The 111,383-nt window shown below is 42.0% G+C and overlaps 2 protein-coding genes and 1 pseudogene across 6 annotated transcripts; 1 reads left to right on the top strand and 2 right to left on the bottom strand.

Moving 5' to 3' along the window:
* Window positions 1-21,023: 21,023 nt before the first annotated feature.
* On the top strand, window positions 21,024-89,918 carry Nsd2 (nuclear receptor binding SET domain protein 2). 5 transcript variants are annotated; one of them, XM_075943947.1, is made up of 24 exons: window positions 21,068-21,157; window positions 21,930-21,999; window positions 22,789-22,871; window positions 35,968-36,590; window positions 38,902-39,061; window positions 45,875-46,041; window positions 47,103-47,582; window positions 52,682-52,826; window positions 56,356-56,474; window positions 58,440-58,521; window positions 59,622-59,746; window positions 70,124-70,255; window positions 71,126-71,249; window positions 72,447-72,647; window positions 73,633-73,812; window positions 74,064-74,220; window positions 74,346-74,551; window positions 77,878-77,981; window positions 78,448-78,717; window positions 79,620-79,736; window positions 83,942-84,083; window positions 84,349-84,455; window positions 85,846-86,050; window positions 87,394-89,918. In XM_075943947.1, the coding sequence occupies exons 4-24, from the start codon at window positions 35,997-35,999 to the stop codon at window positions 87,663-87,665; spliced, it is 4,089 nt and encodes a 1,362-aa protein (XP_075800062.1). In that variant the 5' UTR covers window positions 21,068-21,157; window positions 21,930-21,999; window positions 22,789-22,871; window positions 35,968-35,996; the 3' UTR covers window positions 87,666-89,918. The 5 variants fall into 5 exon arrangements, with proteins under 5 accessions (XP_075800063.1, XP_075800062.1, XP_075800061.1 ...); XM_075943946.1 differs by lacking the exon at window positions 22,789-22,871; XM_075943948.1 differs by lacking the exons at window positions 21,930-21,999; window positions 22,789-22,871 and having other exon boundaries at window positions 21,024-21,157.
* Window positions 48,747-49,407, bottom strand: LOC142832933 (cyanocobalamin reductase / alkylcobalamin dealkylase pseudogene; annotated as a pseudogene).
* Window positions 89,919-90,841: 923 nt separating the features above from the next.
* Nelfa (negative elongation factor complex member A) lies at window positions 90,842-110,533 on the bottom strand. The gene is made up of 11 exons (XM_075943951.1): window positions 110,252-110,533; window positions 99,903-100,074; window positions 98,630-98,791; window positions 95,978-96,067; window positions 94,437-94,567; window positions 94,282-94,351; window positions 93,816-93,904; window positions 93,019-93,130; window positions 91,945-92,222; window positions 91,695-91,794; window positions 90,842-91,596 (listed from the first exon to the last, which is right to left on the bottom strand). The coding sequence occupies exons 1-11, from the start codon at window positions 110,459-110,461 to the stop codon at window positions 91,412-91,414; spliced, it is 1,599 nt and encodes a 532-aa protein (XP_075800066.1). The 5' UTR covers window positions 110,462-110,533; the 3' UTR covers window positions 90,842-91,411.
* Between the last annotated feature and the right edge of the window lie 850 nt (window positions 110,534-111,383).

The raw sequence follows: 111,383 nt of genomic DNA, 5'->3' as shown, positions 1-111,383 counted from the left end.
TTCAGCATAAAGATAGGAACACTTGCCTCACAAGAAAAGCATTATTCGGCTTTGACTATAAAACTTTACCCCACAAAAAGTTTCTTATCCTGTCCTATAAATCCCCCCAAACTCCTGCACTGGACTTAACTGTTATGGGATATTTGTCCACTGTGTGAAAGTGTATTTTGCTGTGCCTGGTTTAATAAAAAGCCGAACAACGTTCCCCTGTCCCAAAAAGCACTAAGCCTATCAGTGGTGGCATACGCCTTTAATATCAGCACTTGGGAGGCAGAGGCAGGCAGATCTCTGTGAGTTCAAGGCCAGCCTGGTCTACTAGTGTGTTCCAGGACAGGCTCCTAAGCTACAGAGAAACCCTGTTTCGAAAAACCAACCAAACAAACAAAAAGCTGGCAGACCAATAGCTAAGCAGGAAGTATAGGCAGAATTTCTGGGGAGAGAAAGGAAGAGGAATCTAGGTACCGGGGAGACACCAGGAGATGCAGAAAGGAAACAGGAGGTGCAGGATGGAAGAGAGGTGTAACAAGTCTTTTTCTGACACTCCAGCCAGCTCCCAGATAACGACATGGAGACTTCTTATTAATTATGAAAGCTCAGCCTATAGCTTGGGCTTCTTCCTAACTAGTACTTATTAATTAAATGCTTATTAATTAGATTAATCTGTTATGCCTCATGGCTTTTTACCTTTCTTTCCTTCTGTATGTCTGACTACCTCTGTGTTTCATTTGGCGTGTCTCTCATATGCCTAGATTCATCCCAAGTTCCTCTCCTTTTCCTATCTAACACCATGTGATATGACATAGGTTTATGTAAATGAGTTAATTTAAGTTATTAGAGATAGTTAGGAAGAAGCCTAAGCTATAGGCTGAGCTTTCATAATTAATAAGAGTCTCTGTGTCATTATGCCTGAGCTGGCAGCCTAAAGGAACACCCAACTACATATGGCATCCAACATGGGGACACATATTTCTACACAGAACCTGAGAAAGCTTTAAAAAAAGTTTCAAACACACAAACATGGAAGCAAACACAGCTTCCTAGTCCTGTAGTCTCTCAGGCAGATCGTGGTGTATAGATCGTGGCTCCCAGCTGCTGCCTGCTGGCTTGAGCCAGCCAGCACCATGTGCAGAGCCATGTGGTGAGTTTAAGGCTCAGTTCATATGGTCAGAAAAGGCTGCAGGTGCACAATAAAGCGGTCCAGACTGAGAAAGTCTCTAAACAGGTATCGTAAAAAAAAAATTAATATAGACAGTCATAGAAAAAATAGTTTAAAAATAATAAAGTCTTTAAAGAGAGAGTAATCTAAAAAGAATAAGCCACATAAAGATGGGAGATACATAGGATATCTGGATCCTGTATGGTGCTTTCTTAACTTTGAATTTTTAAATGCTAATGAACAAAACCAATAGCTTCTGAGAGACATTGGATTATGGAAACTACTAAATTAAATCAAACTCTATATTTTAAGACTGCCTTAACTTCAGAATGGAAGTCAGGAAATGTGTGTGTTGGGGAAGAGGCAGTACTTTTGTTTCCACAGGAAATGAAAAGCTATGGATTCCTTCAGAATTAATGAATATCAGATTTGATTAAGGGAGACTTGAAAATCTTGACTACAGACAAAAAGGAAAAAAGCCAAGAAAGACTACAGAACAGCGACTCATATGCCAGTCTCTCAACATGGGAACACCTGAAACTGGGTGAACATGATAAATCTTGTTGGTTATTATTATTACATGCCATTCTTTCATGTGGCATGAACAGAGGTTTGGTTGTATAGTCAAAACCAACTTGTAAAAGTAACAGATGCCTTTTACCTGTTCAAACATAAAACAAAAGCTTATCTTTAGCACACTGCATATTCCATACATGTGTTAGTACAGATATATATTACCTTTAAAATTTATGTCTTTTTAGAGCAAAAGGACCAGACACCTGTTGTGGAATAGAATATTTGTTTAACTAAGATGTGTTACATTTGTTTGTGTTGCAGAATATTTGTTTAACAATATAGAGATGTTGCTTTTGCTTATGCTGCATTTGTTTAACTATGAAAAGGTGCGTTGCTTTTGTTCATGCTGTATTTATTTAATTATGTAAAGATGTGCTTCAGGGGCTGGAGAGATGGCTCAGAGGTTAAGAGCACTGCCTGCTCTTCCAAAGGTCCTGAGTTCAATTCCCAGCAACCACATGGTGGCTCACAACCATCTGTAATGGGGTCTGGTGCCCTCTTCTGGCCTGCAGACATATACACAGACAGAATATTGTATAAATAATAAATATTTAAAAAAAAAGATGTGCTTCATTTGCTTGTGTTGCAGAATAGTTGTTTGACTATGTAAAGATGTGTTGCTGTTTTACTTTGTTTACCTAAAGCACCTGGTAATAATTGGTCTAATAAAAAGTTGAGTGGCCAATAGCTAGGCAGAGGAGGGATAGGTGTGACTGGTGGGCAGAGAGAAGAGGGGAGCCAGCCAGCTGAGGGACAGCAAGCTGGGGACCAGCCAGCCAGACATAGAGGAAGCAGGCAAGCAGGACAGACAGTATGCAGATGAGGTAAGTGAACCTCAGGGCAGCACATAGATTAATAGAAACGGGTTAAATTTTTTTTTTTAAAGAGCTAGCTCGAAATGTGCCTAAGCTGAGGCCGGGCATTCATAATTAATAAGTCTCCATGTCATGACTTGGGAGCTGGCAGTCCAAGAAAGCCTGCTACAGACACCAATAAAGACAAGTAGCCCAGGTGATCCAGCCTCTCAGAATGCCTCTGTTAACAGTTTCCTCACAATTCTGCATCCAGAACATTTTCAAGGCTATTAGCTGAGATGATCCAGCATCACAGACTATCCAAGAATTAAGATAAGCTCCACACTTTCCCATTACACAGAGACTAAACAAAAAATAATACAACTAGCTCTCCCAAGACTTGACCATTAATCTCAATTTTTTCAAGGTCCCCTAAAGATGCCGTTGCCCTCAGACAACAGAAAATAGTTTTAAATAATGACACCCACATTTTTGCAAATCGTTACTGGTTATGGTAAGGGAAGAAACTAAGCAAGGGAGGTGAGATTCAAGGATCGCATTCTGAAAAGGAAAAGGGGGGATATAGGAATGATAGGATAAAAGGGTATTGTTGAATCTACTTTGAACTAAAAAGCAACTATTAATATCAAATACTTAACACTGGTATGGATTTTTAGTATATCGATATAAATTTAAGGTTGTTTTTGTTAGGAAATGCTCATATATGTCTCTACTCATGTTTAAGGTATTTTTGTATATTAACTAAGCTTCTCTCGTAGTAGGGACATTGACCTGCTGTTTCTTATGAAATTCTGAGGCTTCTATTTCCTATTAGTAGCTGATAAATTTCATCATTACCTTGAGCTAGAGGGACTGGTAGACCATGTGGTATCTGATATGTGTAAAAAAGGTGTGAGCCCGCCTGCTTGCCCTCTCTCTCCTCTCTCTCCCCTGGATGCTGGGTTTGGTTCCTGTTCCCAGTTCGTACAGAGGCCTGTGATCTGTGAGTTCCCTCTAAATAAAGAACCCTTTTACTATACTCAATTCTTAGCTACTGTGGGATTATTTTATTTGCGTTTGCCTTCATTTCTCTGTACTGCCAGCTCCCACATAACCACATAGAGACTTGATTATGAAATCCTGGCCTTACCTTAGGCTTGTCCCATTAGCTCTTATAACTCAAATCAACCCATTCATTTTAGTTTATGCTCTGTCACGTGGCTCATTACCTCATCTCTGTAATGCTGCTCTTGCTGCTTTCTCTGCCTCAGGCTGGCAACCCTGCCTTTCTTCTTCCCCGAGCACTCTCTGTCCCCAGAAGTCCCACCCAGCCTCTTCCTGCCTAGCTATGGGCCATTTGCAATATGAAAATGATCACAGTGACACATTTTCACACAGTGTAACGAAATATTCCACAACACTTACCTGTCAGGCTTTCTTCTGGGACCCAAAGAATCATGTACTGATTGTTGCCAAAACTTTGAGAGTCATAACATCCTTATCAACCAAAGGTTTCAATCATGTAATTGTGCCTCCTCAAAGGTATATATGAGTCCTAATCAGGGTACCTGACTTTACTTGGAAATAAGACCCTGGCATACTGTCTTCATAGGAAGAGAAATCAGAAACAGGGTTAAGCAGGCAAGAGGCCATAAGAAAACACAGGCAGAGACTGGAATGAGCTCACAGGAACTAGAGATTGCAGGTAACCATGAGATAGCTGGAAAGAGGTGGGAAGGCCCTACCCAGAGCCTCCTACACCGACATACCCAGATGTGGAGCATTGGCCTCCACAACTGTAAACCAGTAACTTTCTTGTTGGGCAAATTCTAATTGGTCTTACTAATAAAAACCCGGAGCCAGATATCAGGGTAAATGCTGAAAGGTCAGAGACAAAAGAGCAAGCCACAGCCAACTCTTACCTTGCTAACTCCTCAGCTGAAAAAAGGGTCGAAGGCCTATCTCCTCCTACCTTCTATTCCTCTCTTCCACCCAGCCATATCACTTACTGTTTGTCTTTACAGACAGACCTGTCCACCCTCCAGATTTCTATGGTTAACTAGTGGCTAGCTCCACCCCCTGATCTTCAGGCAAACTTTATCTGTCAGAATGCAAACAAAATATTACCACACTTTCTGTTGTTCAATGTCTAAGAAACTAGTAATGGGGAAGCCAAATTCCAAATCCAAAGGTAATGCTATCATTTGGAGATGAACACCTAGAGCTGGATCCAGCTAAGACTAGAAGGGTATCAAGGAAAACTTTGGAGGCAGGCCTGGTGGGAGCATATCTGTGATCTCAGCACTGGTGTATTTGTATGTGTATATACGACAGAGTTGGAGGCCAGCCTAGGCTAGATAGTAGGTCCTGTCTTCAAATAAAACAAAACATGAAAAAGGAAAGAAGGGGGGGGGGCTGGAGAGATGGCTCAGAGGTTAAGAGCATTGCCTCCTGAGTTCAATTCCCAGCAACCACATGGTGGCTCACAACCATCTGTAATGAGGTCTGGTGCCCTCTTCTGGCCTGCAGAATATATATACACAGACAATATTGTATATATAAGAAAGAAAGAAAGAAAGAAAGAAAGAAAGAAAGAAAGAAAGAAAGAAAGAAAGAAAAAAAGAAAGAGGCTCATGAGATGGCTCAGAGGTTAAGAGCACCTGCTGTTCTTGCACAGTATTGGAGTTTGATTCCTAGCATCCACATGGTGGTTCTCAACTGTTTGCAACTCTAGTCCTATACAACCTCTTCTGACTTCTGCAGGCAGCAGGCATGCATGTGGCACATTTATATACATACAGGCAAAGCAGTTATACACATTAAATAAAAAAAGAGGGCCAGAGAGATGGCTCAGTATAAACACTGTGTGCTGTTTCCACAGAGGACCTGAGTTCAGTTCTCAATACCCACATCAAGTGGCTTACAACAGTCTATAACTCCAGTTTCAGATGGCTGTTGTGAGCTATTTGTACACTGAGAAGAGGTATTGCTGTGGTTGGTGTAATAAAAATCTGAATGGCCTATAGCTAGGCAGGAGAGTTAGGTAGAACTTCTGGGGAGAGAGGAAGAGAATAATGGAGGCGCGAAGGAAACACCATGGAGATGTGGAATGAGTCAGACACACAGAATGGGAGAGAGGTAAGAGCCATGTGGCAGAACATAGACTAATAAAAATATGGGCTAATTTAAGTTATGAGCTAGTGAAACAAGCCTAAGCTAAGGCCAAACTTTCACAATTATTAATAAGTCTTTGTGTTGTTTGGGAGCTGGCAGCCCAAAGAAAAGCTTGATTACACATGGCATACAATGTGGGGGCATGTATTTCCACATAGGACCTGAGAAGTTTTTAAAAGTTCCCATGGTGGCTCACAAACATCTGTAGTGAGATTTGGTGCCCTCTTCTGGCCTTCAGGCACACATGCAGGCAGAACACTGTATACATAATAAATAAATCTAAAAAAAAAAATTCCAAACACACAAATGTACTGATATTTCATTTGTATTTTATATTTATTTATTTGTTTGTTTGTTTTTCAAGACAGGGTTCTCTGTAGTTTTGGAGCCTGTCCTGGAACTAACACTTATAGACCAGGCTGGCCTCGAACTCAAAGAGATCCACCTATTTCTGCCTCCCAAGTACTAGAATTAAAGGCATGTGCTACCACCGCCTGGCTCCATTTGAATTTTAATAAATAAAGCTTGCCTGAAGATCAGAAAGCAAAACAGTCAAGCTAGTCAACCATACGGCCAGGCAGTGGTGGCACACACCTTTAATCTTAAAAGAGAAACGTATTTTCCACTTTAAAAAATGGGGAAAAAAACATTACAATGGAGGGATTTGGGTTTCTGTATGATAATATGCTAGACAGTTTGAAAATGCACCCATTAAATGAGAATATATCTAATTCAGATCAGCTTTATTATTTTTGTCTTATCACTAAAAATGTGGTTAATCTGAGTGCTAAGATACAGGCCTTAGAAAAACCTAATAAAACAGATCACAGAGATATTCAAATCCAAGCAGAGGAATTTAATGGAGAATCAATTTCAGTGTTACATGGTAAGAATAGAGAGGAAAAGCCTAAAGTTTTCAGACTAAACTTTAATATATCCAGTAACCTTACAGTATTTACCAATTGGCAGAGGCTCTGTAAGAGCTGAATGGACTCCTGTGTCAATGTTAGATTTAAGGAGATTCAAGGAAGCAATTGTCTCATATGGCATGCATTCACTTTTTGTGAAGCAAATGTTAAACTTGTGGTCAGTTTGTAATAGAACTATCCCTAAAGGCTGTATAAAATTGGCTAAAGGTGTTTTAGAGCCTGTTCCACAGTTACAATGGAGTACCTGGCTTGATAAGAGGTTAAGATTATTGAACAACAGAATAAAGCTAGAGGTAGGGGAATCTCCCAAGATCAAATTCTTGGAGAAGGAGATTATTCTACTACAGAAAGGCAGGCTGTATATGATGACCACACCCTGAATTTATGTCATGCACCAGCTTTGAATGCTCAGGACAGAATTGGAGAAATAGAAAAGAAAATTGAGTGATTTACTAAAGTTATACAGGGCCCAAAGGAAGCCTTTAGGGATTTCTTACAAAGATCAACTTCAGCAGTAAATAAAATAATACCAAATTCAGAAGCTAGACAAATAATAATTTAATCTCTGGCTTTTGAAAATGCCAATTCCCTATGCAAAAGGATAATTAGACCATTAAAGGCAAGGTCAGCACCTTTGGAGGAAAGGTTTTGAGATATGATTAATATTGAATGTCATGAACATGATGATGCATGGATAGGAGAGGTGATTTCCAAAAGTTTGAGGAAAAATTGAAATGTCAAATTGTCAAATGTAATAATTGTGGTAAACAAGTTCTCCTTAAGAGGGATTATAAACAGGGCTCTCCTAGAAACAATGTTTTTTTCTAAGAATAATCCGTTCAGCCGGGCGATGGTGGCGCACGCCTTTAATCCCAGCACTCGGGAGGCAGAGGTAGGCGGATCTCTCTGAGTTCGAGACCAGCCTGGTCTACAGAGCTAGTTCCAGGACAGGCTCCAAAGCCACAGAGAAACCCTGTCTCAAAAAACCAAAAAAAAAAAAAAAAAAAGGAAAAAAGAAGAATAATCAGTTCAGAATGCCCCTTCCATTCTGGATTATGTGGAAGGTGTGGCGAAGGTAGGCATTGGACTAATGAATGTAGGCCAATGAGGACTATTTATGGTAATCCTTTGCCATCAGGAAACTCCACGAGGGTCCTCTTGCAGGCACACATGCCAAGTCCAGTGCACTCGTTTACTCCATTGTATCGGAAACTCCTTCCCAGAGCAATCAAAGAACTTAAAGTCTAGTGTAAGAAACCATACCACTCTGGATAACAGAACAGAGGAAGAACAAAAATTCAGGAGAAGCCATAAATTATTTTGGCAAACTTCTATAAATGATCAAAGACCAAAATTAAAAATGATGCTTCTGATGGAAACAGAGGCAGAGACCTGCATCGGAGCTCCCAAAGTCCAGTTGAAGAGTGGGAGGAATGAGAATGTGAGCAAAGAGGTCAAGACCATGCTGGGTTCACCCACTGGAACAGCCTACCTGAGCTAATGGGAGCTCACCAACTCCAGCCAGCCTGGGAAGGAACAAGCATAGGACCAAACTAATCCCTCTGAATGTGGTTGACAGTTGCATGGCTGGGACAGACTGAGGGGCCACAGGCAGTGGTACCAGGATTTATCCCTACTGCATGTACTGGCTTTTTGGGAACGTATTCTCTTTGTATGGATACCTTGCTCAGCCTAGATAGAGAACGGAGGGCTTTGGACTTTCCCCAAAGCAATGTGCCTTACCCTCTCTGAGGATTGGATGGGGTGGGGTGGGAAGATATGTGGAGGGAATGGAAGGAGAGGAGGGAGTGGGAACTTGGATTGATATGTATAATAAAAAAGATAGTTTTTTATTATTATTTCATGTGCATTAGAGTTTTGCCTGCATGTATATCTGTGTGAAGATGTAGGATACTCTGAAACTGGAATTACAGGCAGGAATGAGTTGCCATGTGGGTGCTGGGAATTGAACTGAGGTCCTCTGCATGAGCATTCAGTTCTCTTAACTGCTGAGCCATCTCTCCAGCCCCTTGTTGTTGTTGTTGTTGTTTTAATAAAAAATGATGTCAATGAAGGTCTGGTAGACACAGATGCTGATGTAACAATAATTTCATCAGAACATTGGCATACAAATTGGCCTCTTCAGGATATAAATTTCAGTTTTTAGGGATTTCAACTTTATCTCAGGTAAAGCAGAGTACGAGATGTACTTGAATGTATAGGGCTAGAAGGAGAGAGAAATATTAAAACCATATGTGGCTAACATAGCAATAAGTTTGTGGGGATGTGATTTGTTACAACAATGGAATACTCAGATTAACATCCCCTAAATTCAGAAACTAACCATAGATTAACATATTTCTGGGAAAAAATATTAGAAGGTTTTATAAAGAACAGTCACTGACCATTCAGGTTCTGCAAGAACAGTGCACAACAGCTGCTGATCTTCCAAAGGGACCAACAGCCCCACCTTTAAAATAGTCTACAGAGCTAGTTCCAGGACAGGCTCCAAAGCCACAGAGAAACCCTGTCTCAAAAAAAAAAAAACCCATAAAATGGTTGACAGAACTGTATGGGTTGTGCAATGGCCTTTAACTATAGAGAAACTGCAGGCTTTAGAACAGCTGATACAGGAGCAACTAGATGCTCAGCATATTGAAGAATCAACCAGCCCTTAGAATTCCCCTGTATTGCTAAAAAGAAATCTAGAAAATGAAGAATGGTAACATGAGCAGTTAATAAGGTGATTCAGCCAATGGGCTCTCTGCAGTCTCGCATTCCTTTGCCTTCCCTATTACCGAAAGGATGGCCTCTTATAGTTATGGATTTAAAAGATTGTTTCTTCACTGTACTTTACAAGAAGACAGAGAAAAATTTGCCTTCACAGAGCTTACTTATAGTAATTCTCAGCCTGCTGAGAGATATCAATGGAAGATTCTCCCACAGGGAATATTAAATAGCCCACCCTGTGCCAATATTTTATAAGTCAGTCATTGGAAATGATACATAAACAACTTCCTCAATCTATAGTTTACCATTAAATGAACAACATTTTACTGCCTGATTCAAATGTAGATACTTTAGAAAGAATGATTGAAGAAGTAAAGAAAAAATTGCTCTTTTTTTTTTTACAAGTTGCACCTGAGAAAAATACAAAGAGAAGATTCTATTAATTATTTAGGCTATAAAATAGGTTCACAAAAAATTAGACCCCCCAAGAAGTGCAAATTAGGAGAGATTGATTGCAGACTCTTAACGACTTCCAAAGATTGCCAAGAGACATTTCCCATCTACGGTCCACTATTGATGACCTGATTAAACAAAACTTAGATGGTGACAAGGACTTAAATAGTTACAGGGAATTATCAGCAGAAGCTGAGGGAGAATTAGCTTTCACAGAAGGCACATGTGGAGTGTGTGGCTCTGAATCTTAATTCTGTTAAAATTACCCTCCAAGCATTCCCCACAGGAATGCAGAGGGAAGGTATTATCTTAGAATGGATGTTTTGTTTTTTTTTCACCATATAAACTTAGTAAAAAGTTAAAAATTTAATTGACACTTTGTCAATTAGCACGAATAGATCCAGCGGAAGTTATAGTACCTTTTAATAATGATGAAATTGACAAATTATGGGAAGAAAGTGAATCATGGCAAAGAGCTTGTAGTAATTTTTTGGAAGATCTTAACAACTACTCTAAAAGCAAGAGAATCCAACTTATAAAGAGAACTTACTGGATCCTTCCTGGCACTGTACGGGACATACCAATAAGTAGAGCCCCTACATTCTATACTGATGCAAATAAATCAGGAAAGGCAGGTTACAAATCAGAAAATTTAAGAGGATAAAAGACCTTATGATTCTGACCAAAAGTCAGGATTGTATGCTATTCTCATGGTACTAAGGGATTTTAAAGAACCTCTAACACAGTTACTGATTCACAATATGCAGGAAGAGTTGTTTGCATATTGAAACTGCTGACTTTATACCAGATGATACAGAATTGATTTTATTATTTATTTAGTTACAAGATATCAAGAATAGGACTCATCCCATATACATAACACACATCAATCCCATATGGGTCTTCCAGGTCCTCTAGCACAAGGTAATGCAGAAATCAATCAATTATTGATTGGAAATGTGCTGAAGGCCTCAGAATTTCATAAAAAAATCATGCCAATAGGAAATGTTAAAAAAAAAGACTTTTGGCTCACATGGCAACAAGTCAAGGAAATAATATAGAAATGTCCTACTTGTTCTTTATACCTCCACTACCTCCAAGAAGTAACCCAAGGGGTACTCAAAACAATGAAATATGCCAGATGGATATGTTCCATTTTGTAGAATTTGGAAAACTAAAATGTTTTCAATGGGCAACTGCTCGGAGTTTAGAAAAGGCTGATTTGGTAATCACAATTTGCTAGAAGTTATGGCCCTCATGGGTATGCCTGTACAAATAAATACAGACAATGCTCCGCATATATCTCTAAGAAAATGAAAGTTTTTTGCTTTTTATAAAATAAAGCATATTGCAGGTATACCACACAACCCTACAGGCCAGGCAGTTATAGAAAGATCAAATTGAACCCTGAAGGATATGTTAAATAAACAAAAAGGGATAATAAATAATCCCAGAAATAGATTACATAATGCTTTATTAACTTTAAATTTTCTAAATAAATGAGAAACAACAGCAGCATAGAGACATTGGATAGTAGAAAAAACTATGGAATTAAATCAGCTGAAATATAGATTACTGAACCTCAGAATGGAAACCAGGATATGTGTTACACTGGGCAAGTGGTTTTGCTTTTGTTTGCACAGGAGAAGAAAAGCAATGGATACCGTCAAAATTGATGAAGAATCAATTTGAACAATAGACACCTCTTAATTAGTAGAGATGATATTTTATTAAACAGCATGGTTGTTTAATCTAAATTAATCTACAAAACTAACAAATGCTTTTCATTTGATCAGATATAACTTGTCAAAAGAGGATATCCCCAAAATTAGGGTTGGAGAAGGGTTTTATTTCTGTCTTTTCAGGAGAATAAAGGAATGCAGCTAAGGAATCTGAAGACCACTGGACAAAGGAGACATCTGAAGAAAAATGACAAATCATCCAGAAAAAAAGTCTCAAGAAAAAGAGTATTAGCCTATTGGTATATCACATTCCTAACATGATAAAATTTCATAAATCTCCCCAAATGTTTGTTTCTACTATTCTCTACAGACATATAATGCAAATGGTCTTTTTGTAATTCCAGTCCAATTAAAGATTAAGGCTGGCTTTGGAGTTGGAACATGGCTCTCTCGTCTCTAAACCCAAGCATGCTTATTAAAGTAAAATATAAAATCTATGTCTCATGTCAGAAGGGCCACTTGATATGGGACAGAAGAAAAACAAATATTTAATCACCACTTTATTGCCACTTATAATTATAATCCTTTGGTTTATAATGACTCTTTAACAGCTTTTCTTAAGGTAAAAGATTTATAAGATTATATATATATATATATATATATATATATATATATATATATATATATATATTTAAAGTTTTTATGATGATATTAATGGTCATAAAGAGTACTAACTAATTCTAGAAAATGATTTTATCTACCTTTCTGTACATAATTTTGGGTTTGAGTCTCTATCAGTTTTCTGCAGTGAACCATAAGCACACCTAACAGTGACCTTTGAAGTTTCCAAAAGAAAGATGGGACCCGCCAACGATGAATCCTCCAGGACTATGATAATACCACTAAGTTGAAAAACACCACCTAAAGATCGGCTTTGGACTACAAACTTCCCAGAACGATTTTGAGGTGGCTAGCTGAGATGATCCAGTCTAAGAGACTATTCTAGCCAGGACTCAAGTCCCAGGACTTGACAATTAACCCAAATTTTTCTTTTCAGGATACCTAAAGATACAGTTGCCTCAGACAGAAGGAATTAAATTTAAGAATATAAAGCCCACATTCCCAAGAGGTGGGGTGGGTGGTTTTGGTCATTCAATGGGTTATGAATATTTGTTATTGTTTAGGGTGGTTGGTTACAAGTTGTTATTGGTTATAGTCAGGAGGAAAGTTGAACAAAGATTAGATACAGAGTTTTTGTTTTGAAAAGAGAAAAGAGGGTATAGATATGATAGGATAAAAGGGTAGATTATTGAATCTACTCTGGAAAGAAGAAAAGAAGGATACAGATATGATAAGATAAAAAGGTAGATCATTGAATCTACTTTTAAAAAGCAACTACTAGTTTTAAATGGTTTACTTTGGATTGGATTTTTGTATATTATATACAAATTTTGTATATTGATATAAATTTGAGATTATTTTTCTGGAACATACCATACAAACATTTCTATTATTTTTTTTGTTTGTTTTTGTTTTTCGAAACAGGGTTTCTCTGTGGCTTTGGAGCCTATCCTGGAACTAGCTCTGTAGACGAGGCTGGTCTCGAACTCGCAGAGATCCGCCTGCCTCTGCCTCCCGAGTGCTGGGATTAAAGGCGTGAGCCACCATCGCCCGGCTAACATTTCTATTCTTGTTCAAAGTATTGTACCCATACAACTCATTCAACAATGTAATGCAAATTTCTAGTCCTTGAAAATTATTATTACCAATTGTTTAGGATAAAAAGGAAATGCAGGTTAGGAGTTAATCAGCTACAACAATCCAACTCGTGTCACATTAGGCACGTTTTCAAAGTCAAACAAAGATATATTTTAGATAAACAGATCATCTTCAAACACTTCAGGGATTTAAAGAATATGGCATTTAAGATGTTTTAATAATATAGGTTTTTTTTTTTATGACTATGAGACATGTCTGCTTCTAGCAGCACCAATCTACTTCAGAGAAGATAATAGATATTGAAGAAACTCCACATGGAGTCTACTTTCTTTGTGGCAAAAGTAAGCCACTGGGCAAGAAAATGCCCTTACCTCGATTGCTGACATTGTGCTGTCTGGATAAGCAGGACACAAAAGAAGGTGACTACCAAATTGTTAAGACAAGGATGGAGAGCCCTTCAGAATATCCTGCTTCACAGAGAAGTCTGTCAGATATGCTAGGGCTGTAGGCTGGGTGGACGCCCCAGCGTTGCAGAGGAACATTGGTGACTGTCTATGCAGCCAGCTGTTTCTGCCATTTCTCACAGTTTTTGGAAGTCACTTGCTTGAACTTCCTGCTTACTCAGTTAATATTATCTCCTTCTTGTGTCTCTGAGGAAGTTGAAGACTAGACAGTTATAGTTTTCCTTGTTTACTAGATGCAGAAAGCAAGTTATGATAGAAAGTAAATTAGGCACAAGACTTTGGACTCACCAAGATAGGATAGATATGGAGTATTTTCTCTGAATTTGCCAAATGCAAATGGACTAGACATTGTTGATGTATCTATTGCCTGTATATATTGCATATAGTCATTGTACTTATTGTATATGCTTTTTCTTATATATTAGTTATAGCCTTTTTATTTTAGAGAAAAGGGAAAATGTTGTGATATTTCATTTGTATAATAATAATAATTATTATTATTTTGGTTTTTCAAGACCGAGTTTCTCTGTGTAGCTTTGGTACCTGTCCTGGAACTAGCTCTTGTAGACCAGGCTGGCCCCAAACTCACAGAGATCCACCTGCCTCTACCTCCCGAGTGCTGGGATTAAAGACGTGTGCCACCACCACCTGGCTCATTTGTATTTTAATAAATAAGGCTTGCCTGAAGATCAGAACACAAAACAGCCAGACTAGTCAGTCATACATGCCAAGCATTGATGGTACACGTTTTTAATCCCAGCAGCCACACTAGTTAACCATACAGGTCAGGTGGTGATGGTGGTGCATGCCTTTAAACCTAGCACTAGAGAGGATATGGCGGGATGAGACAGGAACTCACTCTCTTTCAGTCTGAAGATTTCACAGAGGTAAGAACTCTCTAGTGGCTTGGCTGACTTGCTTTTCTAATCTTCAGGTTGAACTACAATATCTGTCTTTGGGTTTTTATTATTTGTGTTACAATCATTACTCTCAAATATTTTACAATGATATGAATATTTGTATATTGTTACAAATTTAAGGTTATTTTTGTCATACTGTATATATGTTACTACTTTTGTTTCAGGTATTGTACCTATGCAGCTCATTTAAAAATGTAATTGGGGGTTAAAGAGATGGCTCAGTGGTTAAGAGCACTGACTGCTCTTTCAGAGCCACTGAGTTCAATTACCAGTACTTACATGGCAATTCACAGCTGTCTGTGACTCCAGTTCCAGGGGACCCAACACGTATGGTAAAATACCGATGCATATAAAATAAAAATAAATAAATTTAAGAAAATGTAATGTACAATTAAGAAATACAGGTTAATGGTTAGCCATCTATAATGATCATCTTGTAGTCATGTTAGGTATGTTTTCAAGGTTAAACAGAGATGTACTTTAGATAGACAGATGGTCAACACTTTTAATGTTGGCATTTAAAATGTTTTAATAGGGCTGGAGAGATGGCTCAGTGGTTAAGAGCATTGCCTGCTCTTCCAAAGGTCATGAGTTTAATTCCCAGCAACCACATGGTGGCTCACAACCATCTGTAATGAGGTTTGGTGCCCTCTTCTGGCCTGCACACACACACACACACACACACACACACACACACACACACACACACAGAATATTGTATACAATTTAAATAAATAAATATTTTCAAAAAATTAAAAAAAATAAAACATTTTAATAACATGACTTTCCATGGCAGTGAAACATGTCTGCTCCTGGCTACACCAATTTACTTAAAAAAACGATAGTGGACATTGAATAACCTTAACATGGACTTTGCTTTTATTGTGGCAAAGTTAGCCACGGGAAAAGAAGCTGCCCTTACCTTGACTGCTGACTGTATGCTGTCCAAATTGGACAAGCAGGACACAAAAGAAAGTGACTGCGGAAATTTGACAAGACAAAGTAGAACAGTCCTTTAAACTTCCTGCTTCACATGAAAGTCTATCAGATATTCTAGGCCTGTAGGCCAAAGATGAATGCCCCAGTGTTGTAGAGGAACCTTGGGCGACCGTCAAGGTAGTCAGCTGTTTCTGTTATTTATAGTTTTGGAAGTGGTTTGTTCTGCACTTTCTGTTTACTCAGGTAAAATTATATGCAATTTGATGTTTCTCTTCTGCCCACCTGTTCCCATGTGCCTGGCAGCAGCTCCCTAAATTAGTACACAGGGGCTTATATTAATTGTAAATGCTCAGCCAATAGCTCAGGCCTGTTACTAGCTCTTACACTTTAAATTAACACATAATTCTTATCTATGTTTAGCCACATGGCTTGGAACCTTTTCTCAGTACAGCATTCTCATCTACTTCTCTGCATGCCTCCTGACTCTGCCCTTTTCCTCCCATCATCATTTGTTTGGTCACCCTGCCTATACTTTCTGCCTGGTCAATCAGCGTTTTATTAAACCAGTTCAAGTGACATATCTTTACAGTGCACAAGGGGATTATTCCACAACTTTCCCCCCTTTCTGTCTAATTAAAAAGGAAGGTTTTACCTTAACATAGTAGGATTATATGCAACAAAACAGTTATCAAGTAAGAATTATAGTTAAAATATCCAGTCTATTTCTACTTGGCAAAATTAGAGAGAATACTCTATTATCTATCTTATCTTTGTGATAAAGTTTTGTACCTAATTTATCTTTTATCATTACCAAAGAAAACCATAACTATCTAGTCTTCAGTACACAGGAGGATTATTCCACAGCAATAATATCCTTCTTGGGTCTTTGATGGGCTTGAATACTAGGTAGTTATAGTTAGTTTTCCTTGTTACCAAATTCAGAAAAGAAACTTACAGAAGAGATTTTAAGTTTGTAATGTTGAGAAACATAAAACCTTACGTTGCCTATTTTAATGTTTTAGGTCTAAAAAGATATTTTAGGATGATAATACAAATTATGATAGAAAATGCTTTACGTATAAAACTTTGGATTCACCAAGAAAGGATAGATAATACAACACTTTCTCCAAATTTGCCAAATGTGGATATATTTCTTACTTAGTAATTGTTCTTATTGTGCATAGTTTTACTGTGAGTTAAAACTGTCCCCTTTCCTTTTCTTTCGAGTCAGTTTTTCTGTGTAGCCTTGTGTCCTTGAAGTCATTCTGTAGGTCAGGCTGGCCTTGAATTTACAGAGATCTTCGGGCCTCTGCCTCCCAAGAGCTGAGATGAAAGGCGTGTGCCACCACCACCCAGCAAACCTTACTGTTTTACTTAGATAAAAGGGAAAATGTTGTGGAATATTTGTACACTGTGAAGAGGTATTTCTTTGACTGGTGTAATAATAAGCTGAATGGCCAATACCTAGGCAGGAGAGATAGGTGGTCCTTAGGGCAGAGAGAGGAAGAGGACAATTGAGGCCCACTGGAGGAGGCACCATGGAACCATGGAATGAGCTGGATACAGAGTGGGAGAGAGGTAAAAACCACACGGTAGAATGGAGATTAATGAAAATAAGGGTTAAGGTGGTATAAGAGCTAGTTTGGCAAGCCTAAGCTAAGGCTGAGCTTTCATAATTATTAAGACTCCATGTCATTATTTGCAAGCTAGTGGCCCAAAGAAACGTTTGATTACTGGTGCCCTGACACTTCTGGCACCTGCACTCACACGCACATACCTACAGACATACACATAATTAAAATAATAAAATTAAAAGGTTTTTCCTTTTTCGGTTTTTCAAGCAGGGTTTCTCTGTGTATCTCTGACTATCCTGAAACTCACTCTGTAGACCAGGCTAAGTTGAACTCACAGAGAACCACCTGCCTTTGCCTCCCTGAATGCTGGGATTAAAGGTGTGTGCCACTGTTGCCTGTGAGACACGGTTTCTCTGTGTGACAGCCCTGGACATCTTGGAACTAGCTCTGCAGAGTAAGCTGGATTCCAGCTCCAGGTCATCCCAGATGGCAGCATTATCTTTGGATTTGGAATCTCGTTTCCCATTACTTGTTTCTTAGACAGAAATTTACTGGTTTACAGTTGTGGAGGCTAATGCTCCACACCTGGGTATGTCGGTGTAGGAGGCTCTGGGTAGGGCCTTCCTGCCTCTTTCCAGCTATCTCATGGTTACCTGCAATCTTGAGCTTCAGCGAATGTCATTTCTAGCTGTAGACCGGGCTGGTCTTGAACTCACAGAGATCTGCCTGCCTCTGCCTCCTGAGTGCATGTGTCACAATGACTGTCTAAGAGAATAAACTACATCTTGGAAAAAAAAAGGCAGTCTCTCACCTATACCTAGATGAACGGGAGAGCAGTTTAGTTTTTTTCTGAGTGACACCTAGGAGGAGATTGCTCTCCCAGGGCCTCTGATGGGTTGGGTTATCACCCTAGGAAGCATCCTTGGTAAGAGATGGGTCTGCAGTTGTTCTGGGCTGTGGTTTGTGTCTGGAAGCAACTACTGAATCCCAATGGCAGATATCTCGGGCCTCTGAGCCAGGACTTGTATGTGTGAAAAGGGGTTCTCAGCCAGAGTTGTCACGTGCTGTGATCTTCTGTATGATAGGGACCTTCGGTAAGTGGAAAAGCCTTGCAGAGCTGCCCAGGAATCCAAGAGTGTTCCTTGCCTGGGTGGGACCTCAGATGGAGCCTTGGTCTGGAGAAAGTCTCTCCAGTCTAGAAAGCAGAATGATCAGTTCTGGGGAGGTTGGGGGGTAGGAAGTCCTTCATTGCTTCTGCCTGGGCTCAGGGCCTTCCCCCAACCCCCTTTTTGGAGACAGAGGCCACCTAGGGCATGGGAGGAGGGGCAGCCCAAGCTGCATTTCCACTTGGAAGCCCTCTTTATTTGGCCTGGGACAGAGAAAGACTGGGGTCAGAGTGCACACATTTCCATGGAAACAGCAATGAGCCTGGCCCCTAGGGGACCCTAACCATAGTAGGGGGTCTTAGGATTTTTTTCCCCCGTTTTTTGGCTAATGGGCCTGGGCCCTATCTTTGGCAACAGCTTTTTACAAAGTCCCAGCCATGAGGCCTGGAGGAGCAGGCAGACAAGTGGACTTCGGTCAGGGCCACACGGAGCAGAGACTGAAACTTTTAGGACTGCAGGCTCCAGGTAGGAAAACAGAGTGCAACAGCTAGAATGTGGAGTCTTTAGAGACAAGCACTGGAGACCAAAGAAAGGTTAGCTGTGCTGTTGTTCCCATGTCCTGCTTCACTCATGATCCACCTGGGATCTGAGTCCACCAGCCTGCCTAAGGCTTCTCTCCAGGAATAGCTCCTCGGATGGTCTCAGAACTTCCAGGCTGCTGGTGCATTTAAACAGGCGCCCTACAGAAAGAAAATATTGACTTGTATCCTCTTGGGAAGGATGCAAACCTTGGTGGATGAATTCCTTTTTTTTTTCAGGATTCTACCCGTGGAGTCCTATGTAGGCACCTTTTCTGCCTGGGAGAATTATAACATATATAAAGTACTATAACTGCTCAGGAGTCCTAGGTGAGGCTGGCTAGACTCACTGAAGGAGGCTTATGAAGGCTCAAATGGAGCAGGTAAAAAACAGCCTCAAATAACATTCAAGATAATTCAAACACACTTGCAGGTTTTGAGTACATCTGCGTGCTTTCTGTAGTACTCTAAATGCAGGTTTCTTTTCCTGTGTGTGTGTTGTTTTTTACATGCTTCTACAGCCAAATCAGACATCAAGTAAGCTTCATGGTATCCTACATGTGCTGCAGGAATCTTAAAAGGGTCTAGGGAGTAACGCCATGAGTGGGCCTAAGGGACAGAGGAGACTTATTATCCACTGCCAGAGGAGTTTGACCATACCTAGGTAGGTATGTTCCAGGGGTCATGGTGGCCCATGGTAAGCACTGGCATGGAGATGGTGAAGCTAAGCATCTCATTGTAACAACCATCCTGCCTGATGAAAGGGGAGGAAAGCTAATAAGGAAGGCCTTGAGCTAGTGGCCACCCTGATAGCATCAAGCAGACAAGTCTGTTCCAGCTGGGCTCTGCAATCCTGCCCTCCACCCCACCCCCAGCCTTTCCTGGATTTAGAACTTCAGGGTTTCAGGTCTTGCTTAGTTTCCTGGATAATGCTTAATTGAGGGTTTTTTCCCACACCCCTTTTAGTCCAAAGCAGTAGATCAGGAATATCCCTGAGGATTAGGGGAGATTTGTAGGCTGTGGAAATAGCAAGTAAGTATTCTCAGGGATACAGCAAAGGGATAGGGCTTAGTCCTGGGCCACAACCAACAGCAGCACCCAGAGTTGGAGTGTGGACACCAGCTGAACCTGACAGGAAGTGGAGGCAGCAGGAGGAGAGCTGACAGAAGGGAGCAATGGACAACAAGCTGCCAGTGGTCAGAGAGGGGCCTGCCTGAGTCCCAGGAACTGAGCCGTCTGGGAGCTGTCTTTAGGAGCCTGAGAACATTCGACGGCTGGCTTGATCCAGGGAACACCCGGAGACAGGGACTTGGACTCCAGGGAACCAGAGACTTAACTTGAGAGTCAGACATCCCAGGACCACCGCCCTTCTCGCGTCTCCGATCCCACTTCCCCGACTCAGCGCCACGCGCACGCGCTCCGCGCAAAGCACTCGGGCTACCCCGACCACGGAGCTACGTTTCGCTCAGACGTAGCAACGAATCTCTGGAGACTCTGCTTCCTGACGCCCTGCCGGAACGCAAGTCATTCATCTTTGACAACTGATTCTCCGGGGCTTCTGACAGCCGGTCTGGCCCGGAGTCTCAGGACGAGGCCAGGCTCTGACCGCTGGACTTGGAGCATCCCGCGAGCACGCTCAGGGACGCGCTACCCGCCCGCGGACAACTCCGCGCCGCCGTGTCCAGCTGTCCACGCCGGGTGGCGGGCGAGCTCTGGCGCGCCACGCGCTGCTCCCGCCAGGCACTGGAGCTCGAGGCTCGAGCACTGGGCGGGGCCGCGGCCTCCCGCGCTCCCCATCTGCCCGAGGCCGTGTGCCCGCGTCCGCGCCCACGCCGGGCTCCGGGGCCGCGCGCGGCGATTGGGCGGTAGGCGTGACGTCACCGCGCCGGGGCTCGCCGCGGTTGCGGAGCTGGCCGCCGCCCTCGCGCCGCTCGAGGAGCGGGAGCGGGAGGCGAGCGGAGCGGGCGCGCGCCCGGCTCCTTAACACCCGCGCTCGGGACCACTGCCTGCCCCGCGCGTCCCGCCGTTCGTCGCCCGCCGCTCTCCGCCCTCCGCGCGCGACCCCGGCGCGGATTTGAAAAGCCCGGTCCGCGGGCGCCTAGAGGCGGCAGCCAATCAGCGGAGCGCACTTTTCCCGCGGCTTCTGGGGGCGGCGGCGGCCCCGGCGGCGGCGGCGGCGGGCGGGAGGCGCGGGGGCGGGGTCGGCGCCGCGCGCGGAGAGCCTCGGCCTGGCCGCGCTGCGCCCGCCGTTGCCGCCGCCGCCGCCCCCTCCCGCCGCCCTGCCCTCCGCGGCCTCGCGTCCGCCGCCGCCGCCGCTGGACAGCTACTGCCGGACAGCCGCCGGAGGATGCGACGCAGTGCAGGTCACTGGGGCCGCTGGCCAACCGCCGCGGGAACTAACCGCTGGCCGGGGAAGGGAGGCCGGGCGGTCGAGGCCCGAGGGCTGAGGGGGCGGCCTGAGGGGCTGTGGGCCGGGCGGCGCGGGCAGGCCGGAGGTGGACGCACGGCCTGAGGCGAGGGCGGAGGATCTGGTGGCTGGGAGGACTCGGCCTGAAGCGTCGGCCGGACGCGCACGACCGGCGACGGCTAACGGGGCGGCGGGCGCGCGGCCATGTTGGGCCCGCTGGCCGGGGCTGCACCTGTGCCGGGCCGGCGGGCGGCCGCCTTTGTTCCCGCGGCGCCGGGCGGGACGAGCGGGCCTTTGTGCGGCTCGGGGCGCGGGGCCGGGAGGCGCGGTGGGAGGGGCGGCCGGGTGGACCAAGAGGCGCTTTTTGTGTGCGGAAGCGTCCGGCGTTGACATTCGGGGCGCCGGCCGTTGGTCAGTGCGGCGCCGCGGTCGCCGGCCCTTGCGTGGCCTCGCAGGTGGAGACGAGGCTGGCTGGACCCGCGGACCCGCCCGGGGCTGTGGCCGCGCCTCATGGGGCGCGCTCCCTCACTCGGGATGCAGCTCACAGCCTAGAAGGCTCAGGGCGCGGCGAGCCGGACTGTGGCGACCGAGCGGCTGCCGACTGCCTTGGTTTAAATCTCTAAATCTCGGCATTTAAAAGATGCTTGGGATTGACTTTCGGTGAGAAGAAAATGGATGAGGATATTGCTTAGGACCCGTTGCAACACTGAGCTTTTCTCCCTTCTCAGCTCAGGACGAGGTTTGACATTGACGACGAAACGGTATGAAATCGGATGTTCTGACAGGAATCATTTCCAGGTAGATAATTGGGGTGTGAGTGTGTTATAACGGACCCCGTAAGGAGACCAGTCCGATACCGAGCGAGTTCAGAACTAGGGGAGAGAAGTGCCTGAGTACTGCCAGCCTACTCACAGACTTTGAAGGCCTTGGCTTTTAAAGGCATTAAATTTCAAGATTGTGCATGGATTATATCCTATTCCATGTATTTGAAATAAGATCATCACTACAGAAAAGTTTATGAAACATTCATGTCAGGAAGCTGAGACTTTGAACTACCTTTCCCATGTTTTAAATTCTGGTTACATATTTAAGTCGATATATATATACACACACACACATATATATGTATACACATATACGTATGCACACACACATATATACACACGTACATATATATGTATATGCACAGTTACTAAAAGTAGCACGGAGGGAGAAAGTCCTGTAAACACTGCTTTTTCTGTGTGTTCTCCTATTCCCCAGACCTAGAGTTCAAATCTTAACTGCTGGCCAGGGACGAATAAGGTCCATGCCGTATACACTCTATTACTTTGAGTCATTTCCTTTTCTTTCCTTCCATTTTCTCTTCTGCCCAGCGGCCTTCATTTTTGGGTTGATGGCTTGTAGTATGTGGACTTAATATTTGCTTGTGAATTTGTGTACGTTTTTGTGAAAGACTCTTAACATATTCAGAACAAAAATCCTCCTATTTTGGCCTCTGATTATAAGGGTCAACATTCCATTTTAAAGAGTATTTAGATAATTAACTTAATTTCGAAATATTAATGGACAATTCTTATGTCTCCACAGATAGGATGTGTTCATTTTAATGTTATAAACTATCATAACTTGAAGTTTGTGGAGACATACAGAGAAAAACAGTCGGACTACAAGTGAGATTACTAAGTTGTTTTCCGCAGCCAAGCTGTATGGGGCTGTTAAGCCACTGTCTGCAGAAATGTGAGGAACCAAAAGAAGACTTAAGTCAGAACTGCAGAATGAGTCAGGCGTTAGAGACCCTGTGGGTTACTTCAGGGAGGAGTCTAGCTTTTCATCTCTTCAGGCATCCTTTCCAAGAAGTACTCAGGCTTTAAAAAGGTTTACTCACATGGCAGAATGTGAACTAATTAGTTACTTCCTTTTTTACAGTTTTGACAATTCAGTGTAAAACGTGAATGTAGGTGGAATTAGACTAAGAAGTGCTGGTGAGAAGATAGGAAACACTAGTTAAATGTGCCCTATATGAGCTGTAAAATTGAGTCTCCTTACCAAGTAATTGCACATGTAAAAAACTGCTAAAATAATCTGAAGAATATAATTTGAATATATTATTCTTTTTAATTTAGCAAGTAACTTTTTTGCTGAATTACAACTTGGTAACAAGTGGTGAGAATTGAAAGTAGATTAGAGACATGGTCTTGATAAGTAGTTATGGCTGGCCTAAAACTTGCTATGTAGACTAGGATAGCCTTGAACTTGGAACAGTCTTTGTATACTGAAATTACAGGCATGAAATGCCCAGGTATTGTGTATATGTGTTGCAGGCTGAGCCCTTGACCCTTAGGCAAGCTCTCAACCACTGAGCTACATTTTTATATTGTGGGTTTTTTTTTTTTTTTGAGGAGATAAGTATCTTGGTTCCCTGACTGCACTCTCCTCTTTCTCCAGTCAGTAAAATCAGAGTCTCTCTCTTCCCAAATTTGTGGTGTTCTGTCCTCACTTGGGGTCTTCGTGCAGGTTGTTTGGCATGGGCCACCAATTGTTGTCACTTTCATAGTACAACACACAGCCTTTAATAACCTCATCTTTTGGATAAGTTCTTGGATATGGGACTCTTGTTAGTCTTGGACTTCCTGGTTTCTACTTTCAACTTTTTATGTCAGAAATTCAGTTAAACTACTAAGTGGGCATATGGCTTAGGGTAAGCAACCCATTTAATGTATTTAGTATATAACCTCTTTGCCTTTCTTTAAGTCATATTGGAGTAGAAAAGTTCCAGAAAGCTGAATATGGAAGAGAAAGAATTGAGCTGAGGTCCCCCTTCAAGTACATCTTAGCTTGAGTTTCATCCTGGAAGCCAAGCCCTGCGGTTCCTACCTGTTTTGTTTGGAAGGCTCTTGTAGGTAGACTACTTCTAGGGGCTTCCCTTATCTTTATCTGGTCTCTCTTCTAGCTAAGTAATTAACAAATAAATAAATAAATAAATAAATAAATAAATAAATATTTTAGCTAATGAGGCCAGCCTCTGTTTGCTAGTTTTTGCTCATCATGCTAAATGGAGATAAGTTTTTGAAACATTGCAAGTATGTAAGTGCAGTAAATGACAACAAGAAGCAAGAGTTTCTGTTTTCTTGTTGATTTCTCTGTATCACTGAGTTAGGAAAAAAAGAACATAAAATATAGAACTATAAAAGCAAAAGGAGTCACTTATGCAACTAGATTAGGCTCAGTTTGCCTATCAGTATGGTTTGTTAGTTTCTCTGGAAATTGTTATTTATAGTGAATATTGTGGGAGACAAGAGATTTAATATTAGTCCCTGGAGATCTGACATACCTCTTCTGGTTTTCTCTGGCACCAGACATGCATATGATGTATATACATACATGGAGGCAAAAGACTTATCCACATAGAATAATAAATCTTAAAAAATTTTAATTAAAAAGATTTATGTATGTGTTTGTGTGAATGTAGACTGGGTGTGTTTGCTGCTCTGGAACTGGAGTTAGAGGTGGTTGTGAGCCTCCTAACATGGATTTTGGGAAGTAAACTTGGGTGTTTGGGAAGAACTGCAAGTGCTCTTAACACTATTTCTCTGGCTTCCATTTGTCGTGTCTGTGTGTGTGTGTGTGTGTGTGTGTGTGTGTGTGTGTGCGCACGCGCGTGCGCGCAAGTAGAGGTCAGAAAACAGTTTTCAGAAGTTCTCCTTCCACCGTGGGTTCTAGGTTTGAACTCAGGGCACCAGGCTTGCACTTTTGTTATTTTATTTGCTTGGACATCTTGTCAGCCCCATCCCATCTCTTTTTGCCATGTTTCCTCTTGGTTAATTTTTATTCCTGTTTCCTACCTTGTATGCATACTCTGCCATGTGTGCATGAGTTTTTTTCTATTAAATTCCTTCACTATATCTTAGCTTGAGCCTCATGCTGGAAGCCTGTTTTAGAAGCAGCCTGTTTGGAAAGGCTCTTGTAGGTAAGATTTTAGTATTTGTATATTCTCTTATCTTATTATCTGGTCTCTTACTATCATCTGTTCTAGCTATACCTCTTGCCTGCCCTAAACCCTAATCCTGCTGTACCTCAGAATACTATTTGTTCTCTCTGGAGAGTTTTACAAACATTTGTGTCACTTGATTTTTATCCTCAGAGGCTTTTGCTCAAACTTCTTAGGCACTGTTGCTGACTACTAGTTTACTCCCTTGATGCTGGGTGTGGTTGCTCATTCTTTTAATACCAGCTCCCAGGAGGCAAAGGTAGGAGAATCTCTGAGATCAAGACCATCCTAGCCTACTCAGTGAGCTCTAGATCAGCCAGGACTACATAGTGAGACCCTGTCTCAAAAAGCAAACAGACTTAACTTGTCTGGCATTCCCTTCAGTCTTAGCTTTTCTCTCCCCCCCCCCCTCCCTGGTTTTTTGAGACAGGATTTCTCTGTAGCTTTGGAGCCTGTCATGGAACTTGCTCTGTAGACCAGGCTGGCCTCTAACTCACAGAGATCCACCTGCTTCTGCCTCCCAAGTGCTGGGATTAAAGGTGTGTGCCACCACTACCTAGCCCTTGTGTGATATCTTAAAGTGATGTGGATGAAAGGGTTGTGTGAGTGTAATTACTTGTCTTGGTATGTGAGAAGAAAGGAGAGCAAGGACTGGTAACAGAGGTCAGTGAGGAGGTCTGTAGACCAGGACTAGAGTTGAGCACTAGACATAAGAGATGGGAATAGGAAGAAAGCACAGATGCAAGAGTACGAGCTGATGTGTATGTGTTTTTAAGTTACTTATTTGTGTGTGTGCCCTTATGTGCTCATGCCACGATTCATATGTCACCATGCCGTGGTATGCATGTAGAGGTTAGAGGACGGCTAGCAGTTGTCTCTGTCTACTATGTGGAATGCAGGAACCAGACTCAGGTTGTCAGGCTTGGTGACAAACACCTTTACTTCTTGAGCTGTATCTTGGATCCCTAATGTACTTTTGAAAGGCTGGAAAGGTAAAAAGGAAAAGTGGCCAGATATTACGGTAATTATAGTATGAAAATTGGTTAGTATTGGCCCATTTTTACCTTGCTATAAATCAGTCAGACTGAAGAAGGGCCTAGTTTGTGACCTACCTTTGTTCTTTCTGAAAGGAGGCTTTGATCTTTTTGTTTTGGAAAGTACCCTAGATCCCTCCTAGTGTTCCCAGGGTAATCAGAAGAATCTTTAGGTCTGGAGGATTCCCTTTATTCTTGGACCAATATCTAGTTAGTCATTTGTTGTTTCAAGATTACAGGGTTGGGCTGCCCATCTCTCTTTAAAAAAAGCTTGGTTTATTTCTTGAACTTCAGTGGTATTTTTACTTTTTATTTATTAGATTTTTTGTTTGTTTTTCGAGAAAGGGTTTTTCTGTAGTTTTGGAGCCTGTCCTGGAACTAGCTCTTGTAGACCAGGCTGCCCTTGAACTCAAAGAGATCCGCCTGCCTCTGCCTCCCGAGTGCTGGGTTAAAGGTGTGCGCCACCACCACCTGGCTTATTTATTAGATTTTATTTATGTGTATGGGTGTTTATTTCATTTGTATGTTTGTACATGGGTCATGTGTGTGTCTGGCACCCACAGAGATCAAAAGAAGTCATTGGATCCCTGGGACTAGAGAGAGTTATTGGTGTTTGTAAGCTACCATGTTGGTGCTGGAAATAACCCAGATTCTCTGCAAGAGCAGCAAGTCTCTTAACTGCTGAGCCATCTCTCAAGCCCCCTGCAGTAGTTTTGGATGGCTCAGATCTTGTCTCTGGAAAGCATGCTTTCACTGGTGTTTCATATTTGGAACTGAAGCCCAGATATACCAGATGTACTTGTGCCAAACTTGTCATGGTTGTGTTAGGCCTCCAGCATATTGTCCAGGTTTCCGTATTCTTTTAAAACAGTTCTTCAAGGGAAGGATCCTGTCTGGTAGCACCTGGATATAGAAGGGACTCAGTTAATAATTGGAGGCCAGTTTGGGGTATTTTCCTAAGGATTTTTATTTCATATGATTGTAGAGGTTTAGGTTTTTTCTTCCCCCCAATTAGAAATAGAGGTTTGGCTGGGTGCGGCGGCACATGCCTTTAGTCCCAGCACATGGGATGCAGCAGCAGGTGGATCTCTGAGTTCGAGGTCAGCCTGATCTATAAAAATCGAGTTCCATGACAGTCAGGATTGTTACATGGATAAATTTTGTTACAAAAAAGTAAAAAGGAAAATGAGAAAGAAAGAAAGAAAAATAAATAAATAGGTTTGTATTGCTTCCTTTTAAAGATTTGAAGTTAGAAGTTTATGTCATCTATGTGGAGCTTTGTTCTATGCAGCTTTAAAAAACCCCTTTTAGGGCTGGAGAGATGGCTCAGTGGTTAAGAGCATTGCCTGCTCTTCCAAAGGTCCTGAGTTCAATTCCCGGCAAGTACATGGTGGCTCACAACCATCTGTAATGAGGTCTGGTGCCCTCCTCTGGCCTGCAGACATACATGCAGACAGAATATTGTATACATAATAAATAAATAAATATTTACAAAAAAATAATGCGGTGAGACTGTCAAAGCAAGGAAATAAATGATCTTTAAAAAAAACAAAAAAACCCTTTTATTGTATATATGTGTGTGTGTGTGTGTGAGAGAGAGAGAGAGGGGGGGGGGGCTTTTGGTTTGATCAGTTGTACAATTTTAAGGATCTTGGCCCCTCTGCACAGCTTTTGAGTTGCAAATCTTTTTTTTTTCCTTCTTCTTTTTGAAACATAGTTTCTCTGTGTAGTTCTGGCTGTCCTGGAACTCTACACCAGGCTGGTTTGTAACTCAGGGATCTGCCTGTCCCTGTCTCAGTGATGTTCCCACGATGCTTTTTTTTTTAAATATTGTTTTAAATTTTACTTTAGTATTTTATGTCTGTGAGTGTTTTGCTTGCATGTATATAGATAAACCAAGTGTGCCTGGTGCCCAAAACTGTCAGAATAGGGCATTGAATGCCCTGGGATGGAATTTAACCTAGTTGTGAGCTACAATGTAGGTGCTAGGATAGAACCCAAGTCATTTGTAAGACTCTTGACCACTGAACCAACTCTCCACCCCTGCAAAATATTTACCTCACCTTAACTAAAATATCACAGCAGGAAATCCCAAAGATGTTAGTTAAATAACTTGCCCCAAATCACTAAGCTTTATGTGATAAAGATTTTGCAGGACCTGGAAAATTACTGTTCTGCTGCTTTAGAATTTTTTTGTTTTTTGTTTCTCTGTGTAGTCCTGGCTGTCGCTTTGTAGACCAGGCTGGCCTCGAACTCACAGAGATCCGCCTGCCTCTGTCTCCCAGGTGCTGGGATTAAAGGTGTGTGCCACCACCACCCGGCCAGAACTAACTGAGATAAGCCCTGTGACAGTAATAAGCCAGAACCCTTGACCATGAAGTTTAATGACCCATGAGAGAACAAAACAGGAGGGAAAAAAAGACAAAAGATTTTGTTTTTGAAAACCTGTGGGATAGTCATGGGGAAAAATATCAACCCCAAATTTGATGAAATATCCACTTTTAAAAACTGATAAAACTACTGAAGAGAGAGAGGAACATTTTAAATTGTGCCATAGTACTGCCATTGGCAGAAGTTAAGGACACAGGAAACCTCAAGACTAGCAACCTGTTATCTTCTACAGGGAAAGACAGGAGAGGACTGTAGATGACAAGGGGTCAGAATTACACTGACAATGTGTAGGGCTTATTTGCATCTGTGTCTGGTCAAATTTATGACTAAATACCATTTATATTTGAGGAAATTAGACATTAGAGTGCTGAGTACTGAGGATATAGCTCCGTAATAGAGCTAAAGGCCCTGGGTTCAGTTTCTTATCACCCCAAATAAAAATAATTTGGAACAATGTCTAGATTTGTTACTAAGAAAAAATGTTAAAAAATTCTGTTGTGTTATAAGCAACACAAGAATGTCTAATTTTAAAACATGCACACAAACATTTACTAACAATGATTTGCAATCTGGGATTTATTTCACACTCTTAACAGGAGACAGGGTGAGTATGTGGTTAGATCAGAAGTGAATGATAGTATGAGTATGCAGGTTCTGCCTGCTCTGCCCATTTTATGTATATTCAGAATTCCCATAGGGAGGTTATACTGTTGGTATCAGGAAAAACTTCCTCATGGGTTGATTTGGAGCAGAGCTAGAAGTGGTCTGGGGTGTCAGCTCAGTTAGAGGGTAAGTATGCATATTCAGGAGGGAGAAAAAAAGCCTGGTATGACTAGAGTAGATAGTGAGGCAGGAGAGAATCTGGGCAGATGTATGAAATGTTAAGAAGTATCTTTTAGCTGTTGGTATCTTTATCCTGAGACAATGTTAGGTTCCAGTGGTATTTTAAGGGAGTTAGGTTATGAGTGCAACATAAATTTATGTGCTTTGGAAAGTTTTGTTTTGAAACAGAGTTTCTCTGTGTAGCCCTGGCTGTCCTGGAATTGACTCTGTAGACCAGGCTGGCCTCAAACCTACAGAGATCCCTGCCTCTACCTCTTAAGTGCTGGGAATTAAAGGTGTGAACCACTACCACCACCAGGTTAGAAAACTGTTTTTTTTTTAATTGTCTCTCAAAAATTTTATTTATTTATTTATTCATTTTATTTATATATAGTTTTCAAAACAGGGTTTCTCTGTGTAGCCCTGGCTGTTCTAGAATTCATTTTGTAGACAAGGCTGTCCTCAAACTCGAGAGATTCACCTGCCTCTGCCTCCCAAGTGCTGGGGTATTGAGGACATGCACCACCATGCCTGGCTTGGAAAGCCTATTTAGAGGGCTCTGGATGGAGGTGATGGGAGGAATATTTTGTTTGGTTTTTGGGTTTTAGAGACAGGGTCTCTTACTGTGTAGCCCTTGCTATCTTGAAACTTACTGTGTAGACTAGGCTGGCCTCAAACTCATAGACATCCTCCTGTTTTCTGCCTCTCGAGTGCTGGGATTAAAGACACATGCCACCATGCTGGATGCATAAAAAGAGTACTTATAAATAACCAGTTTACAGTAACCATGTCTGTTCAGGTTAGACACTTTCCAATTTTCTCTGCTTTGTGTGTCTTTTTGAACACCTCATCTCTTTGAAATTTGATGTGGCTGTGTGATTTGGTTTGGTTAGTGAAAAGTGGCATATTAGGGGCTATAGAGATTGATTAGCAGTTAAGAGTATTGGCTGCTCTTCCAGAGCACCCAGGTTTAATCCCTAGGACCCACACGCTTACTGTAACTCTATTCCATGAGGAACTGATGTCCTCTTCTGTACTTTATGGGCACTCCATGGGTATGGTGCACAAACATGCAGGGAAAAATACCCATACACGTAAAAATAAATAAACTAAATAAAGGAAAAGTAGTGTGTGTGTGTGTATGTATGTTTGTATTTCTATCTATAGTTTTTTGAATGTATATTGTTCCCTCTATGGAAGCCAGAGGTTACCTTGTAGGAGTGAGTTCCTTTTACCATGTGAGTTCTGGGGATTGAACTCAGGTCATCAGATTGGTGAGACACGTTTTATCTTGCCAGCCCTGCATATGACTTCTAAGTGAAAGCGTTGTTTGTTTGTTTGATTTTTAAACATTTCTTTGATCCCATGAGGAAAATCACAATCTCACAAGTGCACATGCGTTCATGCATGTGTACGTGTGTGTGTGTATGTGTGGTTGACTTTGATTGTCTTTCTTGATTAGTTTTTATATTAATTGAAAACATTTTTTACATTCATTTATTCTCTGTGTATGAGTGTTTGATTACATGTTTGACTGTGTATCACACTCATTCAGTGTCAATGGAGGCCAGAAGAAGGCATTGAATCTCTTAGAACTGGAATTAAATCCCTCACCACTGGAGTTGTGAGCCACCATGTGGGTTCTGGGAACCAATCCTGGCTTTTTTGTAGGAACAAAGTGTTCCTAACTATGTAGCATCTCTCTAGACTCACTGCCTCTTTTTTGAGAGAGAGTCTCTTTGTAATCTGGGTTGTCCTGGAACTTGCTGCCCTCCAGCTTGCAGAGATATGCCTACCTCTACTTCCCAAGGCCTATCCTGGACTTTACCTTATTTTTTGAGTGTTTCTTACTGTTTTTGGTTGGCCAGTGAACCTCAAAGGGTCCTCCTATCTTCCCTCCCTAATATTAGAATTATTGGCACACACCATCACACCTCTCCTTTAAAGTAAATGTTGGGGATCTGATCTCAGGTCCTCATGCTTGCAAAGCAAGTACTTTACCAAATGAATTTATCTTACATGCTTGTTTGAGTGAAAGTTTAAAAAAAGTATGTTTTATCATTTTCCCATTTTTTTTCTGTTTCTTACTTGAAATAATGGGTGTGTACCATGAACAAGAAAGAATCCTTTAGTGTGAGCCACATAACAAATGGTTTTGGGGCTGGAGAGATGGTTCAGCGGTTGTTCCAAAGGTCCTGGGTTCAACTCCCAGCACTTATAGAGTGGCTCACAACCACCCATTTGAAATCTGTTGCCCTTTTCTCGTCTGCAGGCATACATGCAGGCAGAACACTGTGTGCTTAATAAATAAACAAACAAATCTTTTTAAAAAATGGTTTTGGGTCTGCTGCTATACCATAACCTATATCTGTGGTTCTCAAAGTCTTGTCCCCAATCTGACAGTATCAATCTGCTCAATAATTCGTTAGAAATTCAAATTCCTTGGTTCCATCCTAGACCCACTGAATCATGGGCTCCTGCCTGTCATCTGTGGTCTAGCAAGTCCTTACTATAGTTCTGACACCTAGGAGTTTGTTGATTGATAAACTAGTTAGATTACAATGTTAGACCTGGTAAGAGATAGTGATGATGATTGGTTAGTGTTGTAACTAGAATATGGAGAAATGGGGTTTAAGTAGGCAAAACTTTTATCTTTTGGTTTCCTTGAGACAGGGTCTTGCTATCTATCTATCTATCTATCTATCTTCTGGAATTCACTATGTAGACCAAACTGGCCTTGAACTCACAGAGATCCTGTTGCTTCTGCACCTTAAGTACTGGGACTAAAGACGTGACATGACTCAAGATTTTTTTTGTTTAATTTATGTATACGAGTTTTTGTCTGCATGTATGCTCTTGGTGAGGACCCAGTTTTGGTTTCCAGCACCCAGATAGCAGCTCACAACTGTCTGTAACTCTGTTCCACCTTTTTTGTGGATTCTAAGTATTAAATTTAGGAGGCAGGTTGTTTCATTGTTGATTGTTAATCACTTTTTCTGCTGATTCTCAGTCTCCAGTAATTCTTATTTCTTCTTTTAAAATCTTAAGAGATTTAAAAGAAATCCTGCTTCTTAGAGATCTATGGAACATGGGATCTAGGACATTCTAGGTAAGAGTTCTCCCATTGATCCATCCTAACTTAGTAATCCATCCTAACTTATTCTTTTGGATTCTTATTGATAAAGACTTCATCTTTCAAGTTCTGAAGTTTCAACATTGATCTGGAGGGCTATTATATTTATCTTTCTCTGAGCATAGGAAGCTCTTAATCTGAATGCCAGATTTTCTTTATTGGTCACCCCTTTGAAAATTGCCTTTCTCTCATTCTTCCCTAGCTTCCTAGAACTTTCTTTGGGATGTAAGCTCCTTGAAAGCAGTCGTTGTCTACTTCCAATGGTGTATATATGTGGGGTTTCATATACATGATAAAAATTAGCATTTTGGGCCGGGCAGTGGTGGTGCATGTCTTTAATCCCAGCACTCGGGAGACAGAGATAGGTGGATCTCTGTGAGTTCGAGGCCAGCCTGGTCTATAAGAGCTAGTTCCAGGACAGGCTCCAAAGCAACACAGAGAAATCCTGTCTTAAAACCAAAAAAAAATTTAAAAAAATACCATTTTGACCATTTAAATGTGTACATGTGGGTCTGGGGGATGCAGCACAGTGGTAGAACATTATTTACTTAGTATGTATAAGGTCCTGGCTTCAATCCTCAGCAATGTTTAAAAAAAGAAAAAGAAAAAAAAACCCAAATCTTAAAAAGCCAGGTGGGATCTCTGTGAGTACAGAGTTATCTTGGACTACATAGTTAGGAAGATCCCGGCTCAAAAAAAAAGTATTTTTTGTGATAATCATAATTACATTGTTTTAATTTTTAAAAATTATTTCAGTTAGAATCTAACTCTTTAGCCCTGACTGCAACTTACTGTGTAGATTAGGCAGACATTGAAATTGTGTAAATCTGTCTGCCTCCACCTCCCAAAGGCCAGCTTCAGGATTAAAAGCCTGTACCACTATTTCTGGCCCTCAACTTGAACTTAAAAAAAAAAAAAAGATTTATTGTACCTCCTTCAGTATTCAAAGATGTGTCCGTAGGCCTATGTCAAGATCAAAGGACAACTTTGTGAAATTAGTCCTCTCATTCCAATTTTTCTTGAATTTTGAGGATTGAATTCATCTTCCCAGTCCTGCAAATACTTGACTGGCTGAGCTATTTCTACCCTCCCCAAAGCATTTCTTGCATGCCTGCTGCTAACAACTTTTTAGTTTGTATTTCTCTCAGTGCGTTTGGTCATTATTCTTGAAGGATATTTTTTGTATGTAAAATTGACAGTTTTTCTTACAATACTTATACACTGCCTTCTGGCCTTTCTTTTTTTAATTAAAATTTTTATGGGGCCTGGAAAAATGGCTCAGTGGTTAAGAGCACTGGCTGCACTTCCAAAGGACCCAGGTTCCACATGGCAGCTCGCAACTGTCTGTAACTACAGTTCGAGGGGATCCTACACCCTCACACAGACATACATGGAGGCAGAATACCAATGCACATAAAAAAATAAAATGAAAAAAAGTATGTGTATAGGTGTTTTGTCTGCATGTCTGTCTCTGTAATGTATTCCCAGTGCCCAAGAAGTCCAGTAGGGGATATCGGAAGGTTGTGAGACTCCATGTGGGTGTTAGGAATTGAACCTTGGGTCCTTTGGAGGAGCAGTTAATGTGCTTAATCATCTCTCCAGCTTCTGGCCTTGGTTTCTGATAAGTCATCATCTATGTTACTGTTTGTACTTCTTTTGGACCACCAGTTCACAAATAACTACATGGACACTAATGAAAGCTTGGCTTTAGCTTAGGCTTTTCCCCAACTAGTTTTTATAACATAAATTAACCTGTTTCTATTAATCTACCTTTTGTCACATGGCTCAGTTACCTCTCCTGTACTGTATGTCCAACCTTTTCAGTGCCTCTTTGGCATCTCTTGGACACCTAGGTTCATCTCTCTGCCCAGAGGTCCAGCCTATTCTCTCCTGTCTACCTATTGGTCATTCAGCTTTTTATTAAACCAATCAGAAGGTGCCTTGGCAAAGACACATCTTCACATTATACAAAAATACTATACAAAAATACTATCCCACAACAACTGTTTTGTATTTGAAAGGATATTTGAATTTTTTGTTGCTGTAGATTGAGTCTAGATAGAGCTGTATACATGCTAGACAAACACTCCACTAGTGAGCTATATCACCCAGTCAATGATATATCTATTCATTACTTTTTCACAGCATGGTGAAATTGTATTCTCCCCTCTCCTAATTTTTTTCCTGTTTTGTTGTTGTTTGTTAGCTTATTTATTTTTGTGTTTTGAGACAGGGATTCTTTGTGTAATAGTTTTGACTGTCCTGGAATTCACTCTGTAGACCAGGCTGGCCTTGAACTCGCAGAGATTCACCTGCCTCTGGTGCTGGGATTAAAGACGTGCGCCAGCACTGGTCAGCATTTTTTTCCTGCTTTTAAAGTTTGAGTATTTTAACCTATTTTCAGTGTTTTTGACTTCTGTTTTCTTCCATGTGCTTTAATTTTTTTTGTTTGTTTTTTGTTTTTGAGATAGGGTTTCTCTTTGTAGTTCAGGTTGACCTTTGAAACTATAGACCATAGGGCTGAAGAGGTCACTCAGTGGTTAAAAGTGAGCATTGTTCTTCCTGAGAATCTGAATTGAGTTCAGCACTCTTGTCAGGCAACTATAAGCTAACTGATAACTCTAGCTCCAGGGGTTCTGACACCATCTGGCCTCTGCAAGCTCATGATGCTTGTGCATGTGCACAGGTTTTTATTTTGAGACAGAGTATCACTAAGTTAACTAGGCAGGTACCGAATGTATTCTGTAGCCCAGAAAGGTCCTGGACTCATCATCCTAACTCAACCCCCAGTGTAGTACAGATTATAATCCTACTCTGATATGGCAACATATGGTCTTTTTAAATGATGTCTGCCTCACTGTTGTAATTTTTAATTAATTTTAAGTTTTTAAATGTGTATGGCTATTTTGCTTGTTTATTTGTGTATCACAAGTATCCCCAGTTCCTGGGAAGGCCAGAAAGGGTGTCAGATCCTTCCACTGGAGTGGAAGGTGGTTGTGAGCCACCATGAAGTTACAGGAACTGAAACTGGGTCCTCTTCAAGAGCTGTTAAATGCTCTTAAACTGCTGAGCCAGCTCTCTAGCCTACAAATTAAATTCTTAAGTTGGGCATCCTGCCATATTGGTTGTTGATGATAATGATATACCTGAACTTTGTTCTCCTGACTCAATTGTATTTTCCCTTTTACAAATGATTTGTCTTTTCAGTTATATTATTTGTGATATTAAATTGTCATCTGTAGCCTAAATTATTATATACAATATCATAAATTACCTCAAAAGATAAAACAATAAAATCCAATTTCAACAAAGCTATATAGATATTGGCACATTTATCTTAGCTTTAAATGTAATATGTTGCTTTTTTTTCCTTTTTTTTTTCTCTTTAAACACTGTAGAGTTCTAAGAACCAAAGCATCTGGGCTGGATGGAATTTAGCATCAGAAAAAGCTCTCTTTCTGTTCAGAAAGTTGTAAAGTGCATGAAGATGAAGCAAGCACCAGAAATCCTTGGCAGTGCAAATGGGAAGACTCAGAACTGTGAAGTGAATCATGAATGTTCTGTATTCCTCAGCAAAGCTCCACTTTCTAACAGCCTACAGGAGGGGGTTATGCAGAAATTTAATGGTCATGATGCACTTCCCTTTCTTCCAGCAGAGAAGTTGAAAGATCTTACTTCCTGTGTGTTTAATGGAGAACCTGGTGCTCATGATGCTAAATTGTGTTTCGAGTCCCAGGAAGTGAAAGGAATTGGGACACCACCCAATACTACCCCTATTAAAAATGGCTCTCCAGAAATTAAACTGAAAATCACAAAAACATACATGAACGGAAAACCTCTCTTTGAATCTTCAATTTGTGGTGACAGTGCTGCTGATATGTCTCAGTCAGAAGAAAATGGACAAAAATCAGATAAGACTAGGAGGAATAGGAAGAGGAACATAAAATATGACTCTTTATTGGAACAGGGCCTTGTGGAAGCAGCTTTAGTGTCCAAGATCTCAAGTCCTGCAGATAAAAAGGTATGTGTGAAGGATTCTCTTGGGTTATGTGACAATAAATGGTGAGCTTGAGACCCATGTGCCATACCTTAAAAAGTATGATGAAAAATGGAAGGGATGGGTAACAACCCTGGTGCTGGCAGTCACTGTCTTTTGCCTTGGTCCTGTACAGGTACTGATTGAGGCTTGGCTCTTGGTTGGTTGTTGGGCTTCCAAATACCTGGAGATTACCATCTTTAGATACCATAGCCACTAGTTTTGCTGCTTGAGAGGCCTAGTTGGGTTTACCATTCAGGATTAAGATGGAAAAAAAAAAAAGGAAAGAAAGCAAGCAAGCCAGGTGTGGTGGTCCAAACTTTTAATTCTAGCCCCTAGGAGACAGAAAGAGGTGGATCTCTGAGTTCAAGACCAGTCAGGGTTACATATTAAGACCTTGTCTAAAAAAACAAGAACAATTATTTCTGAATCTAGGTTTGTCACTTTTCATGACCTTGCTAGGGCTACTGTTCCTATGGGTTCTATCTCCTATGGGTTCTAGACCAGCTAGTCAGCGGAGATACATTAGACTTAAGTAGATGCCGTACAGTGAATGACAGAGCAGAGCTGTGTTATACAGAGGTGCTGGTGTCATGTTTTCTGCATACAACACTCTACTTAGTGGTCTCCTCAGTCAAGTGGTTCAGCAGTTGACTGCCTCCTTGACAATTGGACTATGTTGCACATCCTATTCTTGGTTTTTACTGCAGAGCCCAATACTTTGTATATAAGTGGGTATGTGCTGGTTAATCCATCAGAGACTGAGGAGGATTAAGTCCTGACTTCAAGTGGAAAAACATGTGGTTCTTATTCTGTTAGATGGTTTGTGTCACCAGTGTCCTAAAAATGACTTTCAGGGTCGTCCTAATGCTTGATGAATATAGATAATCATATAAGACAGCTAAGTGACATTGGCCTTGGTGCAAAGAAATAGGGACATCAAAGCAGATTCTTAACTCATCCAAGCTTTTGGCCTGGAGGGTAATAGGTATTTGTTGATGTTTAGTTGCAACAGTGGTAACACTGGGAAAACTCAGAGCAGGTAAATTGAAGTTCATAATTTATAATTGTGGACATCATGAAAGTTGAAATATTTAGTTTCAAATTGTAGTTGTGAAATTTTGTTACCACAAATAAAGAACAGTTGAAATTTCCTTGAAATCCTTAAATCTACGAAGTACTTTCAGGGTTTAAAGACAGTGGTTTTGACGATCTATTCTACTCTTGCTAATGTAATTCCAAAGGCAAATCTGTGTTCTTCCTTTTTTTGGAGGGGCAGGGAACATGATCTCACTATGTAGCCCTTGCCTGGAACTCATAGATATCAGCTTCCTAAATGCTGGGATTTGGGATTAAGGGTATGTACCACCATGCCCATCCCAAAGGTAAATGTTTTAAAAGACCAGTATAACAATCTGGGCTGATTTAGAGTGTTTTGGATATGCCTATAGATGTGCTTAACCTTATGCTTTCACAGTTCTTTGAAGAGGCCTCTGAATGTTGTCACAGACCAGGCTTTTATTCCTAGTTCTGCCACTTGATTTGGTTAAAATTACCGTCTACTTACACAGTGAGGTAATACTGAGATGCTGTGCAATCATTTGAGTACTAATATCTCATGGAAGAATAATCTGATTCTCCAGTAGTCTCCAGTGCCATGCTTACAAATCTATAACAGGCGGTGAGATTTGAGAGTAATTATGCAGCAGGGGCAGGACCTATAGTGTCTTGGAAGAATTGCCCTAAAAGGATGTTCAGTTTACCCATGTTCCAGAGATTGAGAAACTGAGCTTAGTTGAGCTTTGAGCACTCAAAACACATGCTCACACATGGATACAGAGCACTTGTCTTTATTGGTGGGGCTAGGACCCCTGCTTCAGCACAGGAGATTGATATGTTGATTGAGACACATATTCTCAAAGACCATCTAACAGATACATGTGTGGTCAGAGTAGGGGGCAGTATGTTTTGAGAGTTTCTGAATAAAGCACACCTGTAATGTTTCCAGCTTTGTGATAATCCTTGAGATGAGAATGAGGGAAAGCAGTTGTGAGAAGTGATTGATATTAAAGATGAAACCTTAAATACATTAAGGGGGGGTATTCTCTGAAGGTTGAATTCGAGGCCTTAAGCATGAAGACAGATGCTCTTCCAGTCCTCTCCATACATTTTTTTGAACCTTTAATTAACTTCTGATTTTAAACCTCTGATTAATACTTGTTCTTTATAGATAGAAGACTGAATTTAAGGTAAGTTACTGAATGTTAATATTTGTCTTTTGTTGTTCACTTTTCAGATTCCAGTTAAGAAGGAGTCCTGTCCAAGTACTGGCAGAGACAGCCTCTTGTTGAAATACAATGTGGGTGATTTGGTGTGGTCCAAAGTGTCAGGTTACCCTTGGTGGCCTTGCATGGTTTCTGCTGATCCACTCCTTCACAGCCATACTAAGCTTAAAGGTACTAAATATTGACTCTTTTTTCCATATTCCTCTTCTACACCAAACCTTTCTAATTTGCATGTTTTTCCTTCTTTGCTAAGTGACCTTACTGGCTACTTTTGCATCTTTACCAAAGGTGGGTGATTGGTTCTGATGTGACACTTTTATTTCCTATGTATAGTCTTTATCTGATTGAACTAGTACTAACAGGGAAACAAGTGTTGAAGAAAAATTTTTTAGATTTATTTATGTATGAGTGTTTTGCCTTTTTTTTTGTTTTTTTTTCTGGTTTCTTTTTCTTTTTTTCTTTTCATTTGTTATTGTTGTTTGTTTGTTTTTGTTTTTCCAGACAAAGTTTCTCTGTGTAACAGTTTTGGTTGTCCTGGAACTCGCTATGTAGACCAGGCTGGCCTCAAACTGACATCTGCCTGCCTCTGCCTCCTGAGTGCTGGGATTAAAGGTGTGTACACCACTATTGCCTGGTGTGTTTTGTCTTCTTGTGTGTACATGAACCACATGTATAACTGATGCACATAGAAGTCAGAAGGTATTGGCTGTCCTGAAACTGGAGTTGTGGATGGTACCACATAGGTACTAAGAACTGAATCCACATCTTCTGTAAGAACGAGTGCTCTAAACTACTGAGCCATCTATCTCTAGCTGGGGAAACAGTCTTTACCATTGTATTAGCTCCCAAGTTTTATGACAAAAATTACTACTTAAATTATACAGTGACTGCTTATTTGTAGACTATTATTTTATGATATAAGTTTGAATTACAAAAATCTCCATTTATTTCATTAGACTTGGGAAGGGGTAAAAGTTAGAAATGATAATCTTTGACTTAGAAAACTTGAATAGATAAATTTGTTCATGAAATAGTTAAGTAATATATTTAAATTGTATTGTTATTGATACAAAGCAAATACTTAAAAATAATTTAGCACATAAGTGTGTTAATTGCATAAGAACAGGTTTGAGAGGAAAAGTAACAAAGGATTTTGCAGTTTGAGTGGGTTTGGTTTTTGTTTGTTCTAGACTTGGTCTGTGTAGCGCAAGCTGTCCTTGTACTTATGATCCTTCTGCTTCAGCTTCTGGTGCTGGGATGTGTGGTACTATGCTCCACCAAGGTCTAAATCATAACCTCAAGCATGTTAATACCTATCTTTTGTCCTTTGAACCTCTATGGTCTTTTATCCATGTGACTTTCTCTATGCTTTATTCTTATTTTGTACATAGCTGGCCTTGCTTGCATTTAGAGCTTTTCTTTGTTCTCAGATTTAGCTCTGAGGTAGTCTTGTGTCTTGTAGAATTGACTGTGAGTACATAAATGCCTACTGTCAACTCAAGAGCTCAGTAGGCTCCACAGAATCTGGAGAGTGTCTGGGCATAACTCTCTCTATGGGGGCCAGGGGTCACACTGTGGACTATCTTGATGAACAGTGATGAGAGAAGAAAGCATGGTCCACAATTGGACTCCTGGATGTTTAAAGGGGATAGGCTCTCTTAAGTATATGTATGGGCAGGGGTCAGTGATGAGCATCTTCATACAAATTGTGATTCATGAATACTGGATTTTCAAAAGAAAAGATTACTAATTAGTGATGCTGAATAACTGGCTAATTATGTGGTAAAATAGAATATTAGGGCTGGTGAGATGGCTCAGCAGATAAAAGTACTTGCCCAGTAATCTTTTCTTTTTTTCTTTTTCTTTTTTTGCCTAGTAATCTTGATGATCTGAGTTTGTTTTCTGGAACTCAAGGTAGAAGGACAATAACTCATTTTGTCCTGGAAAGTTATGTTCTCGTTCTCTCTCTCTCCATCTCCCTCTTCCTCTCCCCTCCCTCCTGGAACTCAAGGTAGAAGGACAACAACCCATGTTGTCCTGGAAAGTTATGTGTTCTCTCTCTCTCTCTCTCTCTCTCTCTCTCTCTCTCTCTCTCTCTTTCACAAACACACACACAAAATAAAAATTTAAAAATATTTAGAGTAGAACATCAACTTACCATATGTTAAAATAAGTTTCTTTGATAAAATTAAATATTTACTTTTTCTGTTTCTTTGTTTTGTTTGGGAAAAGGTTTTCTCTGTGTAGATCTAGCTGTCCTAGAACTTGCTCTGTAGATCTTACCTCAAGATCAGCAATCTACCTGTCTCTGCCCCCTGAATGCCATGCGCCATCACTAACTACTTTTATTATCTTAATTATGTGCATTTTGTGTGTGTGGGTGTGTATGTGAAAATATGTGCACATGAGTGCAGGATTCTAGGAGGCCAGAGGCCTAGGATCCCCTTTCAGACAGTTGTGAGCTACTATGTGGGTGCTAGGAATTGAATTTGGGTCCTCTAGAAGAAAAGCAAGTACTCTTTAACTGCTGAGCCATCTCTTCAGCTCCCAAATAATTTTTTTTTCAAGACAGGGTTACTCTGTGTAACAGCCCTGGCTGCCTTTGAACTCAACAGAGATCCTCCTGCCTCTGCCTCCCAGGTGCCAGGATTAAAGGTGTGTGTCACCACCACCGCCTGACCCAAATAAAATCATTTTTTCTCTTTTTTTTTTTTGATGTTCGAGACGGTTTCTCTGTAGCTTTTTGGTTCCTGTCCTGGAACTAGCTCTTGTAGACCAGGCTGGCCTCGAACTCACAGAGATCCACCTGCCTCTGACTCCCGAGTGCTGGGATTAAAGGCGTGTGCCACCACCGCCTGGCCCAAATAAAATTCTTACAGGTTAAAGATACTCATAAAAAAGAAAAGTGTGTTGAGGCATGTCTTTAATCCCAGCACTCAGGAGACGCAAGTAGGCAGGTGTCTGTGAGTTTGAGGCCAGGCTGGTCTAAATAATAAGTTCCAATAATAAGTGTATCTCTTGAGTTCGAAGCCAGATAGGTCTATAAAGCGAGTTCTAGGATAGCCAGATGTAGCAGGCTTTCTTGGACCACCAGCCTCCAAATAATGACACAGAAACTTAGTATTAATTATTAATGTTATGCCTTAGTTTAGGCTTGTTTCTAGTTTTTTTTTAATTTTTTAAAAATATTTATTTATTATGTATACAATATTCTGTCTGTGTGTATGCCTGCAGGCCAGAAGAGGGCACCAGACCTTGTTACAGATGGTTTTGAGCCACCATGTGGTTGCTGGGAATTGAACTCAGGACCTTAGGAAGAGCAGGCAGTGCTCTTAACCTCTGAGCCATCTCTCCAGCCCCTCTAGTTTTTTTTTTTAAGCTTAAATTAACCCATTTTTATTGATCTAGGTTTGTTTACCTCCACTGTCTGTCCTGCTTTTTTGTTTCCTCTGTGGCTGGCTGACTGGTCCTTGATTGATTGGTGGCTCTTGACTGGCTCCCCATTTTGTCTGCTCACCAGCCCCACCTATTCTTCCTTTATCTAGCTATTGGCCAGCTAGCTGTTTATTAGACCAGTCAGGTGCCTTAGGCAGGCAGGGTGAAATAGCAACACATCTTTAAGTAGTTAAACAAATGCAACACATCTTTACATAGGAAATAATTATTCTGCAATACATTTTGGCATAGTTAAACAAATTTCTATTACACAGCAGCCAGAGCTACACAGAAAAAAACTTGTCTTGAAAAAAACAAAACCCTCTTTACAGTCTTAAGTGAAGTCTCAAGGGATCTGATGTCCTCTTCTGGTGTGCATATATGCAGACAAAGCAGCCTTACACATAAAATACATAAATAAGATTTGTTGTTTTTGTTTTTTTTGAGACAGGGTTTCTCTGTAATTTTGGAGCCTGTCCTGGCACTTGCTCTGTAGACCAGGCTGGTCTCAAACTCACAGAGATCCATGCTTCTGCCTTCTAAGTGCTAGGATTAAAGGCATGCACCACCATGCCCAGTTATAAATAAGCATTTATTTATTTATTTATTTATTCATTCATTCATGTATTGGTTTTTCGAGACAGGGTTTCTCTGTAGCTTTTGTGCCTGTCCCGGAACTAGCTCTTGTAGACCAGGCTGGTCTCGAACTCCCAGAGATCCGCCTGCCTCTGCCTCCCCAGTGCTGGGATTAAAGGCGTGCGCCACCACCACCCGGCTTATAATTATGTTTTTAAAAAGTAACATTTTACAAACTTTGGGCCAAGCTATAGTAATTTGTTTTATCAATAGATAGATACATCAAGATTTTCCTTTCTGTGTAATAACTATTTTTATTTTTTAAAATAAGATTTCTCTGTGTAGCCCTGGCTGGCCTGGATTTCTCCCAATAGACCAGACTGACTTTAAACTTGCAAAAATAAACCTGGATCTCCATCCTGAGTACTGGGATTAAAGGTGTTTGCCGTCACCCTGTGCTAGGCATTAAATTTTTTTCTTCCTTAAAAAAAATACCTTTTTAAGGGTTTATGCGTATGTGTGTGAATTTGAGTACAGGTTCCCATTGAGACTAGACACATCAGATCCCTCTAAGTTGGACTTAGAGTTGGTTGTGAACTACGCAGTGTGGGTGCTAGAACTTGGCTCCTTTGGGAGAGCAGCATGTGCTCTTAAGTTCTGATTCATGTTTCCAGCCTGACATTAACTATTTCTAAACATCATGTAAATTAATAGCAATTCATTATGTACAATAAAAGATTCTCTTCACTATGGACTATGACTCATATCTATATTAACTTTCAATACTATGAAAAGATTAAGGTATTAGCAAAAGCCACAAACTGCTCGGTGTTCCTTTAGTTTTTTTTTTTTAAAGTTTCTTATTTTTAAAGTAATATTATATACAGTATGTACTCCTGCCTTCTCCTCCCCAACTGAGAGGTAATTTGTTTTGTTTGTTTGTTTGTTTGTTTTTTGAGACAGGGTTTTTCTGTTTATTTCTGGCTGTCCTGGAACTCCCTCTGTAGATGAGACTGGCCTCAAATTCACAGAGATCCACCTGCCTCTGTCTCCCAAATTCTGGGATTAAAGGTGGGCATCATTTTTTTAATGTGTGCGTATTTGCCTGTGTGTATTTATGTACATTGTGTGTGTGTGTAAGTGTTGAAAGAGACCAGGAAAGGCACTGGATCTTCTGGAACTGGAGTTTTGGACAGTTATCAGTTACCTGGGTTCTGAGGACTGATCAGACATGTAAGAACATCAAATTTTTGTTAACCACTGAGTCATCTCTCTGACATAAGATTTTTTAAAAGGATTTTATTTATTTATTATGTATACAGTAGTCTGTCTGCATGTATGGCTACATGCCAGAAGAGGGCACCAGATCTCATTACAGACGGTTGTGATTGCTGGTAATTGAACTTAGGACCTCTGGAAGAGCAGCCAGTGATCAATTTCTTCAGCCCTTAAAATTTTTTTAAAAATATACTTTATGTTTTTTATATGTGTGTTTGTCTGAATGTGTGTTTATGCATCATGTATGTGCAGTGCATATTCTGAAGGCCAGAAAAGGGCATTATGTCCCCTAGTTAAAGATGGTTGTGAGCTGCCATATAGGTGCTAGAAAATAAACCCAGACATACATGCAAGCAAAATACCTATACACATAAAATAAAAATAAAATAATAAAAATAAAAACTAGCTAGGCACGGTGGAACACTCCTTTCATTCCAGTACTCTCAAAGCAGTTTTAGAAGGTTGGACTCACCTTGAGCCACTCTTTTTTGGGGCGGGGGGTGCTGGTTGAGACAGGGTTTCTCTGTAGCTTTGGTGCCTGTCCTGGAAACTAGCTCTTGTAGATCAGACTGGCCTTGAACTCAGAGATCCACCTGCCTCTGCCTCTTGAGTATTGGACTGCCCAGCCATCTTGAACCTCTACTGGAGGAATCTTCTTTGGTTTGTTCCCCCATGCTACCCCCAGATAAGGTTTCTCTGTGTAACAGCCCTGACTGTCCTAGAGCTCGTTTTGTAGACCAGGTTGGCCTTTACCTCCCAAGTGCTGGGATTAAAGGCATGTATCACCACCACCTGGCAATTGGAGGCATCTTTGAAAGATTCAATGAAGATGTTTTTCTTTTGGTTACTTTAGCTATTCAGGAAGTCTATTTTTACTTCCTTTAGGATAGGGTAAAGATCTTTTTTCCTATTATTACTGAGAGCTGCCCTTTTGCCTTGCTTACCTGTGTTCTACCTTTCCTTCAACTCCAGCAAAATTTGAAATATCAGGGTATAGTAGTCTCTTTGCTCATCCCTCTGGCTGCATTGAGAAATGTTTCTTCCTGTGGCTAAGAGTTATAGCGAGGAGCTCATCTTTAATCCCCGCACTTGGGAAGCAGAGACAGCAGATGTCTGAGTTCAAGGCCAGTCTGGTCTACAGAGTGAGATCCAGGACAGGCTCCAGAGCTACACAGAGAAAATCCTGTCTTGAAGAGTAACATCAGGGAATACTTGAGGAGGGTTGCTGTGATTGCAACAGTTCTTTGAGGCATTCTGCTCTTATTCTAAGCATTGTGTCCATGGTGGCTAGAAGAGGGCATCAGATCCCCTGGAAGTGGGTAGGCTAGTCATCAGTGGGTAGGGATAGATTGGTTACTGAATCCAGTCCAGTGTATTGCCTCATTCTGCTGTTTGCTCTTTTGGAAGTTCTCTTTTGCTGATGTCTTGTCTAAAAATCTCTCTAAGAAGATATTGAAAGGGGAAGACAAAAGAATGTTCTTCAGCTTCTTCCTAGTCTACTTTTGTATTTTCTCTGATATCTCTGATAAGTGAATTTTCCTCTTGGGCATGGAATATATTAAAGATAAAAAGGTAAAATTTATGCTGAAATTAATAAGCACAAACTGCACCAAGTAAAATACTTTTAAAGCATTAGTAGATCTCCTCAGTTTCATCCCAAATTCTGATATTCATGGTTTTTATTTTTAAAATTAGGTCAGAAAAAAAGTGCACGCCAGTATCATGTACAGTTCTTTGGTGATGCCCCAGAAAGAGCTTGGATATTTGAGAAGAGCCTTGTTGCTTTTGAAGGAGAAGAACAGTTTGAAAAGTTATGCCAAGAAAGTGCGAAGCAGGCACCCACGAAAGCTGAGAAAATCAAGGTGATAGAAGTCCCTTTAATGTGTTTTTAAATAAATTTTAATCCTTACCAAGTTTATTTTATTTTGACCTTATAGTTGCTTAAGTAGTTTCTTATGTTGGTCATGTACCTTGTTTTATCTATCTGTCTGTCTGTCTATTTTGACGCAGAGTGTAGACAGACTACTCCTTTGTTTCTCAGCTGCCTAGACCCGAATAATCACATAGAAACTGTATTAATTACAACACTGCATGGCCAAAAGTTTAGATGTGTTCCTACCTAGCTCTTATATCTTAAATTAACCCATTTCTTTTAGTCTGTGTGTCACCATAAGGCTGTGGTTTACCAGCATCTGTCTCCTTCAGCAGCCATGTGATGTCCCCTTGACTCTGCCTATTCTATATATCTCTGTTCAGATTTCCCGCATGGCTTTATTCTGCTAAGCCATTGGCCAAAACAGCTTTATTCATTAGCCACTAAAGCAACACATATACAGAAGGACTTCCCACATCAGCAGAATCTTACTATATAGCCCTGGCTGGCCTGAACTTATATAGGTTAGCCTGGAATTCATAGAAATCCTCCTGCTTCTGCCTCTGTAGTCTTGGGATTAAAGATGTGTTATCGGCAGGGTGATAGTGGTGCACATTTAATCCCAGTACTTGAGAGGCAGAGGCAGGAGGATCTCTGTGTGTTTGAGGCCAGCCTGGTCTACAAAGAAAGTTCCAAGGCAGCCAAGGGTACACAGAAAAAGAAAAAAGAAGAAAAAAAAAATGTCAGTCACCATGCCCTGCCTAAATTTATCATTTACTTTTACCCAAGTATGTTATTTTTCATTTATCTATTTGGTGACTCACAGAAATAATTTATTTTTTGATTTTTTTCTTTTTTATAAATTATATTAGGTAAAACTGTTAGAGTTGATTTATAGTTTAAAGAAATGAGTTGTTAGCTGAATTATATCTAAAATTTTAATTGGGTTTTTATAGGTTTTCCTTATCTGATATTGTAAAAATGTTTTTAATTGAGTTACCTTTTATACTATATAATAAAATTCATAATGATTTGGGTTTTTTTTTCCAGTTGTTAAAACCTATTTCAGGGAGATTGAGAGCCCAGTGGGAAATGGGCATTGTTCAAGCAGAGGAAGCTGCTAGCATGTCAGTAGAGGAACGGAAAGCCAAATTCACCTTCCTCTATGTGGGGGACCAGCTACACCTCAACCCTCAAGTGGCTAAGGAGGCTGGCATTGTTGCAGAACCTTTGGGAGAAATGGTGCACTCTTCAGGGGCCAGTGAAGAAGCTGCTGCAGACCGTGGGTCTATGAAAGAAGAGGATATTCCCATGAAGAGAAGGCGAAGAGCCAAAAGGTCTAGTTCTGAGAACCAAGAGAGTGACCCTGGCACAGAAAAGAGTACCCCTCCAAAGATGGCAGAGGCTGAACCTAAGAGAGGAGTAGGATCTCCTCCTGGTAGAAAAAGGTCCACAGCTTCTGCTCCACGGAGCAGGAAGGGAGACTCCGCATCCCAGTTTTTAGTCTTCTGTCAAAAACACAGGGATGAGGTAAATATGCTGGTGGGTTCTGAGTTCTTTGTCATGCCACAAGATTTCCAAATTCGAGGAACGTTCCTTTATTGCAGAATCCTCTTATTTCTTAGTATACTGCATAAGCACTGTTTAGTTTTTTCTTTAAAAATTTTTTTTAGGATTTTATTTATTATGTATACAGTGTTCTGCCTGCAGGTAGACATGCAGGCCAGAAGAGGGCACCAGATCTCATTACAGATGTTTGTGAGCCACCATATGGTTGCTGGGAATTGAACTCAGGACCTCTGGAAGAGCAGCCAGTGAGCCAACTCTCCAGCCCTTGACCATTTCTTTTTCCTTCCTCTTAAATCACATGTTTATGGGGAGAGGGTACAGCAGTGTATATGGGGTCAGAGTACAGCTTCCAGGAGTCAGTTCTCTCCTTCCATGTGGATGGATAGCAGGCTTGATAGCAAGATGGTAAGATTCTTTAAGCCTTTAGTAGTAACATATCAGTCACTGTAGGTCAGACAGTTTCAAAGTAGTTTATATAAATAATAACTTGGCATAGCCCTATGTAGTGGGTACCATTTTTAAAGGGTGTATACCCCTAGGATCCTCTAATTCAGCAATTCTCAGCCTGTGGGTCAAGACCCCGTTGGAGGTTGGAGGAGACTTTCACAGGGGTCGCCTAAGACCATTGAGAAAACATTTACATTATGATTTATAACAACAAAATTAGTTATTTCAATAACAACAAAAGTAATTTTATTGTTGGGGGTTACCACAACATGAGGAACTGCATTAGAGAGGGTCACAGCATTAGGAAGATTGAGACCCACAACTCAATAGTATCTTGGAGTACTACACAAAAATAGTAACAGGTATGAGTCCAATATTTGAAGGCAGCTGCTGATTTTGAGTCTGTCTTGAATGTGATTTGTCTTGACCAGTGTAAATTGAGTTTTACTCTCTGAGAGCTTCAGGAAATAATCAAAATAAAATGTGCTTTCATACATTTTTAATCCCAGCACTCGGGAGGCAGAGACAGGCAGAACTCTGAGTTGGAGTCTAGCCTGGTCTACAGAGTAAGTTCCAGAACAGCCATAGCTTCACAGAGAAGCCTTGTTTTGAAAAACTAAAAAATGTGTTTTTTCAAAACCCAAATTGTATCCAAAATAAACATACCAAAGTGGGATCTCACAGGGGAAATGTAGGAAGGGCCCGGGGATACAAGTAGTGAGACACTGGGGCTAAGCCAGCTTTGTGCTCTGCTGGAATTCTGAGGCTTGGTAAGCATGGATGCTCAGATGTAGTGCTAGGGTGTACTGAGGGCTGGACTAAGCCTAGTAGGGCCAACCGTTGGGCAGGTGGGATGGAGTAGTAGATCTTCTGTTCTTCTGAGTACCGTTCTTCAGGAGTCACGGCATCCCAGTAAGTCCAGTCACACCAATGGAAATTGAAGCCTTCAAGGAGAGTGATGTGGCCAGCTCTTGTAGGCACACAATCGGGGCTTTCTGGATGGCAGATTTGGCACTTTAATCCCTGGCAGCAATATTACTCCTTGGATAGCAAACCAGCCCCGAAATCGGGGATGTATGCATACACCTGCTATGTGCTGGGTCCCCCATGGGTCAGGATCCACCTCTTGTCCTTGGTAGTAGTAAGCAGCCCCTGCCACATTGGCTGCAGTCTGAGCACTGGTTGGGGTGGACCTCATAGTCAGCAATGATTCCATTTGCAGTTCTGGAAACTTCTCTGCAACACTCCTCAGGTGGTAGGACACACACTGATGCACAGGGTCTCTTAGTGGTTGAAGGTGGTAGCTCTTTAAGAAGGGTTTGAGGGCTTTGTCAAACATAACAGGTGTGTTGAGTACCAGGAAGGCCAAAGGAAAGCACAGCACTATACAACTCTAAAAAATTGTAAGTGGTAGTTGTGATCTGTTCCTATAGCATATTATATCAGAATGGATTTAGTAGATGTTGAAGAAAGCCAGCTTCTTACTGCTATGTAGATAGAGTCTGTTGCTTCTGTAAAGTCTGAAGAATACAATATATTCACTCTTTATTTGTACCTCAGTATCTACCTGTGTTCATCCAAAAAGAGCAAGTGGTCAGCTGAGAAGGTGTGTGCTTTTGCCCAGGTGCCAAGTATGCCCAGAGATGTGTTAACACTTACTAGCGAACCATGGTTAACTATTGGATTTGACATGGTACAAAATACTTAGTAGTATGTGGTCAGTTTCCATGTGGGCAGGGTATGATGATAAGCTCTAAATGGATACCACCAGTATTTGGCATCTAGGCTGGAACATAATTGGTGAGGAACTGTGTGCTCTTATCCTTTGGAAGTTGGGCAGGGCTATGCCAAATGTGAACTCTAGCTAGCTATATTCCAGCATGTTCTAGGCTGTTTCTTTGGCGTCTAGCCATAGAAAAATTAGGTGCTTGGTCAAGAGAACTGGATGTTCTTCAGCAATTCCCAGCAACCACATGGTGGCTTATAAACCATTTATCATGAGATCTGGTGCATGCAGACGTGCATGCAGATAGAGCGCTCATATACATAAAATAAATATAAATAAATATTAAAAGAAAGGAGAATTTAGACTACTGTCCAGAGACCTCTTCCATTCTTATTTCTTTCTGGGGCCCAGGTTCATTTCCCCTAACCCTTGTGGTACTAAGAATTGTAACTGAAAAAAAAAAAAGAATTGTAACTGAACTCGTAGATTGGCACCTTGATGAGAACAATGTAGACCAAGGTAAAGGTGCGCAGTAGTTAGAGTTCACTTACATATTCACCTGTCCTGTTCCATTCAAGCCTCAAACTGTGACTGTAAGGCCCACTAGGGCCATTACGTTGGGTTCAGGTGCTGTTCAGAAAAGGATGGCAGTGTTCACAGTTCCATGTTGTTCATCCCCAAAGGCTGTTTTTTGAGGTAGGGTTTTTCTTTGTGGTCCTTCCTGTTCTAGAACTCTCCACGTAAATCACCCTGGCCTTGAATTCACAGAGATCTACCTGACTTTGCCTCAGTGCTGGGATCTGGGATTAAAGGCATGCACCACCATGCCCAATTAAGGCTAGCTTTTTGTGTTGTTTGTTTTGTTGTTGTTGTTGATGCTGTTGTTCAGTTTTTAAATTTTTATGTATATTTAAAAGTAGATGAGGCAGAGCTCTGTGAGTTTGAGGCCAGCCTGGTCTACAAGAGCTAGTTCCAGGACAGGCTCCAAAGTGACAGAGATACTGTGTTTTGAAAAAACCAAAACAAACAAACAAAAAGTATGTGTGCATGTGCCTTCAGAGGTTATAGAGGTGTGAGATCAGCGGAACAGGAGTTACAGGCAGTTATTAACTGCCTCATGTGGGTGCTGAGAATTGAACTTGTGTCCTCTGTAAGAACAATATATATTGTTGTTTTTAACTGCTTGGCTATTTCTCCAGTCCTCAAAGCTGTTTTTTAAAAACATTTTAAATAATTTATTAATTCTTATTTTATGTGCATTGGTGTTTTGCCTGCATGTATGTCTATGTGAGGGTGTTAGATCCCTTGGAGTTATAGAGAGTTGTAAACTGTCCTGTGGGTGCAGGGAATTGAACCTGGGTTCTCTAGAAGAGCAGCCGGTACTCTTAGCTGCTGAGCCATCTCTCTAGCCTCTTAAAGCTGTTATAAAAATGGTTTTGAATTAGTCAAGGGCCAGCTTTTGAGGCACATAACTCTCTTAGGCTACCTGAACCCTCTTTTGCTAGGGTTATTGGATAGAAGACCCAAGACTTGAGGATATTTGGTTGCTACCTTTTGACTTTGTGTGTATGCATATGTATATGTTCATACGGATATCAGTACCTATGCATGCACCTGCATGTGGAAGCCAGAGGTCATTGTTGAGTGTCTTCTTCAACTGTTACTCCATCTTATTATTATTATTTTAAAAAGTTGTGTGTGTATATGACAGGTCTTGGTGGGTACTCATGCTTTGGTTTATCTGTGGTGGTCAGAGGACAACTATATGGAGTTGGTTCTCTCCTTACATTTTTACTTTGGAGTCTGGTGATTGAACTCAGATCCTGACTTCAACCTTTACAAATACAAAAGCTCGTGAACTATCTTGAAATAAGTGGTAGGCTAGAGTGTGTTTCTGAGCTTAGTATGCTTTTGTTCTTGTGTCTTTTCTCTGTTCCTATCTCTTGAATTCAACTGCATATTAGAAATCCTTGGGAAGCCTTTGAAGTATAGATGTCAGACATATATAGATTAACTTGATCTTAGGTAGGCTCTAAACACCATTGGCTTTAACCCTATGGTTATTGCCATCTGCAGTTAAAGCTGGGAGTTGCTGCTCAGTGATTACTGTGTACCAAACCACCTAGAAGACTTGTGAAAATGCATATTCTTTGCTAGTAGGTTGGGAGGGCCTTCAGCATATTCCAAGGGTACTGATACTCAGTAAGTGGAGAATCTGTTGCCTTTGTAGACCAGTTATCTTGGTGCTGGTTTAGCAGCTTAGACAAAAATTAGGGCTTGCTTGTTAACTGTCGTCTGTATTTCTTATCTATGACTTGGATTGAAAGATGGAGTGTGGCTACTGTAATTGGTGAGGATGACATAATAGACCTCACTCCATGCTCAGAGAAGCATTTTTGCACAACTTTCTGGACTACTGATTTTTCAAGGATGTCTAGGAAATTATGATTTAAAAAATGACTCAGTGTTTTTTAAAAAGTACTTTTTGTTTTGTTTCGTTTTGTTTTTTGAGACAGGGTTTCTCGGTGTAGCTTTGGTACCTGTTCCTGAACTTGCTCTGTAGCCCAGGCTGGCCTTGAACTCACAGAGAACCTCCTGTCTCTACTTTCTGAGTGCTGGAATTAAAGGCGTGTGCCACTACCGCCTGGCTAAAAGTATGTTTTCTATTCATCATTTGTCAGTTATTTTCACTTAGAAATTTTTATTGAATCACCGAATTGGTTATGTGCTATTTTTCTCTGAACCAAATTTTCTGGACAAAATTCCATACTGTGGGAATAAATATGTTACATACTCAATTTCATGGGACTTTGTATTTGGTTTTATGTAAATCACAATGAATTTTGTGAGTGTAGAGTTCTTATTGTCCTCCTTTCTGTGTTCATAGGTTGTAGCTGAACATCCAGATGTCTCAGGGGAGGAGATTGAAGAATTACTTGGATCCCAATGGAGCATGCTCAACGAAAAGCAGAAAGCACGATATAATACAAAGTTTTCCCTAATGACTTCTGCCCAGTCTGAAGAAGACTCTGGTAAACATGCGCGCGCACGCACGCACACACACACACTCACACATATGTCTTTTGCTTGGATGTGATGTGTAGAGTGTCACCACATGAACAGTGTTCATGATCCCATCAGTGCATGTTGTTATCATTTCCTCCCTATCACCAGTGCAGTTCTTGATGCTGTTCAGGACCTCACTTTATTGTTTACACAGAGTAGGGATTCTGGTTGCAGTATTTGAAGGGGTGGTATAGGAGAGAAGAAGAAAGGAAAGGTGCGTGGTTCTAGCACTTTGGGTTTAGTGCATGGGTCAGGCCCAGTGGAGAACAGTTAGTTCTTAGCAGAACTTACAAGTGAGATGACTGGTTGACCTTCACTTAGGTGTCTGTTTCTAGGTTTTCAGTTTAAAATTTAAAATATACTGCATCAAATACCAGTTTAGGCTATGGCAAGATGAGGAAGACCTGGAGAAAATGTGTAACAGGTTTGTTACATGTAAACACTTAGACACACAAGCTGGGGAAAAAAACCTTTTAATGTAAAAATAAAGTGTAATGTGTTTGAGTGTTAAATAAAAATAAATAGTCTGTTACTCTTAAGGTTCATTATTGAGTTTTGGAGATGCTAGACATCAAAGCTAAGGCATCCTAGGTTGTCCTAGAATAACTGCCAGGTATTAGATTGTGACAGTACATACACTAGTAGCCCCTTTGCACCTCCTGGAGATACTCATCTTAATTTAGGGCTTGCTAGGTGTCTGAGTTACTTTACTGCTGCTATAACAAAGCACCATGACCAAGGCAACTTATAGAAGAAAGATTATTGGTGGCTATTCTGCTGACTTAGTGTTAGGGAACTCCGATTTCTTTCTTTTTGGTTTTTTGAGACAGGGTTTCTCTATGTAACAGCCCTGACTATACTGGAACTCATTCTGTAGATCAGGTTGACCTTGAACTCACTGAAATTTTCCTGCCTCTGCCTTTTAATTGTGTGCCATTACTGTCCTGCAAACTCTTCGATTTCTCTAGGAAGAGCTGTGTCTCATCCTAGATAAAGTAGGCAATGCTCTGGGTGTTCATGGGAAAGAAAAAGAATCACCTCACACCTCACAGTGAAAAACCTGCTGCTGGTCAGTAACCTGGAACTCAGTGTTTAAGGTTGTGAGTGCAAACCAGTTGAAGTGTCTAATTGGGTGTGCCACGTGGTGTTTATGACTCCTGTAGTGTGAGCTTACTCCTGCTGTTTCAGACTCTGCAGGCAGACCTACAGTGGTGTGGTTAGGATTAAAGCCTAGTCAAGACTTTGTTAGGTCTTGTTTATACTAGCTGAGAGTTAAACTGACTGCTTGATTCCTTCAATAGTAATTTAAATTCCAGACCTGAGGAACAGCCCTGTGCAGTTGCTGGCACCTAAAGCATGGCACTTTGGCCTCCTCCTGAGGCTTTCTGAACATGGCTGTGGTGGTGTGTTCTGTCCCAAAAGGTAGTGAGTATGAGAATGACAGTGTTCTTAAGTTTTGTAAACAGTGAAGCCTGCTGGCATAACTTGTAGTCCCAGCTACTCAAGAAGCTGAGGCAGGAGGATTCAAGCTATGTCCAGCCAGTGTAGTGAGTTGTTTTTTTTTTTTTTTTTTTTGGTCAAAATAGAATGTAAAAAGATGGCTGGGGATATAATTTAAGTCCTGGGTTCTATTCTCAGTACCATACACATACACACATACATACGTACATACAAGAAGTTTGATAAGTCGAACCCTAACAAACAGTTATGCAAGTGAAAATAATTTGTATTAAAATTAAACTTTAGCACATTCAAAGTGATTGTCTCTCTAAAATTTATTCTCTTGCCTTCCTTCATATCTTTTGAGGTCAGTGACATTTTGATACTTTATCATAGATTAATGTTATTTCCAGACACCTAAAATAAGGCACTGTCAAATGTATAACAGAAAGCATATAACTTTAAGATGCAGATGTAATTTTGCTTCTTAAAAAACTTTTATTAAAGAGAACAAATAGTAGCAACTTTTATCTGTTTTGTTTTGTTTTATTGTTTGAGACAGGGTTTCTCTGAGCAGTATAACCTTGGCTGTCCTGGAACTTGCTATGGACACCAGGCTGTATAGTTGGAAATTTTCGTGTCTGAACCACCTGCTCCTGAATAACTGGCAGCCGCTTCCCAAATAATTGACTTGGAAATTTAATATAAATTATAAATGCTCGGCCAGTAGCTCAGGCTTGTTACTAACTAACTCTCACAACTTAACCCATTTCTATTAATTTGTGTGCTGCCCTGAGCCTTGTGGCTTTTACCTCTAACACTTTTTGTATGTCTAACTCATGCTCCATCTGGCTGGTGACTCCTCAGACTCTGTCCTTCCTCATCCTATCATTCTCAGTTTGACTTTTGTACCTGTCTTTATCCTGTTCAACTATTGGCTAGTCAGCTTGTTTATTAAAACCAATTATAGTGACATATTTACACAGTGTACAAAAGGATTATTCCACAGCTAGGCTGGCATCTGCCTGCCTCTGCATCCCAAGTGCTGGGATTAAAGGCATTTGCCACCACCTGACCTTATTTAACTTTTTTAGATCTGTTTTATTTTATATGGTTTATTGCTTTGCCTACATGTATGTATATCTACATAGAGGCCAAAAGAAGGTGTTGGAATTACAGATGATTGTCAGCTACAATGTGGATTCTGGGAATCAAACCGAGGTCCACTATAAGAATAAGTACTCCAAACCACTGAACTATCTTTCCAGCCCTTAAATTGTAGTTTTTTTAAAAGTTGACTTAAATTCTACTTGTCTTTACATGTTACTAAATAAATACTTTTCCTCACTTTGAGACAGTGTCCTGCTGTGTAGCCAACACTGGTATTGAACTCAAACCTTCTCGTGCTATGCCTTTCTCCTTGTGTGCTGGGATTACCATGTCTTAACTGTAAACAATTTTTAAAAAAAGACTGGTGCTGTTAAATGATCCTTCTATACACTGTGAATATGTATTACTCCCATTGGTTAATAAAGATCTGATTGACTGGTAGCCAGGCAGGAAGTATAGGTGGGACAGCCAGACTAAGAATGCTGGTAGGAAAAAGGGCAGAGTCAGAGAAGCCTCCAGGAGAGACAGAGAGAGCAAAACATGATGGAGGACAGGTAAAGCCACGAGCCATGTGGTAGTACGTAAATTAATAAAAATGGGTTAATTTAAGTTGTAAGAGCTAGTTAGTAATAAGTCTTGAGCAATGAGTCGAGCATTTGTAATTAATACAAGCTTCTGCGTTAGTTATTTGGGATAGGAATACTCCCCTTTTAACTTGGTTATATTTAAATTTAATGCTATATTTTTAATGTATATTAAAGTACAATGGTAAGATAATAATTAGTTAAAATATTTGTCGGTCCTTGTTCTGTTTTGCAAAGAATTGATCTGTAAAACATTGACCTTGGACATGTACCTGTCACTATTTGCATGATGAATGCTAGAGCATGTTGTGAACTCTCTTTTTCCTCTGCATTTATCCCAATTCTCATTCTTCATTCCAAGGTAATATAAATGGAAAAAAAAGAAATCACACGAAGAGGACAGATGATCCTCCAGAAGATGTTGATGTTGGAGATGCACCCCGGAAAAGGCTTAGGACAGAGAAGCACAGTCTTCGGAAGGTAGTGTTCTGGGCTTTCCTGGCCTATAAGAATATATGCTATAGAATTCTTGAGATTCAGCCAAGATATAGGCAGTGAGGTATTTTGGGCTCTTGCCAAAGTGGTATTCAGAAGTAAGGCGTGCCCTTTTTCTCCATTGCAAAGACCACTGAAGAAAGGACTTGCTCATTAACAATTAGGAACATCACCACAGAACTATTGATACTAGTCTGTTCAAGAAAAGAACATCCTGATGCTTTGAGTAATACACAATATTTTGATTTTATGAGTTAAAAATTACTCTTAGGTTGAAGGGGGTTAGTTCAATGCTAGATTACTTAAGTAGAATAAGCCCAATATTTAGTTTCATTGCCAATACTAGTCAAAACATTTTGTCTGTAGGGATTATTATTTAATCAATGTGTGGATGAGGTGCATGAAACACATTAAAGATACTTTGCACAGCAATAGGAAGTTAAAGAATCTATGATAGACACTGGAAATGGATTACATGAATTTATTCACTTTGTCAGTAATTCATGATCTTGTTTACTCACTGGGAATCCAATCTGGGCATCATAGAGGCAAAATTGAAACTACAGTATGGGTGAAAAGGCAACTCAGGGCCTTGAGCCTCAATATTGCCAGCATCTGTTAGGACAACTTGCTGATGTCTGATAGGAAGTGAAACTGACAAAGATCCATGTGTGTAAAGCAGCAGTGGATTTCTCTGTCTGCTATTTGAAGCCCACACAGAGAGAGTGAGCCTGTTAGCACTATTTGTTTCAACTGTCTAAGATATCTAAATAACTTTTTGGTAAATTGAATTTAAAGGGTTCTCACCATTATGCCCAGAGTTTTCATTTCTTTGTTTTTTTTTTAATAGTACTAGGAATTGAATCCATGGTTATGCCAGGCACATGTTCTACAACTAGATGGCCCCCCTTTTTTTATTTTGAATCTTTATTTTTAATGAATTACTTTTATTTGTGTATGTGTGTAATTGTATTCCATGGAGGCAACAAAAGGGTGTATAATTCCTTGGAGGTCAAATTCCAGATGTTTGTGAGTTGCCAGACAAGCATGCTGAGACCCAAACTTTGGTCCTCTGCAAGATCAGCAAGTGCCATCTCCTCAGTTTTTCTTTTCAAAGTGGGATATCACTAAATTGTCTAGCCTGGTCTTGAACTCACTCATTAGCCCAGACAGCTTTGAGTTTATGATTCTCCTGCCTCAGTCTCCCAAGTAGTTAAAATTATAAATGTATAGTGACTGACTCAGCATGTTGAAACTGTCCCCCCAATCTTTAGCTGTGGGAGGTGTTTAGCTGTTGATCTCTGAGAGCTAAATATTGTCTAAAATTTTGAAATCCCCAGTAGTAGTACACTAGTAATGCTGGAACTGACATAGAAGGGATGACTATTTGATTGGACCTTTTGAATAGAAAACTAGGGGGGCTGGAGAGATGGCTCGGTGGTTAAGAGCATTGCCTGCTCTTCCAAAGGTCCTGAGTTCAATTCCCAACAACCACATGGTGGCTCACAACCATCTGTAAAGAGGTCTGGCGCCCTCTTCTGGCTTTCAGGCATACTGACAAAATATTGTATACATAATAAATAAATAAATATTAAAAAATGAATAGAAAGCTAGATTTCCTCTGCTTTGGATTCAGTAGGACGTTTAGACAGCAAATGAAATATAACTTATGTAATGTATCTTAACACAACTATGGCAGGTATTGGCACAGCCCTGCCTATAGTACCCGTGACAGCTTCTAGCATAGGAAGTAAGAAAAGAATCAGTTCATAGTATTTAAAAAATCAGTTTGGGAAATTGTGGTCTTCTTGAGTGTGAGGATCACATTTTCAAAGGAAGAAGTTTCTGTTGTGTAAATTTTCAGCAACGTGTGTTCATTCACATTAGGAGAATTTTTTTCCTTTATTTTCTTTCTCTTTGTCTGCCCCCCCCCCCTTTTTTGAATAATAGAGAGAGACAATCACCGACAAAACGGCCAGGACAAGCTCTTACAAGACCATAGAGGCAGCCTCCTCGCTCAAGAGCCAGGCAGGTAATGTGGTCAGGCTCCTTTATTCCTGGCTCCTCTGGGTGCCTGGGCGGGTAAGCAGGGCAGCCTGCTCCTGCTCTTGGGGAGCCTCTAGTCTGGGCACCTGAGAGGTATAGAGATAAATGAGAGCAGGGTTGGGCAACTCCAGGGATGCCTCAGAAGAGTCAACAATTAAGCTAGGATCAAAAACAAGTATGAAAGATCTTGTGGAATTGAAAAATTAACTGATTTAATGTGCAAATTGTCATAGCCATATTGAAGTTACTTTTCTCCTGATTTTTCACTTAACTTTTTAAATTTGAAATTTTATTAGAAGAGAAATTTAAACCAGAAATACTCAGATTTCTTTATGAGTTGTTACTATAAATTCTTTCACTCTAATTTAGGCTCCTGATGGTTCATACTTACCAACCAAGAGTAAAAGTCATGACTAGTTGTTTCTATTTCATATGAATAAGAAAGCAGCTTAAAGGATTTTCTATGAAAACCAGCTAAACAGTAAAAAGGACAAAATCAGACTTTTTGACCTGTTGGTGGATTATCCTGTTGAGACATCTGTCTCATAGATTAGCACAGGTGGTCTCCTTCTCCAACTTTGGGGTGAGGAGGTATGGTTGGAAAGACTGTTTTCTTTGTGCTGCACAAGATGATCAGGTTTTTAAAAACCAGCTATTTTTTAAATAAACACTTGTGGATGATTGTAAATTTGAACATAGAATAGCTATTTTTAAATATTAAAGTGATACTATATTTAAGTTTTTACTTTAGAGGTATATACTAGGCTTTTTATGCATGAAATTCTATATGGAATTTGCATCAGATATAATTGTAGAGGGGGGGATCTTGGATCCAAGTGTGGATGAAGCTACACTGGCCTTGGGTTGTTGGTTTTGGTGGGGTGTAGACAGTAGTATGTGGGACTCATTGTATAGTTTGCATTTTTTAAAAAAAATACAATCAAGAGTTTTTTATGATAAAAAGTTAAGCCCTTACTGACAACTAAGGATGTTATCTTTACAGCTTCACTTACTTCAGTTATTTAAAGCAGTAAGGAGGTGGAAGATTTAAGATTTTAAACTTGATAAAATAAACTTACTTTACAGCAACGAAAAATCTGTCCGATGCTTGCAAACCACTGAAGAAGCGAAATCGGGCTTCTGCAACTGCATCTTCTGCACTGGGGTTTAGCAAAAGTTCATCTCCTTCTGCATCCTTAACTGAGAATGAGGTAAAATAATGATAGTGATATCATGGCATTCATGTGAAGGCCATTAGTTACTCAAGTTGCAATGTGAGTGAAAATCTATTTTAAAAGAATTATGTTGGTGTTCTCCATAGGATAGATGAGATTCAGGTGTTCTTAGCCATCTAAAATTCACAAACTTGAAAAAAATAGTGCACTGAGCACTTTGAATACAAATACATACATGCACATGGTGAATGTTTAAGTGTCATATTTTAGTCTTGTTGCAGAGTAATTGTTGCAATCTGTTTTAAAATGGTATGTTCTGTAAACCTCACTCTGTTTTCTCACATGAAAGGAAATTCACACTGGCTTTACCAGGATATGCTACAATGGCCACTGAATACTGTTGGCCATACTGACACTGGCCACTGTGCACTCACACTGGTGGAACGGAGGGGTTCAAAAACCTGTGGGGAAGCCAGAGGTTTCTTGGTCCTCATGCGTTGCGTGTCTCTGATACTTTGTTCTGGCATATTTCAGATGTGAGTGTGGAGACAAGTTAGAACTGTCACTGTACTAAGATTCCTATGTTCTCTGAACTTGCAGAATATATGATAGCAGAGAAGTCGGTGGTACTATAACAAGCTGCTGCTGCCATCACTGTAGTGTAGCATGTTCTAAAGTCTGCCATTGCCAAAACAAGGAGCAGCTACAGATGAAGGAAGGGTGTTTGTTGTTTTTCTGTTTCTGGTTTTTTTTTGTTTTTTTTGTTTTTTTTTGTATAGAGGTGGTTTTAATTTGATTTGATTCTAGTGACTACCTTTATGGATCTTACTTTCCATTTTTAATTTCTTGTTATTTTGGTCTCTATAATTCTGTGGGGTTTTTTTTTGATTGTAGACTGGAGATTTATTTTCACAATATTTGTAAGGAGTTGATAATCTTGGTCTTTATGGAACAGGATAGTGATGTGGGAACTAGACAGTCCCCTTTCTCCTTTTGGATCAAAGGCAGCACTTCTGGCCTGGCCTCTACTGTGGTCCCTAGTAGAAGATTGGATGTGTCTTTGCTGTTTCTTCCCATTAATGGAGGACTGGGCTTTCCATTGCATGATGGTCAGGGACCTGGTTGGCCAATGGAACACCCTTGAGAAACTCTGTTGTTCACTGCTCTGAACCTGAAAGTGTGGTGTAAATCCAAACTGTTTCCTTAGTTTGATGTCAGTCACAGACCAACTCAGTCATAATCTCAAGTGCTCATATTCACAGGTCTGGGACTTGCTGATAGTTGCTATATGTAGAAAACTAAGCATTTTGTTTAAGTGTGTACATTCAAGTCATTGCTGAGCTTTTATCTAAAATGTTACTAATACAAAAAGACTAGTTTTATACAAATTATTTTCCATTTTCCTCTCTTAATCCAAATTTAGATTAGCAGTCTAGAAAATTAATAAAGATGGTCTAAAGTTCCAGATAATCATGTTAAAAATGGAAGGTTTCTGTTCTAGAAACCTCTTCATTTAGACATTTAAGTTGGAATTTTCATTTATGATTTTTTTTTTTAAGTGCTGGGGTTGGAACCCAGGGACTTGTGAATCCTTTTCTACCGTTATGTTATATTCCAGCCTTATAAAGATTATAAACAAGTTTTTCTTACTTAATATTTTGGTTTAGTTGTCCAAGTGATATTTTACTTATGTTGTCAGAAATGGGAGAGAGAAAAATACTGAATTACTGAACTTTTGTCTGTCATTCTTGATCATCGGCATTGAGTATTGAAGGTGACAGCAGTGAGGGTGGATCAGAGACAGCAGCTGGTGCCATCTCTGGCTTAATAGTCTGAACTTGGAAAGACTAAGATAAAGCATTTTGTAACAAGACTTAGTTGCAGCACCAGAAAGTTGGTAGATGATTTAAGTACATTTATATTATGTAGGCGATGCATTAAATTAAAATCCCTTCTTACATTTTGAAGGTGATAACATAAATCTCACAGTATACATTACGTTCTTTATATAAAATAAATTTTTAGGCCTTCTCTATTGAACTACTTGTATGACTTGTGTGACTATTCTTTATAGCTTGTTTTATAGAGTTGCACTGTTAATTTAAAAACGTTAGGTGAACAAGTAGATTTATCCAGTATGTGTCAGTACTACTGACCCCGACAGTGAATGTTTACAGGTGTACAGTGCTGAGTGCCTGAAACACATGAGCAAAGCTTTAGTGTTATGAAAAGCTGTGGAGACTGTTGAATCTAGTTCTAATGTGAAAATTACTGTTTGGGGAATCAGGCCACCTCTTCGCTTTAGAACACTTATGTTTTGCATGTTTATAGTTCCCTCCCTTTACACACTTGATTGAAAGAAAGAGGATTATGTAGTGTTGGTATTACAAGACATTTTTAGGTCATGTTGTATTTTAAATTCTTGAAAAATGTATATGATAAATTTATATTGGAATAATTATTAATTACATGGTATTACATCACCCCAATGAAGAGATTAAAATTGCACACTTGCATGACAAAGACCTGTGAAGGAATTGATGTGATTTAAGTGTTTTGTAACTTCATTTTTTGTTCCCTTAGTAGAGCAAATTCTTATTTTTTTCGCCTTCACTGGTAACAGCTTTTATGGGAGCCCACATCAGTCAAGTTGGACTTGAATTCAGCCGCCCTGTACTGCACTTAGAATGATGTAATACCCCAAGATGTCTGCTGCAGGTGGTGCATCATCGTATACACTAAGTGACATTTCTATCACAATCATTTTATGGAAGATGTGTGATAATCTGTTTTTACTGGTATTAATAAACACATACAATGAAGAAAACAGATAACAAATTTTAAGACCAAGGTAAGATACCCAATCAAGGCCATTTAATCAATCACATTCATCTCATAATAGAAACACATTCATATCCTAAAGATTAATCTGAAGTTCAAGTTGAGGAGAAGGCCCCCCAGTTGAGGCTGTCCCAGGACAGAACTGTGACAATGGCACCATATTGAAGAGTTAATGCTCATTTTTTCTCTCTAATTCATAACTTACTGAATTTTTATGGAAAAATGTCAGCATCTGTTCACCATCAATAAGAAAGAATAAACAGGACACATTAAGGGGTCCTTCGTCAACTATTTTCATGGCCAATGAGATGTATTCAGTATTGTAGATAGTAAACCAGTTTCCCACATAAAAGGCAGGAGGAGTTTTGATTCTGTCCTTTTTTACTTGACAGTTTTACTATGACACTAGACACAATAGATTTTTAGGGGAAAATGCCATTTACAGTATCATTGTGAACCATTCAACTAATGATCCAGTCACTGATATCTAGAAGACACCATAATCAGGATATTTACAACAACCACATCATCAGTTGCTTTTGTAGAACATCAGCATCATGTTTTAAATGTTGTGGTCCTGGATGCCCAGCTGGGGCATACTCAGTGCCCGCATGTTTGCATGGGAAGAAAGGCTCCAGTTGTCCTCAGCTCAAGAAGCAGAGCTTGTGCTGTGCACAGATGTGTGTCCGGTGACCAGGCCGTTCCACACAGACACCTCAGTATTGGACCTGTGATGAAAGTTTTTGAGAAAAAATTTTGTTCCAAACCATTAAATAATGTAACGCATGTAAAACACATAGAGTGCCTGGCACCTTGCAAGGACTCAGTGGTTCACTATTGTGACAGTAATGGTTATTACAATAAAAATAATAAACTCACCACCATTCCATTTTTATCCAAAAGTATAAATTTTTCTTTGGCATGAAAAATGATCCTCTTGACTGCATCATGCATGTATGGATAAAATAAATCCAGAAGTAGCAGAACCCTAGCTCTATTTGTGTGACACAGTAGGGTGTTGGACTGTGAGTCTACTAGGTAGGTTACTCAGCTGGCTCTGCTCAAATGTAATGAGAGACATGACCTCAGAGAATATCTAATGTGAGCATTTTAAGTTGTACTGTTCTTAAAGGACATGAAAGATCTCAGGTAAATTAATTTTTTAAAAAAATATAAATCACAAAAGTGTGAAGAAATATAATGATGTAGAAATGGCCCTGGTTCAAGAAATGATTTCTCAAAAGACACTATACTGAAAGGTCTTGGACAGAAATGAAGGGATTTCATTTGAAATTAGAGCATGATGAATTTCAGGTGGGTTCCCAGGATGCTAGTATGCATGTATTCTAGTATTCCTGCTAGATACAATAGGAATCAGCCACAAGACAGTCACTTTTCTGTGTAGTGGGGAAATGAGAACTTCACAACTAATGGTGATGTCCGCAATGTGGCACAGTTAGTACCTTCTGAGTTTAGAGAGTATGAGGGGAACAAGAGTGGCGGTCACGGAATATTCTTCAACTAGGGAAGACGTAGCTAGCCCACGTGGGGATGGATCGGAGCAGGATCCTCAGGATTCTGTAGTGAGTGCAGAGTAATTGTCCTCCATGTAGGATTTTCCTGCCCCAACAACCAGCATTAGTCTTACAGTAAATAAGCAGAGTTCCATGTCAGCTCTTGACTGACCTTTCCTAGAAGAGATGAGTAGGAAAGAGGTGACTCTTGAACAAGAAGCAATAGCTTGTCTGCTAAGAGTACAAAAATTATGTAACAAATTCATCATGCTACAAATTTAACATGGAATTCCTTTATTTTCTTTAAAAATGTCAAAAAAGCAATGCTACCTCTCTAGCCTTAGGTTTTTTGAACTGCCCAGTGTTGAGTTTTGCTTCTGCCATACAGAGAATTATTACCATTTGATCCTATTTGGCTTTCTTCAAACCATTGTTTGTATACTATGTTTGCCTGGCAAGGGGAGGTAGCTCTCTGATTCGAAAGAAGTGAAGACTTGGGTGAATGTATAAAGGTTTGGATTGTAGCTGTTGTAACAGTGCAAGTTGACTGTTACACAGAACAGCACACCAGGGAGTCCACGTGCTGGATAGAGGCCTGTGCCCAGCAGCCCAGTCCTTCAGGTGCTCCTCAATCAGCCCCTCTGCTCCAGATGGACTTCTACCTCCCTGGCAGCCTTTCCTCAAATGAAAAGTGAATGTTGTCCTTTAGTCACGATGCCTTTAAGTGTAGTTGTAGCTCAAAACTTTATTATTCATATCTATTTACATCTGTGTTTCCCAACACAAAACAACTCTGATATTTTTTAAGATATCCTGAAAACCAACAAGAAATGTAAGCATGACAAAGAAGTAAAATATCATAGGATCTAAGAGAAAAGGGTTCCTGCTCCATGCATGAGAGCATCCATTCTACCCACTGCCTCTGAAGAGGTATAGAACAACCTGATTCTGGCATGGGGTGGGGAGTTTCTAAACTTGATCTCTCAGCCAAGATATATCTGATTCTGGGTTTACTTGAGATAGTTCACACAAAAGCACCAGAAAACTTAAAATAGTGTTCTCTGGTGCTGGAAGGCAGATGAGGGACAGGGCCTTTTCATTAGTGATAGGACATGTCACAAGAAAAATAAGAAAAAAACAAGAAAACCTCACCTGGCAACATGCACTCATGCCATGGTTGTGTTTGGAGCCTGTGGGCTGGCTAGATGAAATAGGTTACTAGTTCCCATTAAGGGTCTGTAACACAAATACAGAAATGATATATAAAGAAGGAAATAAAAACATAAGTAAACATCTCATTTCTCAAACAAAAATTGGTGCCTGTGTTTATGTAAAATTTAAATGATTAAAGAATGCTCCTGAGAAAAGGTCTCTTAGCCTGGAGTGATGGCCAGAACTCAATTTTGTTCTGTCTATATCCTTCAGCATTGGTGTGTATTCTGTATAAGCTCCTAGCTCACTCAGCCCACTTGAGTGTAATGAGGAACCCCAAGTGAGTAGTTCTTTGTTGCTTTATGTGGGCCTGAGATGCCCCATGAGATCATGGCTCCCTTCTTTAGGAAATGTTTATCCAGTGGCAGGTAAACCATAGGGTCATTAATAAAGTTTGCTTTGTTTTTCTGTCACTGATTCTAAAGTACCATATGTCTTATATACATTCAAACATGTAGGTTGCTGATCTACCTTGATCCCTGCTGTTCAGGTGGACTTCTGTTAGGGACCCCAAGGACCCTTTGGATTGCTAAATGTGCAGCACCTTATTATTAGTAAATACATTATCCCAGTTTTGGAAAAATTAATTACCAAGGACTGCTTTTTATCTTTGAGTTAATAAAATCCAAATTATCTTTTGCTAGAGAAAAGTAGAAGGGCTTTTTCTAACATGCTTTCAGAGCTTTTATTGCTTCTTACTGATATTTTAGAAAGCTTTTTGGGTTTTGCTTTTGTTTTAAGAAACATCAATTTCTGTATATCTTAGCATTTTTGGTGATTGAAATTGACTTTGTTCCTTTTAGGTACTGTTTATTGTTAGATTATTAGAATTTTTTTCACTAATTTTCTTGTCAGTGGTGAAAAATGGTTATCCTAATACACAGAAAAGTATGTTTGCATTTGTCCTTGTACAAGAAGGGTAAGAGACATGCTCTCTTGGTCTTACTAGCAAGGGTGTCTTTCCAGGAACCTGACATTTTTGTCAGACCTGTGTGTACATCCATATTTATAATTTCTTTCTATTCCATGTAGTTGTTCAGCTTTTAACATATAACTTTGGCAGTAGTTTTAACTTGCTAGCATTCCAGGGGTATTCTGCTTTTAAAAAACAACTGGGATCGGGTGAAGTCCTAGTCTTGATACAGGGACATTTTGCCAGTCATGTGAGCTAAGAAAGCAGGTAGACTACTGGTTCTTGTTCTCAAGCCTTCCAGGTGAGGACACATGGCTTGTTGCTGCAGCTGACTGGACCAGGCACCTGTACAGTCAATAGAACATTTAGAGATCATGTAAGGGTAAGGACTGGCCTTTATGGGAGCAGTAGCTGTGCCGCTGACTGGCCACTACTCTCATGTAGTCTTTGCTGCCCTCTTAGGTTAACTATATAGAAACTGGCATAGAATAGATGAATATGAAGCACAATGACTTTCTGTGGACTAAAGAGTTTTTTGATTTTGAATTTCTTTTTTCTTTTTCTTTCTTTCATGTTCTCAGTAACTCATAACCTGACTTTAAATTAAGGAGCAACTAGGAGAATTCTAGTCTGTATTAACTTTAATTAAAAAAATATTTTGGATTCTAGGATTTTAGAATGGTTGACTTAATTTTAAATTGTCTTAATTCCACTCTTAATATTTCACTGTGATGTTAACTGGAAGCCCTGCTTAAGATCAGTCTTTTAATTTTAGATCGTTATATCTGCTGAGCACAGGATTCTTACCATTTGTAAATCTAAAAGTCTGTGAACGCACTTCTACGCTTCTTCCTTTATGAAATCATAACTTAAACATGAAAATAATGTTGGTTATAGAAATATTTATTGTTCAAGGTCTGTAATTGTGTTTTAAAATGATGTAGTATTCAACTTGTGAAGGGAATTGTTTTGTCAAAAAAATTAAAAACTCAATGTACATCAATCAGCCCATGGAAGGGCAGGGGTCTACTTTGTGGCCATAGTGGATAAACCCCAGTTGCACTCATTGAGCTTTTCTGGTGGCCACATAGCTCCTGGCAGTGGGTTGGAAGATGTCTACTGGGTCACATGATGTTTGGTAATGCCATCTTGAAAGTCCCTGTAATAGATGAAGGAGACAGCATTTCCTGTTTGTGAAGGAATGTGTGTCTAAGGAAGGCAGGCAACTCAGTACTGTCACTTACTGAGTAGAGAGTGGAGAAAGTATTTTCAAACTCAAGAACACTTTGGAAAGTCAGGAACTAAGCTACTTGGAAATATGTGCCACAAGCATGACCTTGGTGGACACAGGAAAGAAAATTCTTGACAGTCTGTGTCCCATCAGTCACCTCATTTTTCTTTTTTCAAATACATTCTGTTGGATACTGAATAGATCATAGATGTCGTAGACTGAGATCTGGGACTGTGTTGGGACCATTCAGGTGATATGTTACTTCCACAAATGGCATCTCCAAGTAAGCTGTCACCTGGTACACATGGAGGTGGAGCCTGCAGCTGGAGTGAGGAGCACACTTGGCTCTACTTGCAGGTGGTTTGCTGAGCAGAGAGCTGAGGGACCCTCTTGACTGGGTAGGGGTTTCGTCCATTTGTGGGGGAGGATGTGGTGGGTGAAGGTGGACCTTCTACAATCTGTCATGGACTGTGATATTGTAAGGTCTATATTCTGTATGTGGATAACAGACCCAATCAGGAAACGAGCCTTATGTGTGTCATTAACATTTATATTTCCATTCAAAATATGTATTCAGTGTTTATTTCCGCAAACAGACTTTGTTAATTTAGGAAATATCTCCAAGTGGAAACGTGCTAACTCTCTGTAAATCTTAAATAAAAGGTGCTGTTCCTTCCTCTGACCCAGGACTGGTTTGTGTTTTCTGTCTTTCTTTCCATTCCTTTCTCTTTATAGTTTTTAAGTTTGTTTTATTCACATAAAGGGAAGAAGTGGGTTGGTGAATGGAGCATGGGCTCTCTTCCATGGATGCTATTCTAAACATCCTTTGGGTCTCAGTTCCTTCATCAGTCAGGTGGGTCAGCCTTGTGTGGCTATGGGAGCTGCTCTCTAAGCCAGGGCAAGCTATGTGACTACTGATTCCTAAGGACCTGGGCTTCCCTAGTACTCACTTCAGTCTCAGAAGTGCTCAGATCCCCACCTGTGATCCCCATATCTGATGGGCATACTAATTTGGAGTTTAAGCTCAGAGTATTTTAAATGACCTCTTTCTGGATGTTGATGTTAAAGAAGTGGGAGGTGAGCTGATGGGAGAGGAACTGGCATTGGGCCCTGTAGTTCCAGCTAGTCAACCTCCTGGTGACAGACTTCATGATGTGACACCAATCTGGTGTTCTTAATGCTATTTCCATCTTCCTGCACAAGGTGAGAAAATTGAGTTGAAAGGCCTTTTTCCCCCATGACATCCTTGTTGCTAGATGTATCTAGTGAGACTAGAACAGGTGATCACACAAAGCCTGTCCCTTGTTCCAGTGAACCATCAGAGCCACAGGAGTCATTGTTAATTTACTGCAAGTTAACATTGAGTTCAAATCTGAAAATGCCTTTTTACCCCCCTCTCTCATTGCTCCCAATAATATCAATGATATAATCTGGTAAAAGCTCATCAGTAAACCTGCATAATCTGGGCCAGAGTCCCTGGTGAGGTTGTTTGGTTTGGTTGTTTTTTGGTTTGTTTGTTTTGGTTTGGTTTTTTAATCTTTTTTTTTTGTCTTGGGTTTTTCTTTGTTTTTGTTTTTGTTTTTGTTTTTGTTTTGTTTTTCAACAGGGTTTCTCTGTGTAGCCCTGGCTGTCATGGAACTTGCTTTTTAGAGCAGGCTGGCCTCAAACTCACAGAGATCTGCATGCCTCTGACTTGAGTGCTGGAATTAAAGGTGTGTGCCACCAATGCCCAGCTTGTTTTTAGTTTTTAATGTGGCCTAAATACAATTTCTAGCTTTGTGTTAGCTGGCAAATAGCAAGCCTATAACATAATTACTTGTGATTATTGAGGTAAACAAGAAATGTAGTTAATAGTTTTTTTGCTTTGTTTTATCTCCAAAATTCAATTTTCAACACTAAGATCAGTTAACCCCCCTCCCAACTTAAGCACTTGAATTTGATCGACAAAAGGGTTTTCTGTTTACCCATTTTAACATTTATGGCTAGTACTTGTTAAGCAAGGACAGGATGCTCCATGCAGCAAGGATGATGTTGTAACTGGATACTAATCTCTGTTCAGTGGAGGAAACCCGGTAAAATAGGTGCTTTTCCTCTGTACACTGCATTTTTTCCCAGTCTTTTCATTAGGCTCCAGTGTTCTGTGGGAGAGGAACAGCTGAGCTGTGACTAGTTAGCAGTGAGAGGATAGACGAGGCACTCAGGCTGCAGTGCAAGTCAGTGACTCTCCTGAGTCTTGAATCAGTTCCAGGGGAGCACTATGCTTCTGGAAGAGCACAATGTCCTCAACAGAGTTAGAAACAGCTTCTGTGAAGTCTTTTTGTGACTTCACGGTTTTTTTTCTTTTCCTTTTCTTTCTTTTTTAGTTCATGTTGTATTTGGGTCTGAACACATTGGGTAGGAAACTGAAAGAGTATATTGATTCCAGAGCTCATCTCAGTTTACTTAGCAAAGATAATTGGATTTTTATAAGTTGCTTTACTTAAAGGAATATGTCTTATATACATATGTACATTAAATATTGAGTAGAATAAGGTCCACTTCTGAGTTTACTTTGTAGCTTTTGCAAGTTTTATTACTTCCAAGCCAGTGATATATCTATACCACATCACTGGGCAGTAGGGCTGGAAGTGGGCCGTGTCCAAAGGATGTGGCCACCTGTTTTCTGTGGCTAGTGAACTGTCGTCAACCTCCTTCATCTCCAGGTCTCAGACAGCCCAGGAGATGAGCCTTCAGAGTCTCCGTATGAAAGTGCAGATGAAACACAGACCGAAGCATCCGTCTCGTCTAAAAAGTCGGAAAAAGGAGTAGCTGCCAAAAAGGAATACGTGTGTCAGGTGAGGGCTAGGCGGTGTCTGATGTGTTGATGAGGGCTTCTCCTGAAGTCACAGAAGATGAGAGTGAGTTTCCAGCATCCTCTTTTCCTCCAGACCTCTCTTCTGCCCCATTACTACTCACAGGTAGATACCTCTTTGGAAGGGCTAGACCACTAGCAGAATTCTGGTATTAAGTTGCCTAAGTTAACATTATTCGTTCTCAGGTGGGTTGTTTCATGTACAGCTCCAGTATACATATGGGAGTTTGAATAGTTCTTAGGAATGTATGCTGTAAGAAATAAGGTGCTAGGGTGATACGGTGCCCTTGCTGCTTTCTTAGTTCACTGGGAGACCAGTCATGGGCTGGGGTTACGGTGTAACTAGATGCATATCCCCATAGTGATATTGCCCGGGTCAGTGTCCTACATGGGCTGGATGCTGGGTTGGTGATCTTAATAAAGCTGCTCACCTTTCTGTGCCTTAGTCGCTGCGCCATTCTGAGTTGTGGTTAGTGCTACTATCCATGTGAGACTGCTGATTTGTCCACCGTTGCAAAATGGCTGACAGCTCCATTGCTGTCATCTGTGGAAGGATGGCTGGTTTATGGTGAAAATGCCTTGGGTTTTGGGTTTTTGACATTCACATCTAATCTAAAACACCCTGAATGCATACTTCAGGGTTTTGATCTTTTGTTTCTTTAGCCCTTGCTGAGGGACTAACATCTTTGTGTAACTTGGCTGTAGTCTATAATCCTGCTAGGCATTTCACTGTGTACAGATACTTACGTTCATTTGCATGCCAGAGATGGAGTCAAATTGCCCCACGTGGTGAGGAGAGTCCTGAAAGGGCTCTGACTAGGTGTAGGTTCATGCCACCCTCTGTTCCCCACAGTTGTGTGAGAAGACAGGCAGCCTCTTGTTGTGTGAGGGCCCCTGTTGTGGAGCATTCCACCTAGCCTGCCTTGGACTTTCCCGAAGACCAGAAGGAAGATTCACCTGCACTGAATGTGCCTCAGGTAAGTTCCATTTTCTGAAGCTGGGGATTGTGTGTGGAGGTTGGTTCTGTTTGTCCCTTTTTTATGTGCTTCCTCAAGTTGTGTATGAGACATTTAGCAGAGAACAAGTTCCACACATACTGACTCAAAGGTTGTATGCTTCTAAATTCTTCCATTGTACTGTGGGCTTTACTATTTGAATGACAGCATCACTGGGCAAGTGGTTCAGGATACAGCGACTGGTAGAGTGAGGGAATAAAAGGCTGTGTACTTTTCCAAACCCTTCCTGTGGGGCTAGCATACACCTTGCTCTATAGGCAACAGTTATGGAGCTTGGCACTTCCAGACAAACAGTTCTGCCTAACTAGTAGTCAGCTATAGAACACTGGTACTTATAGAATGCTCAGTCCAGCCAGGCGGTGGTGGCGCACGCCTTTAATCCCAGCACTCGGGAGGCAGAGGCAGGCGGATCTCTGTGAGTTCGAGACCAGCCTGGTCTACAAGAGCTAGTTCCAGGACAGGCTCCAAAGCTACAGAGAAACCCTGTCTCGAAAAACCAAAAAAAAAAAAAAGAAAAGAATGCTCAGTCCATTACAAAGACTAGATGTCAGGCTGGAGAGATGGCTCAGAGGTTAAGAGCATTGCCTGCTCTTCCAAAGGTCCTGAGTTCAATTCCCAGCAACCACATGGTGGCTCACAACCATCTGTAATGGGGTCTGGTGCCCTCTTCTGGCCTGCAGGTATACACACAGACAGAATATTGCATACTAAATAAATATTTTAAAAAAAACCCAAAGACTAGATGTCATTCGTAGCTTCATTTTCAATAGCGAGAACTTAACTGGGGGGCTAGTGCTTCTGTTCTACCACCACTCTAGTGCCTCAGGATTCGGCTGACAGTCTCAGATCATAGCGGTCCCTGCTCCCTAGGGACCCAAGAAGGGTCAAGCTGCCCAGATAGCCTAACAGCAGTAGAACACTTTAGATGTCGGTCTTCTCCAGCCAGAGCAAGCCTTTGCTGCACTGGTGAGTGGGCCTGGAAGCTGGAGATTTGACGACAGCAAACTCAAATGACTAGGCTTTTTTCTGAAGAAGGCTTAGATTAGTCAGCAACACAGGCTGCTCCAGAAAAGTTGCTTAGTTATAGTCGCTCAGAACTGCAATATAACTCTTGTTATCTGCACCTTCCTCTTACCCCTTTCTTTAACCACTTGTTAGGGATTCACTCATGCTTCGTGTGTAAAGAAAGCAAGATGGAGGTGAAGCGCTGTGTGGTAACTCAGTGTGGAAAATTTTACCATGAAGCTTGTGTAAAAAAGTACCCTCTCACTGTGTTTGAGAGCCGAGGCTTTCGCTGCCCTCTCCACAGCTGTGTGAGCTGCCACGCCTCAAACCCTTCAAATCCACGGCCATCAAAAGGTACAGATAGATGTGATGGGTCCTTACAACTTGGGTTTACTCGCAGTGTATAGGTGTTCTGAAGGTGGGACCATTGATGCTAGACAAGTGTCACCAGAGGTTATGAACTCTAATGGTCTCCATTATCTCCTGTTATGAGTCAAACGTTTTCTTTTGTTCTTGTAACATAAGACTTGCCCCCATTCTATTCTTTCTATATCAGTTAGAACTTTCAGATTCTTGATTCTCAACAAAGAATACTACCTGAGTTGTCTCTGGATTCTCTTTGCTCCTTTTTAAAGGCACTTTTATATATAAGGGAAACTTCTATTTGTAATACAAGAGGTAGAGCCGTGGGCCTAACATACCAGTCAAGTGCTTTACCTCTGAGCTTCATTCCCAACTGGGAAATATTTTAAAATCAGATTACATATGTGGAAGATAAGGGTAGCTGTGTGGGGTTAGAGAGGGCAGGTGCAGTGTCCTTTTTGTTACAGGGCTTCTCTGGTAGGATATATATATATGAGGGGGGGGAGCACTTGTAACATTTAGGAACACTATGCTATCAACATCTACTAGGAAGGGTACCCAGAAGAGAGACTCTCACAAATCCCAAATGATAGCAGCTCTGGTTAAGAATTGCTGGTTGATTGGCCATGCTATGGTGGTGCATGACTTTAATCCCAGCATTTAAGAAGCAGAGGCAGGTGGATCTCTGAGTTTGAGACCAGCTTGGTCAACATAGTGAGTTCCAGGACAGCCAGGACTACAAAGAGAAACCTTGTCTCAAAAAAAAAAAAGAAAGAAAGAAAGAAAGGAAGAAAAGAAAGAAAAAGAAATGCTATAGAATGTGTCGTTTAAATGGTGTTTCTCAAACACTGCTTTGAAACACCTTTGCTTTGATGGAAGATAGTGTTATTAAGTATCTCCAGGCTCTTCCATCATAACTTTCTGAGTCACTGGAGTCAACAATATTTGTAGTCCTCAGGGTGCTTATTTCCTTTAGGTAAAATGATGCGATGTGTCCGCTGCCCTGTTGCCTATCATGGAGGGGATGCCTGTCTGGCAGCAGGATGTTCAGTGATTGCTTCTAACAACATCATCTGCACAGCCCATTTCACTGCTCGGAAGGGGAAGCGACACCACACCCACGTCAATGTGAGTTGGTGCTTCGTGTGCTCCAAAGGTAAGGATGGGTTCTGCTGTGTGTGTTGCTGCACACACAGCTCTGCTGGTACCAGAGGCATCACCTTGGCCCTTTAAACTAAGTGGATCCCATAGACACAGGAGACGACTTTGGTAAAGCAATGCTCTTGGGTGTTGACTTATGGATTGACGTTCTGACACTCCTGCTTCCGTCAGGTTTGTGCCAGCTACAGGCTGAGAGGGCCTAGACTGACTGGTGAGACAAGCTCAGGCTGGCCTGTTCTCTTGTAGGGGGGAGTCTTCTGTGTTGTGAGGCCTGCCCAGCAGCCTTTCATCCTGATTGCCTGAACATTGATATGCCTGATGGCAGCTGGTTCTGTAATGACTGCCGGGCTGGGAAGAAGCTACACTTTCAAGACATCATTTGGGTCAAACTTGGAAACTACAGGTATGAAATAAATTCTGTGCTTTTGTGTCTGTATTTATTTAAATGTTTTTGTTTTACTTTGCTAAGTATTGAAAATTTTGTCACTCTGAAGAATCTGTGAATCTTGTTTTTAATGTTTATAATAGGTGGTGGCCCGCAGAAGTTTGTCATCCCAAAAATGTTCCTCCAAATATTCAGAAAATGAAGCACGAGATTGGAGAATTCCCTGTATTTTTCTTTGGGTCTAAAGATTATTACTGGACGCATCAGGCACGGGTATTCCCATACATGGAGGGGGACCGGGGCAGCCGCTACCAGGGAGTCAGAGGGATTGGAAGAGTCTTCAAGAATGGTATGGAGATTTCCCAATGGCGTGTAGATGGCATTCTTATAGGCTTGTTAATCCTAATTTCTGTTCTTTTGAAATTTGATCTCTTTAAAAATTCCTAGACTAAACATTCTATCTCTACTTCTATATTAGAAAAAAGGAAGTTTGCAGTCTTATGTGTCTCTTGATGTATGTTTATGCTATTTAAAAACTTTCACAATATTAGCTTATAATTAATTTCATTAAAATGAAATAAGGCTTTTTTGCTAGACAGTAGTATTAATCCCCGAACTTGGGAGGCAGAGGCAGGAGGTGAAATCGAGGCCAGCCTGGTCTATAGAGTGTATTCTAGGACAGCTAGGGCTACACAGAAAAACAGTGTCTTGAAAAACCATAAATAAATAAATAAATAAATAAATAAATAAAAGCTTTTTTAAAGATATACTATGTTTAGAACTAATTATAAATATTTCCCATAACTGGCCTTTTGTATGGCAGCTCTGGAGATGATTTCCCATGATTGGAACCTTAAGTTCCAGCTCTCTGTTTCTAATTCTTCAGTAGACACAGTTGTACCTTGGGTACCTTACATAGTGATAGAGTGAGCAGACCAACCAGAATGCTGTGTCTGATTCCACAGTCTAGGAGATAGTGCCAAAAGTGTAGTTAAGTTAGATAATGACTGGGGCAGGAAAGAGATAGGAGAGAGAAGTGTGATGTTGCATAGTAAGATTCAACATTTTTTCTGTGGGTCCTGCATGTCCAGTTCATACAGCTTAGCATCAAACAGTCCAGGCAAGAGCAATTTTTTGCCCAAATGGCTAGCAAACTCTATAAGGAGCCTCTTCGATGCCCATCTTACTCTTGAAGTAATTGGTGCTACCGGGATCAGTTGTGTCTCATTGTCATGAAAAGTCCTAAGTTATTAAAACATTTAAATGCCATATTCTGAAGGTCTCTGAAAGAATTGAATTATATTTATCTAACTTAAATATATCTCTATATATAGAAAACCTAACATGCTTGACTATTTTAAATGATTATTAACCTATATTTCTTAATTATACATTACATTTTTTTTTTTAATTTGCGAGACAGAGTTTCTCTGTAGCTTTGGAGCCTGTCCTGGAACTAGCTCTTGTAGACCAGACTGGCCTCGAACTCACAGAGATCCACCTGCCACTGCCTTTCGAGTGCTGGGATTAAAGGCGAGTGCCACCACCACACAGCTATACATTACATTTTTAAATGAGCTGCACAAGACAATACCTTCTTAATCAAGAACAGAAATATATATACAACAAAATTGATCTTAAGTTTGTATCAATAAATTAAGATCCATACCAGTGCAATGTATTCATCTCTATATCATATCCCCCTTTAAATGTAAACATTTACAAACAATATTTGGGAATTTGGGCATAGTTCTTTCCAAACTGCTTCCTGCTTTTTGTCGGGCGAAGTAATTTTTGGAGGTGTTCATGGCGACCTTTTGAGAGGGTCTTAGTCCATCAAACCACATTAGTTTGGAAGGATTCCACAGGTTGTCGTCCTCTGTGGAAACAAAAGAAGAACCTATTTTCCAAAGCCACAAATCCTTAGACCTGAATTTTGAAGTCAACCTACCTTTAGAGTATATATGCTGGTTTAGTTTAACAGTCTGTACAATGAAATGTCTCTCTGTACTTAGCTCATTCATAGTCAAGATATTCAAAGCAAACACAGTAGTATAAATAATCCAGACTCTGTGAATTTTCCATCTTTATGTAACTTATTTTTTTACTCCTTTTACTTTATGACTGTCTGTATTGTGTCTCTTTAAAGACTTTGTTTTATTTTTTAAGTGATTTACTTTCCCAACCCTCTGTCCCAAGCCTATGTACATTTATCCAACACTGTGACCCATTTAGAGGTCTTTTTTTTTAAAAATCTGGATTTGTCTTTATTGCATATCTGTAATCCTTTTCTGATCAGAAGTGCTTCTTAAAATGCTAAGCCCTTCTTATGAACTTAAGCAGCGGCATTGCTAGGGGAAATAGGGCCCTTGCCTGCTTGCCCCACCAGTCCAACATGGCCGAAGTCTGTTCGCTGCCTCTGAAATTGTAGGGTGTGATCCGTCCTCGCTACCTCAACTCTGAGAACCATTTGGCCCATGATGCCACCGAGTAATTTGCAGCATGCTGCCCAGAAATCCCATTTAAATGCTCAGCCTCCAGAAAGAGCCAGAGTTCTCATGCTGGCAGCATGACCCAGAAAGCTGCCATTTCAAAACCACTTAGCTTTTTTTCTGCTACTGTTGAATCAGGAAAACCTCTCTTAAAGGAACCATGGCGTTAAGCCGTGCTAAACTCTGTTTTTTCTGTGTGTGTGTGTGTGTGTCTTAAATTACTTTTTTAAGCTTTTTTAGGTTTTTCATGGATTTAGTTAACCACAATGGGATTTGCCATGGTAGATGAAAATGTATGCCTTAGGAGCTGTTGGCTCCTTGCTGCTGAGAGTTTCCAGATATCAAGCAACAGTAGCCTGTCCTCTTTCCTTGATTCCTCAACATTCGGGGGCTTCAAGAGGACTGAGTAAGAATGGATAGTTTATTAGCCCGGCAGTGGTGGTGCACACCTTTAATTCCAGGACTTGGGAGGCAGATGCAGGCAGATCTCTGTGAGTCTGAGGCCAGCCTGTTCTACAAAGCAAGTTCCAGGACAGCTAGGGCTGTTACACAGAGAAATCCGTGTGTAAACACACATACACACACACACACACAACCAGATAGCTATCAAAAGATAACTTGAAAATCATCAGAAAGGAGAGATTCTGGTAGAGATTGGGAACCCAATGAGTTTGATATCGTACCAAGTGATGAAGGTGGGACCCTAGGCTCCTGACTCCTGATACTGACCTGCTATTAAGTCATGCCTGCTAATGACTAACTAGCAGCTGCCAGCTCAGCTCAGTCACTGACCTGGCCTCACAGTGACATTGACAATTTGCAGATTGGGTATTGATATGGCCTCTGTTGATCTGAACTGGTGCTTCTTCTCAGAGACCTTTTCCTTTAAAAGGAATAAAAGTTCACTTTTTTTTCCTAAGTACAGTATGTTCAAAGCACTGATACTGTTGCCTTATCCTTAGAATTCAGGACAGAGAGTGGGTAGTGCTTGATAGAAACTCAGCTGCTAGGCTTTGTGCAGACCTGACATGATTTAAATCAGCTCCTAGTATTTAGTCACTGGGGATGCAGGCATCTGTCTGCCTTTTACAGTGTTTGGTAGCCCTTAGTTTCAGGGAAACTTGGAACTCCTTAAAAATATATTTACTGAAATATATTTCTCATATTCTGTTGGCTTTTTTAGCACTGCAAGAAGCTGAAGCTCGTTTTAATGAAATCAAACTTCAGCGGGAAGCCCGAGAAACACAGGAGAGTGAGAGAAAACCTCCACCATACAAGCATATCAAGGTGATGGGCATGTCAGGATTATGTGTACATGTGTGTGTCTTCCTTCTCAACGAAGTGGGTTTTTTTTTTAAAAAAAATTTATTATTTCTTATGTATACAATATTCTGTCTGTGTGTATGCTGCAGGCCGGAAGAGGGCACCAGACCCCATTACAGATGGTTGTGAGCCACCATGTGGTTGCTGGGAATTGAACTCAGGACCTTTGAAAGAGCAGGCAATGCTCTTAACCTCTGAGCCATCTCTCCAGCCCCAACAAAGTGGTTTTGATGTGGCTCTTGGGCTACAGATTTTTCAGTCCCAGGTTATGGTCATTAAGCGGTCTGTCAGAAACTATCTTTGTGGGCCCAGTCATGATTATCAGAATGCATGTTTCTAAGGTGAGCCCTTGAAGGCACAGTATGAGTGTGCAGGGATCCAAGGACTCTATTTACAAAGTAGAGTCAAGACAACTTGTTTTTTCTTATAGGTGAATAAACCGTATGGTAAAGTCCAGATCTATACAGCTGACATTTCTGAAATCCCAAAGTGCAACTGTAAGCCCACAGATGAGAACCCCTGTGGCTCTGATTCAGAATGTCTAAACAGGATGCTGATGTTTGAGTGCCACCCGCAGGTGTGTCCTGCAGGTGAATACTGCCAGAACCAGTGTTTCACTAAGCGCCAGTACCCTGAGACCAAGATCATCAAGACAGATGGCAAAGGGTGGGGCCTGGTTGCCAAAAGGGACATCAGAAAGGTATGCCATATGTCCCCCTGCTTTTTATACTGTATAGTGATTCTTAAGTGTATGTTTGTGTGTTCAGTGGAATGTGTGTAGATATGCATGTGCCCTGACATGCATGTAGAGACCAGATGACAAGTTTCGGGAGTCAGGTCTTTCCTTTCATGTGGGTCCCAGGGACTGAACTCAGGTCCTCAGACGTGGTGGCAAAGTACTTTTACCCACTTCATCATCTCACTAGCTCTCTCTTCCCCACTTGTAAGAATTAATGGCTCACCTTATTCTGTCCCCTCTTCCTCCCTCTCTCCCTTCTTCCATTTTGGTGGCACACCTTTAATCCCAGCACTCCAGAAGTAGAGGCAGGCAGACGCCTGTGAGTTCAAGGTCAGTCTTCGCCTACAAGGTCAGCCTCGCCTATGTAACAAGTTGTAGGACAGCCAGGACTTCACAGAAACCCTGTCTCTAAAAACAAAACAAAAACAAAAATTAAAAAAGATCGCTGAGATGCACTCTTCCCCAGCCTTATTCCTCCTTGGTTGCCTCAGCTGTTGCTTTATGTAGACTCGCTGTGGAGCCTGCCTGTCAAGTTCTTCACAACCTCTTTCCTATTAGAAACCTGCATGTAATTTACTCCTTAAATGGACAGTGGGTTAACAAAGATGCTCCTTAAGGCAAGACATTGTAGAAAACAATCTGGGATGTTGCTACTCTGAGAATGCATGAGTATATCTCCCACTGGCAATCTTTATAAGGATGAGATTATTTGAATTTGAACTTAATGAAGGAGCTCTAGAAACCACACTCCTGAGGTATTAACATGTTATCCTTGAATAATTGATGGTGTCTTGGTATCTTGAACCCTGATTCTAAGAATTGGCCGATATGTACTCAGTTGTTAACATTCTTCTGATTTCCAGGGAGAATTTGTTAATGAGTATGTTGGTGAGTTGATTGATGAAGAGGAGTGTATGGCAAGAATCAAATATGCTCATGAGAATGACATCACTCACTTTTACATGCTCACCATAGACAAGGTAATGGGAAGTGTGTCTTTGTTATTCATTCATGACGTATTGAACATGGACCTGGAGGGTTCATTACCCATATAATTGGCCCTTGTATTTTAGTGATATTCTCATTTCATCTCCTTAGTAACTTTCCCCAATCATCTGCATATTTTTTTCTAAATGTAGAGCTGCCTTTGGCATTGAACATCCTTAGAGCCATGTGTGTCCACAACATAAAAAGTATATCAAGATTCTTCTTAATATCAAGGGGGGAAAAAAGGGAAAAAGCATAGACATGACCATTGCATGTTATCTGAGCTACATTGTAGAGTGGTTTTGGCTGTGCTGTGCTCTATTTGCTTATGAATACTGTGTTTTCCCTCTCTGTGTGTTTCCAAGACTCACTTCAAACTTCTGAGTGCAAGCACTTGTCTGCCTCAGCTTCCCAAATATGTGGAATAAGAGGCTTGTGCTATTTCCTAAGACTTTGTAATTTATAGTTTTAAACATCTGGAACCTAGTTGCTAGATGTTTTTGTTATTCTCGGAATGAAGGTAAATAGGTAACTAGGCCTAGGTAGAAAAGTGCATCAGAATGGTACTCTTGTGCCTTCTGTTACCGGTAAGCTCAAAACCCAGCAGAAAAGTGGGGCTCTGTTTAAAAGACACGACTTAAATAATGCTTGAAAACAAGATAGAGCCGGGCGATGGTGGCGCACGCCTTTAATCCCAGCACTCGGGAGACAGAGGCAGGCGGATCTCTGTGAGTTCGAGACCAGCCTGGTCTACAAGAGCTAGTTCCAGGACAGGCTCCAAAGCCACAGAGAAACCCTGTCTCGAAAAACCAAAAAAAAAAAAAAAAAAAAAAAGAAAGCAAGATAGAAAATGTCTATGGACCAGGCATTTTGATTCTGGTATCTGGGACTATAGGGACTCTGTAGAAATTGGAATGGCTCCAAAGTCCCCAGCCAACAGTCCCTCAGGAAGCTTGACCATTCTCAGTCTATGGAGTAGTATTGGGCTCCTGTCATTTGCTATAGGCAGTGGGAGTTGGGCCTTGTTGTCAGGACAAGATTAAAATATTTTTAAAAAGATACAGGAGATACCCAAGCCAGGGATGATGGTGCATGCCTATAATTCTATCTCTTTGGAGAAATAAGGCAGTGTAGGATCCTGAGTTTGAGGTCAGTAATTACTGACCTCAAAATGCTGAGGGGATGAAGGGGAAGGAGGGAGAGCAAGCAAGCTTGTGTGCAGGCATAGAGCAAGATGTTCCCAGCTAGCCCTGAAAGGTGGTGGTGATGTGTGTCTGTTTCTATACATATACACGTATGACATGTATGTCTGTGCCAGAAGAGATGAAATAATCTGATTTTCAGAGTTACTATATTACTAGTTTTAAATGTCCAGTTTTTGGCCGAAAAAAAAAAAAACCTAAGATCTAAAAAGAACAAAAACGAATTAATTCTAAAGAAGATCTTAGCTCTCTAGGCAGAAAACTTTGAAATTACTTTAGTTGTTTTGTTCTAAATGTTGGAGAATCCAACTCTAACCCAATAAATTCTAGGCAAGTGGTTTACCACTGATTTTGAACTAGCTTTATAGCCCACACTGGCCTTGAACTTGGAATCCTTCTGTCTCAATCCAACCTAGTGTGGAAATTACAGACACAGGCTACTGTGCCTGGTCTATATAACCAAGGCTTTTAAGTTAATTAAAGACCTCAGAGGACTGAGCATGGTGGCCCATACCTATATTCCCAACATTTAAGAGGTAAGGCATAAGGATCCTTCCCATGTATGTAAAGAATTGAAGGATTAAAGAGAGTACCCTTATAGATGTATTTATTACAATTAATTATACACCTGGCATATGGCTCTGTAGTAGAGTGCTTGCCAGCATGTGCAAGGCTCTGGGTTCAGTCTCCAGATACACACACACACCAAAACAAAACAAAACCCAGTAAACTTTTATGTCAGGTATACTTTAAAATAATAAAAGAATTTGAGACTGGTTTAGTTGGTGAAATACTTGCTGCACAGAGCATGAGGACCCAAGTTCAACCCCCCAGCATTCACATAAAAAGCTGAGCATGGTAGCATATTCTTTTTAGTCCCAAAGCTAGGGAGGGGGAGACAAGAGGATCTTTGACTTGGTGGCAAGACCAGGCTAATTGGTGAATCCTAGATTCCAATGAAAGAATTTATCTCACAAACAAGGTTTGGTGGTGAGGTAAGATCACTCATTGGATAAAGGTTTGGCAAAAACCTTATGACTTTAGAGTTTGATCCCCAGGAACTACATGGTGGAAGAAGAGCACCACCTCAAGGAAGTTTTCCTCTAGCCTCCACATATGGCACACACAACAAATAAATAAGAAAAGAAAAGATATTTAAAAGAAAAAAAAAGACGGAAAGTTTTACAGAAATAGCATCCAAAGTTGACCTGGCCTCTACGTGTATGTACACACATATACATAACACTGGAATGTTTTTCTGGAGGACCTAAATTCAGTCCATAGCACCCACATCAGGCAGCTCCCAATTGTCTGTAACTCCAGCTCCAGATCTGACACCTTCTTCTGGCCTCTATTCGTAATTTCATTCACATGACATATAGTCAGAGAAAAAAAAAACATAAATAAAAGTAACTTTTTAAAAAATATTCGGTTGGAAAGCTCTCAAGTCAGCTAGCCTGGAGTACATGATGCAGTGTTGAAACCAGAAACTCAAAACGAGCTGGAAGCAGAGAACTAACTTCTAAACAGTTGTCACACATGTGCCTGCAGTCACACTGTGCACTTTTTAAAGCATATATTTTACTTTGTGTGTACATATGTATGACTGTGCATGCTGTGGCACACTTGTGGAGATCAGAAACAACTTTTGGAAGTCAAATCTTTCTTTCTATGGTATGGACTATTGGGGTTCAAACTGAAGTCATGGGCTTGATGGCAAGTACCTTATCTTGTAAGCCATTTCACCAGCTGGTAAATGTACAAATACAGCTGAGGTTGATTTCAGCGATAGATTTTTATCTACTGTCTAGAAAACCTTGGAGTTTAAAACAACAACTAGTATAGTAGAAAGCAGATCATTTCTGCTTTTATTCTCCTGAGGTGAATTCTGAGTTCTGGGCTGAAGTGATATCCTTTGTTAGCATCCTGAGTGGCTAGGACTGCAGGCATCTATCCACTAAGTTTGACTTCTCCGCTTACAACAATCAATGGGTGGCACAAGCATAGTCTTCCAGTGTGGTTGCTTTTGTAGTGCTATGTGGTCCACAAGGCACAGCTAGAGGTGCTCTTGGCAGAGATTCATCCCTTCTCGGACATGTAATTTTTTTACCAATTTATCTTTGATCTCAGAGATAAACACTGAAGAGCAGAGATCCTACTGAGCTGTATATTTGGTCTAGAGGTTTTCAGGGGAGAAGCTACAGCTGTGTATCTACCTGCCTATCTTCTTTCTGGTCTGAGCCATAATAAGTGCTTCTTATTCCTTCATAGTGCTTGGACCCTTGAATTTCATTGAGTCAGTTCCCAGGGCCACTGTGTGCTTGCATTTGTGATTTTGCAGACTGCTATCTCCGAACTGTCAGCCTGTGCCTGTCCCTCTTATGGCAGCATAGCATCAGCATCATGGACAAAGTCCATTGTTTGCAGCCAATGGGAACTCGAGCATGCTGTGCTTGTACCTCCTTTGCTCTCTAGGAGTGGATGCTGCTTGTCTATTATTAATGGAGTTTGCTGTTGTCTGGCAGTGCTGGTTTTGTATAGGCTCTTGCTGCCCTTCCCAGGTCTGTGACACTTGTATTTTTCCTAGCTTATTTGTTGCTGGGGTGGTGTTACAAGTGGCAGTTCACAGTCTTCACCACTCTCACTTGAGTTCAGTCTCTCCTTGTGTTCTGCCCTTCTGCAAGAATCTGGACTGGTTGAGGGTTGTCTGGTCCAGGTGGACAACAGGATACCAAGGTTTTCAGTATGACAGACAACACTGTATAATCTGATACAACCTATGGCATTAAGAGGCCCTTTAGAGATAAGATGTTAGCTGGGCATGATGGCGCACGCCCTTAATCCCAGCAGAGGCAGGCAAATTTCTGTGAGTTTGAGCCTAGTCTGCTACAGTGTGAATTACAGGACAGCCAAGGCTGTTACAGAGAAAAACCTTGTCTCGGAAAAAATAAAATGAAAAAAAAAATTAAAGATGTCCTTGACTTTTTATCCTGCAGGACCGCATAATTGACGCTGGCCCTAAAGGGAATTATTCACGATTCATGAACCACAGCTGCCAGCCCAACTGTGAAACCCTGAAATGGACAGTGAATGGGGATACACGGGTTGGCCTGTTTGCTGTGTGTGACATTCCTGCAGGTATATCACTGGGGTCCTACAAGTTTCTGGTGCCATATGGACAGGCAGAGAGGCACTGGCTGGTATTTGGTGTGGTTGGGTTTGGAAAGGCTCTAGGATAGTGATTTGGAAGCTTTGGGATATCTGTTTTAAGCAGCAAATTGATGAGGTATATGAGCCATGCCAGGGTGTATATGAAGGGGGTACGTTTTCTTGAAACTGATTCTTTGACATCCACTGCCACAGGAGAACAATGGCCTCTAACATTGTATTGTGTCTCTTTTAGGGACAGAGCTGACATTCAACTATAATCTTGATTGTTTGGGCAATGAAAAAACAGTCTGTCGGTGTGGAGCCTCCAATTGTAGTGGGTTTCTTGGAGACAGACCAAAGGTAAGGACATCACAGCTTTCTGTGAAGCTGAAACACATAGCTCTGGTGGCATCATGGCATCTAGGAAGATTGCATTCTAGTGAGCCATAGACCTGTTGCTGTTCAAGGGCAGGATCCATGTAGCATGTGGGTTGAGGTTAATGAGGTCCTCTCTCAGTATAGGCTGCTTGTTAAGATGACTTCACTGATGTAATTCCTGTGGAGATGTGTGACTTAAACATCAGAAACATGGATTCAATCTTGAAGGCAGGTCCACATTTGCTCCTAAGTATCTTTGAGAGTCTTTTAGGCCTCTTTTTCAGCTCCTGTTGGTGTTCCTCAGGTTGTAGAATCCTTACTCCAGCATTCTGCTGCTTCTCATGAGGTGCCATGTGGTGTTTGTCTTGACCACTTCCCTCCATTGTCCTACTAGTTACTTGTTGTTTACATTGCTGTGTGTAGATCTCTCAGGGCCCATACCTGCTAGGCAAGTGCCCTCCCACTGAGTCACACCTTTGGCCACCAGTCCATTCAGTCTAGTCACAAGTCATGCTTGCTTGATGTGCCGGTATCATAGTTACATGCATTTTAAAATAAAGTCATGTTCCAAGTCCTTCGAAGGACATGAATTTTGGGGCACTCCTTGTTGGAACAAAGGTTAGGACAATCATAGGCACCTCCAACCTGAGCTGGCATCTGGGCACACCCTATAGATGTTTTCTGAAAGACTGCTTCACTAGTTTGCCCTTACACATTTTAGTTAGGGTTTTATTATTGTGAAGAGACACCACAACTATAGCAGCTCTTATAAGGGAAAACATTTAATTGGGCCTGGTTCCAGAGGTTTAGTCCATTTTTATCATGTCAGGAAGCATGGTTGCATGCAGGCAGACATGGTGCTGGAGAGGTAGCTGAGAGTCACATCTGAATCCACAAGAAGAGAAAGCCACACTGGGTGTGGCTTGAGCATTTGAGACCTCAAGGCCAGCCCCTACTACACTTTTCTCTGACAAAACCACATCTACTCCAACAAGGGCACACCTCCTAGTAGTGCCACTCCTTATGGGCCTTTACTCAAACCACCACACCTACACTGCTCATAATTTAGTTCTTCTATATTGTGTTTTTTTGTTTTTCTTTTTGTCTTAGCAGGAGTTGCCCAAGGTATAGTGGGCCATGACCTGCTTTATGTAGGTGGCATGCCCTTTTATTTTGTGATGCTAGGAATGGAATCTACAGTCGTCAGCTACACCTCCAGCTCAGGCACCACTCACCATGTTGGAACAGCCCAGGAATCTATATCACTTTGGACCTTCCTTTTTGGGCATCTTTGTAGTTTCCTTTTTTTTTTTCTTTTAACTGCTTCCATCTATGTTGTTTTAATTGAACTATGCTTAATTCTTTATTCTAGACCTCAACATCCCTTTCTTCAGAGGAAAAGGGTAAAAAGGCCAAGAAGAAAACCAGAAGGCGCAGAGCCAAGGGAGAAGGGAAGCGGCAGTCAGAGGATGAGTGCTTCCGCTGTGGTGATGGTGGACAGCTGGTGCTGTGTGACCGAAAATTCTGCACCAAGGCCTACCACCTGTCCTGCCTGGGCTTGGGCAAGCGGCCCTTTGGTAGGTGCTCAGTACCCATGCAGCTTCTGACAACTTGCAGTGCACTTGCCTGCCATTCTTATTCAGCCTCGCCATTCTTATTCAGCCTCTCTTAATCCATTGGGTCTTATCTAGTTGCATATTCCTTGGAAGGTCAATGTGGTAAATGTCCCCAGTCCAGGGAACCAACTGGAGCACAGGGTGGGAGCAGGCAGTAGCTTCCAAAGCCCAGTGTTGAGTGGTCATCTCATTAGTGCCAAGATCTAAAATGACATGCACGAGGCTCTACTGAAGAAGTTAGGTTCTACTGCAGCAGCCTCACCATGACTGGTTTTGTCACTAGGTGGCCTGGTTGTAGGACATGTGACCTAACTCTCTTCTCAGGACTTGTAGGCTCTGTCCCTAGAGATGACACAGAACTGGAAGACTTTTCCTCTTATGTACTCAAAAGTGGTCACAGCATCAGAACAAAAAGTTAGAATTTCAAAAGAAAAACTGTAAACACTTGACCCAGGGACAAGAAACCTAATAATGGTTTTACATATATATTTAAATTTGACAGTTATCCCTAACCCTAATCTTCAGAGATTCAAATCTAAGCATAAAACCATTTCCTTATAAATAGGCAAGTCCCAAGCTGGGTGTGATGATGCACACCTTTAATCCCAGCACTCAGGCATTGGCGGGTGGACTTCTTGAGTTTGAGGCCAGCCTGGTGTACGGAATACGTTCCAGGACAGCTAGGGCTACATAGAAAAACCCTGTCTCAGAAAACAAAACAGTAATACAAAAGGGCAAGTCAGAGGGCAGCTGTTGCTATCAGTAGACTCTGCTAGGGACCAACAGCAGCGAGCTGCCCTTGGTGTCTTATGTAATGCTCCAGCTGGCCTGTAAGTATACTGTAGTCTGCAACACTTGGTACCTACCTGGCCTTTGAGCATCAACTACTAGCTTCTCTCTGGCAACTGAAATGTAGTCTGTGTTAATTTGCATTTATGTGACTAGCCAGTCTTATTTTCGAGGCAGGGTTTCCGTGTACTTTTGGACCCTATCCTGGAAAGCTCTGGTAGGCCAGGCTGGCCTTGAACTCACAGAGATCTGCCCGCTTCTGCTTCCGGGGTGCTGGGATTAAAGGCGTGCACCACCACCGCCTGGCCGACTAGCCAGTTTTAAAAGTAATTCTAGTTAGGTATGTTGGTACAAGCAACTCAAGCAGAAGATGACTAAGTCAAGGGAAACATACTTTGTGGATATTAACTTAGTATGAGACCAAATGCTTGAGTCCCTTCTGGGCCCAATCCCAACACTTTTCAAGCCCTGAAAATGTTAAAGCTTGTTTGCTGATGGTGTATTTTGTTTTGCAGGGAAGTGGGAATGTCCTTGGCATCACTGTGATGTATGTGGCAAACCTTCTACCTCATTTTGCCACCTGTGCCCCAACTCATTCTGTAAGGAACACCAAGATGGGACTGCCTTCCGTTCCACCCAGGATGGGCAATCCTACTGCTCTGAGCATGACTTGAGGGCAGAATCTGCAAGAAGTACCAAGACTGAGAAACCGTTTCCAGAATCATTGAAGTCAAAGGGGAAGAGGAAGAGAAGACGATGTTGGCGAAGAGTCACAGAAGGCAAATAGCGCTTGGTCAGATCCAGGGGTGGCATGGGACAGCCAACCCTGCTTGTAATGGGAAGGCAAGCACGGCACTTGCCCCAAGGACCCAGCTCATAATGCTATGACATGTATAGGCCTCCTTGGGTGGGAAGGAGCACCTTCTACCACTGAGCCATCCTCAACAGCTGTGCTGCGTCTGCACTGATGCTTGTCAGCTGCACACTCAGCGGTCCAGGACAAACAAGCCTTACTACGCAGCATCACCGCTACACTTGAATCTGAGACCCAACGTCAAGGTGCCCTCCCATTTTTATTTTAGATTAAAGTTATGATTGAAGATTAACTGGCATGTGAAATGCTTTTATCTTACCTAAAATGTATAGAATAGAATTTTCTAAAGGTCACTATTAGCTCTATCCTGATGGTTCAGGCTTCTACTCACCCCACTCAGGACAGACTAGGACTCAGGCCCTGTGCTATTCCTAATCAGGATTGATCATTATTTTGCTCTTTTGAAACAGCCTATGTTCTTCATACTAATGTGAATTTTTCCCTCAAAGTGCTGTTTGCACTTTGAGTGTTGTGGTGTTGCAAGATTCCTCTCATGACTTTCCTTTGTGTGGACTTGACAACTAGTGATGGCAGTGTGTCCTGTGGAGCAGTGCAGCTGCCTTCGTTGTGGCTGTTTTCTCTAATGTCTTCTGAACCCACATTCTTGGACCAACATTTGGGGGAAAACCTTGTGTATTTTCTTCAATTGGTTTTTCTGTTTCTGGCATTTATTCCCAATATACTTTTGCTAAAACTGTTTCAAATTATTACCAACTAAAATGTATTTGAGTTGTCAGGCAGATGTGAACTATTGAGCGAGCACGGAGGACACAAGGCACACAGCCTGGAGCCTAGGCTAATGCTTGCTGATGTGCTCTCTCCTCTGTGCATCTGTTCGCTGAGCCCAAGCTTCGTTGCTCTCTCTTTCCACCAGGGCACCACATGGTCTCATGGTAGACTGGTCTGATGGTACCTGTTTCCCTAATGATATTTAAATTTCTCTAAAAGCCCAGCCCAAGGGCTATTAGATTCTTTGGCAGGCTTCCTTCTGCCTTCTCAGGAGTGTATCTTGGCCCTGGAGAACTTGGACACTGAGAAAGGAGACCTCATGCATTCCATTGGGAGGGAAGGTGTAAGCAATGCAGCAGAAATTGGTTTTAGAAAAGTCACAAAGCAAAAAGGCTTAAACTCCTATCCATTAAGTCCCTAGCAGGGTTTGCTCCTGTTGTCCTGCTGCCTTCCAGCCTTGGAGAACTGCAATCGCCATTTAGAACAGGATTGACCATTCTTAATAGTCAGGGTTGTGCGTCAGCCATAACACTTGCAAGCCTAGCATGTCATGACCACCCCTTTGCTCTTCTCTAGTAGTAGTCCCCCAAAAGTTAAAGCAGCTTTGCAGGCAGCCTATGGCTTGGCTTCCATAGGCACAAGCCTACTAACCTCTGGTGACATCTGTTTGAGCAGATGAGACAAGGAGCATTTTTCAGTTTAGAACTTAACCTGGCTCAGACTGTCCTAAAAATATTAGATTGGCTCATAAATTTGTCATCTGTGCCCTACGTTTAGAAGGCTGGTGTGGTAGGCCAGACAGCCTCTTCACATGCACACAGCCCCTAGGCCCCAGGGACCCCCTGGGGGCCCATCTTGTTAGTTGTCCACCAGCTTCTATGAAAGAGCATCAGAATTGCTTTTGCAGCACTTGTGGGGGATCAGATTAACTTTCTTTTTTAATGTTAAGTAAATCTTGGGAATTTTGGTTCCAAGTAACTATCATCTTTCTGAAGGAAATATTGTCTACTTTTTAAACAACTCATCTTCCCAAAAAGTTTAATGAGTAAATAACACTAACTCTGAAAACCAACCGAAGACCAATATACAAAGCTGAGTAAAGTAACCCCCTGGGGTGATAGCCTTTCCCACAGAAGTTGTGACTCGGGATGTGCCAGGTGCTCTGATGAGCCTGAAAGATGTGTGACTTTCTGACCATCAGCTCCAGTTGTTGTTTTCTTTAATGTGAAGCAAACCAAATGAAACCTGCCCAGATTCCATGTTCCTCAGGCACCTTCAGTATCCAAAAACCAGCTAGCTGTTCCCTAACCAGTACACACCTATGTGTGTGTGCCTCTGCAGGGTGGCAGCAGCCCAGGGGTGCAAAGCCAGTGTCCACACCAGCACTGGTCTAAGAGAATGTGGAAATTATAGCATTTAAACCTAGGCACCTGTAAGGCAGTGCATCTCAGAGTGACAAGGATTCCGGTGCTAGCTCCTGAGAAATTTCCTGGCACTAGCACCTAGGACTCCTGCCAGGCAGGCACACTCAGGTTGGCATTTCTGATGATTTCCAAGTGATACCTGTAGCACGATGTGTGAAGTGCCCATCTTCCAGAGCTACTTTATTTTCAAAAATTAAAGATAAAAATGTTTTGATTAAAGTTAATGCAAACAACTGTCAGTTGCCAAATCTCTCTTGTCTACAAGAGTGTAGCTGATGACTGTTAGTCAGTAGAATAAACGCTGTGTCCATATGTATCATGGTGCCCCCGTATCCTGTTGAGATGTGAAATGACCTATCAGAAATTAAATTTAAGTTTAAATGTGCCTATTGGTGTCTAAACTTAATACAATATAAAGTCAGATTCCTTTTAGGAATGCTGGGTACTGTCACCAGACCTGATAGTGAAGGCTTAAAAACTTGAAGTTTGGGAGGGAGGGGGGAAGTAATATTGAAATATAGACAATAATTACCAGTTGGGGGAAAATAGCATTTAAAGTGGAAAGTTGTGTTTGGAAAACTGTATTAAGTATTTTTTTATTAAAAAACTTTAAAGGCCTTTTTCTCACACTTCTTTTATATGGGACTGTGTTTGACTCCTCCAGCTTCCTGGGTGCTATGAATTCAAGGCAGTTTAGGCCCATTTCTCAGTGCTGTGGCTTTGACTTTCCTGTTGCTGCCTCACTATACCCCCAAGGCTGCCTTGCCCATTACCTACCTGGTTTTTTTTGTTGTTGTTGTTGTTTGTTTGTTTTTCAGGGAGTCTTGTTATCTCCCAGCCCTGCTTCTTCTCCCCTGGGATTCTTGACAGTTGTATAGGAAGGGGTTTGGTCCCAGAGCAGGGAGTCAAGCTAGCTTGAAACATAGCTCTGTGGGCTTTCTTTAGAAAAACTAAACTTTAATACTTATATCATTTTACAATGAAAATAGGTACCCAGAGACAGGTTTGAAATGTTTACAACTGTACAAAAGACATATACAAATCCCGGGCAGGCAGTGGCATCGAGGCTGGTTATAGCCCCCCTCACACCCTAGCCTGTCGGGTGTCACCTTTGGTCCCCTCAGCCTTGTGAGGGAAGGCATGCACAAGCAGAGGAAGTCCTCTCAGCCAGTGCAATTTTTTAAAGAAAAAAATAAAAAAGGTAAAAGTCTAGCAGGCACTAAAATGAAGTTGTAACTTTTTTGGTTTAGCATTTAAAGTGTAATATTGAATAAAAAAAATGTATCTTAAGCACACAAAAAAAACCTAACCCATTATAATTAAAAAAAAAAAAATAAGCCTAAACTCCCCAGAGAAGTGACCTAAAACTTAAAACAGCTTGGGGCCCAGTAGACTGGATGGCAGGTATTGGGGTGGAACACATCCTTCAGTATCTGCTCAGGTCACTTAGCATAGCCAGCAAAGCTTGTCTTCTGGCCTGATGCGGGTCAGCAGCAGAGATGGCACTTAGGACACATTGGTCATGGGCTTGTACTTCTTGAAGCGTGTCCACTGGCCTGTGGCGTAGTTCATCTCGAACACTGTGTCCACTAGCATGGTGGTACTGCCCTGGCCGTCTGCCTTGGGCAGATCCTCTGTGTGCTCGCTGAGCTTGATCTGGATCACATCCCCCTGCTCCGGGCACGGGTTCTCTGTAGGGAGCAGGAGCTGCTGGACTGGTGCCTGGGGCCAAGGAACCCATCCCCCACCCCATGGGGGGCACCTCCCCAGGCTAGTAGCACAGACGCACCTCGAGAGCCAGCCATGAAGCCCAGGATGAGGGCCTTCTCTGGCCGAGTGACCTTGTTTGCTGTCTTGAACATCTCCTGGGCAGCAAACATCTGTTCTCTCTGTAAAGAGAGGATGTGGATGCGGGGGCTGCTGGGCCCACCCACTGGCCCTGCCAGGCTCATCCCATAACAACAGTCCCCACCCCCTGCTGCAAACAGGCAAAGCTATGCCATCCACCTAATGGCTATGAAACCTGACAGGATACTTACCGTGAGAGACAGGTTCTTCTTAGGTTGCTGCTGAACAGGGGCAGGGGCAGGTGCCTGGGTCTGTGGGGCCACCATGGCCACTGGGGGTGTCTGAGCAGTGGGGGTGGCAGCTGGGGGAGTAGTAGGTGTCAGAGGCGAGGTAGGTGTTGCAGGTGTTGGCGTAGCTGGGCTCAGGCCACTGTTATACATAGGTGCTCTTTGTTTAAATTGAGCTGGCAGTGTAGGACTTGGAGCACTGGGCTCCTCAGGAGGTCGGCTGGCTTCCCGGGATGGAGGGGCTGCAGGCAGAGCAGATTTACTAAGGAGAGTTATTCAGGAAAAGGATTATACCTCAAATCTATTCATCCCAGTCTCCAGGCTGTCTGCTCCAGACATCATATGCTGGAGACAATAGGCTCAACTCAAATCTTACAGGTTTTGACAGCAACTGTGTCCCATACTGACCTGCTCTGTCTTGCTCCAATCACTGCTGACCAGAAACCCTTGCTGACCATCGCAGCTAGGGACATGTGCCTTGTGCCTTGTGCACTACTACCCAGCAGGGCAGAACCTACGTCCTCAGGCATTTCTAGATCCAGAGATAAAGTTATCCAGGACTCTGGTTAGCTCCTGACCTATGACTAGTTCCCCATAAACTGGGTGTTGGTTACAAGGCACCGGAAAGCAATTCCCCCAAGCCTAGCACTCTTTTTGCTCAGCAGGGTTTCTTAGATGACCCTCAACTAACCAGCCTCCCTCTCCCGCGAACAGCTGACTAACCAAAGCTTGTGTCTGACCCTGAAGGAATTATCCCCTCTGTAGTATCCTTCATCAGGGAAGAAACAATCCTCATGACCCCACCCATCCAGAGATCAAGGTGCCAAAAGTGGCAGTTTTGGCAGCCACTCATGCACTCAAAACAGGACTTAGGGCGTATTTCTTGGCCAGGAGGAGTTCCCTCCATGCTGCCTGAGATCAAGAGACAATGAGACAGGCGCCTTAATGCTGAGCAGCACCACGTGTGCAAGGCTACTTCCTAGGTGCACATGCTAGGGCAAGCCCTTGTGTGGGCTTAGCATACTGCAGGCTACTCACCTGGGGGAGTCTCAGAGCTGGGGATATATGATGAGGCAGGTACTACACTGGGGGTAGAGGGCAGATAACTTGTGGAGGGAAGTGCTGGCTCACTATTCAAAGACCCAAGTTTCTGGAAGACAAAGGCCATGATCCCTTCAGGCAGATCTCAGTTTTAATTCACCTCCCAGACAGCCTCCATCAGCCCTTGCCCATCAATGGAGCAGGACGACTCATATCCCCAGGACAGGGACAGTGGCTTCTCCAGGCCATAGCTCCCTGGTTTTAATGATGCTGGACTCCAAACTTAAGCCATGGCTACCACCCCATGGTCCCAAACTGATACCTGGAGAAAGAAGTTCAGCAATGCAATGACCTCAGAGGCAGAGACCATACCATGCAACAGGGCCACACTGCCTCTACACATGCAACCTCTGTACCTATGGCTCTGAAAACCTATTTCTATTTCCACAGACAGCCTCTGGGGAAGAGCTATGCTGGCTGATTCACCTACATGCAAGACCTGGTCTCCAGGGCACTGGGGACTATACCCACTGGACAGAGAGGAAAATGAGGCACAGACGTATGAAGAGAGCCCAGGCAGTAATTTCAGTATAAAACAGGTATTCATTCCAAACACGTGGCTGATGCCCAAGTCAGGCTCTGGCTCCCTTTGCCACTCACATACACATACATACATACCTGCATACATGTACACTTTTACAGAACACAGCTTAGCGGCTAGCAATCAGGACAAGGTGGGACATATTATTTTGACAGTTGAAAGTGTCCATGGCTGCACTGCATGGAAGCCCTACCTGTGTGGACACCAGGCCAGCAGCATAGTCAGGAGTGGCATTTTCAACAACTGTCTCTTCCTTGGTGGGCTTTTCCACCACTTCTGTGTCTACCAATAAAGAGAGTTGGTTAGTGACGCTCTGACCCAGCTCCAGTTCAGAGGTCACAAGTGTCCCCTGGTCTCTGCAGAGAATAAATGTAATCCTAACACTTGGAAAGTTACAAGCTTGAGGCCAGCCTGGACTACAGTGTAAGACTTTGTCTCAAAAGCCATTCCCTCTCTCCACTCCCACCCCCCACCCCCACAAAGAAAAAGGACTCCTGGGAAAAGTCCCGTTACCACTGTGGTAAGATAAAGCACTCAGGCATATTGGACCCAGAAGGAAACCCCAAAGCACCAAGATACTACTCAGGCAGAACCAACCATAGCACACTAGGCTACAGTGCCTCTAACCTCCCTCCAGACTTGAAATGTCCCATACACACCTAAAGTCTTCCTCCTCCTCTTTGCCTCTCGGCCAGCACCGACCGTATTCAGCTCAGAAATATCCAGTAGCTGCCAAAACAAGTACATTCCATACTTAATTATAGAGCGAAGAATCAGGACTTGGCCTTGCCAGGGATGAAAAGGGATGTCCCACCTTCACACCCCTTTCTTTCTGCAGTGGTGTCCTCGAAGGTGGTATTGGGGTCCGGTTACCAGAGGGACTGAAGACGCTGGGTGTGGTGGGACTTCTGAAGGGGGCTTGCTTCGGGATGCCTTTGAGAGGGGCTACAGAAAAGACTGATGTCAATGGAAACAGCAACTTTTGAGCACAGGTGGGTTAAACAAGGCTGCTTCTGCCTTGGGGAAGCTTCATACAAATTAGTCTCTCCTATCTCATTTTGTGTTTTGTATATTTCATCCCAGGCTAAACAGAACTTGAGGCTGGGCCAAGGGTGGTGGCACATGCCTTTAATCCTAGCACTCAAGAGGCAGAGGCAGGCATATTTCTGAGTTCAAGGCCAGCCTGGTCCACAGAGTGAGTTTCAGAACAGCCGGGGCTACACAGAAAAACCCTGTCTCGAAAAAACAAACCAAACCAAACTTGGGGCTGAAGCAATGGCTCAGTGGTTAAAAGCATTCTCCTAGAGGTTCAACTCCCAGCCCCACTGCTAGCTCCAGTCCCAGGGTATCTGGTGCACCCTTCTGGTCTCCAACAGCACTGCACACAGGTGCAGACATATCCAGACAGAGCACCCATACACATACAATAAAATAATTTTTAGAAAACCAATTAAACAACCCACTCAGACTGTTTTTGCCAGGGTCACTGTGGTGAAGGGAAACTGGTTTAGACCCTATAAACCTAACGACATCTCTGAAGGTCTGCTGGGAAGACCCAGGCTTGAGACTCTGGAAGTTCATGACTCATATCCTTTCTGGGAAGGCTGGAGTAATGGAAGATAACAGCCGTCTATGACACCAGAGACCTCCAGACCTTATAGGACAAGAACTATCCAGCTATCATCTCTGCCCAGAAAAGTAACGACACCTATGTATACCTATATACATTTGTCATCACCTAGGAAGCCTTGTGCTACAAGTTGGTTGTCAAAAGTGGACATATAGTGATCGTCAGACTTCCCCTTTAAAAAAAAGTTTCTGCAGTGCCTGTCCTCAGGGACAAGGAAAGCAAGGTGGAGCCTATGCTGTGGCAACAAACGGCAGCAAGGGAAGAGCCCTGCCCTGCAGTAATAATGGTAGAATGGTGACCCATACTATAGACTCTCCACTACTAGCTCTATGTCTGCTTTGGGGTTATAGGAACTTGGTATGCCAAGACACCAGATGAACCTCATCCTACAGCTGTCCTGCCTGCTGGGTGCTGGACATGGTTCGAGGAGTCCTGTCTTCTTGTACTTCACAGAATGCAAAGCAGACATTCATACAGGCACATGCATGAAGAGCCAAACTGCTGTGTGACCCTCCATCTTGGAAACTTGCCCTGAGCGCTCAGCCTAGCCAGCCAGCTGTCACACCTGTTACACCCAGGAGGGCAGCTACAAGTGACAGAGCAGCAGCAAATGTTCCTCCAGCTGGGCACCTCCCTCAGGACTCAGGTCTGACTCACACCTTTCCCATCAGGTCACCCTGCCTGGCAGGCAGCCACAGCACTGGCCTGAGAACACGAAGCCTTACTTGTCGTGTCCATCTTGCGGAGCAGCCCCCGGCCCTTGGCGTGGAACGGCACCCCGGCACTTCTCTTCAGCTGCTGGGCTGTCTCAGTGGCTGTGTAAAAAAAGCCACAGGGTCAAGGTCTCTTAGATCATAGGGCCTCTCAGCCCATAAAGTAACCCCAACAAAAGTGATTCATAAAAATACCCAAGGTAACTTCTTTGTATAACCCAGCAGGAATGCAGTCAGTAATGGCACTGACCTTACAGTGATTATTACTTTAAAAAAAAAAAGAAGGAAGGAAGGACTATTTCCTGGTGATTTGTAAAACAAATCATTGCCTACCTACTCAGATAATCTAACATTAAGTGAAGAATTAGTGGAAATTTTTTGCTACTCAGTCAGAGCTTCTAAGAAGTCTATTTTTCACTGGGCATGGTGGCGCACACCTTTAATCCCAGCACTCAGGAGGCAGAGGCAGGCGGATCTGAGTTTGAGACCAGCCTGGTCTACAGAACAAGTTCTGGGCAGTCAAGGCTACCTATTCAGAGAAACCCTGGCTCAAAAATACAACAACAACAAAAAAATTATTTTTCTTTTATTTTCATCACCGTTCCCAGGGTAGCAAGATGAAATAGAACGGAGAGTGGTGACAGGAGACATGGGCTACAGCATGTGCGGGCTTTGGCGGGAAAGAAGGAAGTGGCCAACTGCTCACCGCATGGCTTCTGGGGTGCCAAGTCTCATCCTGGGTGCCTGTTTCTAGGTGTTTCTGAGGATACACCGATGGGGCAACAGTTAGTTAAGACCAACTTAATTTCCACTACATCTCCTCCAAAAGGGAGAGCACCGCACTCGCCTGTGGCCATAATTCAATCCGCTGAGGCCTTCCCTTTGCTCTGGTAAACAAAGCTTGTTTTGGGACAGATCCTGGCGGCATAAAATGGACAGAAAACAGAAAAGTCTCTCCCCTGGGATGGCCCTGACTTGGCTGCCTGTCTTCATCTGTGGACTCTCAGACCCCTGCCCAACTCTGCTCCATTCACCAGGGACTCTTGTGGCCATGGAAGGACTAACACCAGGGCTAGTATAGCAGGCGTGTTTTCTCTTCTTATGTCCCTTAACAGAAAATACTAAATTTCCCTCTTAACTGCACTGGCTTTCTAAAGTGATGACCTAAGCCAAGAAAATACCACTGACGGGGCACTTGAGATCGCAGCAAGATAGATTCTTCCATTAGCACAGAGTGAAGCCAACTGTGAAAGAGCTGAATGTTAAAGAAAAGGAATTGATCAGAGCCGTAATAAAACAATATCAAACAATAAACCCATCAGTTGTAAGCATATGTGTCTAAACCTCCCCAGTTCATGGAGCAGCTTGACACAAGCTTAAATGCAGCCGAGACTGTCTTCGGAAATTTGCATTTAAGTGGCTGCAGAAACATCACAGCCACCTGCTGCACCCCAAGAAACCTGGACCCTGAGAGGGGCTGGTATCTCTCACAGGTCCCGCAGCCATCTTTACAGTAGGCCCAGGCCTCACAGAGTTCTACATAAGTCTGAGAAAGAAACAGATTATCCTCCAGTGGCTCGGGAAAGCTGCAGGGTTAGACCGAAGGCAGTGGCCGTGCTGCTGACTGTCGACAGCAGAGACCTTTCAGAGCAGCTCAGTCTGCCTGCCCCACAGCTACCAGGCAGCACAGACCGCAGCCAACTGACACAGCCGGCTCCAGGCTCTTCTCAGATTTCTCCAAACCATATTTTCTGGGCTTGATGTAGCTCTGTGATCCCAACACTCTAGGAGGCTGAGGCAGGAGAAGGTAGAACTCAAGCCAGCTTAGGCTACCCAGTGAGACTGTATTCCCAAAACAAAACAAAAAACCAGAGCTATTTACAAACCTTAGTAAATGTTAACTGCACATTTATGACCCGGGCGGTGGTGGCACACACCTTTAATCCCAGCACTCAGGAGGCAGAGGCAGGTAGATATCAGTGAATCTGAGGCCAGCCTGGCCTACAAAGTAAGTTTCAGGACAGCCAAGGCTACAGTTTATGGAAATTTATGTTTTTTATTTTTAATCCTTTTCATTTGTTTGCCTTTTATTTGTATTGTTTTGCTAAAATGAGGTTTTGAGCTGGGTATGGTGGCCCACACCTTTAATTCCAGCACTCAGGAGGCAGAAGCAGGCGGATCTCTTGAGTTCAAAGCCAGGCTGGTCTATAGAGCTAGTTCCAGGACAGCCAGAGCTATAACAGAGAAACCCTGTCACAGTCTGAAGTCAAGTGATCTTTCTGCCTCAGTATCTCAAGAAGCTGCGACCCAGGTACACAATACACCTGGCTTAAAACCCATACTTTAATGTTATTTAGCTAAAGGACACTTTCTCCAGCAAATAAGTGCCTTCTACACAAACCATTGTAAGACATGATTTAGGAAAGCACTTAATGAAATCCTTCAACCTCTTCTATAATAGACACCAGGTCAGGACACAAGCAGCAGTCTCGCATCCCGTCTTGGCCAGCAGATTCTACTTTGTGAGATTACAGGCACCACACTTAAAAACCCTGAGGTCTTGAATGCGTATTTCTAAACAACAGTGATCTAACACAGAAAAGACAAGCTACGCTCTTTCAAGACAGCACAGAGAAAGAGCAGGACTGTAACCCAAGTACTCACACTTCTGTAGCAGCTCTGCCCGCAGAGTGGCACTCTTGGGCTTCCGCTTCAACTGGAAATGTTTCACTGGTGGGGTGAGAGGCCCGGCAAGGGTGGTCAGGGCATTCTTGTTCAGGTACTGGCACTCCAGTGGTAGCATGGCAGACGCCTCACACTCACCCACTGTGGAAAGCCAGAGTGTCACAGGAAGTCAGAGCTCTTGCACCAGGGAGCTCAGGCTGTTTGTGACCCTCACAGCTCACATTCCAACGGCTCCATGTAGGTTTCATTTTACAGGCATGGCAGCTTTCTGCTTTGGTTTCAACCCCCTGTGGTTCCCACCATTCCAAGAACCCAAGATCATCCAAGTGGGTCAGGAACAAATGATAGGCCTGCCACCCTAGAGGGAGGCTCATCAGACTCTCCAGGGACGTTTTAAAAACAAGAAATGCTAGAAGACAAGGATTCCTCAGTTATGTCAACTACAAGCCGTGGGAGCAGGGGTGCAGGAACCACAGCATACTGTGTATAGCAGCACGGAGAGCAGTATCCTGCGTCCTAACGACAGGGCAGCTTCAACACCAGGAAAGCCCCCCCCCCTCTGACTACAGAGCACCGGTGGTCGGTCACCCTAGACACTGCTCAACTGCGGTCTTAAAAACTACCCATGTGTGCCCCTGATTCAGTGTGCTCACAAGAGGTCAGAGCCTGAAAAACTCCAAAGAGTTGCCCCAGTCAGTTACATAACAAGAGAAGCAGATTCAGAAGAAGTTGCTTCATCCTTCTGCTCCCAAGAGAGTCAGCTACCCCAGCAATGGGGATGTGTGACCTGTGCAGGCCAGTGTTCCTAGACTGCAAATAAAAATCAAAACCCCAAAACGTACTAGGGCCTCACAAGCAGCCATGCAGGGGTGTGTGGCCTCAAGCCTTTATTTTTCCAAGAAGAAGAATGCACCAGAGGTGTGGAGACCCCACTGTCGCTTCTCTAAAACCACCTCAGATTCTAGATTTGTTATGTAGGACAGAAAATGTTTTAGGTTCTGAAGACATTAACTTGCAGCGTTCAACCCTCATGGAGCTTACGGAGAGACAGCAAGTACAGCAGGGATGAGTCATCTGAAGGCAGACGTAGCATGCAGTGGAAACAGGGCTGTGAAGTCAGACTGCAGCATGAGGAAGGAGAGCCACTGTCTGAGGAGCCACAGCACGCCACACTTACAGTGTGATATGGACAACCCAATTTCTAAAGTGAGACCCACTTCTTCCCATTGTAAAATAAAGCCAGACTACTTACCTTTTTCTCTAAGTTCTCCTAGGATGTCTTGAACATTGGGGTTCTGCTCCTCAAGGTCTAGATTCAGTGAGCCCGTGTCAGGAAAGGATTTCAGAATGTCAGCAACCATAAGGACCCAGGGGTCTGAGTCCAGGGTGGCCAGTTGGATAATATCCATCAGAGCGCCCTTCATCTGCCAAGACAGAAGATGCCAATTACATGCTATAAAAGTTACCAGCTCCGCTTCCCCTCCTGGAACAGCGACAGCTTCAAATGCCTCCTGCCACAAATCTACCCATTTTCACACTGTGGCCTCTGGGTGGCCTGTAACAGTAATCACTGTGACAACCTGTGGTGGAATATGACTTTAACTGTGTAACTGTGTTACTTTTGTATATGCTGCATTTGTTTAATGATGTAAAGATGTGTTGCTATTTCACTTCGGCTAAGGCACCTGATTGATCTGAAAAGCTGAGCAGCCAATAGCTAGGCAGAAGAGGGATAGGTGGGACTGGCACGCAGAGAGAATAAGAGGAGGAATCTAGGCTCAGGAGAAAAGGAGAAGAGAGAAGAGAACAAGGGAGAAAGAGAAGGATGCATCAGCTAGCCAGACATGGGGTAACCAGGGAAGTAGGACATACACAAGAAAGGTAAAAGAACCCTAAGGCAAGACATAGATGAAGAGAAACAGGTTAACTGAAGTTGTAAGAGCTAGTGGGACAAGCATAAGATAAGGCTGAGTATTCATAAGTCTCTGGGTCATGATTTAGGAGCTGGTTGGTGGCCCCAAAGCCTGCTACAGTTAGTGTTCCAACATGGGGCCCAAATTTCCACATAGGGCCTGAGAAAGCTGGAGAGAGAGAGAGAGAGAGAGAGAGAGAGAGAGAGAGAGAGAGAGAGAGAGAGAGAGAGAGAGAGGAGAGAGAGAGGAGAGAGAAGAAAAAGAAGATATGGCTCCTTTAAGAGGCTCTGCAGAACCAACAAGCTAAGTAAAATCACCTGCCACAGTCCCAGGGTTGGGGCAGCTGAATGTTAAGGCTAGCTGTAATGGACCTGAGGAAGGAGCAGAGCCAGTCACCAGGGCAACACAGCAGTAGCTTAAGGTTTGGTTCACAGTCAGATGGAAGAAAAACCTCTAAATCGGTTACAGTGTGTTTAAGTGTGCAAAATGGCTCAGAAGTTAAGAGCACTGACTGTTGTTCTACTAGAGGTCCCGAGTTCAATTCCCAACACCCACATGGTGGCTCACAACCATCTTTAATGAGATCTGGTGCTCTCTTCTGACATGCAGCCAGGACATTGTATACATAATAACTAAATCTTTAAAATAATAATAAAGTCTTTAAACAGAGAGTAAAGTAACTAACAGGCACATAAAAGTGGGAAATAGAGAGTCTGGTTCCTATGATGTTGACTTTGAATTTTTTGAATGCTGATGAGTGAACCACAGATGCTGAGACAAGGGATTGTGAAAGGGACTGCTGAATTAAACCGGCCTAGATATGCTGTAGGATCCCCTCTGTGCTGTGACGATGTTTAATACCATTAGCTAATAAAGAGCCTTTGGCCTACAGCAAAGCAGAACAGAGCCAGGTGGGAAATCCAATCAGAGATACGGGGAGAAGTACGGAGTCAGACAGATGTACTAGAGAACAGGTAATGATGAAGCCACATGACAAAATAAAGATTAACAGGAATGGGTTAACAACGTGCAAGAGTTAGGAAGCAGTAAGTGTGAGAATATGCAAAAAGGTTTGTAATATTATACCTCTGAGTGACTCTTTTAAAAGTAGCTACAGGACCAGGCAGGACAGAAAAGCATGTTTACAAGATACTTTAGGGATACCTTCACTTTAAAATGGAATTCAGAAAATGTGTTGTGTTGGGGAAGACATTATGCTTTTGTTTTCATAAGAAATAAAAGGCTGTGGATTCCTTCAAGATTAATAGAGATCAGGTTTGGTCTGGGTAGGCCTCCTGAAAATTTTGGCTACAGACATAAAGAAGTAAACCAAGAAAAAACACATGACACGTGACATATATGCTGAACAGTTCTAAAACTGGACAACAAAAGTTACAGCTACTTTCCCCAGGAGTTGACCTTTACCTCAATTTCCTCAGGGTCCCCTGTAGATCTCATCATCCTCAGGCAACAGGAAGCAGTCAAGAGAACACAACACCCACATTCCCAAAAGGTGGGGTGGGTGATCTTTGGTCATTTAGTGGGTTATGGATGTTTGTCATTGTGTAGGGGGGTTAGAGGAATATAGGGTAAACAGACAACTATTAACCTCAAATATTTTACATTGGTATGAATTTTGGTATAGTAATACAAATTTTAAAATATTTTGTTATACTGTATACATGTTACTACTTTTGTTTAGGGTATTGTGTTTATGCTACTCATGTGAAAATGTGATGTATAGTTAAAAAATGCAGGTTAGCAGTTAGTCATTTATAATAATCAAACTTGTAGTCATGTTAGGCATGTTTCAAGGTCAAATATATATTTTTAGATAGGTGATGTTCAAACATTTCAGAGACTTATGGAATATGGCATCTAAGACGTTTAATAACCTAAGGCTTTTCATGACAGCAAAACACATCTGTTCTAGCAGCACCACTTTACTTCAGAAAAGGATGATGGGCATCAAAGAACCTCCATATGGAGTTCGCTTTCATTGTGAAAAGGATGATGGCATCAAAGAACCTCCATATGGAGTTCGCTTTCATTGTGGCAAAGTTAGCCTCTAGGCAAGAAACTGCCTTGCCTCAACTGCTGACAGTATGCTGTAAAAACTGGACAAGTAGGACATACAGGAAATGACTGCTAAACTTTGCCAAGACAAGGTGGGTCAGTCCTTCAAATTTCTTGTTTCACAGAAAAGTCTGCCAGATATTCTAAACCTATAGACCGAGGATGAACTCCCCAACACTGCAGAGGAATCCAGGCAGCCAGATGTTTGTCATTTCTATAGTCTTAGAAGTAAGTGCCTTGCTGTTGTGGATTATTTTAACTATATAAAGATGTGTTACATTTGTTTATGCTGAGGAATATTATTTTAACCGTGAAAAGGTGTGTTACACTTGTTTACACTGCCTTTGTTAACAATGAAAAGATATGTTACATTCGTTTATGCTGTATTTGTTTAACTATGTAAAGATGTGTTGCACTTTTTTCACCTTGCCTGCCTAAGCCACCTGATTGGTCTAAGAAAAACCTAAATGGCCAACAGCCAAGCAGGAGGATAAGAAGGGCTGGAGAGAAGAGAGAAAAATAGGAAAAATCTAGGCTTGGAGAGAATGAGGGAGAAAGAGAGAGACACACAGGCCAGTCAGCCAGCCAGCCGCTGGACAAGAAAGAAGCAAGAAAAGTAGAACAGACAGACAAGAGGGAGGGAGGGAGGGAGAGAGGGAGGGAGGGAGGGAGGGAGGGAGGGGAAAGAGAAGGGAAGAGGAAGAGAGGTAAAAAGCCCCAAGGCAAATGTAGATGAAGAGAAATGGTACTTCTAAGAGGGACAAGCATAAGATAAGGCTGAGCATTCATAACGGATGAGAAGTCTCTGATTTGGGAGCTGGTTGGCAATCCAAGAAAGCCTGCTACAGAGTACCTTCCTATTCTGGAGCAGCACTTCCCATTCCTCAAGGCCTTTAAATTCACTCGAGCACCATCAAGTCAGTTTCTGTTGTCTCTGCAATCATCTGCATGCTTACACAAGGTATCCTTACTTCCCAGCCACACATTAAGGTGTTAGCAACTCCAACTAATTCTGCATCCCTCACTGATTCACTGAAACGCCTTTCTCTTTGATAAAACTGGTTGAAAACCCCAGACCCTGAATTTCCTGTAAACAACTTGTTATGCTTGCAGCTGCTCTGAGCAAAACAACTTGTTTTCCCGTGTTTGCATCTGCTCTGAACACTAGACCCTCAGGAGTTCCTGAAGAGTTCCCTCCATGACAGACTTTATAAACTCTAAATAATTGACTCCCTAAGTAGTTTTTAGTTATGGTATCTTTTTAAAGAATCATTCATCCATTCATTTATTATTGTAGAATGTTCTGACTGCATGTATCACTGCAGGCCAGAAGAGGACCCCAGATCTCATTATAGATGGTTGTGAACCACCATGTGGGTGCTGGGAATTGAACTCAGGACCTCTGGAAGAGCAGAGCTCCCTTACCAGTGAGCCATCTCTCTCCAGCCCTGGTTATGGTATCTTATTACAATGATAGAAATCAAACTACGAAAACAATATATTAGTTACTTTTCTATTGTTGTGATGAACATCATGACCAAGGCAATTTACAGAAGAATTTATTTGGCTTTAGGATTCCAGTATTAAAGTCCACCATGGCAGGGAAGAGCTGGAGCACAGCTAAGTGTTCACATCCTCAACCACAATGACAAAGAACGAACTTGAAATGGTCAAAGTCTTTAAAATCTTAAAGCTCACCCCACACCCAGTGGCATACTTCTTCTAGGAAGACCACACCTCCTAAGCCTCCCAAAACTGTGCTACTAACTGGGAGCCAAGCATTCAAATCCCAGAGCCTATGAGGGACATCCTCAGTCAAATCACCCCAACACTCACACCAAGAAAAAACGATAACTAAGCTAGTATTAATGTCAGATAAAAACTGTGACAAAGGCCAGACATGGTGGTTCATTTCTTTAATTCTAGCACACAGGAGACAGAGACAGATGGAGCTTTGTGAGTTCCAGGCCCGTCACGGCTGCACAGTGAGTGAGACTCTGTTATTAAAAACAAACAAACATAAAGGACCTAAGGGCCAGCGAGACAGCGTAGCAGTAAGTAAAGACACTTCCCACTAAATCTTTGGAAAAAACCTACTCCCACAAGGTATTCTGTGACCTCCACATATAAAGTATGCAACATAATAAATAAATGTAATAAAAATTAAAAAATAAGGGGAGATAATCTTTATGAACACTTATTTTTAAAAGACCTAAGGAAAAACATTGGCAAATACTCAGATCTCCACCTTCTCCTCAGTTCACAAGGTAACGGCAACAACTACCAAATTATACACACCTATGAACATGAACCTAAAATATACAACACAACAGCTGATATGGAGGAAGAGGCAAATTCAGGAGCTACAATGGGGAGATCAACAGTACAGTAGATAATGAGAACAGTAGGATAATAAAAAAAACAATAAATGCCAGTTACACAGAGAACAGTCACAATAAGATCTCCGCCCAGAGCCAGGTGCGTGCCTTTCATCCCAGCACTCAGGAGGCAGAGGCAGGCAGATCTCTGTGAGTTCCAGGCTGGCCTGGTCTACAGAGTGAGTTCCAGGACCGTCATGACTATGTAGATCCTGTCTCAAAAGACAAAACCACCATCAACATAAAGAAGATGATCTCAGCCCAGGTGCTATTCAAACTTCTTACCTAATGTATTTCTATATATCATTAGCACATAAATTATGAAATATATGAATACAGGCAAATCATAGAACTTAATGATGGTTCTAAATAACTGCCCAAACCTCTATCTAAGCTACAAGACTAATACATACATACACACATACATACGTGTGTGTGTGTGTGTGTGTGTGTGTGTTTGTGTGTATGTGTGTTTTTCAATACGGCTTCTCTTTGTAGTCCTGGCTGTCCTGAATCTTGCTCTATAGACCAGGCTGGTCTCAAACTCAGAGATCTGCCTGCCTCTGCCTCCCAAGTGCTGGGATTAAAGTCTTGTGCCACCACCGACCAGCAAAGTTCTATGCTATTAAGACTATTTACCCTGTGAGCTGAGAGAGCCTGGCTCAGCTGGTAGAGTACTTGCCAAGCCAAGTCTGAGTCTGCGTTCAGATCCCCATACCCACAGAAGAGCCTGGCTCAGTGGGTACACAGCTATAATCCAGCACTACAGAGGTGGAGGGAGACAGGAACAGCCCAGGAGTATGCTGTGGGGCAACTGATGCAGACACCTAATCTGGACTCTGGCCTCCAAATGCACATATGCACATACACTTTCACAGATGTACGCACATGAACGAACATGTAAACACAAAGAGACAAGACTGATACAAGTGCTAGGGGTTAAGAAAAGCTGAAGCCATTCCTGAGGTGAGGTGAGGCTTCACCCTGGACGTCACACTGTGAGCCCTGAGTTTGCGTTATTTACTGGAAAAACCTGTTGCTAGTTGTGGTGCGGCTAAGCCCTAGCACACACCTTTAATTCAAGCTTTCTGCTTGAATATTGTAAACAGGATTAAATAAAGTCAACCACAGGTCAAGAGGTAGAGCAAGCAACCAGTTGACAGGAAGGGAACATAGAATTATTAAGACACCGTAGAGAGTCTTCATAGACCTCGAAAGAACGGTACTCAACTTCCTATGGAAAAGCAAAAACCCCAAGATAGCCGAAACAATCCTGTACAATAAAAGAACTTCTGGAGGCATCACAATCCCTGACTTCAAACTCTACTATACAGCTACAGTACTGAAAACAGCCTGGTACTGGCATAAGAACAGACAGGAGGACCAATGGAACCGAATAGAAGACCTGGATATCAACCCACACATCTTTGAACACCTGATTTTTGACAAAGAAGCAAAAAATATCAAATGGAAAAAAGAAAGCATATTTAACAAGTGGTGCTGGCATAACTGGATATCCACATGTAGAAGAATGAAAACAGACCCATATCTATCACCATGCACAAAACTCAAGTCCAAATGGATCAAAGACCTTAACATAAAGCCAGCCACACTGAACCTTATAGAAGAGAAAGTGAGAAATACACTTGAGTGCATTGGCATAGGGAACCACTTCCTAAATAGAACCCCAGCAGCACAGACACTGAGAGAAACAATTAATAAATGGGACTTCCTGAAACTGAAAAGCTTCTGTAAGGCAAAGGACACGGTCAACAAGACAAAATGACAGCCTACAGAGTGGGAAAAGATCTTCACTAACCTCACATCAGACAGAGGTCTGATCTCCAAAATATACAAAGAACTCAAGAAATTGATCACCAAAAGAACACATAATCCAATAAGAAAAAAAATGGAGTACAGACTAAACAGAGAATTCTCAACAGAGGAATCTAAAATGGCTGAAAGACACTTAAGGAAATGTTCAACATCCTTAGTCATCAGAGAAATGCAAATTAAAACAACGCTGAGATTCCATCTTACATCTCTAAGAATGGCCAAGATCAAAAATACTGATGACCACCATAGATAGAGAAAACGAGTTATTCCTTGACATAACTAAATTTATCTATCCACAAATCCAGCCCTACAGAAAGTACTAGAAGGAAAACTCCAACCCAAGCAAATTAGTTGCACCCACCGAAAGAAAACCAACTGCTGTAGGAACTCCTTCAGCCAGAGACCTTTCAGTTACAAACGTACTTGGGGGGTGGCCTCTTATACTTTAAATGCTGATGTATAGAGTGTTTGCACTCTTCCGGCTGCTGTTTCCCAATTGGTGCAGCGGACGGTGATCTGTGAATCTACCCCTAAATAAATAACCCTTTATTATACTAAAAAAAAAAATACTGATGACAACTTATGCTGGAGAGGTTGTGGGGAAAAGGGAACACTTCTGCACTGCTGGTGGGAATGCAAGCTTTGGATGTCAGTATGGCGATTTCTCAGAAAATTAGGAAACAGCTTTCCTCAAGACCCAGTAATACCACTTTTGGGTATATATCCAAAGGATGCTCAATCGTGCCACAAGGACATGTGCTCTCAATTATGTTCATAGCAGTTTTGTTTGTCATAGCCAGAACCCGGAAACAACCTAAATGCCCCTCTGTTGAAGAATGGATAAGGAAAATGTGGTAAATTTATACAATGGAGTACTACACAGCAGAAAAAAATAACGACATCTTGGGCTGGAGAGATGGCTCAGTGGTTAAGAGCATTGCCTACTCTTCCAAAGGTCCTGAGTTCAATTCACGGCAACCACATGGTGGCTTACAACCATCTGTAATGAGGTCTGGTGCCCTCTCTGGCCTGCAGGCATACACCCAGACAGAATATTGAATGCATAATAAATAAATATTAAAAAAAAACGACGTCTTGAATTTTGCAGGAAAATGGATGGAGCTAGAAAACATCATTTTGAGTGAGGTAACCCAGACCCAGAAAGACAATTATCACATGTACTCACTCATAAGTGGTTTTTAAACATAAGGCAAAGAAAGCCATCCTACAAACCACAATCCCAGAGAACTTAGACAACAATGAGGACACTAAGAGAGACTTACATAGATATAATCTACATGGGAAGTAGAAAGTAGAAAAAGGCAAGATCTCCTGAGTAAACAGGGAGCATGTGGACCTTGGGGGAGGTTTGAAGTGGGGAGGGAAGCAAAGAAAAATGTGGAGCTCAATCAAAATCAATAAATAAAAAAATTCGGAAAAAAAAAAAAGAAAAAGAAACCATAGAGAGTAAGAGAGAGTCAGGAGGACAAGAGAGGCACAGGAAATAGGAGGGAGGGGCATTCAGCTGGAAGAGAGGTTTTGAGATGGCTTGGAGAACGGCTTCTGGGATGTCAGCTGAGGAGGAAGGTCAGCTTTCTCTGCCTCTCTGGGCTAGGAGGCTTTCACCCCAGCATCTGGCTCCAGACTCTTTATTGATAAAATCGAACGATTGAGATTTTGTTAAAAACATGTCACACATCAAGACACACTAACAATAAAGTGACAGTAAGTAGCTAACACATTATTAGCACAACATAGAAATGACTTAAAAAAAAAAAAAAAAGCTCAAACACCCATAGCAGAAGCAACAATACAGCAGAGACAGTCTGCAGGTGGTGCTGAACCTTTCCATAGCCACACTGCAGAACTCTCAGCTCCACAAACCACCTGTCCTGGCCCATGAGAGAAGGAGGTTCACAGCACAGTGCTAACAAGACCACAGGGAAGGAGAGACAATCACCAACTGGCTAAGAACCAAGAGCTTCATCCCAAAAGCTAAGCCACAGCTGGGAAACAGCTGTAGCATGTCACCAAACAAAGACAGTAGCCAGCATTTATTAAAAAGAATATTCCTCCAAAGCGACAAGTCAAGAAAAATAGACAATCATGAAAAAACAAAACTGAACAACTCACAAAAAAGAAAGCCAAACAGAAAAATAAGCGATGGCAATATTCAATCAAACATCGAGGAATATCTACATATTTTCTTGTCCTACGTATTTTAGCACTATTTGACAATATCACTTGGAAAAGCCCACTTGCCATAATCCTGCTTACACCTCCAATTCCACGTCTAGAAAACTGCGCGCTCTCAATCACCTGAACACGTAAAGCTGGTGCCAGTCACAACGGAACAAGTTAACATGAAACAAAAACACCAATGAAAACACTAGACACAACCTAATCATCCATACGCGGTGTGCTCGGAGAACAGACAACCATAATGCACGGAAATCAAACTGCAGCGACTTGGATGGATCTGTCCAGGTGTCTCCCGACAGAAGACACACCCACACCACCCCGAAATTTTGTATGGAACATGGCAACATGTTGCCATTCTAAGTTCAAATGATGCAAAACTAAATACTCTTGCTAGGAATGTACACACACACAATCGACAATCCTGCATAGACAGACAAGACAGACAGATGTGGGGATTGCTCTTGTGGGGAAGAGAGAGGGAAGCATGGACGGGCTATAGAGAATCCACCCTTGTTCTCTTGTATGGAGGAGATAACGAGTGGGTCGTTTAGCGATTAGTATTTGATAAACTGAAAAAACACGTAGCTTTGGTTTATGGCGCAACAAAGACCAAAACCAACCTTAATGATAAAACAGTAACCAGAAATGTTTAAAAACTAGGGTGCTTCGATGTGGTGGCCCAGCTCTGCAATCCCAGCCCTCCAAATAGTGATGCAGGAGGATACCAAGTACGAGGCCACCCTGGGCTACACAGTGAGACCCTGGACACATATCATTTGTGTACATGTTTGCAAGGCATCGTATATTTTGCACAGAGATGCAACGTGAAGTAAGAATGCACTGAAAGAGACGACAGACTAGAGGAAGCTAAGCAGACTGACACTCCGTGAGGCAAAAGCAACAAAATTAAGGTCAGCAGTCCCTTGAAAAGTTACACTAAGAGCCCCAAACCAAGGGGTAGCTTCGGAACTGCGGCGTCCAGAGCTCCGCTCCGGGCCGGCTCGGCTGAGGGCGGTTCGGGCCTTGGGCCCACGAACCTCGCCCGCAGACAGCGTCCAGCAGCGGAAGGCACTACGGCGTCGGGCCGGGTGGGGAGGCCCGGCGGCGCCCACCCGGAGATGCGCGCGGCCAGCGGGAACAAGGAAAGGCAAGGCGCCGGCTGGAGGCGGGAGCTGCGCTCCGGCCCGCGCCCTCACCTCATCCACCGTGCGGCGCGGAAGATGCAGCGTCCCGAGGAGCAGCTTGAGTTTCACAGCCGAGGAGAGGCGGTGGAAGCAGAGGCGGATGTTATCGATGACCGCGGCGGTGAGCAGGGACGCGATGCTGGGCGGCGCCCACAGCTCGTCCGTGGCGCCCAGCTTGTTGTGCAGCCACAGGCCCGTGTCGCTCTCCCGCATGGACGCCATCTTGGCGGCAGAGGCGCGCGCGAGCCGGCATCTTACGCAGACGACTACGTGTCCGCAGCTAGGACCCCCAACATGGCGGCGCCCGTGGGCGCGGGGCGGGGCCTCGAGCCCCGGACAAGCGCAGTGGCGGACGGCCGCGCCCTCCCGAGGCTTCTAGCGGTGGCGCGAGAGAGTGAGCGGTAAGGCTCGGGGCGAGGGTTGTGGGTTTCCGTACAGCATCATGGCGGCGCCCAGGCGGGAGCCGGGCAAAGACGTAGTCTGTAGCTTCTGTGCGCGGTCGAGGTGCTCCAGAGATGAGAGTTAGCGTTCTGTTTCACGTCCGCTGCTCAGGTCTGCAAAGGCTGCTGGCCTCGTTTCTCACAGCCTCGCTTCGCAGCCTCTTCCCCTTGCCCATCCTGCAGGCAGTCATGCGATGGGACCTTTAAAGTTATTTCTATTTTTTTATATAAAATTGGATCTTGGGGATGAATGAGAAAGGAAGGGCTGTGGCTTAAGAATGATGTGTTTGTGAATTGACAAGGGGTCGGGGGGACTGCTGGTGTTGTGTGTCCACCTGACATAAACTAGACATACCAGAAGAAGGAGCCTCCGTTGAGGAAATGTCTCCTTGAGATTCAGCTTTGTAAGGCATTTTCTCAATTAATGATCAATGGGGGAGGACCCAGCCCCTTGTGGGTGGGGCAATCCCTGGGTTCTAAAGGAAAGCTGGCTGAGTAAGCCAGTAAGCAGCACCCCGCCATAGCCTCTTCATCAGCTCCTGCCTCCAGGATCCTGCCTTGTTTGAGTTTCTGTCCTGACTTCCTTCAATAATAAACAGCAAATGCCGTGCAGTGGCGCACGCCTTTAATCCCAGCACTCGGGAGGCAGAGGCAGGAGGATCTTTGTGAGTTCGAGGCCAGCCTGGTCTACAAGAGCTAGTTCC

This window comes from Microtus pennsylvanicus, chromosome 12 (assembly GCF_037038515.1).
Source record: "Microtus pennsylvanicus isolate mMicPen1 chromosome 12, mMicPen1.hap1, whole genome shotgun sequence".
Lineage (NCBI taxonomy): Eukaryota > Metazoa > Chordata > Mammalia > Rodentia > Cricetidae > Microtus > Microtus pennsylvanicus.
Note: the sequence above shows the minus strand (reverse complement) of the source record. Positions and strands in the feature narration are given on the sequence as shown.

Coding starts and splice junctions, on each gene's coding strand:
- Nsd2 (XM_075943948.1), top strand. CDS start 35,997: ATGGAATTTAGCATCAGAAAAAGCTCTCTTTCTGTTCAGAAAGTTGTA. Junction 77,982..78,447: donor CACCATACAAGCATATCAAG/GTGATGGGCATG, acceptor TTTTTCTTATAG/GTGAATAAACCGTATGGTAA. Junction 79,737..83,941: donor ACATGCTCACCATAGACAAG/GTAATGGGAAGT, acceptor TTTATCCTGCAG/GACCGCATAATTGACGCTGG.
- Nelfa (XM_075943951.1), bottom strand. CDS start 110,461: ATGGCGTCCATGCGGGAGAGCGACACGGGCCTGTGGCTGCACAACAAG. Junction 96,068..98,629: donor GGCAGAGCTGCTACAGAAGT/GTGAGTACTTGG, acceptor TTTTTTACACAG/CCACTGAGACAGCCCAGCAG. Junction 94,352..94,436: donor AGAAAGAAAGGGGTGTGAAG/GTGGGACATCCC, acceptor TTGTTTTGGCAG/CTACTGGATATTTCTGAGCT.